Source organism: Blennius ocellaris (genome assembly GCF_963422515.1).
Source record: "Blennius ocellaris genome assembly, chromosome: 8".
Lineage (NCBI taxonomy): Eukaryota > Metazoa > Chordata > Actinopteri > Blenniiformes > Blenniidae > Blennius > Blennius ocellaris.
The window spans coordinates 15853807-15963978 of NC_137657.1; the positions used below are offsets into that span (position 1 = coordinate 15853807).

Sequence of the window (110172 nt, forward strand, 5' to 3'; positions counted from 1 at the left end):
AGAAGTGTTGATTGAAAAGGAAAATCAAATCCAATGTCAAACCTAAACATACTGAATAAGCCATTCATGGCAGACTTTTTGTTTCGACATTTCAAATAAACAAGTTGATTGTTTACATATCAAACAAGTACTCCCGGTCTCACAGCATTACATATGTTTAATAACTTACACAACGTTCTGTTGAATTCCGTATCATATTTCAAATGGATGAATCGGCGATGCTGGTCAACATAACAAGCGCACCTTCACGTGGAGGCGGAGCATTTGTGACACCTGTGCACGTGATACAAACCAAACCACGAGGGAAAGTGGCTTCAGTGTCTAAAAACGTACGCGTGTGGTGAATGATTGTTAAACCCGATGTGTGTCTAGCTTTTACCTCCACTTGCTGCTACTGATGTTGGACCCCGCCTCTGTGAACCACCACAAAGAGAAGACGCACGTGGAGCAAGTCTGGTTGCAGGTTTGTCTCTTAAAACATGGATCCAATGTAGGCTTATTATTATTTTTTCTATTCTGAGTTTGCCAACAATTTCTTTTGCACATGTCAAAATGAACAATATTAACACTTTTTCTATAGCATCTAGATCAGTTTGGATTCACTGTAAAAGTCTTGGCAAAACAGAGAGTCTCTGCAGCCTTTCAATCTGATGGGGCTCCAAAGAAGACAGTTGGTGAGCCACTGGTCTAGTTATGTTCAGCAACCTGCCACTCATGTAAACTCTCCTTGTAGAAAGGGTTCTTTAAAAAAAATTATATTGTGCTTTGTTGCACAAGATGCAGTTATTATAAGAGGCACTTTTCTGAGTTCGAGGCAACAAAAGTGACAGCGACACAAAATTGTGTTTTAGCATTTAGTTGACAAATATACCTAATACATGTTTGGTTTCCCCTCCCCATTTTGCAGCTCAGTACTTAAAATCTTAACAACTCAAAAACAATAATTGTTGCAGACCCAGGGTCTAGTATCGCCTGGAAGTGAGTGATGGCTTAGGAAGAATCTATCATTTCATCCATCTTCTATGCCATATTGTCCAACTTCGGGTTATAGCTGGTCCCTGTTTACAATGAGCAAAAGGCAGCAATCACACTGGACATGGCACCAGTCCATCACAAGACAAAACACAGAGAAGGATAATTCTGAAACACTAAGGGAGAAAAGGCCAAATGAATCAGCATCAGCTAATCGATACAGATTTAGGTTCCATGCGTTGATCCTCAGACTTCGAGTATTGCCTTCAGGCCTGTGCTCTACTACCTGCAGGACTATTTAATTCTGTTCCAATCTAATCAGCCAACATTAACACACTGAACTGGTGGCAGTGACCTTGATTAAACATTGACAGTGGATTATTTTCACTGGCATGATGTGCATATTTGCTCGCTGACTTTAGCAGTCAACCATTACCGAGTGCTTTTTAAGTCATCAAACTGCTGATCGTGCTGTCCTCTTGACATGTTTTGACATTGTCTCGCTGCAGAGGTCTGCAGCTCATGCTGGCTGCTAATTTCTGCTTCGATTCTTGTTGATGCAATGCCTCCTTTCAATTTCTGATTCCCTGCATAATGCTGACTGCCTGATATAAACTCCTCTTCTGCTGATATGTGCTGTTTATAGAGCTTTGCTGCACTCCTGCTTATTTTCCATCAGATTGTTTTGTGTTTCCAGAGGGGACCCTCTTAGTTTGCTGCTTACTCGCTCTGGTTTTTCTCAAGAGTCAGACTGTACACAGATATGTCAACAATACTGTGACCGCAGCTCATTAATGTAATTGCGTTCATGTAATATTGGAAACTCAGCATGGCTTTAGTCTGACAGGAGGTACGGAGCCATATTCCTCTGACATCTTCACACTAGCAATTATAGCTCTTCTTGTTTTTTTTGGTGGAGCTTTTATTATAGATTTCTGCAGCTTTCTCTTCACTTATTGTAAGTTGCATGCATGCTTTAAATAGTTAATGGACTTTTATTTGTGTTGCACTTTTTTCTGTTTCAGCCAATGCATTTTCAAACACACACATACACACACAAATGGTGATGGCTGCCATGCAAGGTGCTTGCACACTTGTTCGGAAGCGAGCCCCAGGAAACTTGGACATATGGTCAGGGTGGGATGGGCGATCTAACTGCCAACCTCATATTAGATGACCTGCTCTACCAACTGAGTCACATTCATCCCTGCTGCAGTTTTCTTATTATTACTGCTGGTAACTAACTACAACATAACCTTTACAAAGAGCAATTTACATTTGTGACATTTCTTATTTTCCTAATGTAGATTATGTGAAAGTTGCCCTCTTAGACTTTATACTCCTTTCTCTGGCTGTACTGACTTGCAGGGTAACAGCCCACACACTGATTCCACATAATAACCTGTGTCAGACTCTGTGTTTGATGTGGTTTTGGGAGTAGTGTGTTATCAGGCCTCCAAAAACTCTGCTGTTAAGAATGAGGTGCTTGCTTGAAGGGAATTATAAGGTCAGACCTTAAAAGGCCAATATCAACCTCCTATGTGTATAATGGAAATGTTCCATGTGTGATGGCTGACTGAAATATTGTTTGGCAGCCTGTAAAGACTTGGAGAAAGGTGCCAAGTCATCACGTGCAGGTTTAAATGTTTTTGCTGGACATCAAAAGTCAATCTTGTAGTCATTTTGTTGATATAAAGTGAGACTATGAATTCTTGGCACATCGGCACAGTCATATAAGGGATAACGTATTCAACTGTGAGCGGCATGTGTCAGCATTTTTCTCCTCCATCCTTGGAGCTGGAATAGTGTTGCATGGAGGTCCTGTTTGTAGAGGGAGGAAAACGAAGAACTTCCGCTTGTGTCGTCCTCAGACTGAGCTGAGGTGGGCAGACAAAGTTCAGGTTTTCTTGGAGCCCACACTGGTTTTGATGGCGTCTTCTCTGTTGAGGTCCCAGAAGAGCCTCTCTTGTGGTCACAGGCTTTCAGAGATTGGTGGCATTGAAATAGCTGTGTAATTACATTTGTATAAACCTCATGTGAACGATGTCTGCCTCAAAATAAGCCCCAACATATGTTTTACTACTCCCACAATTATTTGAATAGTCCCCCTTTCAACTGTACTGCTCATCTATGTACCTAGAAGGCACCATATTCTAGCCACGGGATAAATATGCTGCCATGAAACAAAAGAGCAGTACAATTTAAGTGAACATCAACATACCCAGTTTGGGAAAATCCATGAAGTTGAACTGCAGCGTGGGAAAGATCTCCTCAAAACCAAACATAGTAAAGACTGATATGTGGTTCTCTGATTACAGAAAACTATTTTTGGCTGCTGACGCCAAAAGTAATGTTCATGCTACGTACTTACTCCTGTGAATTATGAATAAAACATATTTCATTACCAGGCTAACGTCTTCGTTTTTAATTACAAGCACAGTAAATGTGTGATTTGAAGATGCACAACTGGATAGGTTTGGGGGTCTGACCTCTAAGCTTGGAAAGCCTTCACTTTTCAGCACTCAGTTTTCAGTATTCCCGACAGATCCATTGTGACTGTTTTAAATGCGATCACTGTTACAGTGCACTGCCCTGAGTTGTCATCATCTGAGACAGACGGCGCTGTTTTCATTGAAAGTGAGTCCAATATTCATACATTCGTACATTGTGATTGATTGGTGTGCTTGTAGTGAAAGCAGGACCTGTCATTGCTGAGATATTAAATCTTTTAAAGGTCAGTGAGAATTAAATGCTGACTTGTGTTTGCATCATTGAGAATAAGAAAATCCCCCATTTGTGCAGACATCAACTGGCATTTTGTTTGTTTGGTCCCATGCACTTCACCCCTTATCTCTGATTGCCAGGGTGCAGCATAGTTTTTTAAAAATAGCCTGTTCCCATGGCCGTTTCAGAAGCACAGGCTGTTTGATGAGCTCCAGATGTTGCCCAGATGTGCCCTATGTACAGCAGCGTTCAGCTCTGGGACACACCACCACCACCTCTACCACTATCACCTTTTAGAGCCAAAATCGCAACTAGGGAAATCTTATTCTGAGGACAATGTGGCCTAAATGTTGAATAGCTGCGTTGAATAGTTCTTTCTGTGAGCGTGTGCAAAGCATCTCTCATTAATTCTCAACCCACAGCTTCCACCTCTGTGAGTCACCGTGTGTTTGGCTTTCAGGGTGAGTCAGTTTTTCTCAGTGACACAAAATGCATTTTTCACTGAACTCCATAAATTACCACAAACTCAATACAATTCCTTGATTTTTAACCAAAAAAAAAAGATTCATAAAGGCACTATCCATTATTACAGAAGAAATCTGCTTAAATTTTGAAAACGATTGCAGCTCCGAATGAGCTCTCTGATTCTCTTTTGTTCCGTAATGTGAGGTTACTCTCCCCATCTCATCTATCCAGCATTCCACTGAAAAGTAGTTTGCTGTTCTTAATGTGATAGAACGTACGTACAGTGCCACCCAGTGGATTAATACAACATTACATTTCCCTTCATAAATGCACCTGCCCACGTATATTTACAGCAGTGTTTCACCTATTAACATTCACATATAGATGCCCCTCAAGGATTTTCTTTTTTAAAGATCTCTGCAAAAACATGATATTTCCTCCTATGTACAGCTGCATATATTACAGATTTCACTGAGGCACTGAAAGTAGCCTACGGAAAAAACAAAACAACAACAGTAAAAGTAGCAAAGGTTACAGTTGAACCAGAACTATGTAAATCAAGAATTTTCCACCAACCATAGCCCAGTCAGGAGCACTACTTGTAATCTCCAGCATTCAAATATATAATGAATGAGCAGCTTTCTATTTCAAAGTCTTCTGAATAAGTTCTGCAGATCTACTGCAGGATCAACTTGTTGTCAATTATTACACCACCCGACTGTCACTCGGTGTCAGAAAAAGGTTAATCTTGCAGTCCGAGGGCATGTCAGTGCAGTGTCCAGCAACCTGCTCAGTCAGTCGCTGTTTGTTGGCATTAAAGCTTCATCCTCAAACTCCGCACTTCATCCTGCATGGACAAGAAATATATCAGTTTATTTAAATGTTATGGATAGTCATGCTCTGTCTGAGCATTACTTCCACTTTTTTTGTGTCTGTGGTAAATCTACAGCAGACCATGAGTGTGAATTCTGCCAAAACGGCAAAATTGCAATCACGTCTCCCTGACCTGCAGTGCCAGTCGTTTGCTTCTTTCTTCCTGCAGTTCTTCTTTCACTTCCTGCATGTCTCGTCTGATCAAAAGAGACACAAACAAAAAAAGGAGGTTGCAGACGTGAGTACGTCTTAAATAGGTCAACCAAGCTGCGCTTTGCCCGTCAAGCTGAATGAATGAGCGGAAGAAGAAATAGATGTTATATTGCACATGTATAAGAAGGCGATTGTTGACTTGCCTTACAATTATTGTTAGTGCCATTTCTAAGACATTACTGGTCAATCTGTCCAGTGTGTTTTAAAATAGCTGTGACTAAGATTCCCACTTGGATTCTGAAGTGTTTACTTATTAGCATGCACTCCAATGCAGGTCAATAAGCTTCTTGCAGTAGATGTATTGACTTGTTGTCGGAAGAAGGAAAAGCACAAAGATTGATGACATTTTATGGGAACTTACATTCAAATCGCATGTTGGATTGGCACAACTAGGTCAAAATGTTCAATCACCAGAAACTAGGTTTTATAGCTCAGCATCGCGTGGCTAATGTGCACAAACCTATACTGCTGGGTTTTTTCCAAAGCAGTTCAAATAGATGCAAATCATGTTAACACTGGCATGTCCAATGTTTTTACATCATTATTTTCTGTTAATTTGAATAATTTCTTTGAATGTGCTACAATATCTTCAAACAACATCAGGATAAACTCAGAGAAGGAGAATCCTTAAGCAGCATTGGTTCAAACATGCCTGAATTGCAGACGAGTAGTACTCACTCATGTCGTGTCTGAAACAGCTCCAGAGCCATCGTCAGCTCTCTGAGCTCAGCCTGCAGGCTTTCCACAGTAGGCTCATCTTTATGGGTCACAGTTTTGCTATCCACGGCTCCTTTGGGTGGCACTGGTCGGGTTGGAGGAGGCATCTTGGATTGAGGGTCGGGCTTTGCAGGAGACGGCAGGAGATTGTCTGTAACCTACAGCAGTTCATGTGCCGCTGGTTAGGATTGTATGGATCTTATTCTGAACTGGTTACTCATTCAAATGCATTGCAGAATATTTTTTTCCAACTATAAAATGAACAAACACGTTCTAGTTATCACAAACCTTTTGCAAACCAGACAGTCTGTCTGTCTGGAGCTTTTTGGATGATTGCTCTGGTTCTGTCTGGTCTGAGGCATCCTGTAGCAACAAAACGGTGTCAGTGATGCAGCGTACAAATATGTAGCATGTAATCACAGTTTACAACATGTCTTAAGAGCTGACTTGGAAGAAAATGCCATCTTAACAGAAACCTTAAATTTCACACGCAGGGAATTAATTACTTTATGGTAACCCAGCGATCAGACCTGTGGATGTGAGGAGTAGTTCTTAAATGCCAGGGCATGTCTGTAATTGAAGAATGTCTTCAGCGTGAAGAATAGACACCATCTCTAAATCTCATATAGTAGTTTCTCAGATTTTGTTTTCTAATCCAGAATAAAAATTTATGTTTGTTGCTTAATGAAAAGAAGTGTACCTAAAGTGTAACTCATCCATCCAGTAGCTTATCATACAACAGAAAGCGTCTTAGCTTGACAGGTGTGTCGGAGGTAAAGTTGGGAGTCGCCACACTGGTGCAGTAATTTCCACAGTTACAAAGGTCATGTGAAGCAATGGAGGTAGGACATGAAAGCCGTCATAAAAAGCGATAAGCATTGTAAATACGAGTCATTATTGTGGATGTACCGGTGCTGATGCAGCCAGAGCTGTCGGTGGTCTTCTCTGTGGCGGTTTGGCTCTGTTTGCCGTCGGATGACTCAGCTTCTCCGTCTGTACGTCCACTCCATCGAACTGGTCGCCCTCCTTTTGCTCGGGTTGTTTCGTCGAGAGGGGAGTCACGTCATCGTTGGTTCGGCTAAACAAGAAAAACGAAATTGGTGCAACCTGTGGCTTTTGCATTCTCAGAGGGAAAAAGAAATGGATTGTGGTTTCTGGTCTTCTAAAGTTTTAAGGTGTCTCTCTCTTTGTGTCTTCTTTGTTTCTTTGAACCTGTTTTGTTTTCAGTGTGCATGGAATTAATGTTGGATCCTCCAAGTCAAGTGTCAACTTTGAGGGTTTTGGTTTAGTTTAGTTTTTTAAAATAATAAGACTGGATAGAAAAGTCTGTAGGAATAAGCTCATGTAAATAATGCGTGGGATTTACAGGGAACCTCAAGAAATGTCCTGTCCAGACTTATTTGCTTTGGAAATCATTTCAAAAAGCTTGTTCTTCTATTAGCGGCCTGAACAAGACGGGGTCGGGTTTTTTTTTTCTTAGTCGTGTGTGTGCTCTCAGGAAACAGGAAATGGGCTGCTCTCATGTGTTTGGGCCCGATCTGACTCATCCCGGTTTCCACTAAATGTCAGACGTCCCAGCATTCTTCTTTAAGGGCACCATGGCAGCCGGTGGCGGCAACCGAAACCTTTATGATCAGAAAAGGTCCGGCTCCTGCTGCCAGACGAAGGAGGGTAAAGTGTTCCTGACATTTTGTCAAGGCCTTTTGCTTTAAAAAGCTACAAATGAATAACTATTCATGTGTCTGCGTTGGGAGGGTGGGAAGTATTTCTTTCTTCAGGGTTTGTGCATGGGGGAGACACTTTTGGGAACACTCACTTTGGTAACCCCTTGATTGGTTTGTCTTTGATGGGAGGCGGACTGGGCTTGTTGAATGATGGCAGCTTGACTTTGGTTGGAGGATTGCTTCTCAAGTCCTTTTGCTCTGGTTTATCGTCTGAAAGAAAAGTCAACAAATTACTCCAATTTGTTCAGTTTGAGCTTGCAGAAGCCCAGAAAATGAATATAAAAAAAACCCCAAACCCACCACCATTTGTACTTTTTGTCTTTGCCGGGCCACTTTTGTCCATTGCTGACGCCTCGTTTTTCCCTGGAAATAGAAATAAAACAGTCAGTCATATATCGACTACATACCAAAAACCAGTTCGGAAGCACTTTGACATCCTCAGAAAAATATGACATCCTCAGAAAAATATCAATCTCCATCCATCAGTCACCTCGAGAAGTTGTCCGATAAGCAATAACGTAAGAGGTCTTCTTAAACGGCTAGGTATTTCCCAAGTTGTGCAGAGCAAGATGAACAGATATGCAGCCTCCTGTTGCTATAAGAGAGTCTGCATGCTCAGCATATCTGCACCCGCTTGATAAATGTTAGGTTTCACACAGTCTGCAGGTATAGCGGAGCTCGTGGTGTGCATTATTCATCCAGATCATGGTGGCATCACCATTCAGGCTATGATATGTTGTTTTTTTCCCCCCTAAATCTTATTTAAATATAAGGTTTACAGAAAGTGTAGAGGTTTGTTAATGGTTAATCACTAATTTGAATTTTTTGGGGAATGGAAAGCGTGTAGTTTGGTGTGCAATTTGTTGTTCAGTTGCATTGTAATGATGCTCAGATCAGTGCTGAGGGTCAGGTCACAGCTGTATCCAATAGCACTGTAGTTACTTTGCCCAAGGGTCTCAACAAGTTCATCAGGGACAGACATGCTGGCTCAGCTCACAGACAGAAAACAGCTACACTTTGCCTCGTCGAGATCAGATTACAAATGTAAATACAAATTTAAATAAGCAAGCTTTGTGAAGCAGTGAATCCTGTTCATAAACCAAGTTACAAACCTGATAAATGAATACCGCAGTTCTGAGAAGTGAACTTGCACAGTAGAATTCACTCAGTCACTCAGCTATGAGATGAGTACCGACGAGAATGAAAACACAGGAAGCCTACCTTGGACGTTCAAAGCATTGTGCAACATTCCCTCTCAAGAAAAGCATCCACAGACCAGTAGTAGCACGAGAGCGGTTTCTTCTGTTGGTTGTGAAAATCTCTGTGACAGAGCTCTCCTCCGCACCCCCCCCACCCCCCCCACCCCTGTTTCCTCCAAGACTCCTGAACTGAGTCACATGACCAGTTCAACCATCCCCCCATCTCTCTGTAGTTGGAGACTTCCTGTGAAATTCTTTTGAGTGATAGTGTGCGGAAATGCTACAAACTCTGGGTGAAGTGGTGGCAGTTCAAATCGTGCGAATAATCTGAGATTTAGATCCTCTTGGTGACACCTTTGACTTATGCACGTCGCTGTTCTCGCCTACTTGCTTTAACAAAGCATTGGCAGGGATGCACACAAACATGAAAGGTTGCAGTTTCTTGCATAGGTTGAGCTCAAAGTTAGGTCACATCCTGTGCGAATCAGTTTCAACATCTTGTTTCAAAGGATGCTACTTTGCATTTATTCAATTTACTTAACAGAAGAGATCTTCTGCAATTGCTATTTGAATAAACAACTTACAATAGCAAATGAGAAAAATGTAACTTGTACATTGAAATGAAAGAAACTAATAAAAAGCTGGTCAAACAGTATAATGGGATCTATTGTATTGTAAGGTGTCAGACACCACGGATGCCATTTTTGTTCAGTAATAAAAATGTTTAGTTGATTGCACTATATACATTTTCTTGATTGCTCAATGTCTAAATATGAACAGTAAAGTATTTAAAGCTTTAAATAGAAGGTCCAATGTATGTTAAAAAAAAATGCATGATGGTTGCTCATGAAGTAAAGGGCTGCAATTGGTCCATGGATTGTAGTTTTCTCTTAATTTTATTTTTAGATTACTAGTTTGGTCAAAAATTGGAACATGATTTGTGCCTTTTTATGTAAACTTTCTTTATAAGATTTCACAAGGGAAGTAAATTGCAACCCTTTAAAATGAGATGCGTTATTATACATACAGCATTTTACTAATGTTTTACTCGTAGCAGCATTTAGAAGCTACAAATATCTGAATTATTGGCGAATCTTGTCTCTGATTGGATGACTACTGGATAAGTCCCAGGGGCCACTGATGATTCTGTATGGACACAAACCTCCATTTCTCTGTTTTCTAGTAGCTGCCAAAGTTTCTAGATTTCATAAGCGGTCTCTGAGTAAGAGGAAGTAATGCCAGATCCTATTGGCAGCATCAGGATAGGAGTGGAAGGATTAATGCGTTTCATGTTGAAATATTTGGAGATTTTTCGAAGATTGTAAATAATCATCTTGTTAATCATTGTGCGTGCAAAACCATGAAGTTTAGTCCTTATTTGCTGTAATCTGTACTTGATTGTCTCTTTAAATCTTTCAGCACAGTATTGCCTTCAATCTGTTGATTTAAAATTGTAGATAGCAGAGAAAAAGTTTGGGTTTGAGATTTGAAGTGGGTTCAATTGTGCATAGGAAGGCGCGTGGTGGTTTTATTTTATATGACACGTTTCCCATTTCTCCATTTGCTAAAACAACAGACCATCACAGCCCAAACTGTCAGCTCCCTGCCAGGCTAAACACCCCTGCAGCCAGAGAGCCTGACTCACAGCAGAACCTTGGTAATGTGGAGCTCAGCTCCTCGCTGCAGAATCAAACAGTAAACGCTCCTGTGCAGCTGTGTTTGATCAGTGCAAAACACATGAACACGCTGTTGCTTACCTGTGATTTTCTTTAGGATGTTTCGCGCGGGCGGCTGGCTTGTAGTCCCGGACTTGAGGGAGAAGAAATGGAAAAACAGGTTGGCTGATGCGTGTCCATGTGCATTAAAAACAACTTTATTCTGCACACTGTTTCCACAGAGGGAAATTTCAATGACTAATTCCAAAATGGTGGAGGTTTAAAGAAAAGCCTGAGTCACTGAGTGCTGGCTGTGGACTTGCAAAAGTCACACAAACATCTATCTGCTCAAAAGAAACAGACATTTTGGACTTTCAGATCATTTAATAAAAAAGCAAATTCTGTTGATTACCACGAAGCACGCCCATGGTTTCATAGTCGCACAACACAATGTGGGAAATCCTCTTCAATACATGCGGGATCCAGTCAAGTAGAATTGTATTTCCACTTACTTCCAGATTGTCCTTTGGTGGTAACAGCATGACAAAGTTATCAGGAAAGAAGCCACAACGCCCATCCAGCTGTCCCTCCCACCAGCCTTCATCGTCTGTTTCCTTCGGATGAAGATTAAAGAGTCACATTAGAAGCTCAAACGTGGCTCCAAGTCCACTGGGAGGTGAAATCTCTAAACAAAAGGTCGACAGAAGGTCGAGCAAAACATGGCTCTGCTGTCCTCGTTTAATCTCAGGATCAAGAATCTCAGAATGTATTTATTTTTTTCTCATTCATCTTGTACGTGTGGATAGCTGACACGACTGTGTTGTCACAGTGTCGTCTTGCACTCGGAGCCATATGATTTTTCTGACGAGCTCCACAAACCGGTTTGTCCGGATGAGCGATAGGAGACACCTGTGCGTACTTCATGGGAGAACAACAGGCACTCAGAGGAGCTGATGTGTCTGTCAACACTCATGACATCATGGTAAAAACATCTTAAATGTGCTCGAACCTTTCTTAGGACTGTAACGACATCTCCTTTCTTCATCTCCAGCTCATCCTCCGCCTGGGCGGCGTAGTTGAACATGACTTGGCAGCACTCCACTGAGAGGACATGGTCAAAGAAAAGAGATTGTCATCATCCATATAAAAACTAGCGTCATAGCAAGAGGAAGTTTCATAAATATGAGTAACACACCTTGTGCTCCGCTTTCATAACACAATCTCAAAGAGTAACTGGAAAGAGGCTGTGACTGACTGGAGATAAAAGTCATTAAACTTCCCTGAAGGATCACTTTGATGCAATCCTTGGCGCAAAGAACAATCAGGAGTTTAGCGGAAGCATTTATTTTAACCGCTCCCCAAAACCACACAGGTTAAATGACACGAATAGCCACTATTCACACGGTGACAACATTTGAGGATATAAATAGAGCTGTGTTTTTCTCAGGGATGCTGGTCACAAGCAGTAAACTGTTGACTTATATAACTTAATATGTCTTCATTATAAATCATATCTTTTGTATGTTTTCTTTGGGATCTGTTGTTTTTAAAACCTTAAAACCTAACCTACTAGCAGTATTTTAGACAGAAAAAAACAAAATGGCAGTCTTAACCTCAGTCATTATACAACATTTGAAAAAATGTAGAATGATATTATTAAATTGCAGCATATTAACTTGGACATGATCTAAACCAGCAGTGGACATTCGTTCACATCTCCCAATTAAAAAAAAAAAAGCAGATTTGAAGCCATTTGTGGTAAACTGCACCAATCAAGCTCTTGTTTCTTGCTGTATTTTTTGTCTAACCACACACAGCTTTACTTTTAATTTCAGTAATTGTTTAGTGTCTTGTTAAATTTCTCACTTTTTTTCTTCACCATAACAACATGATTGTCCTCATTGTCAGTCAACAGAATGCAGATGACTAAAAGTTTCTACACAGAAAAACAAAGTGGGGGGAAAAAAGGGAATGCGCTTGTATTTCTAGACTAATTTGCATTTGATTCCTCGATCTGACTTCAGCAGAGTTTGAGTCAACTGCATGTTTGTTGTTTATTATAGAAGAATCGGAATGTCGTCAGTCATTTTTAAGACCGGATTAACGAGGACTGATCTTTTGCGATGAGTCTGGCAAAGGAGAGAAAATATTGCGTAACATTTGAGTGTCAGATTGGGAAATTCCCTTAATCGCATCACACCAACATGTGAACTGTGCATCTGATGAATGAAAAACCTCAGGTAGTCCCTGATGTGTCCTTATACGCATGTGAACTTACATTTTTTTCCTTTGTTCCTCACGCTTGCTTTCTGAGCTCCCTGCATGAGGAAAAAAACACATGAATTATTATCAGGATAATGACCCAAGTTTGAAGAAGTCTAATTTTGTGTAACATACATTCTTGGTGAACATGGCTTCACTGAGCTTGGGTCTTGTCTTGCCCTCACCATACTTTACCTCTGTTGTAATGAAAAGTAAAGTATTTGTAATGATTTCAATAGGAACCAAATTCATGAAATAAGATTGTACCACACACCTTTTGGGGAAACAAAAATTTCCTTGACAAAATTTGACGGAAACGCTCCCACTTTGCTGTTTTTCACTCCCATCCACCATCCATCTTCAATCTATCAGGACAGTGTGTAAAGAAACGGGTCATTCATTTTATAGTCGCACAAACACTTTCAACAGGATCATTTCATTTATGACAAAAGTGATGGAGAGATGTTTCCAGCAAACTGGAGTGGGAAAATAAAGGCAATCAGATAAGAAAAAGGTAAATTTTTCTTTTTTGTGTCGTAGATGTAATGCAAGGAAAATAATTTGAGAATCTCACTAAATGAAATTCTGGCATTCCACAAGTATTCATACTTAATGTTCGGCACATGGTGTGCAGCATGAGCTTCCAGTTGATTGACTTTCACTTTCAATGCTTTAAGAGTTGGAAGCGATGCTTCACTTCTTTACATAAGACTTAAGGTATTAATTGAACATGTCTTGTATAATCTGCCAGCGAAGTAGCTTAATTCACTAGCTATTGGGAATATTTTAACTCTTTCTTGCTGTTAACATAACTTGGCACTATGGAGGGATATGTAGACCAGGGAGGGTATGGAGTGATTCCCACCCATCCATCCCAGCAAATCAAACCCATTTAGGCAAATATAAACACAATGAATCGCTGAGTTGAAACTATATTAAGGCTCCTACAGATCTTTTATAAGCGTATTGCCTGTAACATGGATTTCATAAACTTGCACCACAGTAAGCTTGACTGCACAATGTCAAGTAGCTACAAGATTATTTTCAAAGCCGTTCGCCGGCTCCAGCTTCCTGAAGGAAAAACTGAATCACTGTTGTTATCAAGGCAATGTGATAAGAGCAAAAAGAAAGTCACCTCTTTGATGACCTCAATAGTTTCTCCAGGAACCAACTCAAGCTCGTCTTCATTCATGGGCTTGTAGGCGTACGTAACCTCACATTTCCTCGTTTGCTTTATCTTCTTGCCTGGAATGATAAACACTGGTCACCAACCGAACGTTGGGATAGACAAACATTACAATACATGTTTTAAATCATAAATGTCAAAGCTGCTTTTCATTTATTTTTACAAGAGTGCATTCGAACATTGATGCAATGGAGTTATATATTGGTGTAATGCATAGAATATCTTTTTTTAGTGGCCATTTTTTTCTGATAATTTCTTAGTAAAGTTATAGAATGTGTGGCAAATTTTTAAAGCAGGATTTACAATATTTTATATATATATATATATATATATATATATATATATACTTGCCAGATATTATGGCATTAATACAGATTGAATAGAAATTTGTAGTTTACATTTATATTGAAAAAGATATTCCTCAATCCATTGTTTGTGTTGAGTTTCCTTCTTGTTAAGCTGATAACGGTGAAGAATATAAATCAATGGGAATATCTGAAGCTGAGCATTGTACTTGTTCTGATGCTTCGTGGTTCCCTTTGGCTGTCGCCTCTCAGATTGGCAGGAATCTCCTGAAGTAAACAAACAAAATAAGCCAGCATGAGCGAGATAAAACATGAACAAGCACAAGCAGTAACATTCCTGTCAGCTCCACAAACTTTAGCAAACCTTGACAAAATTAGCAGGGAAGAGGCCTCTTTTTCCTCTCAGTTCCCCACATAGCCAGTCCTCTTCGGCACTCTTGCTGACATTTTTGATCACATCCCCCATGCTGACTCTCAGCTCGTCACCCATGGAGCCCTCGAAGTCGACCAACACCAGCACCTCTGCAGAAGAGCCGCAAATAGGGCAGAAAATCACATTCTTTGCAGTCTAGCGTGTCGGTGCACATACGATCTGTCAGGATATTTCAAAATCAAGGCGAGCCAAGGACATGTACTCGGAGCAAACGTAGATTACAAATGAACTGTTGAGTGTTGTTCTAAATCTAATCAAATGTAAAATAAATCGTTTGTTTAATACTTTTGAACAGAATGAAGATGCATGATAGAACTGTTCATTCAACAACTTAGCCATGTTACCAAGGAGTTTCTGCTGATATATGGTCTCCATATCAACACAAATTAAAACGCGTACCTACATGTTACAGCAAACATAAATATGTTCCTTCAGGTTATGAAAGTTGCGCATTCATAATGCCGATCCAAAGGCGTGATCTGTATTTGCATAAAAATCTGAAATGCCCTAAATCAGCATTTCAATCAAAAACACCAAGCAGCTTAAGTTTTTCAAATCATAACATCCATAAAGTTTCAACCACAACATAGTAACAATATACATAAATCCCACGTATGTTAGTAAAAAATAATAATGCTGACTCACCCATGGTGTTTTTCATTTGTTCTCCCTCAGATTTGAATATGCAATTCTTCCACGACGCAGTGAACAAACACCCGAGAGGAACAAGAACTGAGTGAGTGCTCTTGAGTTCTCTATAAGTGTGTAAGATATGGCAACCGAGGCCCTTCTTCCTGCTTGTCAAACATTAACATTGAGCAACTTTTCCTGAGGCGAGTCATGGCAAGTCGAGAGCAAGAAGTAGGATGGGTCATACAGTAAGAGAGAGAGAGAGAGAGAGAGAGAGAGAGAGAGAAAAGGACACGGTCGAACAGGTAAGGCAGGTTACAGTTAAAGAGCGCTGCTCACAAGAAGTGTACCTTATGGGGCTTAACAGGCTCAATCAAAAATATTTAAACACAAAGGAAAGCATTTATAACCAACACAATCGCAGCCTGCTGCACTCTTAACTCACTGACCTGGATATAATGTCAACCCTCCACTATATCGAGTGTAACCATAGGAAGAAATGCTTTTATCACAAGGTTTACTCTGAGGCAGGTTAATTTGATTTAAACAAAAGAAACTTTTCAAAAAGTACTTCAATTGTTTCTTATATGATATTGTTATAGTTAGGCAAACAGCCTTCATTTGTTTGAAGGCTCCATTGGAGTAATTCTTCCAGATCATCATCAGATATAGAAACCTGCTCAACTCAAGTACTTCCTTATTTGCCTTCTTGGAAGAAAATGAGTCCTGTCAATTCAAAGTCACAAACATTGTAGAGAATTTAAGTTTTTCATCTTGTAGCGGGTTTAATGTTTGCCACAAGTACATACTATTTATCTTAAGATGTTGTAATTCCCTTTCTTCCCATTAAAAAAAATATATATTTTAATCATTAGTTTTTCCAGCTATTATAAACCCAGCTATAACCCCAATGTTATTGAAATTTCATTAACATTCATCACATTTCTAATCACTTCTTTGTAAGTTTCTGGAAAAAAATCGTAGCATCTCAAATTCATTCTCACCTCTCCGACAATAATCTCTCAGAACAGTTTCCGTCAGGTTTCTGTCCTTATCACAGCACAAAAACAGCCTTCAACAGTATCAAGTTCACCAATGACCTCATGATTGCATTTCCAACGCTGATCTGCACCGGTGTCCCCCAGGGGTTCATCTAAGGCTCTATCCTCTTTCCTACTTTGCATTTGGCAACCTTCAATACTGTTGCCTGATCTGATCTACGCTTCCAAGAGGAAATGTAGCCTGGATTCATATGTTCAATGTTTACCTTCATATCCACATGCATAAACAAACCACATGTATATTTAATGCAGCTATATTGATCAGTGCTGGTCAAATATCGTAGTCTTGCCCTCTATTTTGCATAAATTTGCATATTGGTTAGTGGTAGTTTAGCTGTAGACAAATATAAAAGTTTGCTTTGCATTATCATCTCGAAGGTGTGGGTTGAATGGTGAAATGAATACACATTCGTATAAGATGTATTTGCATAATATAAACTTGTATTGCATGTAGAGAAGCTACTGGACATAAATAAACACACATGTATGTAATCAGTGTTTCTTTAATTTACAGTCTCTAAGAAAGAAAACAGTGAGAACTATTTAACAAAGGAAACATTTTCTAAGAAAACAGCCACATGTTATTGTAAATCAGCCACAATTATTGTAAATCTCAATCTGTAGGCCTGCAGTGTACAAGTAAGACCAGTGCAAGGCACAGCAGTGAAAGGCACTCTAATATTGTTTTCAGCTTCATGAGAAATTTGCCAAAAATAAGCCTGAGGGCTTAAAGATTATGATATAATGATAAAAACATTTAGTTTAGTGCCAGAAATGTTTTTGTGTTCCATCTTTAGACCGTTTTCATCACTATGTTGACACCATTGCACACAATTTACAAAACTAATAAAATATCCATTGGAGAAAATATTGCATAAAAACAACAGAAAAAAAAATGTCTCAGTTACAATCAAAGTCACAATCCTGTCTACACGGGTACAAAAACTACCATGAATGTCTCTGAGGGTGAAAGTCCAGTCACTATCAATATTATACATTGAAGTGGTGTTCGAGATCAAGCAAAAGCTGCTGTGAAGGATAGAAATCTGACAACAAAACATGTGAAATGTACAGGTAGTTGGCCTTGGACAGTTGAATGTGCCCCAAGCTTGTATTGTAAACGGGCTGGATGCGATACAATAACAAACCATATAGGTGCAACCTATGACCCTGTACAGTTTGGTCCCATTGACAGGTCAGGGTCATGTGGAGAGATGTTTTACATCATCATGTACAATGCTTATTGCTATCAAATTGAATCCAAGCAAGACGGAGCTGAAAATTACCCATTCGTTTAACAGTAATGTATCTTGTAGTCTTCTTAGTCGCAAGTAAAAGCCACACGCTCATATAAACATTTGCAATTGTGCACTTTTTGCTAATGCAAATTCAATAGGCATGACCCATGTGGAACTAATTCTCTAACTTCCCAAACAATAAACATCTAATTGCCAAACTGTTGCATAAAATGAAGTCAGTTTAGCAAGTGAAGCAAATAAATGCAACAAAAAACTTTTTTTTTATTTTTATTATTTTTTTCCTTTTTCTAATATGAGAAACATCAATTCACCCTTAAACAGTGCTTCTACTAGTCACAATTTGTAGCCTGGAGTAGGAAATGCTTTTGTCAAGTCCTATCCCTACGACAAGACAAATGGCATCAGAGTTTTCAAAGCGGTAGCCAAGTAAAAAAAAGACTTAAATCTGCATTCATCAACCCACTGAGGTGGATGACATCACTGAGTCGGCTCACGCGGTAACAAACGAGAGAAGTGAAGTGAATTTTAACCATCTCAAGTATTCTCTCCATTCATTCTGTCTCCTTTATGGTCCTGGTCTGCTCCCTCTTCACGCGGGCCACGTAGATCCTCGCAGTCAGGGAACTTATCCCACTTGAGACTGTTGGTGTTGTTTCCCCCTGTGGCTTTGCGGATGATGAATCGAGCCCTGCCGCGTGTGAAGCCCCCCCGTCCTCGCCCTCGATTGTCCATCCACTTGCACTCCGACTCGTCTCTGTCATCGTGCTGAAAATAGGGAAATGAGGTCATTTAATATTCCAAGCAAAACACAGCTGACACATTGAGGCCTGTTGTGCTAATTATTTGCATATCTGCCGTCTCCTCGGTCCCTTTAATCCTGACCCAAATCATCACATTTTGACAAGGCCACTAAGCACGACAGCAGCTATCCACTGCTTGTTTGGGATGGTTTGAATTAAGATGGATCTTACCAAACTACTGTGTAGACATGATAAACACAGACAAGTCTTATATTTTTCTTCCTTTCATCATCTGTCCGAAATACATTACACGTCCTTCTCTCCAAGTACCACATTTCTTCTGATTGGTCATTAGTCTTTCTACAGCAAAGAGCTACAGTAACATGCAGGATTGAGGGCAGTCGATTTTCATAAGTCTCATCATCCTGACAGCAGGTGCCGTGGTTGAAGAAGACGACCAAATTATAAAGAACTGATTTTTTTTCGATGACGTATCTCAATTCATTCACGGCCCTCTCCTGTGTCAAGGAACGGTGGGCGTTGTTCACAGTAACACAGAGACACACAAAGTAATCATTGAAATCCAGGCTAGCAGTCTGGAACTTTATTATCAAATTTTTATTTAATTGCAATTTATTCAGATTCTAATCACTTTTAAAAATGATCACAGATTATTGTGCTGCTATATATTATATCCTCTGTTTACTATCATGTTAGAAATAGTCAAATATATGCGACTACTAAATAACGAGAGTCTAGAATAAGCAAGCATTAATGAAAAGAATAGGCGAGATCATCCTCACCAGGTAGTATTTTTTGCTCTTGGGAGTGTACTCGGGGTCCCAGTCTTCATTTACTGGCTGCACTGCCATGTTTAGGGCATTACTGTTTGAACCGTTTCCTTGATAATTTCCTCTGTTCCAGCCTCTTCCACGAATTTTTACTTGCTGAAATTATACAAAATTGGCAAGAAATTAAAAATGGGCAAACATTGCTGCTACAAAACAAGCAATGGAAGTCAAATACAGGGTTGATGCTTCACAGAGCAGTTCCCAGTTAAACTCACAAATCCTCCTCGAGGCCGTCCTCTCTCCACGTCTCCTGGTGACTCTCGTTGAGCCATCCGGACCCTGTCATAGCCTTCATCTTTGGAGTTTGGCTTTTCGGCAGGTATAGCTTCTTCTTTCTGAGACTTGGAGGATGAGGAAGATGAGGATGAACTGGAGCGAGAGCGCTTATTCTTGCTTTTTCTGAAGAGGGAAAACAAAAAGATTCTTTCAATTCAGGTGTGTATATGACAAGGTATAACCTATATAAATAGCAGAATTATTCTAAATATTCACACTGACACAGTAGAGTTGCAGGCATTGGCACGTACTTGGACTTCTTGTGGTGTTTAGAGAACCTCTCCACAGATCTCTCCGTGCTCGAATCCAGGGACTCTCTGATATCTCTTCCCCGACCCTGATTATGATCGCTGTCATGGGTGGAATACTTTTTACGGCGCTCAATATCCAAGCGGAGGTCCGTGGGGTCACCTTTCATTTTTTCCCCGCCGTCCTGAGTCAAATCAAAACAGAAGACAACGTCGTGGACAGACTTTGGATTAGCATGTAGATGCTATCAGTCTGTTCTCAGCCAAGCTGGTTTGCAAGCTAAATAGTGAGTCCATTGAAAAAGAAACGGGGAGAAAGAAACCAGGTTACAGCCAGCTGGCATGAATAAAACCATTAAAGCCATTCTGGAGTGGATTTTCCAGTGTACTTAAAGGGCCAAACCAGTAGTTTTATAGTGTTTTCACAAAATCTGAAACATTCACCAGAGCATGTTTTAAGAGTGACTTCTTCTAGTATTTTAGGAAACAATTTAAATATGGGATCAAATCAAACTAAACATTCTAATATGTCAAAGTCTATCACAGTCAGCTAACATATCATTGCAAGGATATATATCTAAACAGTATGGCTTTAAATATCTCATTAATGGTGTTAAGTGTTCATGGAACATTTCAGGAAACCAATCGACCCAACTGCTCTGTGTCTTAGATGCTGCTTGTGGGAACTGCAGATGCATGCATAATTAGAAGAAAAAAAAAATCACAGCTGGTGTAAATTAAACCCAAAAGAAGGAGCATTATTATTCCAATCTCAAAACACAGAGACAGTTTGTCATCGACTTGTATATTTTGTTTTATCGCTACTCGTATGTTCGCTGCTATGCTCTGCAACATTATCGCGTCTTTATTTCATATTGTCTCGCCTTATTGTAAATTGACAGCATAGGAGGAAGGAGGTGTGATGTGTGGACACATGCTCTGGGGAATATACAAATTCTTCATGATTTAAGTGCAGTTATATTTGTTTCCTCTGCATTTTCAAATTAACCTAATGTATCCATGTGCATCAATTCCAAAAAACGCTATGAAGTTGTACACAGTATGTAAATAAAAGCACAGTTGCATAAAGTGCTTGCTGTTTGCTTGTTATTTCCGTTCCTTATGTTTTAAAGAATACTTACGAAGGCGATTGCTTAGAGTCCTTTGCACAGCTTTGGCACAGAGGTATCCGTTTCTGACCTTATGTGATTCATTAGCCGTGGTCAGGCTTGTGCCCGCAATACAATCAATTCACTGTGTGAGGCGATTTAACAAACAACAAAGTCAAAGGGCCTCATTTTGCATTTGCGTCTTTCAGACTTTGAGCATCTCCGCTCAAAGGAAAGCCACAGGCTTTGAGAGAGACTCTAAGGGCATCTGGCTTGCTCGCTCGCTCATTTGCTGTCGTTTGCTGTTTTTTTTTCCCCCACCATACGTCATACTGCAAAATGTTCAGTCACCTTGTAAGTGCCATCCTCTGAGCTTTTCATCGCCTCAAAAAGTTGAGAGTGTTTCTTAAAAGCACTTGGTGAAACATCAATTCGCCTGTGAGAAAGAGAGAGACACACAGTTCAGGCAAGAGAATTTAAGGACAGCTCGTGAACCCGAGTCGTGGTGCCAAAACAGAAAGTAACTCTGAGAGGGCAACAACATCAAAACAGAAATAAGAAAAGACAAATGGCTGGGGAAAATAAAATTGACCTCCACCAAGCATAAAAACAAACAAACAAAAAAAGCCAAGACAATCTGTTGATTATCAGGGAGGAAAGGTGAAAGAAATACCTGAAAGCTGTTAAAAGAGGAGGTGAAGCCACAGCACACTGAAGGTGAGGGGGTCACTCAATAGGCGACTCTACCTGTGTATCTCTGGGCTTTTTCTGGGCTTCATCATTTCCTTCTCTGCGGCTTGTCTTTGGTACAAGGTGAATCGCTCGTTTAGAGTCATGCCTGAAGATGGAAAGTGCTGAGCTGTCGAGGTAAATAGTAGAAAATCCAGGTTATGGTTTTATTAGAATCTGGTTGTTGGGCTTTGGCTAACTCGTCAGAATTACTGTATAGAATGAATCAAGGTGCGACCAGAAATTAAAATTGCGTAATCTGAAACTGATATTGCTACTTTGAATTAGTTATTGGGTAAACTGGGACTGCAAGGTAGTATAGTGGTCTGCCCTCTCAGCTCACATTGAGAATTCCAGGTTCAAGTCCAGGTGCGTTGGCACCTGATGTCCATCTCCATTGGATCTACAATGCTCAGTATATTGACTCATATTTCATCACAGTTCTGTTTTTGTTATAACAATACATGTTTGGGATATCTTGTGCAACCTAATCTTTCCTGGTGAGCAAAAGAGCAAAAAACTTCAAAAGGATCAAATGCATTTTCATATAATTTTGACATTTCAGTTCAAATACAATCTAAAACTGGCCTAATCCATTTGACACTATAGATGTTATAAATTAAACTTGTGCTCTTCAAATAAATTTTTAGAATGAAATTCAGTGTCTAATGACAATAATGGTCTAATGCAGGGGTAGGGAACCCTGGTCCTCGAGAGCTGTAGTCCTGCACATTTTCTATGTCTCCCTCCACTGAATTTCCTGATGGTTCATCACCACTTTCAGCACAAAGCCAGATAATGAGCTGCTCATTGCAATCAACTGTGTGGAAGCAGGGGGACATGCAAAACGTGCAGGGCTGTGGCCCTCGAGGACCAGGGTCCTCCACCCCTGGTCTAATATATCTAATGTTCTGAAACAGCTGAGATGCCGTATTTTATCAGCTGCTTTCTTCTTTTTTTGTCCCTTACTGTGTTTTATTGTAATTTCGGTTTTCATTGCATTTTTTCATAGAGAAACAAAAACAAAATTTACACAGTGCGGATGATATACTTTCCGTATTAGTTTCACTGAAGATGATGATGGTGATGATGATGTTTACTGGTTAATTTTTTGAAAATAATGTTGGAAAACTAAATTTTTTCCTTGGTGACTGGAAAATGTGTTTGTGATTGACTATTATGGCATGGCACGGCCAGACACTGAGGTAACTTACCTTTGATGTGGTGAACAATGGCAACAATGTGCTGAGCAAACAGTTCAGAGGGACACCTCTGTAACGGGGGAGCAGCCTGAACGTGCTGAAAGATGGAGCGAAACTCCTGATCCTTCTTTGAGGCCTGCACAAGATCCTGAGACAACTGTCGCTCTTCGGCTAAAATATTCGAAGAGCTGAAACGACAAAAAAAAAGCCTTTGTTCTCACTCAAACCTCAACAAGGTAAAATACTTCTATCAGAGCGACTTCTGTCAGATCTGACACTGCGGTACGGTGCTCACCTTAAAAGGCCATCTCCGAAGAGCTCCATTCTAACATTGACCTTTGCTTCTTGTTTTCTTGAGGACACGAGAGGGACCTCCTCTCCCCTCACCAGGAACATTTCTTTGTCAGAGTTTCTCCTTGGCGGTGGAGTTGACGATGAGATAGAAGGAGATTTGACCATCTTCCTTCCCTGACAACTAATTTGTGAGGACAGTTCGTCATATTTTCCTGTGAATTCCCTCGCAGCGAGAGCAGCAGCGATGGCCGCAGCTTTATCCTGTTTTCCACTGCGGTGTATCTCCTCCGCTATGGCTTCAAGGTCGCTATTGGCAAACTGTGAAAAGGTTGCATTCTGTCTCTTGCCAAAGCATTCTTCAAACAGTTCTCGGGCCGAATGAGTGACCTTCGTCTTTGGCTTAGGGGACTCGTCCCCATTGTGCCAGTCCTTGTGGAGAGACTTTGATGGTGGCTTGATGATCATCTCCTCCTCTTCCTCCACATCAGTAGGCAGAAATGGAGGAGCTTTCAAAAAGCTGCTCAGAGACACCTCACTGTCATTGTCCTCTTTGCGTTTTCTTGATAACGACTCCGAAATGACCGTAGATGGTTTGCCATTTACTTTCCCTTGCTCCGTGTCCACATCATTAGCCTCTGTGTTCTTGCCATTTTCCCAAGCAGATTTAGCTTTTTTGTTTTGCTCCTCCAAAAACCTAAATATGGGAAGAAAGAGAAAGAACTGTGTCTAGCTGAGAGGACGGCAAATTAAATATGGATATTCAGGAATGATTAAAAATAACAAACACTAGACAAGTATCTAAGTTATGACAATAAGAGATAATAATCTTGGAAATAAAACTGGAATGTTGTTTTCTATAGGCAAATATTTGTAATCCCTGCCAAATCCCTAAATCTTTCAAGCCACTCAAGGTTTGCAAAGCCAATAAAAATCCCAAAATAAAATCATGAACTTGCCATATGAAATAAACTTCGAACATCAGTTTTATGTTGCTAATGCAATGCTGGAATGAAGAGTAAAATTGGTCTTACTTCCTGAAGGCGATGGATATCGCAGTTCTATCTCCATCGAGGTATTCCTCGTTGGAGAAGAAGTCAAAGCTGGAAAGCATCGGATTTAGACCTCCATGTGGGGTTGACTTTGTTGCAGATGAACTACAGTCCATCTGCCTGGCGGGGGCGCCATTGCCTGTATCATTTATGACCTTAGGAGGATTGGCCTCGGTAGTAGTGGGGCTGTTCTGACCAACAGTAACAGTGGCGCTCACCACTGGGCTGTTTTTCTTCAGACTGCCGCTGTAGTCCGCCACAGCCTGCCAGCTCCCCTCCGTCTTCCCACCGCCTCCTTCCTTGGCTTCTCCTGCCAAAAACCCAACACGCTCCGCTGACTCCTCATCTCCCCCTCCTCCCTTTTGGATCTCCTGGGAGGCAAATTGCTCCTCTTTCACATCCTTGGAGTTCTGGCTGGCCAGCACCAAAGCTGGCCTACATTTAGGAGGGGAGGCGGAGTGTGACGAGGAGGAAGACTGCTGTGAGTGTCTGGATAAAGGAGTGGAGGACCGGTCAGAGTGCTGGGGGTGACTACGGTTAGGAGGGCTTCCTGAGCATTTTTGCACATTGTGCGACCGTCCTCGTGAATTATGTTGCTGCTGGTGCTGGTGCTGTTGTTTTTGAGGATTCTGCTTATAATTCTTCCAGTTGGGGCGATAATTTTGGTTGTTGTTGTATCCGCCGCCCCCACCTCTACCTCCACCTCCACCACCGCCTCCACCACCACGCTGGTAGCGTCCACGGGGGAAGTAGCCTCGCCCCCTGCCCCTGAAGTTGTAAGGCCTCCGGAAGCCGCGGTGGTAGCCCCGGTACTCCCGGTTGTTCTGGTATCCTCTCGGGTATTTCTTCTCCCGGTTGTGAGATGGAGAATAAGATCTTGAACGTGACCGAGATCGAGACCGAGACCGAGACCGAGAGCTAGGACAAAATGAAAGTGATGCAGAAATATACAGGGTTAATTCCGAATAAAAAAGAAATGATCCAAGTTAAAATAAATAAAGTTCCAGCCTCAGAATGAAAAATCACCTGTACAGTACTTCGTCAGGAGAATTGGCTTTGTGAACACTGTTCTATAGATAGTAATGAACACATAATAAAATTAAAAAAAGATAGACTGGCATTACAGAGATGTTAAAACAATCTGATATTTCATTTATTGTCTTTATATATATGTTTGAGGTTATGATCAGCAAATCTCATGTTTTAAAATGCTTTGTAATAACTTGAGCCAGTTTTGTTTTTGTCGGTTTTGATGAAACCAAACTTTCTCCAAGAGTTGTGAAAAGAGCTATAGAAGTACAGACGGATTAAATATGTGTATACAGTTGGAAAATGAAGCTTTTCGTTATCATTTCAAGAAAGCCATTCAATGTTGCAACAGTTCTACACAGTACTTCTAAAAGATCTGATGCTTTACACTCAGTATAGATGCATATATGTGCTGGAAAAGCTTTTTTTTTTTTTACTGGTTTTTTTTTAAAAGAAAACAACAAAATATCATCAAGTAGCAGACCCGTACTGCCTAGAGGCCACATAATAGACCTTTGGCTCTCACGAACTGCTCCACAAAGTGTCTGTAGTTCATGTTTGTAGTTTTACCTTTATCCTTCTTCGGTGCATTGAAAGATTCTATTTATATATTTGATATTAATCACAAAAACAAACAAAGAAATACAACAACCTGAGTAATGCAGAGCAGGAACAGTAGCTTCTCATGTCGTAGTTTCTCATGAACCACCCCCCCCCCCCCCCCCCCGGCAAAAAAATGAAATGTCCACCCCTGGCAAAGAGCATCAAATGACACTCTGACTGAACAGACACGTTGGAAGCTCCAGACGTTTTAACAACCATAACCACAAGAACACGACATATGGAAAAGACATACATTTTGTAAAACGCTTTAACACATGATATATCTTAGCGCAGTTACATCCACCAGCCGTAACTCAGTTGGAACTGGCAAAACATGTGTTAAGACTATGACGTGCGTTTCCATGTCAAAGAAAAGCCCACAGAGGAGTCTGGTGCAGAGATTTCACAGTGTGGTGCGCAGCCTGGCTGCAGGGTCATGCTCGTCCACAAGGTGTCTCTACAGTACTATTGAAAGGAAACAAAAAAAAAAAAAAATAGAAGCTCATGCAAGACTCAAAACCTTTCAACACAATGTTCAAACTATAACTATGACACAGTACTCCCTTCTCTTCCTCAAATTAGATTTAATAGTGCAAACATGTTCTTTTGAAGCCCTTTCAAGTCATCGTCTGAAACGATCCACTCCTGAATTTGAGACTCAATGTGTTGAACTTTGAGTAGACATCCAAGTGGCTGTGCTGTTTGAGTAATTATTCAACTACTACATCTCCGGAAAAGTTTGTGTAACTCCACTGACTAGACACAACTCACAGTTTCCACAACATAGAAATCTCATTTCCACAAAATTTCAATGTATTAAAAAAACTACAAATGCATGCAAAATCTCCACAGTACATCAAAACACTACAGAACAATGTTATAAATAACAAGAGCAAAGAGCAAATGCATTTACCAAACTACATCCTCAGGTTGTTTTTTTTGTGGGTTTTTTTTAGTTTTAGAAAAAAGTACCATAACTTACCTACTATGTGTTTTCATTGGAGTACAGAGCGATTAAAGGCAGCGGTGCACTGAGCAGCACTGCACACTCGCAGTTTGAGCTACAGACACTGCATCTACTCTGGCCAGCTCTGGCAGAGCACAGAGTCACATGGAACACGAGAGGGAGAGGAAAAAAAAAAAACATCTCCCTGAATCCTTTCACTCTCTGCTTGCCAATTTCAGAGACTTTGCAACTGGATTAAGGAGGTTTCATGAGGGATTTTTAAGACACAAATCACTATTCTGAAAAGTGCTGTATAAATAAAGTTAGATTATTCTTATTATTCTGATCAACCATAATACTACAGAGAGGATGCACTTATTTACCTGCCAACTAAAACTATGGTCACTGCTTTTAACTTGAAGCTCATGTTGTTGTTTTTTTTATTTCAATTAAGAGTTTTCTCAAAATAATAATTTTCTGCAAATTTTGACTCCATTCACTGATGTGACCATGTCAAAAGCAATAGCAACACTTGAAGGGAATGTTTACTGCTCAATTATTACTGCCAACTTTGACAGCATGTAACTATTTACAACCCAACCTATGTCATGTGCTCATTGAAGAAACTCAAAATGCATAACATGCTGGAAAACAATACAGAACAATGTGCATGTATTATTATTGTTTTCTTTATTCTACAAACGCAACTTTGTTTGTGCATTTAGTGCTATTTCCACTCTCATTTGCATTACCACAGATCCATTTGCACACATGCAAGGTGGGTTCAGGAAGTATAAACCCTGACATTCCTTCCATGTCCCTTCTTCAATGCTAATTTTAATATCCACTGCAACACTGCCAGGAAATAAGCCACCCCACGATTTTATTGCCATGCCACAATGACTCTGTAAGCGACAGCCAACGCACCAGAGTGAAGCCACACTGTTTCATCCAAATTCACTTCAGAGTTAGCAGATAACCCTTCAGCCAGGTTGGCTCCAGGAAAGAAACAAACAACAAATGCTGCACTCATGATTAAAGCCATGCTAAAATATATCTATATATCACTGAAGTAAAGGGTTAGGCCAACGTTTTCCTATTTAATAAAAACTGCACAAGAATAATAATATAGCTTAACTTAGCTTCCCGGACCGGCAGCTGAACTCTTTCTCAAACATCAATTTCCTCTTGAGTACAGAAGCCAACTCCAGCATTTGAATAAGACTCAGAGCCATTAATATGCTGCTCCAGCTTTATCTATTCATATGAGAGCTGAACTCATAAAGTCCAGGTCAAGATCTTGCAGAGGGCAACAGTTATGGTGCCATATGGGAAAGAAACTGAGAAAACACTATTATAACATCATAACGGAACTACTTTTTGACTACTAAACTATTTTGTTGCTTGTGTGTATGTGCGTGTGTTCATGAGTGTGTCTATACATATCATTATCATAACCAACACTGAAGGACATCTTTCATTCTAAATTCTTTAAGATTAGTTTAGGTTTACTAATTGAGTGAAAAGGGGCGTCACGATATCTTGGGATTATCCGTGTTGACGTCTGTGCATATTGAGGCAGAGCTTGACTTGCTGCACCTGCTAGTAGTTTATCATATGACAACGCTGTCATTCAGCCCTGTGAAGCAATATGTCAAATGATACATTTCTTCATTCATATGTACCCGTTTAATACGTGTCTAGATTCTTATTTTAGAGCCACATTTCTGTCCATAAAGAAGCATCGTAAACAAACCATATGTAGCAGATCATGACTACAACAACACAGTGCAGTGACTCTGAAAGGAGAATTATTCTCACCAGTAGCGGTGTTTCCTGGACCGGGACCTGGAGTGACTCCTGGACCGGGAGGAGGAACGGGATCTCGATCGGGACCTTGATCGGCTCCGAGATCTGGAGGCTGATTTAGTGGCTCTGGACATCACTGCATTGAGCCCACTTCAAACTGTTGCACAAAAACGATGGATGAGAACAAGTGGGACTTGTGTAAAAAAAAAAAAAAAAAAAAGTAGATTGTCGTCAGAGTGAACGGCTAAATGAACGATTCAGGTCAGAAAAACGAATCCCAAAAAAGCTAGAGGTCGGAACTTTGTGGAAGAAAAAAGGCAAAGTAAAACATAATAAAAAAAAGTTTTTTTAATCCAACCAAGATAAAGACCCTGAGATGTGCTTCAAAAGTGGCATCAGTGCCAAAGCAAAGTGAGGAAACACAACAGCTGTGAAAATAGAAGACGGCAATGTGTGGTGTATGACATCTAAACAGAAGCAGTTTTATTTAGTCACCTATCATTTGCATAGAGGGCTGTCTTCCGTCAACCACCTGACTTCTTGTCCTTTGAGCTCATTGAAAACAATACTTAACAACCAATCCTGTTCCGTATTCTCTCCATAGCAGCAGAGTAATAGTCAAGATTATTCCAGTGGAATGTGTGTAAAATTATAGTTAAACTATTTCAGATCTTTTTTTAATCTCTGCATTTCTGTTGATCATAAATAAATATATATTTTATAATTTAAAATCTTTGTTTATCTAAAACTCATTTATTTGAGTACAAATCATTTGCAGTGTGACTCCCAGTGATATTGTAACTGTGTTTAAAGGCTCCTTCACTGATACACCCAATAAACCCAGTGTTTAAACCCAGTAACTGAAGCCTTAAAAGTAAACACCTTAGCTAAAAAAAAAAAAAAAAGGAGACCTGGTTAACTTAAAAAAAAAATTAGATTACTATAAACAAAAGTGGAACCTTCACGTGGAATTTCAAACTGAACTAATCTTGCAGTTCCTTGCTTATTTAAGTATGGTCAAATTTGATTACAAGGTCAAGTTACTGTTAAACCAGGTTGAAAGTTAAATACTTAAACCCAATATTATCCTAACAGGCTGATGGAAATGTGACTTATTTCCTTTGCAGCTCTATCTGCATATAACATTTGCTTGTGGTTAATGATCTGCTGTGAAACTCACCAGAAAGATGTGCTTTTGTGGACTGAACACCCTGTGCACAGAAACTTCATGGTACTTTTTCAGTTTAAAGGACTCACAAGCACACTGATGCAACCCTATAGAAGGAGGGTCGGATTCTTCTCAAGGTCCACCAGGCATTATCTGTGACATACGATCTACGGAGTGGCGTTAATTCCTCGGATCATATAATGGATCTTTCATTATGAGAGTCATCTTCAGGGACTTTGCAAGGAGGAAATTGCCGACTGCACATGACAGGGATTTTAAAAGCCGTGCTTGCTAGTGCACGGTGGTCCCAGAGTGCATCCTTGCTACTATTTTGGAAAGCATTGAAATAGATCTATTCCTCCCCACCCTGCCTCCTCCTTGCGCTCCATGAACTTTCCAGTTTCTTCATTTCTGGCAGCTTGTAGTTTTTGGCTTTAAGTGAATAATTTCCTGAGGGTCCGGCCTCGGCAGCGTTTTGCTTACTCTGCTCGTTTCAAAAATAGAAATCAGATGTGTCCCTTCTGCGAATTGAGTGGCTAAAAAGTAACATCAACAAATTGTGATGGCTTTCTCACTTTTGGCCCCATAAAACAAAAGACTTTGGCCTCATGAGCAGTTCTTGGAGTGGACAAATTACAGTGGATTATTTTGCATTTATTGGAATAGCAGCAATACAATGTTTAAAACAAACACATCTGTGTTGCAGACATTTCCATACTGCTGAAAATGGTTTCACCAAAACCTCTGAAAACCTCACCACAAAGCTGGTGCATCAAGCTCCAGTCACCAATCCAAAGTAACTATTGCATTGGAGGTGTTTCAGTAACACATCAGAACTTGCTCTTTGCAGTATGCAAGAACAGTAAACATTTCGAGAGCTGCATACTGAGCTCTCTTTCAGTTGTTCAGCTGTCTTTACATATATTGTGTGTTTGGCAGCCTCATCACTGATATTTTAGGTTTTCAGAGAGCCAGTGCCCAACTCGGCCTTTAATCACTCACAAGTGGATTTTTACACACAAACTGACACAGGCAGACAAATGCAAATAAGTGTGTTAAGGGATTTTGTTTTGCTCCATTTTCTTTCTTCGGTTTCTCGCTTTTATCTTACACAAATGGTGCACAATGCACAACACCAACAGCTGATCCCATCAAATTGTGTCAGTAACTAAAACTTAAATCTTATTATGTATACCATCCCTTATCAAGAATGTAACTGCAAACTGCAGCAGATCTGTCAGCATCAGGGTGTCACAGATTCAGTTCAGACATTGTATGATAATGAATAGAATTAAATATAGTAGAGTATAATAAAACAGGAAGAAAACAGAAAGCAATGTTGATCTTTAGATTCTATCACAGGTACAGTGACATTTTTGAGCAAAAACCCATAAAACAATGTTGTTGAAAAAAAAAAAAGGAAGAAAAAGGCCAGTGCGGACACAATATCAAGAAGAAATACTTGTATAAGTATAAAAGGAACTTCTCACAGAAAATAAAACAATGGTGGGTAAAGTTAGTAACACTAGAAGCAAAGAAAACAGACACATTTCATTAACTGATCTAAACAGAGCTGCTCTCACATGGATAAAAGTTCACTTAGGAGAGTCCACACACACACACACACACACGTACACACACCATTAGGACTCCCTTTGGGAGTGGTGAACGACAGCTGTGTAATCCTCATCAGCTGTTTATTTCATGTTACTGCAAAAGTAGCCACAATCAACAATGGTCCGGCAACTTGATACGCAGCTCAAAGTGTACGAGAAGAAAGACTCCACTCAATCAACCTCCCTATCATTAAGGCCAGGATGCCACAGTGGCAGCTGGAATCACATTTGCTATCTATATGTGCCCCCGAGGCACCCTGCTGGCTATTTCAGAAAGCCACAGCAACTGTTATTGGCACAATGTTTGGTTACTGAAATGTGTCAGTCCTTCTTAGTATTCCCTCAAGACGCCGAACAGGCAAGTTGGGGCAGTGGAGAGATGGCAAGGCTACAGATAGTGCTAAAAAAAAAAGAAGAAGAAAGTATTAACATTTGTCTGAATGAGCATCGCTGAACCGCCGTTTGTTGACTCAAACGCTTGAAAGACAAACAATGATCTCATGCAGAGATCGCCTGTAACTTTAGTTCGTGCTAATCACCTACAATGACAGATGAGCGCGCCGGTTGACTTGCACAAATTGCCGCTAACTTCTGCTGACTGCTGACTCGGTGTCATTCAAACAACTGCCAGAAGATTTTGTGATGCGTTCAAGACAATTCATGCTTGGAAACTGGCACAAAGGCATGCTCACGCTGACATTCCTCTCAGCTGTCTGTCATCACCACATTTGTTTTTCTCTCGTGTATAAGAGGCAGCCCATCAGCTGAAGGTCCTCTCTATTTTGGCCAGTTGGGAATAGCAAATGAAGTGTTACACATTAATCATGTACAGTATTTCCAAAATGGACTACATTAATGTTCACTTGTGGTTCAAAATGTCATAAAAAGCAGGTAAGATTTTGTTGTTGTTGAATATTGCACAAATAGAAGAAGTTAAAGCGCCACCAGCTACTTCCATATGTTCACTGGGCACTTGTGGCTGCTTGGTTTCTAACGGTTGTTGCTCCAATTAACTGATTTATTTCAATGAGTGACTCATAATCAAGTTTTCTATGGAGCTCTGTGTTGAAATATGTATAAAATTCAGATGTGTTGGAGAACAACATGCAGGACTGTGGACCAGAAGTGTCCACCTCTGGACTAAACTGTTCAAACAACTTACATTTTCACCTTCACTAAGTCTATATATGCAGACAAAGTCGCTCAGATAGACAAAATGTCTCTTAATGCTGCCTCATAGAGTATCAGCATCCATCACCTTTTTGTTGTTTTTGGGTGTTTATGCAGTCAGTGTTTGCTGAAGAGAGTTGACCTCAACCAGGATCCTGCCATACAACAGGATGCGTCCAAGATAGTTTATTCAAACATCTCCGGAAATAGATTCACATTGTACCATAATAAACTTAACAGATGAGCATTTCCAGAAACAATGAGCAGAACCATTCTTGTTACTTTGGTAGCGCATGGCAGACTTGTCTCATGAGTGCATCTGTTTACTGTAAGTGGAGGGACAACTAACTCTCAACCTGTAATCACCACCAGCATTCTCTCATTGGGCCTAACCACCAAAAGCAGCAGTCATACAACCGGCTAAAATAAACAGCTCATTTTCCCAAGGTCCTCACCCAGTCCTGTGGAGGTCTGAGAATGCACTTTAGAAAATTACTAACCATTAAACCATGCTCTTTGTGGGTCGACTGCCAACGTATGTATCACACTCAAATATCAAGTGATATGGATGACAGGCGCATAGGTTTTATAAAAAGAAAGCATAGCAGAGCCAGAGTGTCATGTCCTGGTTGGGATGGACAGTGTATCATCATCCAGGCTTGTCCTTATGAGCACCATGTGCTTAAGGTAAAAGGTAAGAAAATAACAAACGCATGAAGAAAACAAAGCAACTTCACAAAATATACTTGACTATGTGCAGAACTGTTATTTTGTTGCATTGTTTGACTGTAAAAGGATTTAAACAGTGAGTTTTTAGAAAGGAAGAACAATGTCAACCCAATCCACGCTTTCTTTTCTCTCTTGTTTCTTTCAATGAAATGAGACTCTATCATATGATACTTAATGTGAAAATGTAATTTCCTATTGGAATTAAAGAGGTTCAATGAAGGAAAAATCAGTGCTTACCAGCTTTTTTTTATTCGGTCAATGTCGTCGCGTCACATTGGGTGAAATATAGTATGAAAATGAAATTATTTGTCCTTCGTCTTCTGTGTCCTGAGCTGTGCGCGTGTAGTGCCTCCGAGTCTGGCTGAGCTCAGGGAGAGGGAGAGTGAGAGAGAGAGAGAGAGAGAGAGAGAGAGGGAGGGAGGGGGTGTGAGAGGGGGTGTGAGAGGGGGTGTGAGAGGAGGTGTGACGGCTCTGAGATGCTCAGAGGCTCATGTTTCCTTCCGCCTTCACTGCAGTCTGTCAGAAACACATCCAGCGCAGCGAGCAGCTCACCGGAGAAACACAACAGTCCTGACCGGTTGATCCACCGTCCCAAACTGACGACACGAGCTCATGAAGCACTCAAAAAGACGCCATGCAGAATCTCTGTGCTCATCAGCCCGAGTACTGACAAACCGCCTCACTTCTATAAGGAGGTGTTAAAGGCCGCTGCCTGACACTTTTATAAAAAGGTGTTTAATAGTGACATTAACGCTCGTGCACTCTACAAATGTACCACCATATTTATCCTCCTCGTGACAAAAATAAAGATGTGGACGCACAGAATGTTGCTATTAAGGGAAATGATCCTATGTTTAATAGTTTCAGAAGATTTGAAGTTGTTGAAGTGATTTATGAAAGCAGAAGAAATCGTCTATGTATTCAAATCAATATATATTGGTCACTTCTAAGTCTTTTGTAAGTTCTAATATTTACTTATTTCGTTTTTATTCTCATTTGATATTTTAACATTCTATTCTTTGTATTATATGCTACTCTGCGTGGAGCAGCATTGTAAAAGAATGTCCTGGGATTAAGTCTATTCTATTCAATTCTATTCCAATATATTGTTCATTTCCATGTTTGGCTATAAACCCAACATGAAACATGTGATCAAATCAATTTTGTTGCTCATCTTTGATAGCTAAGAAAACACTTCGTTTTATGGATAATATTTATTTTGTTGTGTTTGTTTAAAAAAAGAAAGGGGAAAAAAAACTCAGACACATACAGATACAATATTTAATGTTTGGTAGTTCTAATAAAATCTCTGTTCATTTATGAAAAAAACCAGGAACATATTAATGTGTAATTTATATTTGCAATATTTAGTGGAAAACAACATAAGAGAATATTTGGAAGTGCAGTTAAATCAATTGTGTTGATGATCTTTGAAATAACAAATAAAAAAAATCCTAAACTTTTTTAATGAGAAATATTACCATAAGTGAGGAGAGCATAACCGTTAAGACCAAGATCTCACTCTGTGTGCCCCACTTTACACTTACAAATAAGTCTGTTACCTTTCTTTAGGAGCTTTAAATAATGACTAAAGTACAGGCTCCCCACATGAAATACTGTTAAACCGTTAAATTGGTTGGTATCCTTGAGCATATGTGGTAGTGATCTTGTTGTTGTGTAGAATTCTTTCAAACCTATTCGTTCAGCCGTTAGTTTACAGCACATTAATGGGTCTAAAGTCCTGTTTTTATTATTATTATTATTATTATGTGTCATTTATGTGTGTTCACACTTGTCAAGTGTGAATGTTGCTGACTAAACCCTTGTGCCCACTAAACAAGCAAACATATAGAGTTTAAGAAGCAGATGTCAGCATCCCAAGTGTTGTTCCATAAACCTTGCTCCACATCCTTTTCACTTCTCAATATACAGTATATTTATTTATTTGTTTGTTTATAAAGATCTTGGTCAGTTTTCAGATGGTAAGAATAGCAATAGTATTAATCACAGTATTACAGTGTAATGTAATCCATTCAACTGAGCTGACAATACTGTTGTTGAAGTTATTTAAGTGATTGAAGTTGTTGAAGTTATTTAAGTTATGTGTCGTCATTGTAAATCACAACAGTTGTCCAGCTTTTGTTTACATGTCTTGATCCAGTGAGCAAAGTCAGAAAGAATGCAAACCTTTCTTTTTTGGTCTTGTTCCATCTTTGGCCAGGAAACCACAACCACAGCTGTGACCTCTGCCTTATACCCTAATGTAAGCTTGCTTCAACCATAAGGTAGTGGGCCTTCAAGATAAGATTGCTCTTACTAAGAGGATATCAAGGCTTATTGTTTTGTATCACGGTGCACTTGTCTTTTATCTATCTTTATCTTTATTTATAAGAAGGGATATGAACTGGTGGGAGCACACTTCTCCTGTATGTGTAAGTTAACTGGACTTATATAGCCTTTAACTAAATTATAAACTTTGAGATATCTGGTATATTTACCTGCAATTGGATAGTTTGTGTTTACCTTTTAGCATGTTTTTTGAGGAACCACACCTGCAAGAAATGTGCGTCTCACTGTACAGTTTATCATTTCCATGCTTTGAATGGCATCTGTTAGTATACAGCAGCTCACATTTGCAGATTAAAAATTTGCATTCACAACATAGACGGGGCTACCTGTATGAGTATTTGATCAACTTGTCCATCAAATGCCTCGTGCAGGTCTACAGTGAGCTGGATGGTTCCACTGAGGCCCAAAAGGCTAATTCAGTGACATGCAATGACTATTTTGAGGGAAAACCAGTTCGTATTGCCAAGATGGAAATGAAAGCATATTTTGGATTGAATTAATGCTAAATAGCTTGGTGTGTTGATTGATTGTTATGAAATGAACTGTGTTTTCTGACTCGGCTTTCTGTCGCAAGTGGCTCCAGCAGAGGAAAAGTAAGGGTGACTGACAGTGGAAACCAAGTTTAGTAATGGATTACAGTCGTATTCATGACTAAGCCAGTGGGAACATTGAATCCATTCAACTTTCTAAATATTTGGGATTTACTCGTCATCTGGGTCATATTAAATAGCAGGAGTGTTTATTATTCATTGATTAAACATGGATGCTATATGAGTCTGGTACTTCCCCCTCAAATGTACATCACTCTGTATCATTTCATGTGATGATATGTAGAATTTATTATGTGGATCAATTTTATATATATATATATATATATATATATATATATATATATATATATATATATATGAGAGAAAGAAATCTGTTTTTTTTTTTAACTTAAAATAATCCTTTGTAGAGTCATGCATTGTATGATTTCTTATCGCCACTCTGTTGGCTTCTTCTCAAAATCAGCTTGTTCTCCTGCTTCAGTAGTTCAGAAGTCATTGTTTATCCAGCTGCTGTGTTTTATTATTCCATGAATGTGAAGCATTAAAATTGCTGTTATTATGTCTGCAGTGCAAATCAGCCAAAACCATTCCACTGTGGAGAATTTGTCTTTTCAGCCCTACTAGGAGCCGATTTATTGTCAGTACTTTTGACAAGTGAAATATAATATAGTGGCATATTTTTCCTGCATAGACTGTAAATAATGAAATGATGCTTTCTAACTCACTGGCTTCACGGCATTTTTAAAGATGTCTAGATTGAAAAAAGACTTGGATTTTAATTATTGTCTGACTATATATGCAAATGTCTTGAATTTGAGATGTTTCTGACAATAAAGTGACATTTCAGAATGGAACATCTTTAGATAGAACATCTTTAGATCAATTCGTCTCTTTTTTCACATATTTATTGTGGTTAGAGGCATCATACCGTGCATTTTTTGTAAATGATGTGTAAAATGCATCAAACAGCTTTAATCCTGCATCAGGCAAGAATGAGTCCCCTCACCTCCCAGACATTAAGTGACTGTTAAAAAGAGGATTCATCGGTGAATGTGATTGCCCATTACACATGCAATGACTACCACTTCAGTGCAATACACTTTTAAATTAATAATCCCTAAACACTACTGTACCGAATGCCATAACAGCCTCTTCCACTGTCTTATGTTTACGGCATGATCACTTTGCATTTCATGTTCTCACAGATTACTTCTTTGAGATTTCACTTTGACTTCACTTTGACATGTTGCCTGTGTATTCTAGTCTGTTTTTATTCACATTTCATATCAATTCAACATGTTTGGAATTAGGTTTGTATGTATTAATCAACAGTTTAAAACAAACTCCTGGTGTGAAAGCTGTTTTCAAACTACATGCAGGCGTCGAGGGAATATATCTGTTGATCATACATCTCCCTGTCTGTCCATGCTTCAAGTTTAGTTGCAAAAGGCACTGGTATCAATTTGCATTGGGAGTGTATTGATCCAGAACAAACAGGTTATGCACAATGGACTCTTCCAGCCTGCTTATTTGATTAATTTTAAATAAGACTACCAGGAAGCTGACACAGCTTGGATCACAGTTTTCAGTAGAGGCTTATGATGCATGAAATATTAGACAGGATGTGGGCCGTTTCAGGTTTACAATGACTGAGTAAGAGATGTCGGAGAAAACGGCACTTTGTGAATTTCCCGACTGTCACACTAATGAGCTGAATCGTTTGCCACCTGTTTCCCCTTCAGTAAACTGACACTAATCTATCCATCCATCTTCTATGTTGCTTTTGTCCTCCTGAGTTTACCCAGCTCACTCAGGAGGAACGCAGAGTATCACTCCTCCAGACAGACTGCGCGTCTATCACTGACATATTAATTTATTTAATGGCTTATTATCATGTTGTAAGCAAAATTCTCATTTCTAATACAGCCCGTTATTGATGAAGAACAATTGTTTTACTATTACCGGTATTTTATCACTTCATACTGATGGTGAGAAACATAGATTCACATACACTTTTTTTAATAATATGTATACTCCTACAACAAAGGGACACAATTTTAAGTTAGATTGTAAAAAGGGGGGAAAGTTATGGTGAACCTGATGGTTTTTGATCACTTTCCATCAGCGTTGCCTGAAGCCGAAAATCAAACTGAGCGAAGGTTTTTCCTGGCTGTGTCTCACCTTGACACGGCCCTGGCTGTCCCTGCTTTAGCACCTTACAGGGTCCCCCGGTGGGCCCTTCTCATTCATCTCCCTCAGCAGCTCTGCATCATATCTCCTCTGTCCAGACACTAGGCGGGCTATTTTAAGGCAGACCCTCTGACACCACTTTCTCCCTCTGTGCCTGGATAAAAGGATTCGTTCCCCCCTCCTACTTAATATCCTCCCCACCTGTTGGAGCTGTCCATCTTTTTGCTGACAAGCCATCAGCATACAGAGCTTCTGCATTACTTCAGCTAACTGCCCCGTAGAAACCCCTTGGGTACATGGGCTGGGCTATATTATCAGCCATATGCTACTGATGCCTTTATTAAGTCACCACATAAGAAGTTCATTTTTTGTACTTTATTCTAAATCCACTGTCCTCACATATCTCTATCCTGTTATATATTTACATATCATTTCAGGATCAGGGGTAGTTTTAGGTGAAAAAAAACAAACATCAAAAGCCAATGACTGCTGCTTAGGCCATTCTTTTGCCAGTCTCTGCATAACACAGCTCTGACATATCCCATCTGGTTGTGGTTACCTCTCATAAAGACCCAAATTCTTCCTAATAACGCCAGCACTGGCTGAACTGGTATTCATCTGAGGTAGCTTTTTCAGTGATTAATTATTTAAAAATAAAGCTCCAATTGTTCTCAAGACAAATGGTCTTTTTGTCCTTCACAATAGCCATACTCAACTCACCAAATCATTTCCACTCTGCGCTGATAAAGCAACACGCCATGGGGAAAAGACACGGCACTGTCCGATCAACAGAATGAGTCTGTCAGATTACAGCATTTACAATCTACAAGCCTGGTAATGATGCCAACCAGGTTTGCAGACTGTGGGACATACTGAGTGGAGAAAATAGGAAATGCAAACATTGGGTTTAACGATGTCAGAAAAATAACACGTTGTTGATGTGTCTGACGATCAAAAACAAATTGCATAATACGTTTTTGTCAGTTTTTCAGACAGCCATCTGTTGGCTTCATGTTGTGAGCTCCTGCAACAGTCAGCTGGAGGATCTGAGGGTGGAGGCCGCAGAAAGTCTTGAACCTCAAAAACGTTACTTTAGTTTTTGATTAAAGGAAGTTGTCACTTTTTTTTTAAGATTGTTCTATTTCATAGACTGATTGAATGATAATTTTTTTTAAAGTTTACATTTGTGGTTTTTAGTTTTATTCATCTTGATTTCCCATTCTGTTATTCAACAATTTGTTTTCTTATTTCAGTCAATTTAACTTTCAGATCTTGCTTGTGTGATCCGATTACCATTTTGCCAACTGTATTGTACTTGCCTCCCTAAAAAATGGTTCAAAAAGTAAACAAAGAAAATAGTTGAAAGTGTGCTTAAAGATTAAATTCATAATAATAAGCACAGGTTGAGTGAGGATTTGGGTTAGGGGATGGTGCGGAAAGAAAAGCAAATGAGGCTGAGCCAGAACAACAAACAAACAAGTTGATATCACACAACACTGAATAAATGTTCTACTGCAACTTTATTGTTTCCTGTTTTTGATAGAAAAGTTATGTTGGCACTTTACTGAATGTTAACCGTTTCTCAACAGTTGTAAATCTTTCAGCACTACTATTAATGTCAAATGCAAGTGTTTACGATCATTTTATTCCGGGGTCTAATGTCCAGTTCATTTCAGTGCATACTTTCTCATCCAAATTCGCCACCCTTTAAAATTCTATTTGGCAAGAAAGTAAAAAGACACTCACTTTGCCACCCATGTCTCCTCTGTCCGTCACAACGAACGTCATGAAATCTGACACCTGTCCAGTGCATGATAGATAACTCTCTTGTCTCCTTTGTTGTCAACACATGCACAAACTGAGCCTGGCAGGATGGACATGTAGGCGAAACGGCTGCCTGAAGGTTTCCAGGACCGATTAACACATTGTCAATGTTTCTTGGGTGACTTAAATCTATGCACACCCATCACACCCTCTGTCAGGAGATAGTTCCTGTTATTAGACTTGTTTAATAGGATCTGTGGTGATGAGAAAATGCTGTGCAATATGTAGAAATGAGAGAAAACATCCATGCATGCTAAGGGAGAACATGCAAAGTTGTCACAGAACTACAGGACCCACAATCTTCTCCAATATCGGTGAATATTAACTGTTAAACACTATCACAATGAAATAACAAAAGGTTCCCCCTGCATGCCTCGTTGTCTTTTACAAGTGTATTATAGAAACGTTCCATCTCTTCTAATTTACATAGAATAAAGGGTAACATCTAAATCTATTTAAATGAATTAATGGAAAAGAAGAATTTTATATTGTTGCTAAATTGTACCACAAAGGACGATAGGATAGCGTGTGTAATAATTCTATAATAGCTTTGAACCTTAGTTAACAACAATTTGTGAAATTTTCACCACAAAAAATATCCATAAGCAACACTACTTTTAATAAATTATAGAACACAATGGTCTTTGCAAATACAAATTCAATCAAGTCACGGTAGCCAGTAGCCATTAGCTTTGTTTTACTGCATCATCTGTGGATCTGAAATAAACACCAGAACAGGAAAAAAAAAAATCAGTTTATGAAACAAAGAGAATGTTTTTTCAAAAATACCTTTTGCATTGAAAGCACACGTTGGACACAATTTTAAACGCAGTAACTTAGTGGGATTTATTTTTGCAGGATTTGTTCATATTCAGAATGTATTGCACATAATCACCATGATATACCATCGGTGATTTGTTGAACACAGGTGGGATTTAATAAAAAATAAAGCCATTGTTTTCTGCCAGCACAAATCAAAAACTGTACTAAAATTGTCATTGTAGGAAAAACCATACAATGTTGTGAAAGTCTCCTTTGTGTTTCAGCCAACTGTAAGCAAAATCTTGAAAAACAGAAAAGAAAAGAAAAAAGTTTCTGTTGTGGGGTTTCCTGTTCTACCCCAGTGTAAATCTTAAGTTCACTGGAGTTCTAAATAAAGGACCCATACGATCTACTGCATTGGTCTCATACAAGATAAACTCTGTAAATGTTGTGTGCACATGTTGACCGTCAGCTGGGTCAGTAGGATTTACAGTTGGGAATGGCCTGCGTCAGATGGGGGATTGTTGGTTTGGGGGGAGGGGGGTGTGGGGGAGGGGGGGGGGGTGTTCACGGTTTCCATGGATGAGATTTTGATGAATCAGTAAACCAGGGATTTGGAAATACTTGTGCTAAAAATGTGAGCCACATACATGACTGGCAAGAACCTCCAAGCAGTCACAGAGCGAGGTGATGGGATGGGAGCATAACTTCTCTTTCAAATGGGATTTGATTTATCACTTGAAACTGTATTCAGTGGGAAAACCCAGCAGGTGGTAAGGTAATACAAACAACTAGTGATGGCTAGTAAATGGCCAGAAGGTGAACTAAGTCGGGGTCTAAGGCCACATGACACCTCTTGTGGCATCTCTCCAAATACTTTACAGACTAAGGAACTGGATCATGTTTGTCGAAAGCCTTCTGTTGCTTTACAGCCTCTTAAGTTTGATATCCTATCGGGCTGTGTGGGGTAGCACAGTGTGCCTCTCAGTCTGGGACCGAGGTGTTTTATTATGCTCCAGGCGGGTGTAGTAGATGACGATGGTAACTCGTTGGCAAGTCTCCGGAGATTTTGCCATAGTGACACTATAAAGCAGTTGTTGCATTTGTGATTCAGCTGCCTGTAGCAGCTGACAGGGGAAATTTCCATCGTTACTAATCTGAGAAAGACAAGCTGTGGGTCACACTTTACAAGCTATTCTCACTTGAAGGATATCAAAGGAGGAGATGCCCTCCACGTCGTAATAAATTCTTTTTGTATCGTCTTAGAATTTCTGCTTTTCCTTTCCATCCAGGAGTGGACTGATCAGCTATAATATTAAGACTGGACCTGACCTGACATGGACTCCCCTGAACCTCTGAAGGCAAGATGCTAGCGGCCAATGATTTAAGTCAGGGATGTCAAACTAATTTTAGTTCAAAGGCCATGAAGCCCAATTTGATCTTGAGTCGCCAGACCAGTAATATTGTAGCATAATAACTTCTGGACTTCAGGACGCTTATATTAGTCACTGTGAGTTTTGTACATGTTATATTTAATTATATTATGTTTACTCTGTCTTATTTGCTATTCTATTCTATTCTATTCTATTCTATTCTACCTGGTTGTTCCTTTGTTTGTATGCAAAAAGGTATTCATATATTATAGAAAAGTCTACTTTTTATTTATTTTTTAACAGACATTTATAATTATAGAATAGAATAGAATAGCTTAACAGTGGCTAATATATGCATGGAAATGAATTCAGAGTAAAAGCACAACAAAACTCACAAGGAAGGATCTCCTGTGACTCTTTAATGCATTTCGATAGTATGAATTTGTTGCTGAAGGTGCTCCTGCTGTTGGAGGGGTTGAGAGTCAATATTCAAGTTTGGACCAGATCCTCTTTTTTGAGACCACCTGCACAGAGTCCACCTCAACCCCCACCAAGTCAGCCACCTCGGAAAATATAGACTTTGGCCCTTCCTGTGAAGGGCTTTAGTGTTCTTCTCCCTGTCCAGTTTATTGTCAATACTGGATGTACATCCCCAGGTACTTATACTCCTCCACAATGTCCACACTGGAAGGAAGCCCAGTGAACCCTGTTCCTCCTCAGGTCAACCACCATATTTTACTTACTTATGTTACAAAATGAACTTTGGTCTGCAGTTCACCACCTTCCCTTCCTCAGCCCACTTCGAAAGACACTGACCAGTACAAATCCGTAAAGTCCCACAACAGCTGCAGCTTTGAAGTCGCTCTGATTCATCATAATGAGCCATCATAATGTGTCCTGTACAAAAAGTTCCTGCTATTAATTTCAACTTTAAGCATACAATGTTCCCTTGTTGGCTAATAATCAAAAGAAAATGGCCATGATGAATAGCAAAATCAGTCTCACAGCTGCTCTGTGTTCGCAAATTATTATCTTAAGCAATTTAAAAGTTCATCTCTTGAGGTAGCTATCATGCACACCTTCTTCACTGCATGTATTTGTGTATGTAGGCTAAATGCACATGAGGGTTCATGGTACAGGAGAAAAACACTTTAACTTCCACCACAGCTGCACTTTCTCAGACCCAAAGGAGGCGTCCCTTTGGGCAGTTTGATGCCCAGAGGATTGTCTTTATGGAGGAGTGCAGCTGAGGCTGCCACTCTCCACTGATCCATCTAAAGCTTGGCCCAGTCCCATGGAGGGCCAGTTTGTGATGTTGTTACCAGGATAAAAAAAAAAACATCACTCGCTCACCCTCTTCCAGCTGCAGCCACCACAGTTGTTTATGTGTGAGGTGCTTGAACGCAGACCCATTTCTACTGTCATGCACACTTAAAAAAAAAATGAAAACACTAACACACTTGCTGTCTCGTGTCATGTACCTTCTATCTGTGGTTTACCAGGGGTAAAATTAGTGCCTGTGCAAATCCACCCAAGCTTTGGTGTCCCATCTTCGCGTACTGCAACTCAGTGTTCGAGGCTGTCATTGGTTTCACTTACAGTTAGCGTTCCACTGTAACCTGAGAACATAACCGAGACACAGGCAGCGCAGCTAGACGCTATAGATTCTACTATAAAATGTACATATAACTTCTTCAAACCAGACATGCTGCTCAGTTTGCATCCCTTTACCTTATTTTCACCCTCTAGTGGCCTTGGAGTTGTACAGCATGTTTAATTGACATGTGAATAGTGAAACCAATGCCAAGTGACTATGCAACATGCGCCCAAAAGCAGGAAATTGTGTTCGCCCCAAGAAATTTGGATCAATAAAACCATGCTTACGCACATCTGCATACACTTTCCTTTTATAGATCACGGTCTACCTGGAAGGTTGCGCAGTTCATCTTGCGCCCAACACACCCACTTTCTACCATAAATGGTCAATGCAAAGTGCCTCGTCAATATTTTTGCATCTCAATCAGCCTGTTGATTTCTGTCATTTGATGCTAAATCCTGGCAGAAAAAATTAGGAAAAATAATTTTATGGGAAATTGCAGTTCAAATACTCACACCACTACCCACCACCATTCCCAGGCGCCTAACAATGCACGTAGACATATGAATGCAGATTTCTAAAGCTGTTATAGTGATCTGTTCCTTTTCATCTCTTGTTCAGTAACTCCTGGTGTATTTGAGTTATCCAGCACATGAAAAGGGCTTTAGATCACACTTTCTCACTGCCGGGCTATCTTATCCCCTCTGTTATGAGCATTACACAACCGTGCCCTCCTTGGAGTGAATAAAACAGAATCTTTGGTCGATTAAGTAAAGGCAGATGTCTACTTCACGGTTCCACATCAACATACGCTACTACCAAAACATAGTTGTATAAAGCTCATATGAAACCCTATGTCCCTGCAGGGGGGAAAAGCTATGCTCAAAGTTGAAACGCGTACAAGGAAAGTCAAATAATATTCACATGATAGAATAATTAAATAGAAAAAAATGGGATTCAGCTGCTTCTAGCTATCTGCGTATAAAGTCGTACAGGAAGTGGAGGGCAGCCGAGGAATGCACTGGGAAGACCACAGTGAGTCATTCTGGATAAAAGTGAAAACACACCCTGCCAATACAACTTTTGTCGAGACAGGAAAATGTGTGTGGCATCCATCTCTCCTTCTTTCTTGTGCTTTGAAACGCTCTGTGCGCATATATGAAAAGCAACATATGTACGTATACCAACATTGAACCTTACTCCCCCACACTCGCTGACTGTGCAAAGCTATTGGTCATCCATGTAAGGCTGCTTCAGCTTGCAGAAGACAACATTGCTTGACCAAAGCCAGCAGGGACTTTTTAAGTTTTGCCTGACAAGGGCCTATGTGTGTCTTCTCTGTCTGGACACAAGCTGCCTCTCACGGTCCCCCTTGGCCATCAGTGAACTGTGGCCCTTTACAGCCTGATGACAGCAGTTACATTGCTCCCACTCATCATGTAATGGGTGGATGAAAGAATGTCAAACTGAAAATCTCGACACGCACAAGTTCACAAATTCCTAATCTTCCATTTCTTTCTTTACGAAGTCATTGAACCACTCTGTTTACGCTCAAGACTGAACTCGTGAATTTACTCGGGTCACATTCGAGTGTGAACCTAATTAAAGAGGTGACGAGACGAAATACGTTTTCTCACTTGCCTCAAGTAGCCCTGGAGATAGATTTGCTGTCATGTGCTCAGATTTTGGAAATACATTTGTTTCAGGCACAGGAAATCAGAGTTAGAAAGTCACTATGAACATTAACTTCATTACTATATTATAGCAGTTTCACATACCTAATTAAAATTAACTGATGACTTTGTACTTTCACTTGCAACATTTGAAATGTCTGCACCTTCTCCTCCTTGCATTCTTCAAACACTTCTTGTTATAACCTCTGAGCATGATTTAGTTACAAAGCAGCTGACGGTAACATTTATCCGTATTGGTGGTTTATCAGGTACTCCATCAAAAGATTGTAAAAGTTTTATCTATTATGTTCAAATACAAAGACTTCCTGTTTCCATTTCAAAACTAAAATGCCTTGAAAATAAAGCTTAAATTTTGAATTCAATGTCCACTTATATATATGAAACAAACAATGATTAAAATGATCAACGTTTTCAAATATAATCTTTTTTCAAAAATAAGTTAGTGGCTGACTTAAAATGATGATACAAGCTGAATTATGATCTGTATCATTGTTAATAAACAACCTGGTAAATCCACACTGACAAACACAGTTCGATAATAACATTGCACGCATATGACCCTGAACACAAACACCAAAAAGCTTCTAAAATCAAGAAGCCATGATGTAGCCTCTCCATAAAGTTAAAAGGAAGTTTTTATATTTGTAATATAGGTAACCTTCAGATCTTGTATTTTTTTGTTTTGCTTTTACTTTTTTTTCCCCAAAATGTAGGCCATCTGTGTCACCTCTGCTGAAAAATGAAGACCAATTAATCCAAACCTCAAACTTTTGCGCATTTTGCTATTCATTTATAATACAAAGCATATAAAAAAATGTATCTTATAATAAAACAATACACAGTTCTCTTTTTTTTTCTCTCTACAAAAATCCTCCATTCATTTTATTCACTCGCTGGTGTATTTTTTTTTTTCTTTGCTTTGTGCTTTAATAACACAGACTTAGCCAATCACTATACACAACGTCACATATGGCAGCAGCTTCATGGCCGTGCACAGTTCCGCATGAAGAAACACAGTTGTTTATGTCTGGCACTGGCCTGGGCTCTTTGATACAGCCCATAAAACTGCACTCAAATTCTGGCAGTTGCCGTTGAAATGAGAACACATGTGCTGGTACATGTTTGACAGGCTTCACGGATGCCACTGAGGGTAAACATAACTTTTGTTTGTTTACAAAAGGCAATCTTTTTCAGATTTTGTTCACCAACCCAATGTATACAGAGACAGGTTTAGTTTTTCACTTTCTGTATAAAACTGTTATAACTGTTTTCAGTGCATTATTTGTGTCTAATTTCATGAAAGTGTACCTGCAAATGCACAATGAGATATTGTTCCTTCAATAATCACCATACAACACTCCAGAAAGTGTGACTTAAAACATACTAGTTCAAGCCTGTTTGGAAAATTTTCACTCATTAGGAGTTCAGTTATTGGCTTTTATGAATGTAAACAATGTCACCTGCACTTATAACTGAGGTTTGTTTCCACCGTCTGAACCTCCGCAGTCATTTCACAGCCAAAGTAAAGTGTTCATTAATATCTGTGCCAGGTGATCCTGAAACTGGCTTTACTCTGAATGTCTGTGCCATGAATTTGAAGGAGAGTTTGCCCCTTTCACAGGCTTCACATGCACATCTGTTCATGAGACGGCAGGTTCTCTGTGCACACATTCTTCTTTAAAGTCACGTCCCCCTCACAGTAACACACGGCCAATGTCAGAAACCGTACAGGAACCTCAGTCATCCCCTATTTCCTGCTGACCAGCACTCGTGGAGCAATAAATTTCTTCCTTCTTTTTTGAAGACATGTCAACAGTAGCTGGTAAAGAAAATGGAAAATTTTACTTATCCACATTAATGCCTGGAAGTTTTCAGCCAGTTTAAAGAAGAAATCCAGTGACCAGCTGTTCATCAGCTTGCTTTAAATCTGAGCCCTTAATGAGTTACTGAGTGATGCACAGAAATATGTCAGAGCACACCTTGTACCGGCAACTACAGAGACATTAGTCTCAATTGAGTGGATTTGTTGACAGTGTTTCCCCAAGGCTGCAGTCACACAATGTTTCAATGCTGCATTAAAACAGATGATTCTCTATAACAGCTCCTTTCATGCTTTGTAAATGCTTTATAATTTTCTGGTAAACACTGGAAGAATTATGTAATCTCAAATAAGTCATCGTAAAAAGTGACCCTACACCTCCAGAGTGAAAACCAAAAAACCAATTAAACAAGAACTTTTATGACCCTGGATTAAGATTGACACCAAGTGAGCAAAAAAACTGATGATCGACAAAGAATTCATTGATTCAGCAATGAAAACAAAATCTGGTAGCAATAATCTGCTTGGGAAAGTAACTTTAACGCAGCCCAACATAATGCAATAAACTACTTTAAAGGTATTTTTAAAGAAAAAATATGTTATTAATTGAAAGTACATTATCATTTGGCAGCTATTTGTGTTTTGAAATTAATTATATATGAATTGTTTGATTCATATAGTTACGGCTCCACTCTTTGTCCTTACATAACCTTGTTTCGGCTGCTGATGACAGAAATGACTAACAGGACAAGAACAAGACTTTAATTGATGTCATATGGCAGCCTGTGATAGTGAAGCACTGACAGAATTTATCTAGTCTGCAGCAAAACGGATATCTAGCAAATTATCATCGAAATGATTTAAGATGCTGAGTCCACATGTGCTTTAAGTTACCAAAAACGTTTTTAACAGATTGGCAGTTTCGCTCAAGTTGTATATCACAATGACTGAAGTGAAAAGCCAACATCTTATGGTGAACTGAAGCTGTCAATTAGGATCAGATGTGTTTCAAAAAAAATAAAAAAAAATCAGACTTTTAATTGTTTTTCTTGCTGATAAAGCCCCGAGAGAACAATCACCATGCTCAGGAGGAACCTTTAATGATTACAGTCTGTGGGGAAATCACTGAATCATCAAGTGCATCACACCGTGACACACAAACAACACACTACCACCAAACGCAGCAGAGCTTATTTGTACACGTTCAAAGTTCTTTCAGAGACACAAGCTGCATGAATTATTAATAAATCACCTAAATCTATTTATGAAGACTCAAAAGTGTTTTCTTTAAATCTAAGTGGTAGTTTTTTATACTTCTGCAAGATCTAAGATCCCTGGATGGGTATGATAAATGCTATTCGCTATATAACTGGTTTCATCGTGACACAGGTATAGTTGCTATTGGTGGCTTGGTAATCAAGCAGAAGAGATCAATGTTATCGTGGTCTGACAAGTGAAAATCACAAGTGGCACACTGGGTCTTGTGTCAGTGTCAGTGGACAGGTCACTGTCCCACTTCTTCAGTGGAGTCCAGGTCACAGTCCAGGAGCATCAGGCCCCCCCTGACCAGCTTGTTCAACCGAATGAGAAAATATAAAGCATGCACATGATAAAAATAGACAAATCCTCCAAAATACCAAGATTTATTGTTCACTGAAAGTTGGCTTCATAATATTGTAAAACTTTATTTATTTTTTTGTTTAACTATAGAGCATTTCACAGCTGAGTATCTAAAACTGTCAATTGAGATTCCAGATGTTAAATTTTCAAACACTATGCAAAGTCATAACAGCCTAAACATCCTTTAACGCTAAAATATTGTATGGAAAATATTTTTAAATTGAGAGCAGTCAAGAGCCTTTAAGAGAAAGAACATATTCAGTATGGTGATCATTTCTTTTCCTGGAATTGCTGCCCGTCCACTGTGATCTGCCAGAATCCCATCTGGCTTTGATTCTCCATCCCGACGTGGTATTTAACTGGAGATAATTGTTTGTGACTAACCAATATACTTTATGCAAAGTACCTGTAAATGACAAGAAAGTACAATCCTATTTGTGAAAAGTGTGGGACAATGTGTAAAATGTGTATAAATACACAGATGCAAGGACCTGCAAACCTCATGATCCCAGATCATACATACAATAGAGCAAAAGCAGTGAGTCAGCATTTGAAAGTAAGCGTTTGACCATATTCTGAAAAACATTATATTATTTTCAAGTTTACTACAATATCACATCTCTAAAGTTGAAAAGAACCACTTGTTTTCAACAACTGTCTGTAAACATTGGAGATTTGAAGAGACACTTTACTGGAGTTTTGGGAGATGAATAATGTTGCCTTTTTATCTAATGTAGGATTCTTGACTGCAGACAAGCTTGTTTAGCTTCTGGACTCCTCTGTTGGGTTGCCATGCAGTTTTGATGGATCAATTATGTGGCGTTGCTGAAAAAAATAAATAAATGTAAGGTTGTCTGTACTCCTTCACTGAGAAATGTTGGTTTTTGATTTGTATGCCGATAACAAGCTGAATGATTCCTTTATCCCCCGCCCCCTCAAAATAATTAGATTGTGATTCAGCCGACCACAGAAGAGTTTTCCAGTCGCTTCAGTCTATTTGAGATTAGTGTTGGCACACAGAATACAGCTATGTTTTAGGACTGTGTTCACATATGGCTTCATGATACGGCTTTAAATCGCATTTATGGATTGCACGGAAGTCTGTGTTCACGGACGATCATTTCTGAGCGTGACCTCGAAGTGTTTTTCACTGCAGAATCATGTCTGTTCTATGCTTGAGCGTAGTTCATGTACTCTGAATCATTTGATGACTATACTATACACGTTAGAATCTTGCATTGCCTTTGTAATTTTCTTTATATTTCAGAATATTTCAAACTTGATAACTTTACTAAAATTAAACGATTTGTCAGAAAGGTGATGACACATCTTTACCTCAGAGAAACTCGGCCTCTCTAAACTACTCGATGGGTGCGTCCGAATAGTCACTCCTATCTTCTTTCCTATCCACTTCTCCTTCATCCCCGGAAGTTTTTAAGTGGCGACCATGATAAGGAGCGTTCGAATTCTCTAAAAGCCAGGGAAAGGAAGCTCAATGCTTCCTTTATAACCTCCTTTAGCAGAGGAAACACTGATTCATATATTAACAGAGACGAGATCATGCTGCCCCATAACTCCTTGCGGCGACAACATCTAAAGGGGCCTGATCATCCAAGCATTCAGAGAAATTCACAATGACTGAAAAGGGATGCAGATCATTTTAAGTTACCAATGCAGTAATCTGCCTTGGACAACTTTAAATAATCTAAAACTCATATCCCAATTATTAAAACAAACGCAGTAAAGTAAACCTTTTGTTCAACCTATTCTCAGTTTCATTGGTTATTTATTCACATGGCTGCCTCTTTTCCTTTGATTCCAATTCAAACCTTATGATATTTGAGATTATATCAGTGGTTGGAGGCACAGGGAAAAGTGTCATACATGTCCTTTTTGTAGTCCATTTTCAGAAATCTGCAGTTTTTTCGCCACGGCTGACATCACTAGCCTTCGCGGTCGTCAGATTATTATTACATCACCTTGTGGAAGCGCAGTCAGATTGTCAAAACTGTGTGATCTCCTTTCCTTAAGTCCTTTAGGAAGTCTCCTAAACACCTTTCCTTAATCGTGTGACATCCACGGGGTTTATGAAAAATGGCAAATGACAAAAAGGCTTTTGAACACTTGGCGTGTAGTGTTTGTAGATGCATAATTGACAAAACTTTAGTCATTACATCATGTCCTACCCAGAATTTATTTTTATTTTTGTGGTGCTGTAGTTAGGTTATTCGTATTTATAAAACTTTTTATAACTTTCTTAAAAAAAAAAAAAAATTTATTAAACACCATCTGTATTTTGCACGTTTGTTTCCATCTTTATTTTGGTCTTATTTGAATATTCAAATATAGATTTTACTTTGTCGACTTCAGCTTAAAAAAAAATAGAAACCATCTTTGGGACAGAAAATTCTCTATTGACTGAATTGCATGGCTGTCTGTTTTTTGGGAAGTGGATTATATATACAAAGAAGAGATTCACAAGCTTCTGGGTTTTCCCCTCAATGCATTTGGTGAGATGCAAATCTTCTCTTCTTCCCAATGAGTTAACTGAACTTTAATAATGTTAATCTTGTGTCATCTTTGAATTCAACTACTGCCTGACCATCAGACATTGTTCAGTCGGCCAAAGGGTTTAACTTGCTGCTTCATGATGGAAACTTTCTGAAGCCAAGATGTGAAGGGTCATGAGGATGAGACACTGCTAAGAGAGTATAATAGACCTTTTTCATAGCTGACCTTTTCATTTTAACTTGTTGAGAGAAGGAAAACATGTTAATGGAAGCTTTGCGCTGTTCAAGTGTGACAGTGATCTGGGACAGCAGTGAGAGCGTGTAGAAAATATCATTCACACCTGTGTTTTTCCTCATGTGTCATGTCAAAATGTCCCAGAGGGAATATATTGGCTAAACCCGAAGCTGCATTAGGTTACAAAATCATGCCACTGAAGATGGAAACAGTGAAACAATGCGTGTTTAAGTGCATCAGGTATTTGAGGGGCCACTGGGATTTGATGGTGTCTGTTACCGACATTACAACTTGAAAGAATTTCATCAGCTGGCTCACAACTCACAACTCTGATTTATAGATTTTAATATACTATATTTATGCATTTGGTCATGCTATCTCTGCTGAATCTCTTCTGTTACTCCTGTTGTGTTTTATGCTTGAAGGGGCTCAGCATTTCATCTATTCACGCGATGGCAAACACAAGCAAATTCACACTGAAACAATACAAATTCCAGCATATTGTTTATGTGTAAATGGGCCTAATGCATACAAAACCATAATTTGAGTCCTCCTGCCACATGATGTAAATTAGGGTGTCATTCTTAGAATATATGCAAACTAAAAGCAAAATCTATGCATGCAATTCATCACACTTTATGCATAATTTTAGTAAATCAGTTCAACAGATTTTTCAGTGTTTCTACATGAACAAATTCAGTTATGAACAAAATCACCAGCATCCCAACATTGACCTTGTCCATTGTGCACAGAGATGTCTTCAGAGAATAAAAATCCCTGTTACAGTAAAAAATGTAGGACAATCTCACAATGTTAAGTCAAGCAGCCTTCTGTGTAATCAGTATCCACTTCATGCTTTCTTTTAGAGGAGTGTTGTTTAAACAAAGTTGACAGAAGCTCAAACTAAATATGGATATTCCTACATAAAAACACATTACACTAACTCTTATTTCAATGCTTCATTTTGGGATATTTTTACCGTGACCAAGGAATTATTTCTAATCCACAACGTCCTTAACGGTTGAAATTTTTAGCAGCTTGGCACTGAAACCCAGAGTTTGGAAATGAGCCCTTGCTACATATTGTTGTCGTTATCTAAAGATCAAAAGTTTCCCACAGCCTGGCAGAATTCAAGAAGGGCTACACACCGTACGCACACACACTCGCACGTTATCGTGTTGCACATTGTGCTGGAAGATTGGTGCAGAACATCTTATTTTTTATGAAGAGTTGTTGAACACCAGATGAGATCTTAAAATCCTGCCTGTGTCTAAATGTATTGCTATATGTTTGAAAGCTATTAATCATTTCTGCTGATTCTATTGTGTTTAACTTTTTATTTAATATTGATGAATCAATTCCTTACATCTTTGAGTTATCAGAAGCTTTTCTACAACTATTCAAATAGAGTATGTAGCCTGTAACATATTTTGGATTTGTAACATGGACAGTGGTTTTACTTTCGTGATTAACACTCAGTATTTAATTTCTGAATCTCGGTAATGGATTTACGTTAAAAGTTATTTTAGATGCAGCGACACATTCAACATTGTGAGGCATAATGTGGTTCCCAAGTCCTGTTTATCAAATGCACGATATGTCCGAATGTGGATTCTGAACGATAGAGGTGTTTTTCTATTCCCGAGAAATTAAACTTTTCACATTTGATTATGTTGTAATTGGCATGAACAACGGGAACTAAATGTTGTCCTGTAACTGATCATGGAGGATGTGAACAGTGATGAGTCAGACCACCTGTTCACCTGTTTCCTCTCAAAGGGAAAGTATAATCAAAAGAAGCTGCTTGTTAAACTTCTTCTGTGGTTGTTTGTTTTCCAGAGTTAGTCTTTTCAGTTCGACAGGTGAAAAACACAAGTGACAGGAGGAGCTGTAAATGCTGAAAATTAGTTTATTCTTCCAATATTTGGTGTGGACAACATTTCTAGTCCTCTGGTGGAGGGGGGGAGAAAAAACAGTTTCACAGGAAAAAGTGAGTCGCTCAGCCTCAACCCAAACACTTTTTTCTTTTCTTTTCTTTTTTTTTTTTTAATGCATTGCTTTACGATGAATCCTTATTGCACTGAAATGAGTTGCAGGCCTGACTGTAGGTTCAAAATAGAGACAGATGCTTCCTTTTTTTGTTTTCACATGATTTTTTTTTTTTTGTTTTTTCTTCGCTGACATTTCTCTGATTGCAGAACACAGTGATCTCATATTATACCCATTCACACTGATGCCAGGGAAAAATGGTTTGGTTTGAATAGAACCACTGTTCTGTTCAGCTCAGTTGTGTTCTCGCTGGACGTCTCCACAGGGCTCATGGATCCTGGATTCAGAGCAACTTTTGTGGCTTTTGGTTCCCATCCAAGGTGCGGTTAGGAGGTATTTCCCCTCTTTTCCGTTTCTCCGTCTGATGTGCGCTGCAGACACATGCACAGCCTGTCCCTTTACTCTCTTGTACACATGATGCAGAGAGCAGCCACACACCTTCCATTGCTGTCTCATTCATGTTGACACAAACAGCGTCTTCTCGCCCACAAACACTTTTTTTTTTTTTCTTTTCCACACAACCGAGGCGTTCACAGCTTCTCCCTGCTTTAGCTGAGAGCAGTGGCTGAGGGGCACAGAGGGAGTGCAGGATGTCTGTCAGTATTACACCCCAGAGCAATGAAGCTCAAAAAGCTTACAGCTTTCAGGAATAGCCATAGCGACATGTTACACCTTTGTAAACTCGCAGGGCACTCGGACATCGTTCCGCTCATAAACAACTTAAAGCTTTGCATGACGAAGTCAACCAGGTCACGAGAAGGGCAAACATCTTAGATCCTAATAAACTGTCTCACCCTTGCACACATTTTTTTTTTCTATTTTATTTTGGGGGGCGGGGGGAGGAGAAGCTCATATGCACGGTAATCTAAAATTAAACTTTTTATGGGTTCCTAAAGTATTTGCTCGATGGCTCTTCAGACTATGGAACAGAGGAGTGGAAACCTCAATCCTCCCAGGAAACACTTATGACTTGTGTGGATAATTTCTATTGTTTCCACATATTGATTCGTGGTACTTCCCCACCGGATCATAAAAACCTACAAAAAGTATTGAGAACAGTCTATAATTAAACAACACATAATGTCAGAGCTTCACTCTCTGCACTGGAGCTCATATTAGAATAAAGACTGCATCACAGCTACATCGTTGTTTTCCAGTGTCCTCCGTGGGCTCTTTCTTCAAAACACTAATGAACATAATTGTATATCCAAGTATATAAACATGAGGTAGCAAGTAATATCATCCCTGGTTCAGGTCTGGCTTCAGGGGCCTTTCAGTGAGAAGACAAAAATATGTCTGAAGCTGATATGTCTTTAAATTGCTCATAAATGTTAATATTTGTTGAGTTTGTGTGTGTTTGTCCCTCTTTCTGTTTTTTTTTGTCTTTAATAGACCAGACCAGAGAGTAAACAGCCTTTAATACACTGTCAGCTGAGATGACATAAAAATCACCCCATGACTCTTAAGTTGAAGCAGCAAATAGCATCAACTTTTACATTTTTAAATCTACCGACAGGCTAAAAGAAGTTACTTGGGTGCTTCGTCTTACTCAGATGTTATGTTGACAGCTGGAACAGATGTAACAGAAAGATCCATATATTCAACGGGCATGAAGAAAAGATAACAGTGAAAGTTACAAAACTTAAAAGTTGTGGAAATTAATCAGAGACCACCGGTCAATATACAACACCGGTTGACTATTGATGTATTTTGTTTGCATTTCTGAGTCACGCCACCTTGTTTGGGTTGGGGTTTGCACAAAGAACACTCGGCTCCTCAGTAACCATTATGAAATATTTTATTGTGTTATGTAACGGTGATTGTGAAATCCCATTTGGCCATTAGATATCAAAACATGCCCTGTGCAGATTGACCATCATCACTCAGACAATGAGCAGAGATCTGGCTTTGAAGAAGATTCACATCAGATGACTGTGGAATTTTCCCACTCCTGCACCAGTAAAAGTCTTGAAAATGTATTTCAATAGTTTGATATATTCTTTGTATCGGTTCCAGCATTCTGCATGACCAGTCTTCAAGAAAACACATTTTATAGCTGTTGTGTGCAAAGATGCTTGGCTTTGCAGGGGACTGCAATAAGAAAGAAACACCCTGGCACTGGATCTCTTGAGCTCAGTATTCATCCAGCCAGTCATTCTCACCAAGTGTTTTTTTTCTCATCCTCCTGCAGTTCCCACAGTCACTGAAAACAGCCTTTCGTTTTACAGATTGTTGATTTAGTGCCTTTTTCACACCAGATGAGGAACACATGTAGAGGACTGTTGTTCCTGTATTCCCCTTTGCATGTATTTTTTCATGGTAGAAAAGGAAACAAACAAGGGACAATTCTCTTTTGCCAACTGAAAGGATACAAGTAAACAACCATAAAGAAATGTGGACTGTTGCCTGAGGTACACAACACATTTGTAAACATCTGTGAAATGTTGACCAAAACCCTTCTGAATGATTCGTGATCCCACGTAAGGGTTCAGTTGCCAACTGCCAACCCAACTGCTGGGCAAAACGGGTAATATCATTTATAGGTTTTGTGCTTTTGTCAATTACATTGAAGCCAAAAATGCATTAGGCTTTTATACTCTGAGGAATTGCACACATATTGGAGCATGTTTTGTTCCTCTTATGATGTCCTGTTATCTGCATCATCAACACATAAATAACTTAAATCTATTTCATTTAGTGCTCCCTTTCATTCTTTACAAGGAAAACAAAAACCCTTTGGCATGTATTCTGTCAAGTATTTTCTGCAGAATAAACTCTGGTTTTAATTTTCTTTTCTCATTTGCAAAAAACCACAAACGTATATGGGGCCTATACATATTCAATTTACGTGGCAGTGCATGTATCGGTCCTGTGGCTCCCTGCAGTCTATCTTGGCTGAACTGATTGTGTTTTGGAACAGAGTTATGCAAGTTTGTGTGTTAACCCAGGTCCAAAATTGTTTTTTTTTGTTTTTTTTAACTAACCAGGACCAGCTTATGCTGCCCCCCCCCCCCCCCCCCCCCCCCCCCATGCCAGCCTCATGGCTTTTCTTCCTGCCAACCATCAGTAACCATTTTCCTGTTTGGCAATAAAAGTGACGACAAAAACTTCTGCTGGTCTCTTTAAACCCAATGAGTTAGCTACATGAAGTGATTACACAATATAAAACTTGACACAACTTTGGGGAACATAATGAAGTCTTTTGAAATAGAGAGCTCTGCAGATTCGGCGACAGCTGTCTTAGTACTGAACAAACTCCTTCATAGTGAAAATATGAGAAGAGAGAACAGGGGGGCAAGGTGCCGACAGACGCAGGGTGGAAACGGATGACTGCAGGTCAGAAGCCTGCTGAAAGGTTACTGGTGCTATTTCCCCCCCAAAAAAATACAGACCTCTTCCGGCTTACCTCCAAATTGTGGATGAAAGCCTATTTTTCTTCATGATGGCAGAAATGGATCTTGTGACCTTGAGGGTAAAGAGCGCATGGCTGCTGTTTATTTTTAATTAGATTCTACGGGGATGGAAAAGAAACTAAAATCCCTCAGGATTTTCTGAGACACTTCTGTGTCTCAACTGAAGTGTTTACACTGTAACATTTTGAAAATGATGGAATTTTCATGTTGGATCTCTAGTGGGTGCTGTTGCTTGTTTTTGGAATGAAACTACACACACATACCAACAGAGAACAATACGCTATAAACAATAACAGTAAACAGATATCTGTATAGATGGAAGACAAAGTTAGATTGCTATTATGAATGACTCTCAACTATAAAACTATGAATATGGACTGGGAGTCATGATACTCTGGAGGCTGTTGCTGTTGTTATAGTCCATCTGCTTGAACATGTACAGAAGAACTGAGTATCATGGCCGTGGTGCGCATGCGCAGTAGCAGCGTTTCAGAAAAGTTGCATTTCAGTAGCTTCAACCACCGTTGTCATGTATATGGACACCCAAAATGACACCAAAGATTTTTTCATTCATTTGAAAATGTCGTGTAAGTCGAGCCTTAATTCATCCACTGAGGATAACAATTCATTACCATTTAACTCTTCCTGTTCATCGTTAAACTCAACTACAAATACTAAGGGCAATGGGCTGCTGCTACTATGCAGCACTTGGAGGAGACACTGTGGGACTCTGTGGAACAGACACTAATCAATGCCCAAACACTTTGTGTGAGCTAAATGAGTGTTATTTGCTTAGAAGCAATGGTACAAATGAGGGAAACACAGTTTGGCAAAGCAGCACCAGTCAGGGGCAACATAAAAATGTTGTCAGACTTACTCAGAGAATTACTGTAATAATGCTTGATCACCAGTAGAAAAGAACATCTGTTCATTAATGGTCATATACTAATCTACTTTTTTTTTGTTGCAATTTAACTTATATTTATAAACTCATGACAACCTCACTTGTAGTTAGTTCCTAGCACCAAACTACACAAGTGGGAAACTGAATAAATGTACTTATCTATTGTCACGTTAGCAGAGTTGCTCATATGGCTTAAGGTTTGGTTTTGATTTAGATTTCAATACCGGTGGTCCAAGTGAAGATTCGGTTACATGAAGTTGACTTATTGAAAGAACATGGGAGAAAATCCTTACAGCCTGTATATTTCAGGCTTGTCATTTTATTCAGCACCGTGTGGTTCCAGTGGCTGTATATATGTTGAGTTCATCTTTTCCATGTGGCCTCAGGATGTTTGTGGAGAGCATGTCCATGAGTTCAAAGGTGGTCCAAGTTCAGGCTTCAAGCCGTATATCTTATCTGATTCTTATCTATTCCCTTTAATTCTTTTTTCATTTCTAACTTTATTTGTGCATCTGTTTTAGATCAAGCTCTTACCCTGACACTTGAAATTATTACAATGCATTATCTGAGATAATCAAGATGCCCTTCTACAAACAATTCCCGTTGTTCTCTCCAGATGAGAAAAGCACCTGACAATTAAAAGACAATGTAAGTCAGTGGCAGACGCCCCCAGAAAACATCAGTCATCTTCACTCTTTCACTATCTGCAATGACACGGGAGACCAGGAAAAAAAAAAAAAGGCTGAGCCACGTCACACCCAGCAGTACTAAATTAAAGACCCAGACAGCTGACGAGGCTGGCGAGCTTTCTTCCTGTCATATGTGTGGAGGAAGAGCGCAAGAAACTGAAAAGGGGATGAGCACAATAACACACAAAAGGGGGACTTTCCAAAGTGGGAACCAGCTGGGCTTGATGTCCCCACAGGGACGCTGGAAAGAAACTGTTTACCTTTGATTGGTTTCTTACCAGAAGATGTATGCTTTTCATTTTTGTTGTTAAGATTTTTTTTAATATTTTGATATGAACAATAGGGGTTAGTGGTTGGTGGGCTGGTGGGGTGTGTGTGTGTGTGTGTGTGTGTGTGTGTGTGTGTGTGTGTGTGTGTGTGTGTGTGTGTGTGTGTGTGTGTGTGTGTGTGTGTGTGTGTGTGTGTGTGTGTGTGTGTGTGTGTGTGTGTGTGTGTGTGTGTGTGTGTGTGTGTGTGTGTGTGTGTGGGGTGTTAATGAAAAGTTTGATTTGATTTGATGATTTTAGAATTCACAATGTTAGTTTCAATATCTACCTAGCACTAACTTATACACAATCGAATCTCAGGGGCGTTTTCAAGCATTCAAAGCTTGAGAACAAAGAATGCATTACATTTGTACAACTATATGTATACTATGAAGGTTGCAGTTATGTTACTTGTGCCTTTAAGGTTTAACAGTATAGTAACAATACGAGTATTTATTTTACTTTCGTTAAAAATATGTCTAATATTCAGGGAAAATGGTAAGTATTCAGGATTTTATTATTAAAGATCAATTTGAATCTCAGCATCTTACAATTTGCAATTAATTTTTTTACATTTTGACTTTGTTCTCAATATGTCAACAATATGAAATCTGTGTATTGGTTCGTTGCCATTTGGGAAGCTTCCATATCCCAGTTTACAACACTGACATGTGAATACTGAAACATAAAACCACACTGCTTTGCGTTAGAGTCCGGAAAAAAAGATAAACACATCAGTACATCAACAACAGTATTTATGTATTTTCTTTGTACAGCCATTACGTTCTGCTGTTATTATATCTAACAATCATTTGAACTGTTGGTATGAAGCTTTATGGGACCAAATGGTAAGTCTGAATTGGTGAAAGAAAGGGTTGCAGTCTATAACCATGTAACTTTAACCAAAACTGCCTGCCCACTCCCCAGTTACTCATGATTGTGCCAATATTCTCGACATTTCAGTGTTATTCTTGTAAGCAAAGTGAGAGTGCATGTTGTCATGTGATCCACATATTTGAGTCACATACATGGCTCAGCTAGTTCATTTCCAATGCCAAGGTTGGAACTTTAGTCCCACTTCTCATCCTGTCCACGTGCCAAAGTGCCCTTGGGGAGGACATCGAACCCCAAGTTGCTCCCAGTGGTGTGCAGCTGCTACTGTTGGCAGATAAAGTGTGTGAGTAAAGACCCAAATATGCTCAAAGCTAAATACACAGACGGATAAAGATGGAACTGTCTGTTAGGTGGGACGTTTGGGACGTTTCCAGGGAGGGTACGCATGCGTAACAAATAGAGTAGTACCACTGATGACCTCTGGGGGCCGTATTGCACAGATCAGATGTGGCCACTGAAAGGGAGTAAAAAGACAGCGTTGATTTGATTTGATGATTTTATAATCGTCATCAAATCAACATACAACATGTTATGTAACTTGCAACATAACAGAAATGCCGAGTCTTTTTGAGGTAAGGTTTTGTGACTGTGTGGATATAAGCACAGCTATGACATTACCATCCCTGCACCTTGGTGTAAAGAAGCCTCCATCTGGTGGCAGCAGGATTACAACCTGCAAACCTTCGTTCAAAAGCTCATGTCTTCTTCCTCTTGGCCACAGAGGATGTGAGCAATACCACCTTAAACCTTCATTGTTACTGTTTTTTAATTGATGGTGCAAGCAAAATATTGCTAATCATGGGCTAAAACCATGAAATAACAAATTCACAGTTGGCTCTCCAACAGTGAGCCGCTTGCCAATGTTTACCAATGATGCAGTTTAGTTAGTATGTCTGGGCTTGGACAAATACACCAAGTACAACTTTTTCCCCCCGTCTTAATGACACAGTGCTTTCCATTTCGACTCAGATGTGATCTATAGTGCAGGAAATGTGGTAAGCAAAATGAGAAAATTAGTAACTCAAAAATCTGTAACTTCACAATATTATTACTTTGTCTCTCTTGGTGGTGTTTTTAACAGTTTATAGTTGTTGTGGCAGTGTTGTACATTGTCAGGCATGCCCACGCCTGACAATGTCAGTTTCTTTTTGCTTTTACAGAAAACCCACAGTTTTATTTGTGTCCTTGTGAGAACAAGCGGATGGTCAAAACAGCCACGCCATGTTTGCAGATCATGACAGGATGAATTATGAGGACCTTCCACAAAGTAGTTAAACAGTCCTCTGTGAAGCTGTTTTCAGGACTCAAACACAGGTGTTTTGTTTAGTTTTTTTCCTCTCACGGCTCACCTGGTGTTTCACAGCAGTTTATGTAAATGCTTAATAAATTTCAGTCTCTTTTTCACAAACACTCCAATGATTTTATTTAAATTAGGTTTCTCTTTGACTCAGATCGGTGTGAAACGGAAATGTGTCACTTTTTCACCTCTCTTTTTTATAAAACTGCCTAAATGTTGTCACTGACAGCTCAGGGCTACACGGTCATGGTTTCATCCCCCCACCCCACCCCCACTCTCTGCTCTCTAGGGTGCCAACTGCAGTTCTCATATATCATGCAAACACACCGATTTGCTACCCCTTTCACACAGGAGACCTTACACACACACACACACACACACAGTAAAACGAGCGGGCCACTCTCAGCATGAGACATTCCGAGATCCTTACTTATCTCATCTGATTTCAGTCTAATTATAACTTGAATCTTTGTCTTGAACATCAAAGATATATGAGACATTGTGAGGTTGTCCTCAGATACTGGATGCCACAAAGGCAGCAAAAATAAACCCTACATGAATTTTCTGTGGACACTGCTTGGAATCACATTCATTTCCTGCAGATTCCAACCACACAAACTTGTCTGACTCTGACCGCTATGATGACCTTAACCTCACCCTACCCTTAATGTCACATCAACATATCTTGGCACTTGCTTTTTGTCTCCATATGGAATGCAAGTCAACATATATTAAATTCGGTAAACAGATTTCGGGTCCCATGACAGCAATGCACAAATTCACAAACCGTGCAAACAGAACTGTCTCATTGCACTCACAAATTCACACATAATCTCTCTCTTTCACTCGCACTCTCTCACATTCACACACCCTCACAGACATGCAACGGGACCTCATTAACCCCTTGACCACGCTTCATGAAATGTTAAAACGCAGATCCTTTCTTCTGTTTTCTTCTCTGAAGGCAGAATTCTGCACCTTAGCAACATCTACTAAACAAGCCGATCCTCACTCAGGAGTGAGTCATTGTTTTCATGAAATATTTAATGTTCTTTGGTTTGGATGCTCATAACTTTTGTAGCGCAGAGAATATGAGACACGGTAGTTTAATTCCAACGGTAGCTTTACGATATGGAAAAAAATCTCACAACAATATATTAGTCAGAAGAAATGTCCCAGGAGCAGAAAAAAAAAAAAAGTCCATGTGGCCTCATGATTACTCTTTGAGGTTGTGATGTTCTGCAGTGTCACAGCAACCGAGACACAACATATCAGTGGAGTGAGGATTTACCTCAGCGACACGAGACTCTACAGCTGGTGGAACAGTGAGAGAAATACTCTATAGGGGTCTTGCTAAGCCAGAACTAACGCAGAGGAGAGAATCAACTTTCCACTTGACACAAACTTGGCTCCTCATATGACTGCTCACGAGCCGCCATTGTAAGAGCTTCCCTCACAAGTGGAAGAAGAATGAAGTGATCCAAAAGGGCAGACCTGGCAGACAGTATGCAATGACGATTAATTCGCGTCATCTCCTGAACTGAAAATAGCCGAGTTTGCAAGCTGGCAAAATTGAAGCCGCTTGTCCTCTCTGCGCTGATTGGCGGCGATGCTGTAAAACTGTCAGCCCCAAGATGAAGAGACGACAGAGTTTCGCACTTATGCCAGTGTTGCTGTCCAAATGCGAAAGCTCTGGGTATAGTTTTGTGTGTGTGTGTGTGTGTGTGTGTGTGTGTGTGTGTGTGTGTGTGTGTGTGTGTGTGTGTGTGTGTGTGTGTGTGTGTGTGTGTGTGTGTGTGTGTGTGTGTGTGTGTGTGTGTGTGTGTGTGTGTGTGTGTGTGTGTGTGTGTGTGTGTGTGTGTGTGTGTGTGTGTGTGTGTGTGTGTGTACTTTTTAGCTACTAGCAAAAGAAGCAGCTAAGCAGTAACAATGGTAGTGTCGCTAGTCGGTAGTAACTTAAGGCACCGACTATAAAAGCAAAGCACTGCATAAATGGATTTAATAATAAAATATTTTATTTTAACAAGAGTTAGAATTGAGTGAATCAAACACGCTTTAGTTCAGGCACTCTGAGTGGGCTGGAGTGGTTAAAAAAAACCTGACATAACATTTAAAACTTTTTAAAAATGTTTTTCTTTGTTGTGACAAAGAGTATATGTGATGGAATATTTTCACTAAACAACTACAGCCTAAAACAACTGCAACCTCAAAATAAAGCTAATTTTAATTAAACATTCTAGTGTGAAACATGGGGAAATTGTTGTAAATTGTTGACAATTAAAGAGATATACTGGACATTGAGATAAGAGCCATGGTTATGTTATCCATTTACTTTTCTAAAATATCTTTTCATCCCATTAAAAGCAGCTTATTGATTGTTTTAATTGGGATTGAGAGTTTGGGAGGTGGGTTTACAATAAAAAATGAGCTTTGCGATGCACATAGAACTCGTGTGAATCAGGACCATTTTTGTGGGACTTTATAATGTGTTGACAATGTATTTCAGTGAAATCCATCAAGAAAATAGTTTTTCTAGCCAAGGTCAATGCTTGGTATATAGTTTTGGGCAATGTGATGCTTTTCAAGCAATTATTTAAACATTTAAGTAGTACTTTTTTAACTTAAATTTCAAATTTTCAAGAATTTCAACAAGTGCTTTATAAGGGCTTCTGTTTGTTTTTATTATTCTAATCTATACAGAATGAAAGGGGCAAACATGCTCATCAAATGTTAGCATTCAATTAAGGCTTTCCAGTGTATCGATGATGACATTTTTCTCAAGAATGTGTGCATAAAGCTTTAATAATGATTAATGAGTTAACTCTAATTTGGAGAACAATACACATAAATAACCCTTTCTTCATCCGTCTTTACAGACGTTTGTCTTATTTTTTTTACTGTGTTTCCCTTTTCATTTTTACTACTTCAAGGGTTTTCTTTAAAAATAATAATAATAAAGGCAAATAAACCATTAGGAGTTATTAGTAGAGGGTAGTTCTCTACATGTTTACAGTTTATGATGTGATCATAGTCATCACGAGGTATTTGTTTTGGTTCCGATCCAGCATTCCTCAATAAAAAACAATGGTTCTTAGCAACACATCTACAGTTTGTTATTAGCTGTTAACAAACAGAATCCTAGTACCAGTTGACCACCGAGCAGATGCTCTCATAAAGTAAATGCCTACTTGCCCAATAAATCTGTTCTCACTTTAGCTGTGCCCGCCTTTATTCACATACAGCCAAAGGAGCGACTGCAAGCCCCCAGCTCACAATTATCTGAATGCGGAGAGCGTCACGGAGGTCAGACTCCTCAAATACTTGAGGTTGGACGAAACACTTACACTAATGAGGAACCCTATCAAAGATCATCCATGTTGGGCAGGTTGTGACAGTGATCAACCACCAGTCTTTTTATACTCAGCTGCTGCTTGTTCCCACAGACCACGCTGATCCCAGGCGAGACCTCCGGTTCTCTGTGCGACCTCAGGGTGCAGCTCCTTTGGATTTGGGGCCCTGAGAAGTGCCTGTTGCCTGATCACTCTTAAACCTTGCTGCTATCTTGTGTCAGAATAGCTCGTAGGTTGACCCCCTCCACTCTATCAGTTCCAATTGGGAGTGAGAGACAGGCTTGCTGTGAGATCCCCCCCCCACCCCCCGATCCAATGGCCTTTTGTTAATGTACTGCCATGTGAGAGCAGCTGCCACCAGAGCCTGTTGCTGAGCAGATAAAGGAAGGGGTGAGCGTAAACACTGTACAGAGGTTGGGCTCGGGGAGCTTTGAAGGGTTGTGATGGGACACCTAGCTGTAGCAGTGGTGGTCTTATCTGGAGTGAGACACCCCACTGGGACCCAACGCTGACCCTGCCCGATCTCGTTTAAATCGGAGTCTGAGAGGGTACACTTGTCATTCTGAAACATTTGTGAGATTCCTTACAATCTTCAGGTGTGGAGATTTACAGCTGAAACAACAGTGGGTACATTTCCAGGAGGCTGCTTGCTTTCTCTCGAGGCACTTCAGTAAAAAGATGTAATCATTTATTGAACAAGTGAACATACCTGGAAACCTCAGGTTTTCCACATATATTCACAATCCGAGAAAAAAACAAAAATGTTAAACTTTGCGAGATAGTTGCTTCCTTTCACTTCACACTCCCAAAACACTAAACCAGATTAATTGGCTTAATTTAAAAATACAGAAGAAAATGTAATTTTAAAATGTAATAGAACAAATAGATCTGTAGTGTAAGTGATGCTTTTTTGATTTTTGATTTTTTTTTTTTTTTTAATGGAAATGGTGTATCGTGTTCCATTTTTGTCAGTTTAATGCTTTTCAACAGATTTCCTTTTATAGTGATGATATAAAATGTAGTCTGGGAATGTAATTTAGAACTCTTCAGTAATTTGATGAACACCTAATAAAATATTGAACAATATGATTTTTAGATAGAATTTGTTTTTTTTTTTTTTATAATCAAGAAGTTTTTCCAGTTCGGTGAGCACAAATAGAGTCACAAATGTGACACCTCCACCTCCTCAGCAGACTTCAGGGAGAGGAGATAACACACCCATCAATCACAGCAGCCTGAACATGGTGTGGAAGGCTATGGAGGCGAAGGGGGTGCGGGGGGGGGGGGGTCAGCCATACCAGGTGGTGCAGCTATTCCCAGACTGACTGACCACTACAAGCATGTACAGGCAGAACAAAGCATATTTTATTCATTCACCACTTTGGGTCGTCGTCGTCCACCACAAAGTCAACTTCTGTGTTTTTCTTTTGTTTTTGTTTTTCACCCTTCGTTTTGTGAAAATGTATTTTCAAACCTGGCACTACCCAGCCTGTAACTGTGCACGGCCTTGCCGACACATCCCTATAAATAGTGACCACTAATCCCCAAGTCCCATTTGAGAAGTACTACACATTGCCACAGATTGACTCGCACGTCCAATACACCAAAACTGGAAAAAATATCATCAACATTAACTAAAAAAAAGAATACATTTGCTTTGTGAAGCAACTTAACATTCACCCAGTTCCACATTGTTGTTTTCTGCTTTTAAACAGGATTTCAGATCGATCTAACATGATGTCGGTTTCCTCCATGCTGCAGTGCTGCACCCTCTTGTGGGGTTGACGAATACAGCTTTTCACAGTAGACCCGTGTGGACAAGTGCAGGAGTCAGATATGAAGTCAATGAGGTCATGTTGTCAAAACTCACACTGGAGTGTCATCAGGAGTTTACATCTTACTCAAGGAAGCTTGAAAAGCGAGCCGGCTGCGGCAGGTTCAAACTGACGTCATTAAGCACATCCATCATGTTGTGGCACCATTGTCTCACGAAAAGCTATTAATGAGAGGGGAATCTATACCGCGGTCCCATGCGTGGATTTTCTTGATTATGTTTTGACTCTATTTTCGAAAATTTTCTGTTTCGATTCCCTTTAAAAGTTTGTCTAATCAAAACCGTTTCCAGATTGCTCAGGGCTTCCTACTGCATGATTTATGCTCATGCAGCTCACCAGGAGGTAAGAGACATGGCCGGCTCAAGTAAACAAATTGCAGATTGTTGATATAACCGAATCCACTGCAGTTACGCTTCACAGCAGGTTTCGAGGAACGTAAATCACATAAATTCTACGTGATTGTCAGAGCAGCACGACTTAGCGTTAGGTGGAAGGGGACATAAATCGTATTTGTAATGTATCTCTGTTGCATAGCGCACGCACATTGCGCCAGGCCTTCCCCACGAGCTTATAGTCGGGGGGGGCACCAACTGAGTGGCATGTACTCCCTGTGGAGATTTTGTAAAAGGAAACTCAAAGTGAAATGGACAGCTGAGCCAACTCGCATGCCTTGTATGTCAACTGTAAGGTCTGTTTTCCTGTGGTTAGTGTGCGTTCCCTTTCACAAATTTGAGTGGGAATTTCCGCTCTGAAACCAAAATACTATTGAGGCTGCAGGGAAAAGGAAATAGGCAAAAGGACAAAACATTCTGAGTCTGCAAATTAATAACAAATGATCAATTCCCTTCCCTGTTTCAGATTGATGAACGTGAGAATGATTACCGGTGTGCTGAATCCGCATTTATTCAGGACAAAAGCTTCACTGGACCGCTTGTCTTTAATAAGACTTACGCCAACAGACTTTACAACGCACATCAAAATATAATTATAGCATATACATACATCAGCATTTCAAATTCCTTTGAGTCCATGAACATCTCAATGCAATTGAGGAAACTGAGTCATGCTTGCACATGTCAGAATAACAAAGAAACAGTTTAAGCTGTTAAATAGTGGAGTAAATCCCGGTTTATGGAGATTTGACCTTGTGTGACATCTGGTTTCGTAACTGCCAACGTTGCAAACTCCACCTTACATCCAGTTCTTCATACAATCAATCAGCACTGAGGTTTCAGTATCAGCACACGGTATTTTTACGCAGTCAGAAGTCGTCCCTTGTGAAGTTAAATCTTCTGATTTTATGGTTAAGTTGTCACAGGCAGTTTTATACAAACCAAGTGGAATATTTGTGTATTTAGATGATCTACTCATGTAGGATAAGCACAAAATTACTCCTTTGTCCAGCACTGTAACTTCATTTACACTATTCACAAACAAGTACCCAGTCTTTTCTTCATGTTCAACTTAAATAACTAAAGGACAAAGAGAACAAACAGTTCTTTGACCCCCCCATAGCGTAACAATTACTGAGCTGAACTGTACAAAGGATGATACTGTTGAGTATTAAGGTGCAGGGATTCGGTGCCACGAGGACCTTTAACATTAATGCACCTGTGCTGCATGCGGCAACACGTTTCATCCTGTTTTTGCGTGTGTCCTGACGCTTTCTGTCATCGTCTTCTGCGGCCCTTTTCGTCTTCGGAGAGAAGCGAGTTTTCCCTTTGGGAGCTCAGAAGAAGTTTGTTGATTGGCACAGGTCACTGGGCTCGCCGTACGAGCGTTGGCAGGGTCAGGAAAGGTCAATGGTATAAGGCGACGAGCACTTCAACCCTGAAATATGTCACAGGACCTCTGTGGAGGAGAGGAAAGAGTTAAAGGTCTTAAGGGGAAACGTTTGTACAAGATTAATGATCACATGCCAACAGATAAAAAGGAGGTCCTGCTTGTGGCGGAGGGGGAAAAAAAAAACGAGTGAGTTTTGTTGAAGTGAGTAATGACTGCGTCTGGGAACCTCTGACCTGTTGACTATACGAAATGTAAAAGGGTGTTTAACATGTCAGAGGTCAAAAAACCAAACTGTCCTATATTGCATGGTGCAAAAGAAAAAGATGATAGCACTCAAGGGAATATAATTTAACATTTAACCCTTTATCAGAAAGTTGACTATATTTGGTAACTTCTTCATTTCATCTGGTCTAATAAAAGTGATAAAATATTCATTTTCAAACACACACCCCCAATGCAAATTTATGTTGATGTTGATATATTGTGTTTGATATTGTTGCTTAAGTTATGATTGTTGTTTTTAGCAGTTTGAGATTTATGACTGTAAAGTGCAATACAAATAAAATGCATAATTATTATTATGATGATGATGATAATTATTATTACGTAGCAGTGGTTATTTAGGTTTTAGCAACCTTTATCAACCTGGGTTGATATTCTCAAGTATTTTATTGAGTGTCTTCATTAAGGGTTAATAGTGAAGTTATAGAAACGTTTGGTACTTTGTCACAACACCTTGATCTTGCATGTTGATATTACCAATCAAATCCAGGTCAGACTTTCAGAACGGAAAGTGGTGGGAGAGAAATAAAGAGTGAAATACTCATTAAAGGGAAACTTCAGTGAAGGCGTGAGAGGCCAAGAAAAGGTAATCATACTCTGATTACAAAGTATTTCAGATCTCTATCTTGTCTTCAGGCGAACAGGTGAAGGTTAAGATTGGGCAGAGGAGGGGGTGGGGGGGGGTTGAGAGGGTAAGTTGCTGCTGACGTTGCTGCTGGGAGGGGAATGAGTGAGAGGTTACGGAGTGCTTAATTACTTTGGAGTCCAATTTCTCGCCCCTGGCAGCGACGCAGTCATAGATAGAGCCTCTTCATCGCCTCGGCCATTCTAGAGATTCTTCACTGGGTCCAAGCCCAAGTCAGTGGGGCTGCTGTATAAATCCTGTCAACGGTATAAAGATATCCCGCCTCTCTTCACCCTTCCCTACACTATTCCTTTCATATCCATGCTACGCCTTCCTCTGCTCTGAGGATACACACTTTCGCGGAGGTGATGACCCGCACATAAGATGTAGTACAAGTTCAGGTTCATGATCACTCGCCAAGGACAACAACAGTCGCTCTGGTGCTGCGTGACGCCAATTATAAAACCGGATTATGGCAAATAAGCACGCAGGCACATTGCAGGAGAACGATTGCTGTCCACTTCTCGTTAAGAGATGATATGTGAGCAAAACCAGCGACTGCACAACAGACTCTCTTGGCTTCTCTGCACAAGGATTTCTTTCTCAAGTGAGGTTTTTTTTATGAGTTTACTACATACTTTCCTTGTATTGAGTAAAACTGGAACATCCAAAAGTTTCAGAGGATGTGATCACACAAAGACAGTTTGAGTTGAATGAAACTTGTGAGTGAGTGAACAAATTCTCAGGATATTTGATTGAATCATATCATTGACATTTTAGGAGAAAAAGAAAAAAGAAAACTAAAATGAACATGTGGTAATGACAGCCAATGAAACTGCTGTCCTCACTGGTGGAGAAATTTGTTCTTAATGGAATCCTTTATACATTTCCTAAACATGTTGGAGCTCTTTAATATTCCAGAAGTGCCACCACAGTAATGTCACAAGTGGTATTTATTTACTTTCAAAATGTCTTAATGTTTTTTGGCCAATAGTAGGAAAGCCAAAGGTACATACATGTACATAAAACTGAACTAAAATACAATGTTCTTCTTTTGGTTCACACCAGAGAACTAGCTGGAACACGTGCGTCAAATCAGTCTAAAAGCACTTAATGTAAACATTCAATTGTTTTCTAGTACTTTTCTATTTCATCAAAACTGCTTTAACTTCCTAAACATAAGCCAATCAATTTCCCTGTTTTTGGGAACATTTCAAGTCGGCGTCACAAAACCTGAACATGTCTGAGTTATTAAAAATGTCATCCTTCCTTTCTGTGATTTCACAATTGATATTGTGAAAAGTACAAACGGTTTATCGTCATAGTATGAATGCCAGAAAAAGTATAGAAAATGGACTAAAATGTAATATTTTTTCTGTGTTGTATTTCGGTCCAGGCCAAGAATCTGAGCCAAAAATGTCAAAACAGCTTAAAAGCACATAATGCACTATTCAGGTTCCTCTATTTCACCAAAACTGCTGTCACTACTTTTTAATTTAAGTCAGATGCTGCCAAAGAACAAGTTTATCTTTGTAAACAGGCTGGAAGTGTATTGGGTTTTGCAGGCTGGATCAATTTCTTTTCTTGTGGGAACACTTCAGGACCGTCCCACTCATCGTCCCTCGTCCCACGCATTATTGTTGGGAAACTATTCGTCTGTCTTATCTTCTACTCATTTTCTTCATTTATTGAAGTTCAGCTTCACGACTGAACTTCAATAAGTGTGTGTGTGTGTGTGTGTGTGTGTGTGTGTGTGTGTGTGTGTGTGTGTGTGTGTGTGTGTGTGTGTGTGTGTGTGTGTGTGTGTGTGTGTGTGTGTGTGTGTGTGTGTGTGTGTGTGTGTGTGTGTGTGTGGCAGCTTACGATAGTTTCAGTGTTTGTTTTTTTTACCTGTAACATGCTGAGGCTTCATTGGGCCTGCCTTTTTCATGAAGGGATCCTCGCTTTCAAAAGAGAGGATGGGCTCAGTGGCCACGCAGGTCTCGGACTTTTCCCGGCCACCATTGGTGCTGTTGCCGTGATTTGTGAGTTGGATGATGTCCTCAAAGTGCGCGGAGTCTCCTTTAGCTGACAGACCGTTTTCATGTCTTGAAGGCTGCACTCCATTAACCACTTGGACTGAGACGCTGCTGGCGGGAGGGAGAAAGAAGAAAGCACAATGTGGTTGTACTCATGATCAGTCCCAGGGACTCAAACAACAAATGAATCAGCCCACCACTGTTCAATTACAGAAGGCTTTTTAGATTTGCCCAAAAACGTGTGTTCGGATATAGAGTGTAAATATTTTAGGGAACAAAATCTTCCTCCCACTGTTACAACTGTTTATTCTGGGCTGTAATTGTGTGGCTCCTTGTGTTTTCCACTGAGGTTTATTACAACAATGCAAACCTCCAGCCGAGTCGAAGGGCTGTCAACTCCTGGCACGTTTCTTCTTTTTATTTTTGGCATATACGACCCAAACTTTTTATTGTGTTACTGCATCAATTTGGGCAAAAATGGGAAGAAGAAGCTTTAGTTTTACCTTTCCTTGGCGTTGCTTTGTCCATTTTCTTCCTTGTTATTGGTCAGGGCAACCTCTGGCTTTGGCTGATAGTCAGCAGACGCTGGAGGAAATGAAAAGCAAAACAATGTTAACCAAGCACACAAAGGCGGCCACATGCAGTCAACTTCCCACCCTGCCGAGCGCGAGGAACCGCCGGGTGGCAAACACCTTTAATGATCAACCTTAAGCTGTGTCAGGATAACTTTAATGGGTTGGCTCGGGATGCCAAAGTCTTCTGGGGTATCCTTCCTCTGAAGTCCAGACCACCCCCACACTTACTAAGCTCCACTGAGGACACGGCCGCGGTTGAGACTGATCTCCACAACCCCAGCTAAAGAGGAAACATGTCTGCCAGGCTCCCGACCACATCACTGGGTGGCTAATGTCTTCCTGCATTTGGGGAACTTTGAGACCAATGGTATTTCTCTAAGATCACTTTCATTCCCTTCATCTTATTCCTCCAGTGTCTGCCGATTCTTCCCAAAATAATTCTAATCAATCTTAGGTGCATGACTGGATTATACACTGATGAGTGAGCGTACAATAATTGACCCAGTTTTGTTTTGTTTCGTTTTGGGTTTTTTTGTTTTGACATAACACTCTTTGATACTGTGGTATGAACAAAGATAATACCTACATGAATCAGATGTTACTATAATAAACACACACATATATATATATATATATATATATATATATGCGTATATACACCCTATACTATATTAGTATAGGGTGTAACAAAATGTGTAATCCTGACAGTCACATTTGATAAGACTCAAGGCTTTCCACTAAATTCCATGAAAGAGGCTGCACCTATGAAAGATTGGCGTAGTGATACATTGAGTTTTATTAAATGTCAGTTGAAAATAAAAGGTAAGGTATCAATAGCATGTCTTTGATACATAGCTCTTTTTTATGACATTTATAATTTTCATTTCGAAGATATTGCTAAAAAAAAAAAAAAAACCTAACCCTATTAGTTCATTTTTGACCCACTCACATATCCAACAGTTAAAGTTATTCAATGATTGTAGAGTAGCAAGTAGGCATGAGTGAGAGTTAAGCAACATCACATTTATTATTCCTTGTATCAAACCACTGCAGGCTGTGACCAGAAACTCTCTCTTCCCTCGCTGAGCCCCTCCGGCCCGGAGAAGAAAGAACAATTCAGCACACATGGGTCCTATTCTGCTGTGAGGAACAACCCCAACTACAGCTGTCCAGGATATGAGGCAGCGATATAATCTAATAACCCTTCCATTGAAACTGAGTCACTGTGACTCTGACTCACGTGGGAACTAAAGCATTAACACACAACAAACATTTCAGCACATTGTGAATGGAACCCAGGTAGTAGATGAAAGAATCCAGTTATGTTTCAAGAGGCACATTTCAAAACAGCATGAAACATTAAAATAAGTTCATCTGTGACTATTAGTCAGATAAATATGTTTTGTTGTGTGTGAAGCAGGAAAGCGGCCTGTATCTGGATTTCGAAAACCAGCTGGTTACAGAACATCCCATTTGTTTTTAATGGCAGATCAATTTTGCCAATTATCAACAATTCCAACTGTCCTCAAGGATTCCTGTAGATTAAAGCCAAGAACTGTTACTGTGTTCCGTCACCCGAGGGTGTTTTCTAAAAGCCAATCGTATGTTCTGCTTACCTTCGCTGCTCTCCGCCTGTTTGTCATTGACGTGTGGGGGAGGGGAGGTCTTTGTCTCCTTCTGCGAAAGATCGAATCAGGCACTTTTAGTGGAAAAATTAAGTTGTGGTTTCTTGTTTTTGTCAAAGGTGGAGAGCATGTGTACCTTGTCGCCTCCGTCTGTCTTGCGTGTCCTTTTCATGATCTCCTCCAGACGCTGAGGAAGCAACACAGACAAGAATCAAACTGGAGAAAATGCCACAAATATCCAAATGCAGTTTTGCATGGGAACCATACAATGTACAGGATCAGAGTGGTTATGTCAAAATGTAATCTTCAACAGTAGCAGACTAAAAGTCATTATTGCGTAGATTATTTAGGTAGCTTTGTTTGACTCGGTTAAATTGTGCTGGCAGGGCTGAGCCCACACACTTCGACAGGCTGTTTTACTAGAATCTGAGGTTTCACATTTTTCTCTTCACTACCTTTCGTCACCGGTGAAAACACTCTCACTTTCTCTTGTATTTCTTAGTCTGAAAAAGCTTATTACACTTTCAGTAAACTGAGGCTCTTAATTTTTTCAGGTGATTAATGTCAATAATGGTCACGGGTGTATTCAGCTGCAACAACAGACTGTGAAGGAGAAACTGTGATTAACTAGTACAGCAGGAGTGTGCAAACCTTCTTAGCCTGATTGGAGTAGCTTATTGTCGCTTTCAGATAATTGCATGCAAACAAAGAGTTACACTTATTTTTCATTTTAATGAAAAGTCCAGCCCACATGGTTGTGGTTAGCAGTCCCCCCTCACATCCAGAAGGTACCCAGGTTCAGCATGGGCAACGTGGGCATGAGGGCCTTTCTTTGTTCACTTTGCATGTTCCATATGTGGGTTTTCGGAAAGGGCTGTAGTTTTCTCCCACGCTCCAAAAACATAACATGAGGAAAAGACTCCATTCTTCAAATGGACTCTTTTCTTTCAGTTCAAGGTAACAAATGTGACAGAAACAGACACATCCTACTATGTCACCTGCCTGATGCCGATAATCTCACTATGGATGGATCCAATAAAGGTCTTGCATGAAATTGAGAATTTAATGTGGACAGATTTGATTTCACTTTTACTTTAACTGACTCGCATGTATGCTTAATAGGTGGAACACAATTTTTTTTTAAAAGAGCTATAATAAAACATCAGTATTTTTTCCATAAATGCAATACAAACTAAAGTTTCGGTGCACAAATCTATTTCTATAAACTTCATGTGTTGTCTTTATTTTGAAGTTCAAATATGTTTTGCAGCTTGAGTCATAAATTATTTGTAGGGACTTTTTGTCATGGGAGAGTTGAGAATTGTATTCAAATAAAAAGCATGTTTCATGGGAACGTTCTGTGCACACAAGTGACCTCCATTTGAGGACATTGCTACACTGGGGCAGTTGGATCCGAGCTGCAGCTGCCACTCATAAAAGTGAGGCGTTATTACAATCCAGATTTATTCATGCAGAACTCCTGATATAATCCTGAAATCTCACACTGAATCTGGGATCTATTTTAGTTACAAAACAGTCGCTCAGAGACTTCAGGTTTTTCTTGGATGTAATGAGACACTCTGCTGCCCCCTCGGGATACATTTTACCACTGGCACTTTGTTTAAGCAATAACAGGAGTGACTCAGCCAGTTTCGGTGGAGGACTGGCAGACGGTATGTGGAGTGATGTAGAATGTGGCCCAGGAGCGAGTCTTCGGTACAGAAGACATGCTGTTCTTGTGGGCCGAGTCCTGCCCAGAGCCAGACTTTAGTTGGCTTAGCCAGGCCTGGCATGCATTGATAAGATGCTTCTTCACATGGAGAGAAGATGAGGGGCAGGAAAGCAAAGCTTAGCTACAATACAGAGACCTGGGCGTATGTGGGTGGCAGACTTTAGTGGCCGTAGATCGTGTACATATGAGCACACATGTGGAAAGATCTGCACAAAACCACATGAGGATGACTGGCACATCTATCACCATTAATAGTGTTTATATATAGCTTCATGCTCACACACATTATAAGCCCTGTTAAATTGTGGCATGCAGACAGCCGATCCAAGATAAGCCAAAAACATCATTCATCCTGGTTTCAGGGACTCAACTTTCAAGCCTGCTTTTGTCATGTCAAAAGACAGACCACAGAGAATATAATAGCACCACTGAATGCAGAGCTTTTATGACTCGACTGCAGCCGTTATTCAAGCCAATGCCCTGCACCACATTGATGTGCCAAGACGAAATGTGATATAGCGATGGAAATATTCACATTTTATCATGAATATTTAAAATGCCAAAAAATAATTCTCCAGCCTTACCTTGTTCAGTGAGAAATGTATACAATTGTATATGTTACTATTATTTTAAATTTGACTCACCCTCAGTTTCATCCTTAATTTAGTTTTATGTTGGGAAGGAAAGTGTTTATAGGACTGCTAAAGTAAAACAAGACACTCTTTTTTTTCCGACAGGGCTAATTTCAACAGTAAATGACTTTTTGAGAAAAACTAGTGCAATCTGAAATCTTACCTCGAGCCATTCCTCTCCAGACTAATGTTGTTAAAACATCACAACCTCGGCACCAAACATTCTGCTGCCTTTAGCAAGCAGGGTTGCAGAAATTTCCCATTTAATGATAATGCCATTTCTACATTATTAATAAAACTGGCTTGCATTGTGTTTTTGCATTGCACATTCTATGGTAAAGTTCTGGGACTAAGGAGAAAATGGAAATTCCACACAAGGCGGTAATATCCTGACGTGAACCAGGGCTATTCACACTGTGGAATAAGAGTACCAACCACCACACCACCAAACTAAGACAATTCTTGTCCTTTAGTAATGTACCTTAAATATCGGAAAGCCTGACTAGTAAATTGGTCTGGCCACACACAATAATTCATTTTCAGTGTGAAACGGTAACCTGGCTGAAAAAACAAGCAGGACAGATGTGTTGCCCTACCCGTTTCCTCTCCAGCCTCTCCTGCTCCTCCTTCTGGAAGTGCTTCTCTCTCTCCAGGCGCTGCTTTTCCGCCTCCTCCTTGGCCCGAGCCTCGGCTTCTTCTTTCTGTAAGACACACAAATGAGAGTCCAACCACAGTTTTAATGCCAGCAGGAGAGGGAAAGAAACTTCATGCCAAAACAGCATGCCTTTTACGTAACATGGGTGTGGTTGCTCTGTGTAATTATTGTTTACAGCCACAAAATGGACATTTTCCTGTACATTTGAGCCAAACAAAAGATCTATTTTCAACATTTACTGCCTCTTGAGGGCCATTGAAAGTGAAACACAATACTTCAGCCTTTGCATAATTACGCTGGATCATGTTTGACCAAGTATCACTTTAGTGAAAGGCCACAAGGGGGTGGCAACGTGTCAAGCTCAACGAGCATTTCACAAGCTAATTCAGCAATACAGGTATATTATAGATCTATAAGGTAAACACATATTGTAATGAATAGATGTATTTTCAACTACAGAGGAAATCAGTTTTAATTGATCAAGATTTGCCCAGCTTTATACATAAACACAGGAAGTGCCAATATTGGTCTGGTTAGTTATTTGCCAAACTTAAAGCCAAGGGAAGTTCATTACAGAGCACCATTCATTCAAAAAGCAAGTCAAAGTGCTTCATAAAGGCAAATAAATAGATACAATTAGATTGAAATCCTAGAAATAAAACAAGATATTTAGGGGAAAAGAGAATCTAAAAGACAAAAGGCAATTAAAACAGGAGAAAGTAAAGTTGAGTGTTTAAGGGGGGGCTTTGATTTTAAACTTCGCTTCATGTCTGTCTGAAGGGTGGGAATAAATATAAAGGCGCTAAATTGCAACCGGTCACAAGAGGGCAGTCAAGATATTTTTGTCTCTTGAGGAAGCGCCTGTTCTTTTTATAGTCTATTGTTTATATCTGTCAGGATGCCTACCTGCTTCTGCAGGCGGAGGTTCTCCTCCTGCTCAGCTTTGGCTCTCTCCTGAGCCTCCTTCTCCTCCTGCAGCCGCTGTTCTTCATCCCTCCTCCGTTGCTCCTCAGCCATGGCTCGGGCCTCCTCCTCCCTGCGCTTCCTCTCCTCAGCCTCCCTGGCTATTCGCTCCTCTCTCAGGATCCTGAAAAGTTTCAAGAACACTTTAAATGTGGTTCAAAATGTAAATGATAATATTAACAGTACATAACCTATTGAGATTGTGTTTCTATACCAAGCTAATTGTGGAAATGGGAACATTTCTATTAAAAGTATTAAAAGAGTTACCGCAACATTTTCCACTGTAGTCAATTCACCAAGTCTTTACATTAAAGTGCAAGAAGTTGAGCCCCAAACACAAACCAAAAGGTGGGAGCACAGCACGGGAATTGACATCATTCACAGATACATTCAAAATTCTTCTCCTCTCCTACACAGTTCAAGGGTTTGCCACATGGTCTGGGTGGTGACCCTCTCTAGATGAATTCTGAAGCATGTAAAAAAACTAAAACTGACCGCTCCTTCTCCTCCTGTTCGCGGCGTTCCTGTTCGTCTCGCTCCCTCTGCTCTCGAGCCTGCCGGCGATTCTCTGCCAGGATGCGGGCCGCCTCCTCCGGGTTGTTGGTGCCAGCCATGGGCTTGCCTGACGGGGAGGGAGCCGGCGACACTGCACGGGCAGAGGCAGCTGAATGGGCCGCCTCGGGGGAGGAAGAAGCAGCACTGGCAGTTGTGAGCAGCACGCTTGACGCAGGTGCTGTGGCAGTGGAGGAGACATGAACCACCGAGGAACCCATGCAGGAAAAAGCACAGTCAAAGCAGAGACACCAAGCATTAACCAAAGTCCAAAGTGGCTATTTATGTTCATTATGAGTTTTCAAGTGATGCTCTCTGAGAGAGTGCATGGTCATCATTATTAATTGCACACTCAACCGCAGCTTTTCTCTTTGCATGCACTGTCAAATAGTCTGTCTTCAGCAAATGGCAATGGTGAACGGCCATAGCGTCAGCTCAGTAATTACATAATTAGGGCTGATTAGCACAGGCTCGAAGCGCTGTGTGTGAGAAAACACAGACCATGAATCTGCGTGTGGCTCACTCCATGTGCTCCCTTTGTTTTCACGGCTAATTACACTTGATAGTAATCTTTGCCTATTGCTTCTTGAAAGACAAAGACTTTCCAGAGGCTCTGTCACGTTTTCCATTGGAGCCATTATTCTGTCGAGCCACATTGACTGTGAACAGAGAATCTATGAGAATGATAAAAATAAACTGTGACTCAGCCACAGAGGGAATCTCCCCAAAATCAAGACATACTTTGGAGTGGTACAAAGGAAACAATGAAGAAGATGGCCATTACAGTTGAGTGCTGTGGAGACTTTGTTGAAAATTATGCCTTGCTTATTCAAGAGCATTTATCTGCATGATGAGATGATATTTGGGGTTTGTTTTTTTTGGGGAGTACTAGTGAGTGGATCTTGATTGATTGATTTTGTCATGAGAAATTTCCAAACATTCCCTAATAAATAATACATAATCCAAGCATAATTAGATTGCAGTGACATCTTGCTGGAGAAAAGTTCAATAACAATGAATACTACTTTACTTTTGTAGGAGAATATAATAAAATTATATAAAAAAAAAAGATATTGTGATCACCGCTTCACTCGGTTTTTACTCACTCTTTCTCTCCTCTGGTGTGGCGGGCCTGCGAGACTCCTTCACTCTTTCAAGCGGGACAGGAGAAGAGGTGCGGTTGTCTACCCTTGCGGGGGTCCTGGCTCTCTTGGGCCGGGCTTTCGGAGTTGAAGGGCTCCCACGTGTTGATGGACTCCCACGTGTTGATGGACTCCCACGTGTTGATGGACTCCCACGTGTTGATGGAGGTCTAGGGGAGGCAGCAGGGCTGGGGGAGGCCGTTCTGCCCTTTGGCGTGGCTGGGGATGCCGGCCGTTGTCTTGATAAAGGACTGGGATTGGAAGAAGAAAACGGGAGGAAACGTAAAAGTGAGGCTTTTAACTGATTTTTCCCTGGTACTTTAACTCAAGCTGACCACATTATTCATTTAAAGCTGGGCTGAAATGTTTGTTTAGAAAGGTAAAATGATGTCCTGAAAAGACCTAACTTCAGCAAATGCACACACTGAACAGACCAGCACTCAAACATTGCGTCATCTCTCAAAGTGCATTGTCAGTCGGCATCCCAGCAGTGACCGGCAGTGCAGGCAACACTCAGAGGGGAATCATCCATTATGCTAAAGACATGATTTTTTTTTTTTCCTTGAGGCCTCTGGCATCGACAACTCTCCTCAGCACTTACTTAGATTTTTTGGGGGGGAGTAAAAGGACCCATTTTTTTTTCTTCTTCTATTTCATTCTCTGTGTTAGGGAATGTATATATTTGGTGGCTTCCAGATTAGAGGGTAAATTCCTTGGTATTAACCCACTGGATAGGTTCAAGCAGTGCGTGAAAATATAAAGTTGGTGCAGCACAGATGTAAACAATGTTAACCTAGCAAACAGGGTCAGGAAAACAACATTTAAGGTGTTTAAAACTATTTTCAGAACAATCTCTACACATCTGTCAAAATAGTAAGTAATTTAAAATGTATTTACAGAGTGTAATGCAGAGTTACTTTATAAATGAGTAAGTCAAGAAATGAATAAACGAATGAAGAACAATAGATGCATTTACCTTGGATCAGGTCTGTGTCTCATACTGGGGAGAGACTGTCTCTTCTTTAGCACTTTCTCCTTGGTGATGGCACTTTTTTCCTTCTCATTTTCACGCTCTTTGTCTCTCTTTTCTTTCTTGTTTTTATCCATCTGTGTGAGAGGATGAACAATGAAAAGATGACCTTTTAAACAAATAAGATAAAATGCAGGCAGGTCATATTAAAGGAGATCTTAGTGTTGTGTTGATTTTCTTATTTTCCAATATTCTGAAGATGTCAAGCGCCGTCAACATTATTATTTTCACTTAGGATCGACAAAAGTTAGTTACTCTAGTTCTCCAGATAAGAGCTTTAATCTGTTTTAACCTTCTGTTGCCTCTAACTGGACCTAGCTGTTATTTAATATTCACAATGAGGCAGACATACAGGCGTGGAGCTCCGTCGCTGCTGACGCTGCATGATGTCCGGTGTGCTGGACGTCACCCTCCAGCGGTCAGAACAGCGGTGGTGGGGTTGGTGGGCACACAGGGTGAGCGGACTGGCCGAGGCTGAACGAGGGCAGAGAGGAGAGTCTGAAAAGGAGAGGTTATTATTTCTTCAAGTCAATTATGAATCATTATTATTTACTGTATATTCCGTGTGACAACTGATGACAATTCATTTTAAAATACAACTTACGGCCATCTTTGCCGTTGCTGAGGACGCTAGCAGCGCTGCGGCTCCGAGCGAGGAAAGACAGTGTTGGCGTCATCAGCCGGTCGACGATACTGCTCTCCCACGGACTCAGTGCAAGGCTACGGGCTGCAGGCATGAGAAAACAATGATCTAAGCATCTTTTAATAGTATGTGATTTAGAATGTGCAGAGCTCCAGCTCTACGGTACGTTCGTCAGGTCAACAGTATAACAGGAACATAGTTCTTTCTCTCTCCCTTTACACACTAAGCACTGAATGTGAAGTAGAGCATTTGTTGCAAAGTGGACGTGAAAAGAAAAGCTTAATCAGTTTAGTGTTAACATGTCAGTAAAGAAACTACCAGGCATACAAACCTGATAAGATGCAATTAAATGCTAATCAGTGCCACCACAAGATTTATGAGAATGACAAGATGGAGGGGAAAATTAACTCTGTCCTTGAAAATGTGTCCTTGATGACCTTGAGCTGTGAGTACCACTCATGAGAGAGAGTGAGAGAGAGATATAGAGAGAGAGAGTTAAAACGGTTGTCTAGACAGCCAGTTAGTTATTTATAACCGCTGCCATGAGCGTATAAGTAAAGGGAGAAGAGAGCCGATTCAACCGCATTAGAAACGATCTTTGTGTAAAATGAGGTGCAGGATGAGAGATGTCAACCTGACTGTTAACAATGTGCATTAAAATCCTGGTAGAGAGGAGAGAAAGAAAATAGGTAAGGTTACCCATCGTTTTTTGTTTTTTTTTTCTTCTGCAACCCAGAAGAACACTTCCTGCTCCAGGGTGTTTTCAGAATATATTATTACCTTAAAAATGCTGACTCACTTACTAACTTCTTTTTTTTTCAGACTTAGAATTTTCTTGTCCTTTACAAAGGTACACCATGACCCCATTAACAGCAGCTCAAGAGAGGAGCTCATCTTGAAAATAGAGGAAAGTTCTTGATTCAAAAGAAACCCAATCCTATCATTTTCAACATCACCAGACAATAAAACATTCAAGACAACAAAAAGACATCCTTTATCCAGCGGGTTGTGATGAAAATGAGCACAAAAAGACTTTCAGACTGTGCAAACACATAAGGAATGAAATGGTCATTACAACACAATCAACCAACCAAAGGACAGTAGAAAACAGACTCCCAAATTAAAATGTGAATTTGCACAGCATGTCACCAAAAAAAAAAAAAAAAAAACAGCCCAGAGTCTGAAGGATAAAACAAAATGGACAGAAACGGGTCAACCATCAAGCACAGGAGAGGGTCCGGATTCAGAAAAGGGGGAGAAACTGAAAAAATAGACAATGATGGACGGGTTCTGAGGTGTTGGCAGAGTGATGGAACATTTAAACAGGAGCGGGGCATTCCAGATGTTGCCTTACTTCTGCCGGGGGAGTTCCAGAGGGTGGCGGAGGACTTGGAGAGACGTTTGTTTATAACAGAGTCCACGTGTTTGGGCAGGTTGACCGTAGAAAGAGAGCATCTGCCTAAGAAGTCAAAAGAGCGCCACACAGATGTTCACACAGGTCAAATGGTTGAGAGGAAGAGCTGGGAACGTCTGTGGCGTCATGTGCTGTGGTGATGATGATGGTTTTTTCCAAATATACACCGCCCACTGGATGTGAAAGCAACCGCACTAATGTGTTTGTAATGTGAGCCGTTTCCATCAAAGCCAATCAGTGCAATGACCTTTTATATAGAAACATCCACTGATTTACAGTGCACACAATACAACATCTGTTTACATCCGCTCGCCTGTAGGTGTTTTGTCAAACACTCATGGCACGGAATATATGTTTAAAAGACATTTCATGTGATTATAGTATTAATTGAATTATCCTTCAAGGTAGTGTCGATGTTTTTTGTCTTGTGTTTGACATATAGTAATGTGCAAACATGTTTAATGGAAAACTGCAAAAGTATTTTCCACAATATGTTAATAGTTTATTCTTAATGCATAAACTACAAACTGCAAAGTGAATCCGCACAAGATGAATCAGTAATTGACGTAACCATTTGCCTAAAAGGCAGCACACTTGAACAGTTTTGTTTCTTCTTTTTTATGAAAAAAGCTTGGAAAACTAAGTACAGATCTTCTGTAGATGTAGTCGTGTTCTTCTATCTCTTCATGTTTACCCATATGATATGTGAAGATATCAGGACTTTGTGGGGCCAGACCATCACTTCTAGAACGCATTGTTCTTTTTTGCACTGAATGTACTTCTTAAAAGTACTGGCTGATGTAAAACGTTTGCACAATACTGTACAGGAAAAAAGAAATTTCCACAATCATACAGCACCTTTATTTAAATATAAAGTGCCTAACAATTCTCTAAGAAAGAAAGATGGAAGAAATGTTTTGTCTCAACAACATGATTTGAAATGCAAAATTGCTTCATTTTTCAGAGACTGGCATCAGTTGTGTTGGTGAAATATCAATAGTAACCTGGACATCCTGTCTGGGGAAAAAAAACATTATTGGCAAGTTTTGTTTGTCACCTTAATGACTTATGAGCTCACTACACCAAAGTCTTTTCAACCCTACTGACATAAGATCATTGTGTTCTTTTCAAACCTTGCTGATCTACATCTTTGAGACCAATTAATCATATTTTAAAAAGTCCACTGCAAACCACATTTGCAAACCAATCACAGACCGAGGATAATTTAATGACATAATCATAACAACCAAATGAGCGTGATGGCTCATGTGAAATTACTCTTCAGAAAAGAGCAAAACCTTGAATCCTTGAGTGTCTGCATGTGCTTTAAAAACCTTGTTAAAGCAAACCAAGCATGAATGTTTAAATGCACAGAGCCAGTGGATGATGTAGTAGTCTCTTATGAGAGCGCCAGGACAGGTCCTCAGCAGCAGTGTTTCCTTAATAACATCCTGAGCGCTCAACCCTTCCCTGTTACACATGTTTAGTTTCATCATCTGACAGGCAGCAGGCTCGAGAGGAGAGGAAAGAGGAGAAGATTGATGTGAGTGTCAATAAATCCCTTGGCATATGGCAGAGGCAATTTACATGACACGAGATGAAACTTGGGACACTTCATATTTAGAGCTTCCTCTCAAGGGGGACAGCACACAGACTGAAGTATCTATGAAACTACGCAGTCAAAGCACTATTTCCAAAGCTCAAGAACCCATTTAACACTCTGATTCACTTGGATGTGAAGCTGTTGTTAATTTCAGTAGAGCATTTTTGCATTTTTATACAACAAATCTGATTTTGTTGCCAGTGGGTAGAACCCTGTTTATTGCAATAACTCAATGCAATCCAGTCATGAGTATGAGCTTAAGACTCTTGAGCTCATGCTCCAGAGAAAACAGCGTGTTGTGTTGCATTGCACGTAAGGCACAATGGATTTACTAAACATGAGACAATTACAAGAGAGACTTCCTGACTGTGAATGTGCCAACATAATATGCCAACGCCAAGACTGTACACCCAACTAAGCCATCTAGTGTGAGGTCTAGATTAAGGAGTCAGCGATAGAATTAACACTGCTATAATTAATATGGACACGGTGAAAATATTTCATGCAGCAGTGCTGCTACAAGGAGGCAATGATCTGGAACATTCAGTTTTGCGAAGATGTGTTTTGTGGGAAAATCTCTATGGGTATGGTTTTGTATTTTGAAATTACCTTCTGCTCTAGAAAAACCAAATAGGATCCGTTAATGTCACATAAACATAGTGCATTTCTCAAAAACTGTTTGTATTTATCAGAAATCATATTTTTATCGCAATACTCGACAAAATCTTCACCGACCACCTGTTCATCTGAAAATGTGAGTCTGAACAACCATCAGCCAACAAGTTGATTATCTTGCAGTTTGATACTCTGTTGTTGGGTTTCTTTATATATTTTATTCACGTCAAGTGACATGACTTGTGTTGTAAAAGTTTTAACAATTAATATTCTTGATGATTGAATCCATGGAGACACAAATTCCTCACATCAGCCCTGATTTAATAAGGATGTGTCTGGAGGAGGTCAGCGTACTCACTTTCTTTCTGACTGGAGTTCTGACTCAGTGCGCCGGCCCATGACCATCTCTGCTGACGGATTTCTGCCCACGTCTTCTTGGTTGACCTGTGGATGGCTGCCTCATAGCGTTCCTGGCAAGGAAACAAAAATCCCTCTTTTAAAAGTCTAATGTCTCAGTTTGTGGAGGAGGTGGTCTCATAAGCACAGCGATTGGAGCAAGGCCCGTTTAACCCCAGAATGTTCCACTGAAGGCTGCAGGGTGAATGTCCACTGCTCTTTATGGACGTGTTAAAAGAACAAATGTCGCTTTACTATTGTATATGTGACAAATACATGTTCGTCTTGAAGTAAATATACAGGACCGGAATAGTGCAGCCTTCAGCAGGAAGGCACCTTGCTTGGCACTGGGTGTCCCTGCACAAAACCTTCAATCCTTTCATTTGCAACTAACTCCAGGAAACCAGGAAATGATATTTCACCTGTAGATTAATGCAAAAAAAGCAAAAACAAACATAAAAAGGTATTTTTACCATTTACTATTTCAGCTTCTGCATGAAACCTTTGTTTTCACCAAAACCTACCTTGTTCTTCTCCAATTTCTGTTTCTGCCTCTCGTCCAGCGCTGCTCGTCGTTTCTCGGCCTTGATCCGCTGCTCCTCCAGCTTCCTGCGTCGTTCCTCCAGCTGCTGCTCCCGGAGCTGACGCGCCTTCTCCTCTTTCTCAATCCACTGGGTCTTTTTAGCAGCTAGGATCAAACAGGAAGCACAGTCAGGAAGGGAAGACTTTTTCCCATGAAGCACTGGACCAAGGAGAGCCATCCCTATCCCTTGCCCTATCGCAATACTGTCAGTATATCTGTCCTTTTTTTATTAAGTCTGTATCAGTTTGGATATGACTTAGTTTAATACTGAAAGCCTATATTTGATATTGAAGTAATCATGCTCAAAGTAAAAATGTATCATAACCCATGCAACTCTGATGTTTGCATAAAATCTTAAAATGACTCTGAAAAAAATATTTAGTTCGCTCAGGACCCTTTTCATTTAATAATAAAAAAAATTACATTATTTGACGTTATTACATAATTCTAGGTGTAAGGCACACAATACCTCTAAAGTGACATTTTTATGCGTCACTAATCGCATAAAGCTTTAGCAAACCACACACTTTGAGATGGAAATGATGTCTTTATCCCCAAGCCATTCAAAGAAGGTGTGAAGAAGGCTTTTGCAGCTGCCTCGAGGTGTACACAACTCACCATATTTCTTTACACTACAAAGTCAAAGCTCCGTGAAGAATCGTCCTCTGAAAGAAGGCAAGGCTCAGGTCTTTAAAGCACTTGATGTGACTAAATCAACTGGTTGTGGAAAGCAGATCACAGTGATGGATAATTGCGGAGATGCTCGAGGGTATAGGGGGTAGAATTGACTGCGAGGCGCTCTGTTTCGCTTTTATCCGAGAATAAAACAAAAAGCTAAGGCGACGCTTGCTGGCACCTTGCACTTAAAAAACAAGGGAGAAAAACTGTTGCAGTGCGTATTGCAGCATTTATTTGAGAGATGGTTGAGCGCTACCCTACAGTAACACAAAGCTGAAAAGGGAATGGCCGTGCTGTGGAAGCAGCTCACTGACGACAAACAGAGGGAGGAAGAAACAGCCATGACACCTATGAAAGCAGATTACAGTTTTCCACGTCCAGAATCCAGTGTTTCCTCCCTCACATTGAAAGCAAACCGTACCCACGTTTTCCAAGCAAATCCAGTCTATGACCGAGTTTCTGACTAAAACTATGAATGTGATTTATCTAGCTGCATTGTCTCGTATTGGTTTTCCAGAAGAAGGAAAAAAAAATTTAAACAGGATTGCAGGAGAAAACTGGCTGGAAAATCAGTTTCTCACACCTCCTTTTAAAACTCATCATGGATACAGAAATTTATAGCTTTTAAATAATTAAAAGATGAACAGATGTCTGAGTATCTTAAACTGACTTTGCTTTGAGATGCTTTCTCCAACTCTCTCCTGACAGTGATCGGAGCTGACAAGCAACATCCAGACCTACTACGGTAAGATCATTAAATAGTAATCACCAAAGAGCTGCTCTAAGCCACAAACATAAAGTATTCATGTGTTCCCACCAAAGCCAGACAAGACAGGGGAGCGTATTCTGAAGTTAATTCAGCAGTACAGATCTAATAGGTTGAGAGTTTATATATGCAGAAATGTCTGTTTGTGCCTCGACTGCTAGAAGTGCCACCAGTGATGAATTGTGATTGAGCTCGCTTTTAAGCTGATATTGTAAACACAAGCTTTGGGAAGGTCTCTTCTCTTATCCCAGTCTGAGAGAATTAGATCAGAACTGCACCATCTGTCGAGCCCCAGTGATCGCCCAATTACAATGATCCACATGACCGAGTGTGTCACACTCGTCTTACTGCCACTGAACACACAGCTGGAGAGGCAACGCAGCATTACTGAAAGGACACGTAGGATAACAACTAGTTAAAAATAAACCTGTGCCATGTGAGGGTCAACACCGAGGTTAAGAATTTAACCAGATTTGTTCTTTCTTTCAAGAAATATCATGTGATTTAAAGCTCAATGCATCTAAACAATCAATCATTTACACATCGCTCGCTTTAAGAAATGTTTTAGTTTGGTTTTCTTGCTGGGAAAACATTTTTAGAGGTAATTTCACAACCGAGGTAAATTTGAGGACAACTATCTCCAAATCCTTTCAGTTTCACCAGTAAGATTGTAATCAAAGTGTCTCGTTGTGGTTTGTGGTTGAAAACAGGTTATATTACAAAGCAAAATCCAAAGCGTTTTGGTGGTATCAGCAGCTGGAAGATGTGGTGAACAAGGTTCAAACGCAGGGCAACTTACGTCAACATTCAACCATTTTGAGTCAACATTCATGCATGAATGATGGACAAATGGTCGATTTCTGGCTAAATGATTTTGGTGAAAATTATATTGATGAAGTTTAGAGAGTGGACAGGCTACAATTAGTTGACCTTGCCAACAAAAAGACAACAATCACATAAAAAAAAAAGACAAGAGGAGGCATCATGGAGATTAAATGAATCAGATTTAGGGCTGGGCAATAGGACCAAAACTCATTATTTTAACTCCTATGTGTAAAGTTATGTCAGGTATGTACAATGATAGTGAAAAATGTATATACAGGTTTGGAATATGCTTTGATGTTGATATGGAAAGTATTCATTATACTGTATGCTAATTTACTCCACAAAAAGTAAATGTATGATGTTAGGGAAAGAAATGACATGACACAGTGAATTATCATTTCTATGTTTGTCTTGATGTCCAGACTTATTTTTGGTATATTACCCAGCGCCTGTTCAACTACCAAACCGTATTAGGTGAAAACAAGATGCTCATAACAGGGTTTTCACCACCACCACCTCCACCACCACCACCATGTAAACACAAGTGCATGACTTACCTTGAAACTTGCCGAGCTCTTCTGCAGGAGGAAAGGTCGAGAGAGAAGACAGAAGCAACTGTCAATCATGCAAAGCAGTGTGCGGCCAGCATGTAGCCAGGTGATAATGTGACAGCCGTGTGTTAAACAGAAAGGAAAAAAAAAGAAGAAAAAACTAAGGGACTGCAATATCAGCTGACATAAAAAAAAAAAAAAAAAAAAGGCAGAGCTGTGTCATCAGATCAAACTGCAGAAGTTGTTTCCCGTGTTTTTATGAGTATTTGTTCTCACACAGACAAACAACAAATTTGAATTCCTCGAGGTTATTTCAGCAGTTGGCCAGTGGTTTGTAGGTTATCTATTGCATTCATGTTCATGCACTATAGAGCTAAAGTCTAACAACTTACAGTGAGCAGGTGTTTTCGCAGTGCTCAGGAATGTTTCAGCTTGCATGCATACAGACAGATACTCCTATAAATATGGTAGTTGCTTGATCTTCTGATCTTAGTCAAATTTCTGTTAAAGCTTGTATGGTCCTTGGATCCTTTTCAAGTGTTAAACATGTGAATGTTTGTTTCAGCCGAGAGCCAACCCAAAAGCAAAACATCCCGAACAGGAGACAGGAGTGTCTTCCACCCCAACACCAGGGGGAGTTGTCGGCCGCTCTTCGTCTGCTTGCACTTACCAAGATATTTGGCCTTCTCCTCCCTGCGCTCCTTTGCAAGCTTCTGTCGCTCCTCTGACTTCATGATGTCTGCGACGAGAACGAAGGATGGAGAAGAGAATTGCATTTATTGTCTGAGGTGAAAAGAGGTTAGAAATGTAGATGCAATTTAAAAAACGGACAGTTTACTCGAGGCCACGATGACGCACCGGCCCCCAATTAACAAACATATGAATGTTCAGATCTTCACTTGGACTGAGTCAACATAGTCAAGGCTTTTAAAAATGTAATGTCTCCAAAAGGAAACGAATGACAATAGACTTTGACAGGAAAATTGCATTACAGTATCCATTACCTTCAGCTATAGATTGAGCATTGTATACAGGTGAAGTTAATCTGGATCATCTTCTTTTAGGTTAAATAATTAAAAGAAACACAAGTAAAATTCTGCACCCAAGTCATTTTTTACACAATCAAAGCTGCAGCATGTGGCAGGCACATTGAGTCTCCTGTATCATCTGGATGTGGGTTTATTTCTGACTGTGTTATGTTATGGCTGGAGGGGGAACATTTATGCATACTGTGAAATCTCTGAGAAGTTCGTTCCAAATACCTCAGAGGAAGCTGAGATGAGCAGTATAAGTTGCTAAACGTTCTACGTACTACGTAATTTATTGAAAAGGTAAAGCTGATTGGCTGAAAAAATATTCAAAGAATCTTACAGAAATAGTTTACAACTACAGGCTGAGAAATTATACAGGCGAAAAGATATAGACCGACCAGTGATCAGAGAGTTTCTGGTCTCTTCACTTTTTTTTTTTTTTTTTTAAAGAGAAAAACAAGCTTTTCGGCAGCTCTTTTTTTAACATGATCGCCACAGCAAGTCATTGCAATTTGCACAAAAAAATACGTAGGGAGTTTTTATGCCGTCTGCCCTTTCTACCACAACTGGGAACTGAATCCAGGTCCCATACACCACAGGTCAACACTAAATTCCTTGTGCTGCCAGAGAAAAATGAAGGGAAAAAAAAGATAAGAATCTGTTTTACAAAAGAGTACTGGGCTGGCCAAGAATGTCAGCAGCACATTGTTTCAAAATATTCATGAACAACACTTATTACAGATTCCAAGAAATGATGTGGATCCAAAGATAATATACAAACAAAATCATGTGAACTGGTTAAATACCACATAATTAATTAAAACATTTACAACCAGAAGCTTATTGTACATAATCCTAGCGAATAATTTCTGTTTTTGAAAACACAGTGCATTTCTACACGTAAAACAATTTTTTTTCTGCAGCCAGTCCAAATGAATTTTAAAATAAGTAGTCATACCCAGCATAGATTATGTATATTAGTGTGTAGACTACTATACAACCCATGCCATGCAGGGAAACACTGACAGACAGCAGTCATGATCTTTCTTGAGTCTTTAATTACATAATCCTCCTCCATCTTCTCAGTCCAGATGTTCAACATCACCCACAAAGGAGCTCGTCGTTCAGCGGCATTTAACGGGGAGGCGAGAAAACAATCTGCCATGCAGCCTCCTCTAAGAACAACCCCTGACCCACTTTGATATTTATAGTCTGATTGAAAGGCCAAGTGCACGCTCTCAGTCAGTGTGATATGCTGCAGTTCAAAATTCACCACCATATTCATCAGAACAGAGCATGCACAAAATTGCCAACACGCAATCATCCTGGCTGCGACGAAGCTGCAACGTGCAGCGTCTGGAGTGCACGTGTTGAAGAAATGGTCGCTTTGGTATTTGTTAGCCACTAAATGAGGGTACAAAAGAGTGGTGTGGGATATAATGCATGTGGTGGTAGGAAAGTCGAAGGAACACTAAAGAGACACAAAGGAATTCGAGACTGTTAACCTGACCTCAGTGACTATTTCGAATACAATGTAGCTCCCTCAATCTAAACAGCGAAGCAATCTTTGACACCACCTACGCTGGAAAGTTTTCAGAAATGTGAAGCAAATCGGTGGCGTCATGGGAAAAGGTATAGGACGCAACAAAATATCAGCCCATGAGACTCCCAGCTGGACTACAGGCGTCGCTATCGTACTTTGCTCATGAATCTGTCACAGAGTACATACCCTCTGGAATCGTATTCCTCTGTGTGCAGTACAAGTCAAATAATAATGAGCTTTACGCAGTGACAGAATACAGTTATTTTACAAAGGACCGCACCACCAGAGGCACCTAAAGAGGAGCGATTTAAGTCCATCAGTGTGGTCTGAACAAAAATGTGCACTTCTTCGACACTCACAACATGTAAAGTTGGAAATGTTCAAACTATCTTAATTCATGAGTCTTTTGTTTTATGAAGAATCTTCATATATGTTTTTCCATTCTAACTCATGATGCTTCTTTGGTGGGCACGAAGGTTATGAATTTCAGCCTACAAGTGCATCTCAAAAAGTTTAGATACAAATAAAATGGTGCCTCCCATTATTTAATATTTTCCGGATGCTAACTTTAATCAACCAGCCAGTGATGACTGTTTAAAACTAGCAAGTTAGGGTTGATTCTGGCTAATGCAATAAAATACATTTTGTGGAAAACTCAGCAGTATCTTGACAGATAAACTAAAAGGTCTTGATACGAAGTGAAAAATGGCAGATTTAGGTAACGGACTTGGCATTAGTGTGACAATGCCAACAACAGTTTTTGGACAGGTGCAGTTTTTTTCTCCACACCTTATAAAATAGAGGAATAAAGGCTGTGTTCTTAGCAAAGGGATTAATGGCTAAGGAATAAAGAGGGGGGGAAGAAAAGAGGCTTACACTCTAAAAACCCTCAAACATTGTACTTATGCGTCTGCATGTGCCAGTCGTCAATGACAACAATAGATTTAAATAGTGGGAAACTAAATGTATTATTGCACACTGAAATGGCAGTTGTTTTCAAGTTACTTTTTCATTTTAATAAAGGACCATTTGCATGAGCACGATGAGTATCGTCAGGCATCATCTGAACAATAAAGCACCAAAGTCCATATGGCAGAGGCGATTGATTTCTTCCCCAATATAAATCTACCTGTAATTTGTAATGCATCGCTTCAAAGTTCCCACATAACGTCTTCTGTTCCACTCGTGCATCTATAGCTTCAGATAAACTGCATCCACTCTATTGGATTGTACTTCAAGTCTGAAAGCGTGCGGTCACTGTTACTCTAATACAATCTCAAGAGGGTTGACCGAACTTCAGCAGAGTGCAGATTTAATTGCGCCATTATGAGAGGACTGACTGAGGTCAGGCCAAATTCAGCTTCCATTAGAAGTTTTAACTTGAAGCAGTTGAACTCTGTCCATGTAACAGTGACACTCACTGAACATTGTTTACCTTTTTTTGACCTGGAAACGGGTGATGCCGGTGACCCAGGTGATCGCGACACAACATCAGCTTTTGTGGGGGTCGCCAGTCTGCGATCTGTCGATTTCTTCACTGGAGACTCCATCCTTTGGAGGTCGTCTGTCGGCACGGGGCTACTTTCTCCCTCTGGATCAGGCCTCGTGGGTTTCATGTTTAGAAGTGAGCAGGGAGCTGTTTAACGACACCAAATAAACAGGTAAGTGAATGACGAGGACGAAGGTAAGGCGAGCCCGGATGTCAACCTGTTCATCTTCATTCCTTTCACTGTGGAGTCCATGAAGGAGTTGTGATGTAAACGTCCTCGAATGTTAGGTGGAGTCTAAAGCTATGACAAGAATTCAACTTACATTGCACCACAGTAACAAAAAACACAAACAGTCAAAATGAAACACGTTTTTTTTTTTGTTTCCATACGATGTTTCTTTTTGGAGCTGAACAAGACCATTTGCACACATACAAGACAGCCTCTGCTCAAACCTCTACGCAAAAATACATTTCCGCTCTGTGCAAGTAATTTATTAACAAACTTGCTTGAACAAGTGACGTGACTCCCTGGCAGCCTTAACTACAGTAATTGTTTTTTGGCATTGTGGTGACTATTGAGTTGGCATTAATTGCTTGGGAAAACACTATCAGAGTAAATGCTGATCCAGACAGTTAAACTCTCTTTATGATGAAGAAAATAATTCAATAACAGCAAATAATAGTTTACCAGTGATCTGTCCTCTGTGAGATTATACTGATAGAAGAATAGTTCGGCCGGCCTTTTAGGAGGGAGGCTTCACTCAAAGCACCGTGACTCACATTTTGGCAGGCAGCTGAGCTTGAATCTCCCACTCAAACATTAGTTCACCCAGGCTTTGACGGCCAAACAAAGACCCTTATGGGAGGGATGCTTGGCTTTGTCCACTCAGCACTGTATCTCCGCACTCCCCATGGAACCATGTTGGGGCACCATTTCTTCCTGCATAGTGTCTGAAGGTAAACACTGGGGCAACATGCTGTAAATTATTCAAGCCTTGGCTAAAAACAACACGGACAGTAGGGGGGCTGTCACACTAAAACAGTGAATGCACTAAAGATTTACTCTATGAATGTTCTGCTGTTCATCAGTTTGCATAGAAAAGCAATAATGAGAAGTCAGTGCTGTGCAGGTTTGTTTTTTGTTTTTTTTAAGTAATTATGCTTTTCTAAAGTTTGCAGTTGTATGTAGCACTTCATAAGCCGAAACAGCTGCTCCGAAATGAGTGAAACTTTGAGTGACATTAAACCCAAAGAGCATCAAGCTGAATGATGGAGTCAAATATGCATCTCTCACTTCTGCAACTACTACAAACCACCGGGACATTAAGCCAAGAGTAAATAGCGCCTGAGCTCAGCTTGGCACACGGAGGACTATGTCATCAGTGCGGGGAAATGGAGGCCGTTCCTGATGACCCCGAGTTTGACAAAGCCTGATGGGCAGTAAGAGTCTATGAAAGAGTTCAGCTGGGAGACAAGACGTTGTGTTTCCATTGTCAAAGCATGCCACTATTAAATAAGCATTCCCCGGGCGGAGATGTGCTGTGACAGAGAGGGTCCATTGTTGTGGTCTCTGCATGGCAACCGGACTGCAGCCAAAACACTGCAATGACAGCAAGAGGGGGAAGGAAGGAGGGGGCGGGGGCGGGGGCGGGGGCGGGGGCGGGGTGGTAGTGAGATAAACTGAAGGGAAGAGGATGAACACTGGAGACTGTTCGGTGGTATTTTAGTAAATTAGTAGACGGAGAGCAAAATCATTAATTAAGGTAAGAAAATATAAAGTTTACAACATTGAAAAATACAACAAGCTACCATTTAGGTTCACAATCAGCTTAATTTTAACTGGACTGAATACAGTTGTAGCAACTTGTTCCAACTTCAGTCACCTATGTTATCTGGATTTGCGTGATTTTTGGGGATTTTAAAGAAACAGAGAAGATTCCCTGCAATGTATTAACAACCAAACTACATTATTTTGCTAAGTTTTATTTGTCAATTGGCTCATGCATCCTTTTGTCACAGGACTGATAATCCAACATCACAGTCTTTTGCATGCCAGTGTCCAGATATGATAACTCGGCGACCCAAAGTGATAGGAGCAAGCGCAGCCCCGTGAAGGCATATCGAGTTGCCTCTTATCCTGTGAGCACTTTCCCATTCACCTGGGAGTTACAGCCACAAAGAAGTGACCGGTGGCACAGCGTGCCACTCGTCTGGCAATCACTGTGTTCCTGACTGTCGATGACGAGGAGACTGGGAACCCAAGACAGTCCGGTATGTGGGTGGCACTGGCAATGAATACAAATGAAACGTGAAGCTCTCAGGAGGAAAAAGAGAGGGGAGCTGAGAGAGAGGACCGCTGCTGCAAGGCAAAAGACCACAACAGGGGCTGATTGATGCAGCGCCTTGAATGTCTGAGCTGCCGGATAACTCGAAGAAGATGATGTATGATTGATGAGTTTATGTGGATTGAAGCACAGTGGTAAGAAGTTAAAAGTAGCAGTGGTTTAGCTGAAAGAAGTCATTGTTTTAATAGTTAAGCTGAATGTTAATGTTTCTCACTTCATCTCTTTTTAAGTCTTCCTACTTTCTGCAATTTGCCTAAAATGTTTTGAGCTTCTTAACATCTGTGCCACTTATGACAAACAAAATACAACCAAATGCCCAAATAAAAAGCCATTTTGAGGAAGAAGTATATGTTACTTTCCAAGAAACCAGCACCTTAAACTTGAAGTTACCAAAGAATATGAGCTTATCTGCTTTACTTGACTACAAGATATTTTCCTGACTTGACGTAGAGACGAGTACGAAACCTCTCCACACACTGACCTCTTCAAGTAAACCAGACGAGGACATGCGAGCTGTGCCTTCAGGAGAGTGCTTAAGTAATATTTGCACAGACAGTTGGATGCAATGACAAAATTCAGATCACTAATCCAACTCATGAAATCGAATTCCATGTTCTACTTGTTCTGAAGCACAAAACTAATGACCAAATTACACATGAGGGATCATTGTACAGACACATAGCAGCCTATGTTTACACTACAGCAGAGAGAGATTACCTCAAGAGATCACTTCTATCACTCCAGGAACTACACACTTGCCATATTTACACTCCGAGTCCCCATAGGAACTGCATCTGGGGGTGAACTACAGTCAAAAGCCATTAGACCAGCCCCCAGTGACATTGCTTACATTATTCATAATCACAAATCAATGCACATCACCTTCTTCCGAGATGCTGGAGTCTGCAGGGAGCCTGAACATGGAAAAACACTTTGGGCTGCTTATTATTAGAAGACAAGAAAGGAAGACCCAGCAGTCAAACAGTATTTCACATACTTCAAAATATCTTACTGAGGTTCAAGGTTCAGGTATTCAAGGTCAGCATCTATAAATGAGATTTCAATCAGGAGATTATGCAATAACTTGGCAAGAGTACCATTTTGTTTTGGAAAAACAAATCTGCCTTATTGATTTGTATGAGCTGAGCTGAAGAATTGTTTTCAAAAGGAAAAAAATCTACATGGTTAAAAAAAAATATGTAGAATACACTCATGATTGTCTTTCGAACTAATATTTAGCTATTAAAAAAACGACACACATGCTGTGCCAAATGTAAAGGATTTGTAGGATCATGTGAGTTTTGAGGTGTTAAAAGGTACAGATAATGCAGTTAAATAAATAAAAAGATTCAAGTCAATCAAACCTCAGAGCTTGGTTTGGTTGCTTTGCTCTGCATCCTTCCTGTATATCAAAGAAGTCAAGGAGCTTACAAAATGGGTCAGTTGAGGTTCAGTTATCTGTGGTATGCTGAGCTTAAACACTGAATGAACATTAAACTGTCAACGTCCACCTCCATTCAGTTGTCCACATGTGGCTCCGACAGCTGCAGGTGTCAAGCCAGAGGCAAATAGATGAAGCCAAAAGTAAAACAATGGAAAAACGAACCAGTGAAAGTCAGCAGAAGTGGTAAAGGACCCCCTGCAGAAGTAGGTGCATGCATGCATATGTGAGCACATGGTGGGAGCAGAGCGGCAGGTTGAGAATCAGCATGTAATTAGCACACACTCAGTGCCATTCTCAGTGAGAAACATGTCAGTCTAAACCAAATATTCAATGTGTGCCTCTCAAAATGTTAACAAAAAGCGTATTGTACATTCACTCCCAATGCATAATTATAAGTAAATTAAGACTTTGGCTGATGACATTGTGGGTAAAGAGCCTAGTTAAAACTGGGTCAACTGGTAATGCTGCCGCACGAAACGTGATTTAGCAACAATCCAATTTCACGGCATAATAATTTGTTACAGCAGTTTTATAAATAACTGCACAGCACTGCCAGTTTCTTCATGTAGTGCCCACTGCGACTTGACACACTTCGACAATCACCTCAAAAACTGCAGGGAAAATGAGCCCTTCTTAATTTTACTAATACAAAAACAGTATTGCTTTTTTTTTAACTATCAAAAAGCCACACAATAATGAAGCACGGCAGAGATAAGCTAAGCAGTGAAATCCAAAAGATACACCTTGTGGACAATACTGCACTGGCTGGTTTGTTTTTACCTGTTTAAATTCTGGAGGAAGCTGTGCATCAGTGTAACTAAAGCATGTGTCCACTGCAGCAGAGCAAAACAGATGACTCACATGACAGAATCAGCATATTATGACAACACATACTTATGACAGTGTTTGCTCATTTACAGCTGAGGGAGGGGTGCTTTCAGCTGTGGAGCCACAGAATGTAGAAAATGTGAAACAAGTCTCACACAAAAACCAGCCGACACTTCTCTGAAGACCTACTCGTAAGCTTTGAAATAGCCTTTCTTTACAGCGACCATACATTTGTTGCTCATTTAACTGCATCCAGAGCTCCACCACCGCCTTCGCCAGATACAATGCAGAGGAATGAATATAGGGCAAAACATGGAATATTTATGAAGCGTAGCACTTCTGCACAACCTTATTCTGCAGATAAAGATCTCACAGTATCAGACCACCAATGAAACCAAAAACAGGCCTGTGATTTAAATACCTGGTAAACACAAAGAAAACATTTACAGGGAAATGTAAATGACTCCTGGAAACAGTGAGGAAACAACTGAGGGACAGCATGTGAAGTTAACAGGCTGGAAGGGAAAAAGGGCGGCAACGGTAGAAAAAAAAAAGAAAGAAAAGAAGAGGAGGAACATTGGAAACACACAAAGAATAGTTCTCCATCTCATTTTGAATGGGCCGGGAGACTAATGAACTACCTCACTGCTTACCCCCAACCCATCACCCCTTCACCCTGTTGTGTCCCTCTTGCATCAAATGGGGTGATGTAAGAGGGCGAGGGGGCCCAGACACACAGGAAGTGCAGTGTAAACAACCAGGACTGAAGCCATGCCAAACCAGGTCCTGTGTGTTTAAAGAGACCAAAGTTTTCTGTTCAAACTACAACAGTGTAACTAAAACAGACGGCTGCAAATGTAGAATGTTGCTGAACATTTAAGAAATAAAAAATATGACATCAGCATAATTAACTTAGTTGATCTCAACTGTAAATTGCTGATGTGTGTGTGTGTGTGTGTGTGTGTGTGTGTGTGTGTGTGTGTGTGTGTGTGTGTGTGTGTGTGTGTGTGCGTGCGTGCGTGCGTGCGTGTAGATAGATAGATAGATAGATAGATAGATAGATAGATAGATAGATGACACTGTTGCCAGGGTTTCACTCATGTTTGCCAAATAAAACCAAGAGGTTGCGCATACCAACCAAACGAGTTAAAGACACATCAAAACACTGAATAAATTCAGCGCATGCCAGTCGACCAGTGAATACTAATGCCTCGGCCAGTGACTGCAACGGCGTTCATTCCATCACCTGGCTTGAGCTGACGACAATGTCAGGCATTTAGTCGCCGCTCACTCCAGCACCAGCGTGTGGACCAAAGCCACCGTGAAGCCACGATGAAAGGCTCAGCTGAACTGAACTCGCAGCAACTCTCTGGGCACCCCGCATCTGCTGCTACCGCCAACATGCTCCGACTCAAACGAATAAGTCGTCCACATAGTCTGAAGTGGAGGTAGGAGAGTCTTCTCAATGGCAGTGGAGGACAAGAAGGACTTTCTCTGCTGCACCTGGCCATTTTCATAATGGAAAATAATATACAATTGCTTCTAGCTACGTTACATCTCTTTTTGGAGTCTATTATGTCTCTTTTTACTTCTACATCACAGTACAGGCCCAGTTTGAGGGAGAAATAAATAGGAGCTCTGGTAGCTGTCAATTAATTTTCTAAAAGATATATGAATAAGGCACCATTTACGTGACAGCGTTAGAAGTGAAAATGCTCTATAAACACTAACAATGGCAAGTACACGGACAGATGACCAAGTTATTGTAGATCGCTATTACAGGTGACTTTCAACTATAAGACTACCAAGTATCAAGAGAATATGGACAGAGAGTGATGTCATTGTTGCCGTGTAAACAGGGCCTAAGTGGTTTCAACTCTAAACCAGACGCATTTTGCAACGGCTGTGGGTGTGTCACTGGATTTCAGAACTCTTTCAATCAGGTGTTTGTCACTTTGTTTCAGCATAGTTATTATCGTAAACATTACCTAAAGCAAAAATCAGCCCAAACAGTAATCCCATGACCGCTCAACACACAATTACCACCAAGAATCGTTATTAACTGGATTTTTGTCTCCCCACAAAACCCTGATCCTTTTGTGGCAACCAGTTCAATCACAGGTTTCACAATCACAGGCAGACAATCTGAGAGGAGGCAAACACTCATTACGACTGTATTCATCTAAAAAAACACAAATCTGAACTTTTTTTCATAGTATTATAATTGGCCGAAGGTTTCAGAAAGCCGGCGTAAAAAGTTAAACTATAGTGGAAGTGTATCAAGAGGATGTGTACAGAGATTAAGGTATGTTGACACTATAAGAGGCCTGGTCTTTAAGCTGAACAGTCTAACATTAGCAAATAGGTCAGGTGACTGGGACTGTCAGACGAGCATAGAGCACAGAGAAGTCACGTCTGGGATATTTTCAGACTTGGGAAGGTGGTAGGAAGAAATGATATAATCCAGAGCCATACTTCCTCTTAGTTGCCCTTCCTTTGATATCCTGGGACAGCGAAGGACGTTTCAGTTGATTAATAATGAATTTAGGATCCAGCACTGCAGCATCAGCCTTTCTTTCTTTTTTTTATCTTAAGGCGTGAAGACACAAAGTCAGTTAGGGAGAGAAAAAGCCTGAGGAATAATAGCACATGTGTATTCTGTATGAGCCTCTCAGGCTGTTATGGATAGAGAGAGTCAGAATCAATACCAGCAAGTTCTTTTGACTTTCAGTCACTTTCTTACCGTTCAAGCTGCAGCAGCTGTGGAGCATCAGGGACCAGACTTGGAGCTCAATTCAATCAAATCAAGTGTATTTGGCTTTTTTTGTACTGCATGTAAATGTGTTCATGGTTTGTGCATTACACAAAGAACTTTTAATTCCTTATGTGTTGTGTGCTATAATGGGACATCTTCCTCGACGCAGGAACATACACAACCTCTGCTGCCTTTCTGATTACTTTAGGCCGCAAGATCATGCACCAATCCAATATGAGTGCGATGTATCATTTGTTTTCATTGAATCTTACAGAAACAAGTCCCCCGTGCCAAAATGTGAAATTAGAAATTAGATCAGGCTTGCATGAAAACATGCTCAGCCAAAGTGAATTAAAAGATGGCTTGATGGGTCCTCAACATATCTGCTTTATTTCATGTAATATCTCTGCCATCCCTCTCATGGAATTTGACTTAACTGAAGTAAAAATGGATATGCCCTGCACCCAAAACAAACACCACTCCCCACATCTATAAATCACCAAATAATCATGAGCTTTGACACTGCTTTTACATCAAAGTATTCCACAGCTGTATTTGGACAAGTAATATCTCCCAGAATCATCAAGTGTATAGAATATCAAAGGGTCTTGTTATATGGGAAAACACCAAAAGAGCTCAAGAGATGGAGATGGGTTAAACATCACAAGGCAGACACAACATGCTCAGGAGCCTCATTTTAGGAGAAAATCGATGACAACAGTAGCTCCTGGCTCACTTTTCAGATGTGACTAATAATGGGTGGGATTGGGGTTATTCAAAGTAAGTGAATTAGCTTATTATAATCCATCGTTGCTGGCTGGCATTGAAAAAATTAATTTTCTTTAACCGTCAATCTTTCAGCATGACTAACCAAAACAAACAAGCATTCATTTCTATCCACACAGTCCTCGTGGTGTTTGTGACAACCAGTAAATTATAGGGGTTAAGGTTGTTTCACAGGCCATTAACTTCTAATTCTTCATCTGTCTATGTATTTAAAAGTTCACACTTCAATTGTATTTCTGTCTTACTGCTGTGAAGTTCAGAATTCAACACACGAGTTCCAAAGCTCGTGCAGTTGTCTTTGACTTAAAACATTCCCAAAAACAAACATGAACTGTGCCTGTCTGAAATATATTGATCATTTCTTCAGTGTTTGCAACCACAGGACTGCAGCACCTGAAGGTTTGGACACTTCGAGTGCTGGCTCATCAGAAAGGCATTTTACGTTATTTGGCTCTCCAGAGGGCTGTGTTAGAGATCTACCTCTATTCACTCATGTGAGGTCATGGTCTGGGCGATATGATTTACACCATCAGGGTGCTGCAGAGTGAACCAGCACTAATGTTATTCTCTCTATATCTATAGTGTTGACAGCCAGAGAAAGCAGTTTCCCTACACTTTCACATTACCACATATTCTTACTCTCCGGATCGCTTTTTTTTTAAAGTTCTGCTTAAATGGTAAAAATGTCTTACTTAATATTAAGCTCAACCATCAAACAAGAAGCTAAAATCCAAATGAATCCTTGACAACAAATTTGACAAAGACACAAAGAAAAATGTATAAATGGACAGATAATACATTAGCAGTATGTACATAATGGATCTTCTCATTGTTTGCAGAGGGGAATTATAAGCAGAGCTGCAGAATACATGCATCTATCAAGTGTCTTGGCAGCAGCACACCTTTTAGCACTGGACTCCAAATTATTGGAATTGGAACAGAACAGCAACTGTGCAGTTTAGGATCCAACTATAGATTTATTTGCTTTTATGCAAAGTACCACTCACAATTTTTTAAACAAGCATGGTAGGTTCCCAACAAGGGATGTGCTAATATTTCATATTTATCACTTCACACAACATCAAGTGAATGATGAAAATCAGTATCAACTGTGATCAAGTCTTCTCTGTGAACTTGCAGACTGTTTTTGGAAGTGTTTTGCAGGAAGGTTGTTTAAAACATTCAGAACTAAGCAGAGATCGTCTGCTGATGTAAGCTGACTCATAGTCTTCTCTCTCTCGTCATGTAATCCCAAACACACTCAAATGTAAGTCAGTACTGTGTGGGTGCCGTGCCATGAACTTCAAGGGCTCCTGATTAGTTTCGATACCCAAAGATTGTATTGAATGACATTTGTGACTATTGTACTGGAAAAATCCGGAAACACATCCTCTCTTGTCAGTATTGCAAGATGGAAAAGGAGAATCTCTTTCAGACAAACCAAAGGTTTTAGCACAGCACTTTTTACTGAACTCTGTAGGGATATGTGTGTCTTTAAAACAACATAGAGTTTTCATAACCAGGATTATGTTTGGCAAAATGTCCTCAGACCAAGTTTAGATTTCCGTCTTGTTCATGATCTCACCTAAAACTTCAGAGCGGTTGGGGTTTGAGACACCAAAACAAGTTCCAATATGTCAGTGTCTAGAAACAGTACTGCAGCTTCAAAAGCAAACCTCACATCCACAACACTGGCATGACTTCAGTCGGTTCTTTGTGACTCAGATGTTTGTGATCTTTTCCTCTTTTTTTTTCTACATAATACCAGCCAAATGTACCAAATGTAGACTGAGGACAAGTGTTAAAGTTGCTTCAGAGAAATAATCAGTTATCAGCTGGTTTTATGCTTTTTAGATATGTATGCAGTCTGTAATTTCTATTTTCAAAAAGGTCAGTTCAGCCATCTGTGCTTTATTTAATGAATTATTCAAGTTGAACTCAGATAGAAATGCTGCATAGTTGTCTTAACCTCCAGCAAAAATTATTCTGATTTCCTATATCCCTCCATAACTGATTCATTTTACTTTTTTTACTCACCAGCAATACTTGTATTCTAATGTGTATTACAGGGTGATACACATCATTCAGCTTGAAATGTAAGGTAAGAGTCATTTGTCTGCATTGTTACTCCATCATGCAATAACACTGCTTTCTTGAAACAACCAGGAAAACATTACTTGGCATAATTCACCAAAGATCTGTCATATGTCAGTGCTTTTTGCAAACAGTGGGACATGTTAGTAACTTCAGTTCAAAGGGCTGGTTAAACATGTGGCCAACATATCTCATGCAAAACAAACAAGCATCTCCACTCAAGCAATAAACTGCCTGCAATTAACTCTACACAAAGGCAATTATTCAACACTTTTTTTCACTAGGATCCATTGTTAGGCCATGAATCTAGGAAAGCCCATGGGATTTCAGCCTACTGGTAATATAAAAAGATACTATAAGCAGTTCCAAAAATGGGACTCAGTCAAACGTATTTTTCTTAGTACATAATAGCTGAAAGCTCAATGCGGATCCTTTTCACGACAGAGTTGACAGCCAAAGTTGGTGAATTCTGTTATTATACAATAGACAAGGAAAACACTGTCAGTCTGATGAGCATTTTTCTTCTTTTTAACTTTAACTGTGGTGAAGAAACTCAGTTTTTTGAGTCACAATTTAAATGTACCTCACTATCGTCCACATATCTGGTCAATTCAGAGAGAATGTGTCTGATATGAGCTGACGATGACTGCCAATGTGTAAAGAATCCAAAATAATGACTAAAATAAAAAGATTCTATTAATTCCATCTGGTCTGTGCTTAGTCGTTCAGGTAGAGTGATTAAAGGGGGCGAGCAGACAGACCCAGTAGTGGCACAACAGCAGAGCTCAGGAAGAAGAAAGCCAAAGAGAATGAAAAGAGGGATTAGGAAATCTCCAAAAGTCCTGACAGACGATTTTCACAATGCTGGATGACGCTTTCAGCAGCTCCAGTCGCAGGGCTAGTCTGCACGCAGGGCAGATCGAGTCAGGTTTTCCTCAGCACCTGTATTTGAACAAAAAGGTGGAGACTTTTCCAGCCGCCCACCCTTTTTTTTCCCCAGGTGTGTTCATATTTTACCCAGCAATGTTTTGATCATATGTTGAGGCAATATGTATTTAATAAGAAAACTGTGTCCACTTATTATTGTTTTAGTGATCGTTCTATGTCACCAAAAGAAATCCCATTACCATGAAGTCATACAAGTCAATAGGCATTTGAAAGAAGCATTAATTGCTCAAGAAAAAGCTAAGTGATGCATTTGTCAGAACTAAGAAACTTTAACATATGTGAGGAAAAAAAAACATTATTGAGGGGGAAAATTGAGACAAATGCTGCACTTCGTGACATTTGGATGCCCTGAATTCCATTTATTTATCAACTAAAGCTGAAAAACGGCCTCTGATTGTTTTCAATTGGCAGAGGAAGCAAAACAGCCTGGCTGACCGAGTATCACATGAAACATGACAGGCTACATGTTTGTGAATGAGTCAAAACGCATGTGATGACTCTCATTTCAAACTCCATGTTTATATGTGCTTTATAGTTATTTTAGAATGCTTTAACAAACTATTCATGACTCCCACAATGAGGGTGGAGCACGTCTCTGCTGACCAAGGAGCCAAAAACAAGCTTGAAGTCCCGACATGAAGCCCCCTGTCAGCAGGAAGGAACTTTTTCTGTTGTTGCCAGAAGGAGGAGCTTGCATTGTGTGTCCTCTGCTATTTCTAGTACGATCATACATTAGAAGAAAAAACGGTTATCTTGTAAGATTGGCATATGTTCTAGAGCTTTCATTCCTTACTGAATGTAATTTAATTTGTTATGGTAGAATACAAAAAAAACAACAACATCATATTGGAATTGCACATATAAATCTATATCTAAGCCGATCTGTCCGGTCTGGCGTGGACTCTTTATCCTGCACTAAGTTGATCTCATTAACATTTTCTAGATTTCAGGAGTTTGCTGATGCATCTCTGCACCAGTAGAGCCGCACCTGTGCATAAACTATGCCAATCTAGAAAAAAAGAAGAAAAAAAACATCCTGTGCTGAAGGATACAGGAGGGATGCCAGATCGCCGGTGACTGCATCACGTTAGTAGTGAGCTAAACATAACATAAAGAGGGGGATGGGATGGGACTAGTGAGATTACCTCATCTAGTGCAAATTGTGTTATTACAACCTTCACAGCTGAGCTCCCTGCAAAAGAACTGGCATCTTATCTTCATTCAACAACAATATGCAGCCAGCTGATAATCACACCTGTGTACGTCGTATTGTTTTATCATACAAATCAATCAATCTGTTTTTTGGTGCAAGGATTTTAAATGTGCCCCGCGGTATTAATCTGGACAACAACAAGCTTTACGATTTATGGGCTCGTCTTTTTAATGGATTGGTATTCATAATTTATCGCAAATATGTTTTTTGTTTTTTTCAACTGCACTGCGTGTTGCTTTTCCCAAACAGGATCTCTGCTGTGCAACTATGTTGCGTTCAAATCACAGAAAATGATGTTGAATGACAAAGCGTTATAGCACGACGACAGCTGTTTCTATCCACTAACGCTTACATGTTTCTCCTGGAAGAGAATGATCCTCCATTCCGGCGGCAATTTCCTCGCTTTCTCCTCTTTTGTTCATTCAAAGCAGCGAGTTCATCTGCAGCAGCGCTCTCATTCCTCACAATATTCTGGGGTGGTGGGGGGGGGGGAAACTTGGTTGAGTCACTTCCACAAAAATCCTCAGGAGAGCGTCCAACCGAGGTTAGAAATTGGAGGAATAAGGACGAAAAAGAAAAATCAGAATTCCTGGAGGCACTGCTGGTTACGCACACCGCTGAGATGAGGTGAAATAAAATCTAAAACAACACGGTGTCGGTTGGAATTTAGGCGACAGAAAAGAGAAGGAGTGAGAGAAGTTTCTCGCTCTCCGACTCACAGCTGATGCTCTCTCCGCCCGTGCGAGCGATCCCAAACCCGGCTCCACGTCGGACTGTACCATTATCAATATGGGGGCCAGACGGTCAGCGTCAAATTATTTAACAAACACGAGATTCGTTTAAGATTATAAAGATATGATCAAATCTCCAGAAAATCGTTTTTAAACCAACATTTTAGTCTATGTACAAATTGTAGTCTTGAAAACTTTAAATTGTTTAATTCCGTCAAAAATTGTTTGCCCCCCGGTGTTTCGATCGGTTCTTCCACTCACAAAACTTCCTCGCCGGTTCACAGTCCAGATCCAACAAACCAACAAACCTTTGACTTTTAATCAGCGTGTTTAAAATTGATTACAATGCTGCTGGCTGAATAAAGCACATCATCTGGAATCACTCAAAATTCACAATGCGCTAAATTCCTTAACCATGACGTTAAGGTCTACAGAATGCATCAGGAGTACTGAAAATATGTACCCAAGTTCAACTGCAGTGACACTGATTACAAGTAAATACTAATTAAAAGTATTGCTGTTAAGGAAAAAAACTCTCTGTGATTTGTATAATAACGTATCACCCTTTTAGTATTTTTTCTTTTTTTGTTATTTGTTAGTCCAGCTACTGTCCCTGATCTATCTATCTATCTATCTATCTATCTATCTATCTATCTATGTAGCTATCTATCTATTTATCCATCTGGCCATCCATAACTTTGAAGACAAATAATTCTTATTCCTTTTAAATGAAATATAGCTTGTCCTGCAGCCACAGTTTGTAGAATTAGAATATTGTCACATTGACCCTTGCACTGTGTGTAATTTGGAACCATGTGTAGTTAACAATTCGTAAAACACTGGATTCATTTTATATTTTGTGTGAATGAAGAATGCCAGATTGCCCTCTTTGACTGGTCTTGGTTGGATGTTAGATGTGTGATGCATTAGACTGATGCATTAGACCACCCATATGTTTCCATGTGTTCTCATTAGTACCTAATTCTGTTAAATAATCCAAGGTAAAAGAAGTTCTTTAGGCTTGATCTTTGTCCCATAAAAGTGTGTAATGACTGCACCGTGTCTTGTCATCAGCCACCTGTGGATCCCACTGAGCATCTGCCAAGATGGGGGCTGGGCCAGGGGCTGATCGGCACGCTTGAGAGGGGACACCCTGTCAAAAGGACCCTAGTGGGGTTCTTTTGTGCAGCTGTTGAGTCTTGTTCACCCAAACCCCCAAGAGCCACCTGTTATTGCAACTGGAAAGCGGGGGATGCTGAAGGAAGTGGGGGTTGGGTGTGCTGATTTTCAGTTTCTATTGAACATCTCACAGTCTGCTTTTACTTGTAATTACATTCTTCCTGAAGTACTTCATGCATTCACACGATGACCCAAATATTTTTTTGAATATCCTCGTCCCCCCCAAGCTGATAAAACTCTGTTAATTATATCTATTTGAATTAATACACAACTATTCTTTAGATGCTGACAAAGCAAGCATTGATGAGGTAAACTCCATCTTCTTTCCAATAAAGGAAATCGTAAAACAGAGAATAAAATAGCTATATCTTTAGTTAAATGTTAGTTCTTCTTTTGTCCACCAAAAGTAAAAAAAAGAGAGAATATTTAATTTATTTAGGGAAAACAGAAACTATATATTGGGTAGTGCTTTGACTCAAACAATGAGCTTTTAGAGGTCACGTATTTCAATTGTAAATCTGAAGTGTTCTGCAGATGCACATTTTCAGATCCTTTGTGTTCCCTCTTCAACAAGCATACTGACACCCTCAAACCTTGTCACCCTTGTAGTTATTTAAAATACTTTTAAGATGTTTGTTATACATCAAATAAAGCAATAGCATTTCATTTGAGAAGCTCTGATATCTGCTTGAAAACATTGCACTTTTGTCCTGCACACTTTAGCACATAACTGCTGCATGAGCCAGGAGTCTCATCATGAAAAAAAAAATAAAAAAACGTTGAAGGCTAAGGATGAAAGCATTCCTCAGTATCAGGTGTGCGAGTTCATAACCACATAGGTAAGTGTGAGGATGAGCCATGCCAAATTAATTCACGATGGGCCACCAATAACTGTTTTGGAAGTGTTGAAATGTTGCACAACTCAACGATTCTGCAGACTGAAACAATATGCAACAATAAACTTGTGTTTTTACCACCAGTTTCAATGGAATAAGTCCTGAACCTGTGTTATATCTATTAGTGTAACACTGGGAAACTTCGCTGGCACTGGGAGTGGAAGAGACACTCATCTATCCATTTCTCTGTTCTTAAGTAAAGACCAGATGCCTGAGCTGCAGTGCCCACATACCTTACACGCAAGCCCTCACATACGTGATAGACTTCCTTTGATCGCCGCGAGTAGCTGAAAGAGGACAGTGAGAGGATAACACTGCATGTAAACAAAAATAATTAGTACCAGAAAGACATGATTGCGTCAATACAAAAACATCCTGAGAGCAGATGTAGTTATTGGAGACACAATAGAGGAGAAGAAAAAGTGTCAAATAAACAGAAGGCACAATCTGACAAGCAATAGCCAACAAAATAAGGACAAACAGACACTCTTGATAAGCGTTTATCAGAGAAAAGATTGCATCCTGAACCAATTGTCTCTAACTTTTGAGTGTGTTTTTCTTGAATAAATTAACTTTCAACAAGGACACAGAAATTTGGGCTGTTTATTGATAAATTTGCCAATGATAAGTTAACTCTAAATGCGAACACAAACAAGTTCTTCATGCAAGACAGTGGTTCAGTTATTTTCAGTATTTTGTAGTTTGATAACTTAAGTTAGTACCATAATTGACAATGACTGGGTATAAGCCTAATTAGTCACATTTAATGCATTGATTAATGATGATGCGAAGACTTCCATCTATGTGGACCCTCAGTAGAATTTGATTGGGGGAAGATGACTGTCCCCCACCCCACACTGAAACTCATATAAAACATTATTGTGTCGCCCTGTCAATCTAGCAAGAATGTATGGCCAATACAGCATCTCTGCTGGACATAACGTATATAACTAACATGCAACTATGATCTCAAATAGTCTATCTATTTGCTCAAATTTACATACATCGGAATTGCACATTTCTACATAGCGTTGCGGAATTGGATAATAGTTTTTCTGAAATTCCTGAAGTTGACTCAGAGCTTTCAGGAGGAAAAAGACACAGTTGCCATCACTGAAACTATTTGTGGATCATCAACTTTGCAGAAAGAGCTCCCATTTAGTTGTAACACATTTCTATTCGAAGGAGAATGGCCGTCGCTGCCACCGCCGCCAAGTCTAGAGGTCAGCTTCTGTGAATGGCAAGGGTAACCCTCATCCTGGTAATGAAATAACAATAGCAGGAATGTTCAGAATGTCCCCAGAGAGCACTGACCCTGCCTATCGTATAGACTGCTGAGTACACTATCTCTGACTTTAACTAATGCAGCATTTTACCAGAAGTAACATAATAAAACACTGGGTATGATTCCAAGCAATGGTGATTGATTTAATGCTAAAATATGCTTGCTTGGAATGGCCTGATGCGTTGAAGGTAAAACCTTCAGCAACATTTTTTTTTCTTTTTCTCATAAGACAGGAGTGATGTCACTGATGTTGGAGAAGCCTTTTGGTTCACTTTGCTGTCAGGTCTCGGGGTGTGGGTACTATTTTTGTTACCACACCATTGTCTCTACTCAGCAGGGTGAAAGGTCAGCTGCACCTGTAGGGGGGCTGTACATTCAAATAATTTACAACCATGACGTCTTTTGTTTCCTGTAGTGTGATTTAATCATGTCCTACATGAGATGTCACTTTGGAAAATTGTGTGCATACGTGCTCGCTGAGACAGAGTGTGGGAGAGTTGCCCGTTTCTTTGTATTTCTCTCTAGGGTGCTGGGAAAAAGCACAATGTTTGGTCTGAATCATTTGAATTTAGCTTCCCTCTCACTGCCTTGTGTTTGAATTGGGAGGTCTTTCTTTATTTCAAGTTTTACATCCAAGACTTCTGTAGTTTGACTATTTTGGATACAGTTTCTACTGTCTACTGCTTTGCATCCAGACAAGAGAGTGCATCTTAGCTGATACTGGACAAATTCTGGGACTGAGAGACTGAAAGATTGCATTACAGTACATGAAATCCCACACTCAGAAAATTGCCTGTCTTGACAATATTTCAGGATAATGATGCACTCATTGCTCTCGCTGCAGCGCTCCTCCTGTCTAATGACGCCACTGTTCACAAATCTTGATGTGAGACCACAACGCCAACCACCGGTCCCACTGTGCCAGTAATGCACCAGCACTGTAATAAAGTCAAGGACTTTAAAATGATTCAGAGAGATGCATAAAAGACCACAGCATAGATGTCGAATAATAATAATTTTTAGTTACTACTTTTAGCAGTGATTGAGGTTCAAAATGCTGATTCCTAAATTTTTTTGGATCATCTCTTGAAAGTTTCCATCAGAGTCACATTATAGTAATTTTTTTCAGTGTGAAATGTTTCTCTTGTTTTTGCTGGGGGAAACAGTAGTTCAGCCCTCATTCAAGAATTCACCAATCTCCACATGTTGAATCTGAGATAAGCACAAAAATGGTTTTTTTAATCATCTCTTCATATTCAGATTTACTGATTATCCTGAATGAAAGTTAAGGTACACAGGTTCAGAACAGAACACTCCAAACTCGACGGTGACAACATGTTGAACCTTTTTAAGCTAAAATATAGAAATACAAAATCTGAACATGTTTTTCAAGTCTTTGTGTGCAAGCT

At 40.0% G+C, this 110172-nt stretch overlaps 3 protein-coding genes across 10 annotated transcripts; all 3 read right to left on the reverse strand.

The window, feature by feature from the left end:
* Positions 1-611: 611 nt before the first annotated feature.
* sh3d21 (SH3 domain containing 21) lies at positions 612-15520 on the reverse strand. 2 transcript variants are annotated; one of them, XM_080501482.1, is made up of 17 exons: positions 15374-15520; positions 14660-14817; positions 14505-14562; positions 13940-14049; positions 13079-13169; positions 12940-13001; positions 12821-12860; positions 11552-11643; positions 11055-11156; positions 10645-10696; positions 8001-8051; positions 7781-7898; positions 6874-7042; positions 6253-6327; positions 5926-6122; positions 5168-5231; positions 612-5008 (listed from the first exon to the last, which is right to left on the reverse strand). In XM_080501482.1, the coding sequence occupies exons 1-17, from the start codon at positions 15387-15389 to the stop codon at positions 4976-4978; spliced, it is 1488 nt and encodes a 495-aa protein (XP_080357608.1). In that variant the 5' UTR covers positions 15390-15520; the 3' UTR covers positions 612-4975. The 2 variants fall into 2 exon arrangements, with proteins under 2 accessions (XP_080357608.1, XP_080357607.1); XM_080501481.1 differs by having other exon boundaries at positions 7989-8051.
* A 1386-nt stretch (positions 15521-16906) lies between these two features.
* Positions 16907-64773, reverse strand: thrap3a (thyroid hormone receptor associated protein 3a). 3 transcript variants are annotated; one of them, XM_080500859.1, is made up of 11 exons: positions 64666-64773; positions 28576-28720; positions 24159-25094; positions 23129-23821; positions 22846-23021; positions 21650-21761; positions 21254-21338; positions 19797-19978; positions 19485-19668; positions 19222-19365; positions 16907-18443 (listed from the first exon to the last, which is right to left on the reverse strand). In XM_080500859.1, the coding sequence occupies exons 2-11, from the start codon at positions 28695-28697 to the stop codon at positions 18213-18215; spliced, it is 2865 nt and encodes a 954-aa protein (XP_080356985.1). In that variant the 5' UTR covers positions 28698-28720; positions 64666-64773; the 3' UTR covers positions 16907-18212. The 3 variants fall into 3 exon arrangements, with proteins under 3 accessions (XP_080356985.1, XP_080356984.1, XP_080356986.1); XM_080500858.1 differs by lacking the exon at positions 64666-64773 and adding an exon at positions 33484-33624; XM_080500860.1 differs by lacking the exons at positions 28576-28720; positions 64666-64773 and adding an exon at positions 26791-26891.
* Positions 64774-67396: 2623 nt separating this feature from the next.
* map7d1a (MAP7 domain containing 1a) lies at positions 67397-105325 on the reverse strand. Of its 5 annotated transcripts, none has more exons than XM_080501132.1 (19): positions 105025-105325; positions 92206-92406; positions 88867-88935; positions 88203-88223; positions 85318-85481; positions 84756-84867; positions 82120-82224; positions 80727-80849; positions 80475-80620; positions 80069-80199; positions 79057-79343; positions 77894-78131; positions 77342-77522; positions 76377-76481; positions 73553-73603; positions 73408-73468; positions 71720-71801; positions 71089-71324; positions 67397-68357 (listed from the first exon to the last, which is right to left on the reverse strand). In XM_080501132.1, exons 1-19 carry the CDS (start codon positions 105092-105094, stop codon positions 68347-68349), a joined length of 2394 nt encoding a protein of 797 aa, XP_080357258.1. In that variant the 5' UTR covers positions 105095-105325; the 3' UTR covers positions 67397-68346. The 5 variants fall into 5 exon arrangements, with proteins under 5 accessions (XP_080357258.1, XP_080357257.1, XP_080357259.1 ...); XM_080501131.1 differs by having other exon boundaries at positions 71089-71327; XM_080501133.1 differs by lacking the exon at positions 88203-88223 and having other exon boundaries at positions 71089-71327.
* Positions 105326-110172: the final 4847 nt, after the last annotated feature.

Excerpts from the sequence above, each read along its gene's own strand:
- map7d1a (XM_080501131.1), bottom strand. The coding sequence starts at position 105,094 with ATGAACAAAAGAGGAGAAAGCGAGGAAATTGCCGCCGGAATGGAGGAT. Across the intron at positions 88,936-92,205 it reads CGTTTCCAGGTCAAAAAAAG|ACATCATGAAGTCAGAGGAG; the intron begins GTAAACAATGTT and ends TTCTCGTCGCAG. Across the intron at positions 80,200-80,474 it reads AGCGACGGAGCTCCACGCCT|ATGGATAAAAACAAGAAAGA; the intron begins GTATGTCTGCCT and ends CCTCTCACACAG.
- thrap3a (XM_080500859.1), bottom strand. The coding sequence starts at position 28,697 with ATGTCCAGAGCCACTAAATCAGCCTCCAGATCTCGGAGCCGATCAAGG. Across the intron at positions 21,339-21,649 it reads AAAAGCCCAGAGATACACAG|GCGAATTGATGTTTCACCAA; the intron begins GTAGAGTCGCCT and ends TCTTTCTCACAG. Across the intron at positions 19,366-19,484 it reads GACGGCCTCGAGGAGGATTT|CAAGTAAAAATTCGTGGAAG; the intron begins GTGAGTTTAACT and ends GTATAATTTCAG.
- sh3d21 (XM_080501481.1), bottom strand. Across the intron at positions 8,052-10,644 it reads CATCCTAAAGAAAATCACAG|GGAAAAACGAGGCGTCAGCA; the intron begins GTAAGCAACAGC and ends TTCTATTTCCAG. Across the intron at positions 6,123-6,252 it reads GACTGTCTGGTTTGCAAAAG|GTTACAGACAATCTCCTGCC; the intron begins GTTTGTGATAAC and ends GAACTGCTGTAG.